Below are 142,682 nucleotides of genomic sequence, written 5' to 3'. Positions count from 1 at the left end.
CAGGATCACACCCTGGGGCTGAAGGCAGCCGCTCAACCGCTGAGCCAACCAGGCGTCCCTAACTCTTGATTTTGGTTCAAGTCATGACCCCAGGGACGTGGGACTGAGTCCTGCATCAGGTTCTGCACAGGGCATGGAGCCTGCTTGGGCTCTATCACCCTCTGCCCCTCCTCCAACCCTTAAAAAAAAAAAAAAAAAGGCATTATCTGACCCAAAATGTCAATAATGCTGAGGTTGAGGAAACCTGACCTAACCTGACCTTTTTTATTAAAAATTTTTTTCTTGAGATATTATACATATGAATATTGCAAATTTACACATAATGTATGTTCAATATATATGTGGCTCAAGAAAAAATATATATACACATCTATCAAAATATACTTGTGTATTTATTTATAAACTGAACATACCCATGTAACCAGAATCCAGATCAAGAAAAAGAACATCAGTGACCCTTTATGACCCTTTCTCACTTATTTTTAATTAGTTATTTGCTGTGTTTCCCCCTCACTAGAATTTCAGTTAAATGGCATTCAGGACCTTATCTGGCTTATTTGCTATCTTGTACCACAAAACATGAAAAACTAGGTGGCACACATGAGATGCTCTACTCAAACTGAATAAATAAACTCTGAAAGCAGAGGAAGAAGACCCGTAACTATCTTCTTAGCCCTTTACCTCAATTCCAGCCACTAAGGCACCTACCGAGACACTTCCAAGGAACAAAGTTTGAGGACTACTCATATAAAATCTAATACCTAGCTATTCTAATATTCAAGCTCTTTATCTTTTCACACTATACCTGAAACAAAGCTGATAATCAAATGCTAGTTTCCCTCCTAGATCCATGCATCTCACATTCTCCCGCCCCCATCAAATACATCTACCTAAGAAGACAATAAAGAAACTCTGCAAATAGAAAAAGTGACCAAGGAGAGACAGTCCTTAATAATGACCCTACTAGAAAGCGTAAAAGAACTGACAGAATACATACTACGGGGACAGTAATCTTCATCAGGAGAGTCTGCACGGTCTTTGCGGTGATTGAATCGGTAGTCGATGCTATCATGAACCCAGCCTTTTTCAATGAATAATCCTGGAACTTCATCTGAGAAGAGCCAGTATCTAGAAATCACAACCATATATTAATAAACTAATGACAAATCATGAGCACAGGATGACTTCAGTGTTAGAGGAATTGATACAGAGTATCACTGAACATTCAGACAGATACAAATGATAAAGTAAGGCACAGAATACCAACATTTTTTAAATTTGAGATTTGCTTTATAGCTTTAATTTTTTAAAATTTTTTTTTAAAGATTTTATTTATTTAAGAGAGATACACAGAAAGAGAGGAAGCAGAGACCCAGGCAGAGGGAGAAGAAGGTTCCTTGCAGGGAGCCTGATGTGGGACTCCATCCCAGGACTCTGGGATCACGCCCTGAGCCGAAGGCAGATGCTCAACCGCCGAGCCACCCAGGCGTCCCAATTTTTATAACTTCTAATATTTCTCTACTCTAGGTCCCACACAATGTACACATGTAAAACATATTACCATTTCTAATGACCTCTATTTGGATTGCGTTTCACCTATCATAATAATTTAAGCTCATATTTATGGTATCTTCCAGAACTGGGCCATATGATGGCTCAGTGGTGACTCAGTTGGTTAAGCATCTGCCTTCAGATCCTGAAGATCTGAGATCAAGTCCCTCATCAGGTTCCCCGCTCAGTGGAGAACCTGTTTCTCCCTCTAGCCCTGCTCAGGCTCCTGCTCTCTCTCAAATAAATAAATAAAATGTAAAAAAAAAAAAAAGAAGAACAGGATCATATCTTATTTAACTTTTAACTCTAACATGTGGGCAGAGAAAACATTCAATAAATATGTGATAAGCAATTGTTTCCAAAATCCATAAACAGGGAAGTTTTTCTATTCTAAATACTTTAGAGTTTCATAACTAGGAACAATATAATAACCCTAAAACATGACAAAAAAATAAATCTAATAACTTACCTGTTATGGTTTCTATCTGTACCAATAGGAGTCCTACGCATGACTAGCTTTGCCTTGGCAATTCCTTCCTGGAAAGCCTTCTCAGCAGCTGCTTTATGCTTTCGTATTCGTTCTTCTTCAGCTTCGCGTTCTAGTTTCACTAGTAAAGATCAAAAGAATCAACTAGATATGTTTCCTAATAATTCCTATTCTTATAAATTAAATAAGATACGGAACAGAAAATATAAAGGGAGATTTCTATCAAACCTTAGCTTCCTTCTCCTAATTCTGATCTGTTGTAAGAAAGTTTTAAAAAAGATTTTATTTATTTGACAGAGTGTGAGCTAGAGGGAGAGGAAGAAAGAGAATCTGAAGCAAATTCGATCACTACCCAAGATCACGACCTGAGCCAAAACCAAGAGCTGGCTGCTCAACCGACTGAGACCACCCAGGCACTCCTATAAGGTAGAAATTTCTGTCTGGTTTTCCTATGTCCTTTGAATTCTGGTCATACTGCAGCCATCAACTCAGTGAAAATTCTTTTCTCTCCAAAATTTAACTTTAGTAATTAGATTAATTTTATTAATAGTTTAAAATGAAATATTAAAACAGTCTTTAAGGGGTACCAGGGTGACTCAGGCAGTTAAGTGTCTGCCCTAGCTCAGGTCATGATCCCAGGGTCCTGGGATGGGCAGCTCCTACCCTCACTCTCACTCTGCTCTCTCAAATAAATCAATAAAATCCAAAACAACAAAAAACCTTAAGTGGAATTATTTGATCCTCAAAATGATCAGAATGAATAAAACCGGAATAGCTATTTCAAAATGAAACCTACTTCAGTCCTGAGAAATTTTATCATAATTCAGCTTATTAATTAATTAGCCTCAGTGACAAAAAAAAAAAAAAAAAAAAAGACCTAAGAAAGCAAAGGCAGGCAAGTACTTGTGCATAATAGCAATCAATGCATACTGAACACCATTTAGGGGGTTATTCAGTAAGTTACTAATGTTAATGATGAAAAAAAACGTTTTGGGGCACCTGGGTGGCTTAGTTGGTTAAGTGTCTGACTCTTGGTTTCAGCTGAGGTCATGATCTCAGGGTCATGAGATGAAGCCCCATGTCGATTCTCCACACTTGAGATTATCTCTCTCCCTCTGCCCCTGCCCAAGCTTGTAGGCTCTAAAATAAATAAACTTTTTTAAAAAAAAGTTTTAATCAACTTATTTCTGATCATTCATTATATGGGTTTATTTCATTCAGACAGAAATTTCTCTCAATAACAAAAACAGCCATGTAATCTTGCCTTTTTAGTTTTTCTATAACTGTAACAAATTTTGAAACTCAAAGTATAGAGCACTACCATTTACAATGCTAAAATTTTTTTTTTAACGATTTTATTTATATATTCATGAGAGAGAAGCAGAGGGAGAAACAGGCTCCCCCTGGAGCAGGGAACCTGATGCAGGGCTCGATCTCAGCCACCTTCTTTGTAGAAATTAACAAGCTGATTCTAAAATTACCATAGAATCATGAGGGACCCCAGAACATACAAACCTATTTTGAAAAAGAGTAAATTAGAAAAATTCACACTTCCCCACTTCAAACTTACTACAAAGCAACAGTAATCAAGACATTGGTATGGTATAAGGACAGACATATAGATCAATACAGGAGAACTGAGTCCAAAAACAAACCAGTGCGGCTATAGCCAATCGTTTTTGATAAGGGTGCCAAGATCATTCCACGGAGAAAGAACAGTTATTTGAATAAATGATGCTGCAACATCACTGAACAGCCACATACAAAAGAGTAAGGTTGGATCCATACTCTCATACCATATACAAAAATTAACTCAAAATGAATCAAAGACCTAAATATAAGAGCTAAAGACCTTGGATATGGCAATAGATTCTTAGGTATGACACCAAAACCTCAAGCAAAACCAAAGAAAAAAATACACAAACTGGACTTCATCAAAATTTTTAGACTTTGTGCTTCAAAGGATACTATCAAGAAAGTAAAGAGACAACACACAAAATGAGCGAAAATATCTGCAGATCGTTTATCTGACAAGGGACTTATGTCTAGAATACATAAAGATCTCTTACAACTCAATAATAAAAAGGCAAACCAATTTGAAATGGGCAAAAGATCAGACTATTCCTCCAAAGGAGATATGACCAACAGACATATGAAGATGCCTGACATCATTAATTATGAGGATGTGTATCAAAACCACAATGACCTACCAATTCAGAACCACTAGAATCAAGGAGTCGTTTAACAAGTTTTGTTGGGGATACAGACAAGTGGAGAAATCAGAATTCTCACACACTACCAGTACACATATGTAAAATTGTGCAGCCACTTTGGAAAAAGTGTGGTAGTTCCCCCAAACAGTTAAAGGACAGCTATCATGTGACCCAGCAATTCCATTCCAGTATATACCCAAGAAAAATGAGAATGTCCACACAAAATCTTACATACCAATGCTTACAGCAGCATTAGGCATAGTACCCAAAAGGTGGAAACCAACTAAGTGTCCACCAACTAATGAATGGATAAACAAAATGTGACAGACTAAAACAATGGAGTATTATTCGGGCATAAAGGAAATGAAGTACTGACACATGCTACAACATGGATGAACCCTGAAAACACTATGCTTCATCAAAGAAGCCAGACACAAAAGACCACACATTTACTCTATGATTCCATTCATATGATATGTCTGAACAAGTAAATCTGGATGGACAGGGTGGTGATAGCTAAAGAGTCGAGGGTTTCCTTTTGAGATGAATATGTTCTAAAATTGTAACAAAAGTTACACACATCTGTGAATATATTAAAAAAAACAAGGTGTTATATGTTATAAATAGACAAGTTGTACATATATGAACTATTAAAGCTGTCTAAAAATGTTCAGATTTGGGGCACCTGGGTGGTACAATCAGTCGGTCAAGCATCCAGCCCTTGGTTTTGGCTCAAGTTATGATCTCAGGGTTTTGAGATGAAGCCCCCACACAGCTCTGCACTCAGCATGGAGTCTGAGTTTCTCTCTCCCTCTCCCACTACCCCTCCCCTTTATACTCTCCCTTAAATAAATAAATCTTTTTTAAAAAATGTTCAGATTTGATGGTGCTATCAAAGCCCCCAAATTTTATATTCTTACATCTATGATAAAGGAAAGATTAATATGAGTTGGCAACTGCTGAGGGCTTCAAATACCTTGTCATTCAATTGTTAAAACATTCTTAAAAAATAAATAAATAAAAATTAAAAAAAAATAAAACATTCTTAACAACAAGCACAGGAGAATAGTGAGGCATGGATAAGTAACTTGCCCAAAGTAATACAGTTAAGTCAGAGGTAGGGTTTGAAACCAGACCAGCAATTCTCAAGTCCTATGTGCTTTCCACTGTATCTATTTGTGAATTTGGTCCTTCACTAGATGCAGCGAAGATGCCCCTGTCACATTAATCCAAGTTAAACCATCATTTGCAGAAGGGCAGGCTGCACACTCCCACTGGAGTAATAGGTACATACCCAGTGGGGTCTAGCCTACCGCACACAGAAATAACATAGAAGAGTTATGACAAATAGAGCCTCTACCATTAGCTCGGCAATTTCCTTCCTTCTACTATCTTCTAAAGGGTTTCTTTTCTGCTCTCAACACAAGATTTTACCTTTCATCTCTCTCTCCTGGATTTCACGTTCCTTCTTGGCCTGGATGGCAAGCAGCCGCCTGCTCTTCACGGCACTGATCATATCTTCGGCTCCCAGGTCTACCTGGGGCTCAAACTTCACCACCTCTTTTTTCCTATCAGGTTTGCCTAGCCCATTCTCCTCTTTTCCATTTTCCTTGTTTCTGGCTTCCATTTCTTTCCTTTTCTGTTTCTCTGCTCTCTTCTTATCATTCTCTTCCTTCAGTACAGCAAGCCGTTCTTTCCATAGCTCTGCAGACATCTGCTGTCTGGTTTCCATGTGGTCCTGCACGGAGTACGTCATGAGGATGCGGTGGCAAAGTGCTGTCAAGATCTGGAGCTTCTCTTCTGATGTTAGTTCAAAAAACTCCGAAGTCTCTAGCTTCTCTAGGAACTCATCTTGTACTTCATTGTCCTCAAATGGTGCTGAATCTTTATTGTCATCTGTGTCAGAGCCCTCACTTTCTTCCTGAACATCAGATCTGCGCAAGCAGAGCCGCACCAGCTCTGAAACAGAATGGAGAGTCAGCGGGATTTCTGACAGCTTCATTCCCAATTCACCATAGTCTTCTGCTATTTCGTCCTGTAATAAGGTCTGTAAGAGGATGACCAACACTCTATTCAGGTATAAAAAGCCGCCTTTTTCTGCACTCAAGGCTTCCATGAGGGACACAGCAGTAATGGGATACTGAGCATCTGGTAAGAGTAGCCCCGAGTAACAGCTCAAGAACTCCACCACCATGGCCACATCCCCAAAGAGCGTGTTGGGCAGCCCCTCAGGGGTATCCACCAATCTAAATGCTGGAAGGCTTTTGCCAGTTAATTCTTGGTCCTCGTACCTCTTCTGTTTTTCTAGTTTCTCAAGCATTTCTTTCTCTCTCCGCTCCTTGGCTTTCTCCTTCAACTTTTCTTTCAGCTCCTCTCGTTTCTTTTTCAAATATTCTTTGCGTTGCTCTTCAGACATAGAGGCCCACCGTTTTTTGTGCTCTAGAAGCTCAAAGCGTTTTTGAACAATACTTCGCAGCTCTTCTGGGAGGCGAGCTCTATCTTCACTAGAGAGAAGACGAGCCGTTTTGGAGATAACACAGGACAGGGCACTCTTCTTATCCTCCCTGTCTTTGTTTTCTTTGTAGTAGGCAATAAGGTGTAGGGCAGCAGGAGGCAAATGTTTATGTGGTTTACTAGAGGACCTGGCTGTACCCCCAGAGTTCCGTGGGGCTCGTGTCATCTTCTGAGTGCCTTTGGCCATATCCAACAAAGTCATCTGCTTCATTTTGGTTTTAGGAGTCTTCAAACCCTTTTTGGGAGATTTGGAATTACCTGTAGATTTCTGTCCATTAAGGATGCCTTTACTTCTGCCCTTTGCTTTCAAAGGTTTATCACTGTGCTTTCCCGATTTCTTGGCAGGTGGGCCCTTCTTAGGAATGTGAAAGTTAGCATGCAGCTTATTGGGTGACATCATCTTCATCACTTCTTCTAAATGTTCTTCTGGAGATCTGGAATTCTTGGAGTTCTTCACTTTGAGTGGCGAGCCATTCAACGATTTCTTCAAGTGTACATGACACCATAACTTGGGATTTAGTGGTGAATTCAGAGAAGAGTTGTCTGTCTTAGATTTTTTTGAGGGCTTCCTATCTGGGGATCCAGTATTCTTCCTCTTAGTAGAAGGGTTAAGAGTCATGTACTAGAATTTAAGAATAACAGCAAAATTAATTTTAAAAACTAATTTAAAGAAGCAATATTTAAGCATCATATAGGCCCTTTGCCCAGCGAGCCAGGTAAAGCTACATATTCATTTCTGTCCACAGACACTACATCCCTGAAGAAACAAAGATGAGTGTTAGCTAATGTTTTGGCCACATCAATACAAAATTCTCTTGATACCCAGACTTAATAATCCATACTCTGTAATTAGACATTTATGCTATGTAACTAATTTTGTTAATATACAGTGCTAGCAATTCTTAAAAACTTAAATGAAATCTGTGAACCCTTTCTCCAGAAGCAACATACAAAAATTATTCATACAACTTTAGAGTGTATTCGTGGATCCCAGACTAAATGCCTGATCTAGATAATGGCAACATCTAAGGAGTTAATAATTACTCTGGATTTCTTAGCATTTAAACCTGTTTCAACTGGTAGCACCCTATGCTTTTAAGTAGAAAGTACACTATTTAAGGTTTTATTTTTTTTTTTGGTCTAAATGCAGAAGCATATTTTATTAAAAGTAACACAACAACAACAAAAAAATCACTGCTCACAAACAGGGAGCCCATGTGCCACGAGCTCTGGTTCCTCAAACTTCCCTTTGTTTTCTTCCCGCCCATCAAGAACTCATTCCCATGAATGTTATTAATTTTAAATTCCCTATATTCTCAATCTCACATGCTTTGTTTTTTTTTTAAGATTTACTTATTCATGAGACACACACAGAGAGAGGGGCAGAGACACAGGCAGAGGAAGAAGCAGGCTCCCTGCGGAGAGCCTGATGCAGGACTTGATCCCAGCACCCCGGGGGAATCATGACCTGAGCCGAAGGCAGCTGCTCAACCACAGAGCCACCGAGATGCCCCTACATCTCTTCTTTCAGCATCCCCTCATATCCTTCAAATTCATTCCCTCTAGTAGCCCAACTCTGCAATCCTCCAATCCCATCAGGGCCTTAAGTCCATTAATTCTATCACACTTTCCCCCACACTCTCTTGTCCCTTTTACTCACATTAAATTCCAGTCTGTTGATAGAATCAATCTCGCAGAAATCTACAGTCCCAATGCCTTTCCTGCTCTATCATACCAAGCTACTTTTGGCCTGCACATGTTTAGCTTACCCATGACTGGAATAAAAGACGCAAAGACAATGTGTGGTCTTACTTTAAAAACAGAACCAGTTACCTCAAAGGTGTCCTGAATGCCATCCAGTAATGACATATTGTCCCTTAGTCCATTCACTTCACTCTCCTCTGGACACGTTATCTCCTGCCCCCTCAATCCTCCACCTTGATCCCCTCAGAGAGAATTAGTTAATAGGCTAGAACCTAGTCAACTTGTCATAATACCACTGTTTCTGTTTAAGTGTGTATTTAAAAAAAAAAAACCACAAAACAACCCAAGTGCTGATTTTGAAATTTTTAAGAATGTAATTACAAAGAAAATACCTAAACTACAGGCTAAATGAAATACTAACCAAGCAATGAAAAAGCAGAGCCATTTTTACAAAAATTCAAGTGAGTAGGAGGGAGACTAGATAACCTCTGGAATATGTGGTTTTTGTTACCAAAAGCAACTAAGCACAGAGGGCACTTGGAGACGAACCTAACTTGAGGTTTCTGGGTGAGAAGGCTGAATTACACAGAAGATGGGAGGCAGCGGGTAAGACAGGCCAGTATGAGAGGACCTGCAAGCAAGGAAGCAGCTACAGACCATCGAAGATAAAACAGTGAGCCCTTTGAAAAAGGCAAGGGAAGTGCTACAGTGAAAGAAATCCCAGAGAGGATACGGAGGAACACCTACACTCTTGACGGGCATAACCAAACAGATATGGTAAAATTTAATAAGCAGTACAGCAATGCCAAATAAAATTTAAACAGTACAGATATAATCATCCAACAGACAGACTTATAGAACCAAGGCAGCACGAGGAGGAGAAATATGGTCTGCAACAAACAAGTAGGCCATACCTAACATCTTTCTCCTGGCCAAGCCTCTAAATTCAAAGGCCAATCTGCCTCTTAAGGACTACAGGCAATTACAGACTACTGTCCTCCAGCTAGCTATTTTTGTTCCCCAATTATCGTCCTCAATATCTGCTAACAAAAAGTTTCATAGTTGACGGAATATAAACAGTATCTAACCGTAACTCAGGGGGATACTTTCCCTAGAAGCAGAATTTCCTAGTTCTGTTTCCCCAGAATTACATTTCAAAATGCTAAAATGAGTAAGCAAAGATGACTTACATGAGCTCTCCTGATGGACAGTAATGGTAGCAATACTCCAAAGAGAACAGTGTTTCAGAGACCACCCTACAAATCACAGAAAAAGGCCCAAAACTACCCTGGCAGGAATCAAAGACATACAGTAAGTGCCTTCCAAAAGTTAACCATCTTCTTCAACTAGCCTTGGAAAATCTTCAGAGTATAGACCACACAGGTTGATAGTTCTAATGCTGAGGGTAACCAGCTACTGATACTTCTAATGCTGAGGATAACCGGCTATCTTTAAAGTCATTTCAAAATGAAATTTATCACTAAAAAGTAGTAGTATGAGACTATGTTAATAGAGTCTTTTAATAGAGGCTATTATAATTAGGCCACTTCTTAATTTACTGATTCTTTTTCTATTTAAAAAGTCACTCAAATTATCATAAGGTTCTTTAATTTTCTTCTACTTAGCAGCACTATATTTTCCAGCAATGATGTGAGAAGAAAAGGCTGGGATGGCTTAGCCATTTGAGGGTCCAACCACCCCATTTTTGTTTACAAGGCGTGTGGTTTTCTTGCCAAACCATACCATGTAATTTTTTTTTCTTAAAAATGAAAAAAATTAACTCACCCAACCCCCTCCCAACAGGCCAGCTCCCTGCTTGAGCAGTCCTTCAGTAACTGGATCATCTCAGCATAGGGCATGCTGGGCAGTCACAGCCAAATGGGAGCCAGCATGGCTGCTCAGGGGGATCTGAAAAAGTATAAAACCACTTATGTGCTAAGGGTTTCCCCTATCCCCCATTCAGCATAATGGGGGATTATCTACTTAAGTAGTGTACAGGGAGGGAAAAAAGAATGGACATTGAAATAGCAGTATTGTATGTAGCTTTAGGCAAAGGCCCTTCCCTAAATGCTAAACAGGAACGAAGTATTTACGAATGACTCAGCAACTTGAAAAATGGTGTATACAATTCCATACCTGGTTCCCTGTCACCTCAAACAAACCACCAACACAAATAAGAAAATCTAATAAGATAAAAATGAAGAAACTTTATTTATAGTGGCTCATTCAGATGCTAAATTTAACTTAACAGTAAGCAGCAAAAACCATGAATTGGAAAACTTTAGCAATCTATATTCTGATTCTTCACTCTTCTCCTTCACCTAAGGAGCCATGGTAGGAGTTTTAAGGCAACATTCACAGTGAGCTTGCCTCAATCTCCAGATATCTTTATCAGCAAATATACAAAATACGTTACCATAAAATGGTTTTAAGTGTTTTTAAAGTTAACAATTTATTTTTTAAGTGCTTCTGCTCTAGTCTCTAGCTCATAAATAAAATTCAAGAGGCAAATTTAAAGAAATAATTTAAAACCATGAACACTTATTTAAAACATTAATTAGAAGAGATAAACATCTTTCAAGATATGTAATAATTAACATCATTAGTAATGAGACAAAATTACATCACATGCCTTCTGATATGCTTCACTAAGAACACAACAATTCTGTGGTACTTCTACCCAAAATCCACAGCCTGAAAATAATCATGTGGAAACAGCCACAAATTGAGAAGCATCACACAAAAACGATCAGCTTGTATTCTTAAACAACATCAAGGTTCTTGAAAAACAAAGGGGAAAGATGGCTCCAGATCACAAGAGACCTCAGTTTCCTAACAAGTCACAAGACAAGGAAACATAACTGCACTGGATCCTATTAAAACCAAACCAAGGGGGACACCTGGGTGGCTCAATGGTTTGAGCGTCTGCCTTTGGCTCAGGGCGTGATCCCGGGATCTGGGATTGAGTCCCACATCGAGCTCCCTGCATGGAGCCTGCTTCTCCCTTTACCTGTGCCTCTCTCTGTGTCTCTCATGAATAAATAAATCTTAAAAAAACAAACAAACAAACAAACAAACAAACTAAAGGATGCCTGGGTGCTCAGTGGCTGGGCACCTGCCTTCGGCTCAGGGCGTGATCCCAGGATCCAGGATGGAGTCCCGCATTGGGCTCCCTGCAGGGAGCCTGCTTCTCCCTATGCCTATGTCTCTGCCTCTCTCTGTCTCTCATGAATAAATAAATATTTTTAAAAATATATACATATCTTTTTGGCTAAGAGGACAGTATTGGAACAATTTTCAAAATTTGTGTAAGGACCGCAGATAATAGTATTGCTTCAAAGCTAATCTTCTGACTTCACCAACTGTACAATAGCTATGTTAGAAAATACCGCTGTCTTTAGCACCTGAATGGCTCAGTCAGTTAAGCATCTGACTCTTGGGTTAGACTCAGGTCATGATCTCAATGTCATGAGACAGGCTCCACGCTCAGCCTGGAGTCTGCTTGGGATTCTCTCTCTCCTTCTATTCCTCCTCTTGCTCATGCTCACTCTCTCTCCAATAAGTTAATAAACAAAATCTTTTAGAAAAAGAAAAGAAAAGAAAGAAAAAAAGAAAGGGAGAAAGAAGAAAGAAAGAAAGAAGAAAGAAAGAAAGAAAGAAAGAAAGAAAGAAAGAAAGAAAGAAAGAAAGAAAAGAAAAGAAAAAGAAGAAAGAAAGAAAGAAAGAAAGAAAGAAAGAAAGAAAGAAAGAAAGAAAGAAAGAAAGAAAGAAAGAAAGAAAGAAAGAAAGAGAAAGAAAGAAAGACATATTCTTGTCTTTAGGAAGCACATATTCAAGGGTATTCTCAATGACTCAAAAGAAAATTTGTGTAAGAAAGAAAATAATAAAACAAATGTGGTAAATGTTAACATCTGAGGAATTCACTTGAAGGTGTACAGAAAAAATTCTTCATAGTAATTTTCTGTATGAAATTATTTCAGAATAAATAAATAAAATTTATTAAAAACCCTATTTAAGTCAGTCCAAATTATGCCAGGATTCCAAAAGTCTAAAATAGTTATTTAGTTGTTACATCTCTATCCAAAAGCTACCCTACTAGGATATATTACCCTGAAATAAGAGTTCAAACATTGTGGACTGAGTAACAAAACACTAGAGCTGCAATGTATTATACCAAAGGCAATGGGGCCAAAATGGCAGATTCCATCTTAGATGACCATTATCAAATTCCTTGTAAATCATTCTCAAAAAAAAAAAAAGAAAAAAAATCATTCTCCCAAGTCATTATCTCTAAACTCAATTGGCAGTTGCATTTTTCTCAATAAATGGTACCTCTTATAGAGATGAATTCACTAGCCACATACCTATTACATCTATGCTAAAGATCACAGAATATAAAATGAGTAAGATAGTTCTTATATATTCAAGTAATTTATGTTCTAGAGGTTTTTTTTTTTAATTTTTATTTATTTATGATAGTCACACACAGAGAGAGAGAGAGAGGCAGAGACACAGGCAGATGGAGAAGCAGGCTCCATGCACCGGGAGCCCGATGTGGGATTCGATCCTGGGTCTCCAGGATCGCGCCCTGGGCCAAAGGCAGGCGCCAAACCGCTGCGCCACCCAGGGATCCCTGTTCTAGAGTTTATAGGACAACAAACACACTCTCATCCTATCAGGTCCTACTCAGATAACACTCCAACTTCCAAATCTCTAAATAACTTTCCACTCTCCCACCTAAGCTCCCCATCAGTCCTTTCCTTAAACTACTGCTCAGAACTTGCTTCCTCTCCAGGTCTCCTCTCTCTCCACAGTAGCTGCATTTGGCAGCCTAGTAGAACGTGAAATTCTATGAAAATCAAAGAGAAAAAATTTTTAAACGTTTTGCCTTTGGGATAGGCAGATAATATGTGACCAACTTGAATCCTCAACACACTACTTAAAATTTCCTTTAGCTAAGGAAAGAATCCAGAACATTGTTTTATGGTCTTCTTATCTGTGTCTTTACTATATTATATTAGGTCCTGAGCTACTCTAAGTTCTTTAAGAAAACTACAAACAGGAAAAACACAACTCCTATACAAAACTCAGGAGACAAAACAATGTCAAACAGTATTGGAGAATAAGAAATATTGTGTAGACTGGTATTTTACAGAAGTTTAAGCAAAAACACAGTCTTCTTATACCACTTTAATCCAAACAAGCTTATACTTCCTAGTCTCTATCTTGATTATAGCCAAATCCCATTAAGTTAGTATCTTAAGCCCTCATTAGAAAATTTCAGAGTAGAGGATTTCTTCAGAAACTGCTTCTTGGGATCCAAGTTCCTGGAATTCTAGTCTCTGGCTCCTACAAAAAATGTGTATCAGCTTTTTTGTTTTAATAAGCCGTTTACCCATAAATAACAAAGACCTTTTACCCATAAATAATACTTATTTAGCCTCTTTTTTTTAACTTTGTCTTTCTTTCATGTTATTCATATACTCGAATCACTAAACAAAAATACATAAAAGGTGGAAGATTTAAAAAGAGAGGAAAATATTTAAGGACTCAAATGATCCAAGAGTCTAAAACTCATTCAGAGATGATTCTGTATAGGATTTTCATACAGTAATGAGAACAATCTTATATCCACTGAAAGCTGTTATCACAGCTCCGAAACTCTTTAACAATGAAATGACAAAGATTTAAAATTTCCCCTCAATAAATAAAAAAGTTTAGGTTTACCATAGTTCCAAAGAAACTTTACTCCTAAATCTAGAAAAAGCAAATTAATTTCTAAATGTTTATTTTTATGCAAATAATAGAAATGTAAAGAACATAGGAACAGAACTTGATCATGCTGGTCTAGAATAGGAAAACAAGTGATAAAACTAGTTAGAGAAGTAAAATTATTTCTCAGTATTACTTTTGTCAGCAAAATGAACCTAAAATAATAGAACTAATTTAATTGTATGACTCCAGATGTGCTTAGTTTTTCAAAACAAAAAGGGTCGGAAAAACAATCATGAGGGCACCTGGATGGCTCAGTGGTTGAGCGAACATCTGCCTTTGGCTCAGGCTGTGATCCTGGGGTCCTGTGATTGAGCCCCACATCTCCACAGGGAGCCTGTTTCTCCCTCTGCCTAGGTCTCTGCCTTTCTTTCTGTGTCTCTCATGAATAAATAAATAAAATCTTAAAAACAAAACAATCATGGAACTCTGACTTAGTTTTAATGGATCAGCAGCTCTGTTGTCACTGTCCCATTCTGGTCCTAAGACCAAGATGAGCTATCGGTATGCAAAATCCGTCAACTTGCTACAAAGACACAAATAAAATCAACATTAAAAAAATCTTATTGGACAAACCGTGAGATGAAAAAGACAGTAAGAAATCTGAGGCAATTGTCTTGGCTTTTATTTTACTTTCTGTTGGTTCTAATTAGACTAGCCTCAGCTCCTGCATCTGGAAAATAAGATTATATATACACACACCCCCAACACAACACTACTTTATAAGAAATGTTTTGAAGATCAAATGAGCTGATTAACCAAAAAAACCCCAACACATTCTCAAGAGGGAAATACTAGATTTTCTACTAATCTGTCATACAAGTAATACTCATTTCAAGTCTTTTGTAAGGATACTGGGGTGTTTGATCATCTTATCTGTATACAAATTCAGTTTTCAGGGTGCCTGGGTGGCTCAGTCAGTTAGGTACCTCCCTTCAGCTTGGGTCATGATCTAAGAGTCCTGGGATCAACAACAGGCTCCCTGCTCAGCGGGGAGTCTGCTTCTCCTTCTCCCTCTTGCCCTCCCCCAGCTCGTGCTCGCTCACTCTCTTCAGTAAAAATAAAATCTTTTTTAAAAGAAACAAATTCAGTTTTCATTCTTAGAAATCAATCTAAGAAATACTTTTTTCTATTTATACCATACCTCATTCCAAGAAGAATCTGAGGCAAAAAACCATATGTATATACATACGCACACATATAATACGCATATAGATATGCATATATGCATACATGCATATATATGCATACATATACATATATTTTTTTTTTAAGATTTTATTTATTTATGAGAAGCACAGAGAGGAGAGAGAGAGAGAGAGAGAGGCAGAGACACAGGCAGAGGGAGAAGCAGGCTCCCTGCAGGGAGCCCAACGCGGGACTCGATCCTGGGTCTCCAGGATCACACCCTGGGCCGAAGGCAGCGCTAAACCGCTGAGCCACCAGGGCTGCCCTACATATATATTTTTTAATTATGCAACCATAGTAAAAAATAAATCAAACTAGGAGAGATATTCAATACCAATCCCACATCATCATCTACATAAAACAAAGAGATGTGAAAATTTCTGAATCCATTTTCTGATTTGAGAGTTCAAAATCTAATTGGAGCCACCAACAGAGAAAACAAACTCATCTAACAGTGTTATTTCTGTTTAAAAATTAATAGTGACCTTACCTTGTATGGATCAAGCAAAAAGTCACTGAACTTGCTAGGCAGGGAATATTTCTTCACCAATTCATCTTCTACCACCCATGGTGCATTTTCACCAGTACCAGCCCGTAATGCGTTATGCCGTATAAAGTATCGAAGTATCTCTTTATTTGGTGGGCGTTCTGTACGAATCAAGCTGTCTGCTGGCACATTACTGATGATCTAGGTTAACAAATATAAATAACTTACCACTGGGGTATAAAGCAATTAACCAGTGAAAACAAAGATTTATGTTCTCTCCAGAAAAATCGTAATTCCCTCTATGAAATATGGCTATAAACTAGATGAAACAAAAAGAATAATTTTCAGAGACAGAATATTAAATTAAACACATCCCTAGGCAATTTATCAGTATGTATGAGTCCTAAAAATGTGCATACCCATTGAACCAGCAATTCCTCTAATACGAATTTGGAAGTAAATGGATAATTAACAACTGCTTATAAAAGGAAAAAAAGGGGGGGGGGGACTACATAAGGTGTATCAGTAAGGGAATCATTGTTTTAAATTAAAATACATCCATATAATGGATACAACCATTATACATATATAATATACACAAACATATAATTATATGTAATATATTATCTACAATATATTTAGCAAGGGGAAAAGTGTTTCTCAATCAGGACAAATTTATTAGAATCATCTAAAAGTGCTATTAAAATGTAGATGATTAGGCTCCAAACTTACTGAATCAGAAGTGCCTCTGGCAGTAGAGTGTGGGAATCTACATTTTTAATAAACTCCCCCTGGTGACTATCAGACACCCTACAACCTGAAAATACTGTTTCAGAAAAAAATTTAATGACATCACAGATCTTCATCATATAGTAAATGAAAAAAAGCAAGTTTAAAAACAGTATATATAAAATACTCCTTTATTTTAAATATTTTATCTATTCATTCATGAAAGACACAGGGAGAGAGGCAGAGACACAGGCAGAGCGGGAAGCAGACTCCCTGCAGGGAGCCCGATGTGGGACTTAATCTTGGAACCAGGATCACGCTCTGAGCCAAAGGCAGGCAGTCAACCACTGAGCCACCGAGGTGTCCCTAGTATACCTCTATTTTTAAAAGTCACTTAAAAGCTAATCTCCAGGGGGCACCTGGCTGGCTCAGTTGGTTAAGCATCCAACTCTGGGTTTCAGCAAGGCAGGCCCTGTGCTCAGTAGGGAGTCAGCTTGAGGTTCTCTCTCTGCCCCTCCCCACAACATGCCCACATTCTCCCCTCTCTAAAATAAATAAATAATTAAAAAATTAAACCTTAAAAAAAAAAAAGCTAACCAGCATTAACCACATCTATATTTACCAATTATCATCTCTGAGTATGGAATAAGAGGTATCTTTTTTCTTACCTGTATCCGATCTTCCTGTATTTACTACATGTGAACAAAACAATTTATACTCATCGATAAAAATAGAAGTGAGGGGCACCTGAGTGGCTCAGTTAGTTAAGCATTGGATTCTTGGTTTCCACTCACCTCATGATCTCCGGGTCATCAGATCTAGTCCCAAATCAGACTCTGAGCTCAGCAGAGTCTGCTTGTCCCTCTATTGCCCCCTCTGCCCATCTCCCTGCTCCCACGCACATTTTCTCACTCTAAAATAAATAAAATCTTAAAGAAAAAAAAAGGAATACAAGTAATAATCAGGGAAGTGGCTGAGACTTTCTAGTAATAATATTTTACCTAGTTATCTTGCTGAAGGTTAAGTAAAAAAATTAGTGAAAAACTATATTTAACATCGAATTTTCAAATATAAACAAACCCTAACAATCCAGCCATGTCTTCAGATCAACTATAAAAACAAAGGGATCCCTGGGTGGCGCAGCGGTTTGGCGCCCGCCTTCGGCCCAGGGCGCGATCCTGGAGACCCGGGATCGAATCCCACGTCGGGCTCCCGGTGCATGGAGCCTGCTTCTCCCTCTGCCTATGTCTCTGCCTCTCTCTCTCTCTCACTGTGTGCCTATCATAAATAAATAAAATAAAATTTTAAAAAAATAAAATTAAATTAAATTAAAAAAAAAAACAAGTGAGTCAAAATGCTGGGGGCGCCCGGCTGACTCAGTTGGAGGAGCAACTCTTGGGGTTGCTTGATCTTGGGGTTGGAAGTTCAAGCCCCATATTAGGTATAGAGATTAAAAATAAAATCTTTAAAAAAAAGGGGTCAAGTAAGACTTGTCAACATTCTGAGGTGGGGAAAAAACCCAAAACTACGAAGAAGCAAAAGATCTCGGTTATAATCCTTCCCACTCTCATTTACACTAAATCATGAACTTTGAAAGAACTCTTCGATTTCTTAGGACTTAGCTGTTTCTGCTATAAAACAGTTCAACAGGAAGACAAATGTGTAACCGACTTCCAACCCAACTGCCCACTCTGCTTCTTTCTAATTATAAGATTTTACACATACAGGTACAGAGTACCTGAAAATAATATGCCATATTTCATGGACTCTTAAGATGCTATTAATGAAAAACACATTGTTTTATATACACCACTAAGAAAAAAATTCTTGCCCATTTATTTTAGGATATATCATGAATCTGGGGGCACCTGGGTGGCACAGTGGATTGAGCGTCTGACTGTTGGTTTCAGCTCAGGTTGTGATTTCAAGGTCATGAGATTGAACTCCATGTTGGGCTCTGTACTCAGCATAGAGTTGGCTTGGGCCTCTCTCTCCCTCTCCCTCTGTCTCCCCTACCCCCCCAACCCCACTCTCTCTCTCTTTCTAAAATAAATAAATAAATCTTTAAAGAAAAAATATATATCATGACTCTGGATGTATTAAAACAATATAAACCTTAAAATCAGTATAACAAAGCACTATTTTAAAGGTATTTACTATTTTAGATTAGTAGCTTCACAGATTCCTTGTAAAAGCACTGATTAGTACTGACTCAGTTTCTGAGTTTAAGTGTATTACAAATTGCTTTATTTTTAACAGGGAAGAGCTATTTCCTGGGGAAACTGTATAATTGCTGGGAATCGATTCTTATTTTTCAAACTGAGTTTGAAGCTCAAATGTAAATTATTCCTATACCCTAATAATTCATATTAAAAGAAAAAACATGCTATCTCCTAGGGGGAAAAAATACAATTTAACTTAAGGTCATAATTACATAGGTCATAATTACAAAAACTAGAAAACTGCTCAGAATTTTTTGTAGAAACACATTCATTCACATTTTTCTTTAGCACATTTTCTCCAAGAAAACAAGCCCTATATTTTCTGAAATAACATTTACTACATGTAAAAGGTTTAATATAAAGTACCAACTAACCTTATCTTCATTTTGTAATTTCACATCATATTTGTGAGGCAGAAATTTTGGTGGAGCCCATTTCCTTTCTCCTTTTTTTAATGAAGTAGGGAGTTTTCGTGGAGATCTACGTGCTCTGTCATCTAGTCAAATCAATAGAAAATTAGTGAAAAAACAAGTCTTTATCCATTCATTCATTATGAATCTTACTAAACACCTATCCTGCACTAGGTACTGAGTGATGGGGCACAAAGATGAATTATAAAGTCCTTCCCTCAAGCAGATAAAGTCTATGCGCCCACAAAAATCACAATACAATGTGATAAACTACTGTAACAGAGATTAGCACAGAAAAATACTATGAGAAGAAAGAGAAGCAATGTCTAACTTGGACTGGAAGATAGGCAAAGGAAAGGGCCTAGGAGGAGTAAGATTTGTTTAAAGACTATAAGCAAGGAGATGAGTGACTATGATCTAGACTACAGTAAAAACTTCAGACTAAAGAAGTAAGTAGGGGCCAAATTATAAATAACACTGCATACCATTTTTTTTTTTTTTAAAGTAGGCTCCATGTCCAATGTGGGGCTTGAAGTCACAACCCTAAGAGCAAAAGTCACATGCTCTACTGACAGAGCCAGCCAGGTGCCCCAACACTGAATATCATTTAAAGAGACTGGAATGTGTCTCATGGGTACTAAGAGAAACAAAGGATTTTTCCATCTAACTAACTAGACATATACACTGTGAAACATCACTAGTATGAAAAAATTAAGAGAAAAAGTAATACAGCAGTTAGAAAAGGAATGAAAGGGGCAGGTGAAACTAAAGATTGGGAATCACAAAATACAGCACTAAACATCTGAATTAATGTATATGGAATAGATGCTGAAAGAGTCAAGAAGCATTTAGAAGATAGACTTGGTAACCAACTAGATGTAGAAATGCGAATCAGTTTCCAAGTTTTCTGCCTTAGGGACTGAGAAAATGAGGGGGTCATTAACTGAGTAAGAGAATGTTGAAAGAACAGCAGTATTTTTGCTGACTGTCTTGGGAAGATAACATAAGATGATCAATTCAGTCTTACAGGTGTTAAATTTGAACTGCTTGGGACATACACGTAAAGACAGGGTCTAGAATTAAGGAGTTAAGCTGATATGAGTCTGGAAACCATCAGCCTTTATACAGATTAAGAATTTAAACTGGGCAGGAATGAAATGTAACAATACACTTGTATAGAAAAACAAAAAGGGGGCAGAACAAAATCCTATGAAAAATAATTTAATGAATAGCAGATGAAAAAAAGAGGTAAAAAAAAACCCCAGAAAGGTAGGGGTGCCCAGCTGGCTCAGTCGGAAGAGCATGCAACTCTTGATCTCGGGGTCATGAGTTCAAGTCCCACATTAGGTAGAGGAACTATTAAACAACCCCTCCCCCCCAGAAAAGTAGTTGGGAAAGATAGGGTGACTATAGTATCAAATAAGCTCAAAGATATGAGAGTGACCAACAATGTTAAATGGAACAGAAAAGTAAAACACAAAGAAGAAATCCATGAATTCTGCAATTAGGGGGATCACCGATAAGCTTATTAGGAATAGTTTCAGGAGTAAAGAGGCAGATGTTACACTGTAACATCATAAAGAATAAACTAATAGAACATTCTCAAGATTCCTACCTTGAATAAGACAAAAATAGAAAATAGGATCAAGGGAAGATCTGTTTTTGTTTTTGGAAAACAGGGCTTTGTTTATAAGCTGCAAAGAACCATTAGAAAGTTTAAAACACTGTATAATCAAGGATGGCACGTGATGAGCACTGGATATTATATGTTGGCAAGTTGAATTTAAATAAAATAAAATAAAAATAAATAAAACACTGTACAGTAGAGAGACACCTGGTTGGTTCAGTCAGTTAAGCATCTGACTCTTGCTATGAGCTCAGCCTTGATCTCAGTTGTGAGTTCATACCCTGCACTGGGCTCCATACTGGGCATGGAGCCTACTTAACAACAACAACAACAAAACAACAACAACAACAACAAAATACCATATAGTAGAATAATAAAAATTTACCTAGCTCTTGAGAAACTAAGAGGGAATGGAATTCAAAGCATATGTATCTTGGCTAAGAGAAAAGAGAGCTCCCTTCTAAGATGGAGGAATAGAATCTTATCAAGGAAATTAGGAACACAAAGCTAAAAAGTTCTTGCCCTAATACATTTTTTTCCCCACAAAATAAAAGACAAGGTCACATGATGAGAAAATATTTTTCATACTAGAATTTGCCTATCATATTTTTTTTGCCTATCATATTTCTATAGAAAATCTATCAATTTTCCCCTGAAAACATGCAGAATACATCATAACATTAATTCTTTAGCCCACCTACGATTCTTATCGACATACTTGCAGTAACATTACATCCTAGTAATTAAAACCTGAACTAAGGCACACACTCTAAAAAATAAACCAGAGCCTAACACCAGCAGTTCCTGGTACATAATGTTTAAGGTATAAAACTAACAGCTGTAACACATCACTGGTATTCCAATAACCTCATTCTAGAAGAATACAAGTGTTAGAAGACAGATCACCCAACACCTAGCCAAAATATTTATCAACCTCGAACCTTAAGAACTGTGAATAACACATATACTGTAAAACTTCAGTGTCATAAAAAAAGAGAAACTGACAAACACAGACATTAGCATTCATAATACAGAGTAGAAAATAAAACTGAAGTATCAACAACTGGAGGGAACAGCTACACAACAATCTCTGAAACTTCCTTGGGATTAGATAAGGACATCCCTCTAAAATCATTTGCACATATCCCAAACACCTAGAGACACAAAATAAAATGGAAGGCAGACAGTGGAACATTCTAATGTAACATTCTACCTCAAACTTTGTGACAACTGAATAATGAGGTAAAACTGTTTAATCCTCAAACACTCATGGGGTGGGGGTCCGATATACACAAACCCTTTGAGTGCTCATATTTTTGGAGTTTTGGATAAAGAAAGTATCCAAATTCATTATTTACACAAATAAAAAATAAAGAAAGAAGGCCTCAGAGGCTGAATAGTCTCTCCAATGAGTAACGTCTCAGTTTCTCAACTTTAGAAATATCACTGTTAGGTCTCGAGGTCCCTGAAAATTACTTTTAGTGTTTAACAATTCTGACAGCTCCCATCTTAGAGGAACCTGAATTACAGAATATAGATAAAAGGAAATACCTTAAAAGCACCACAATGACTTACAATACGAAAAGAAAAAGAGATTAGAATTAGTCCCTCCTACTCCAATCACCCCCCCTCCTTCCACACATATTTCCATATTTCCAACTTAGAGAAAAGGAAAGCCAATTTTCTTTCCCATCTTGAGTAGAAAGGTATATGCACACAGATTTCTAAGCAGCCAGAGGTAATGACTTCTCAACGATCTCGGGGAGATTTAAACCTTTTTTTGGAGGTAGGGGATTTAAATCTCGATTCACTTAGTGAATATTTTGTTTTCTGAATCATAAATGAACAAAAACAGGTCTAGCTATCTACAAAATTCATTACAAATACAACTGCTAGAGAACTCAAAAAGATTTGTGTATAAAATAAACAGAGTAGCATAACTCACTAAGGAAAGCTAGCATCATACATACTAATACTCTCTCTCCTTCCTTCATCCTCTTTTACAATTGCCTCCTTCTTCTGATGATCCTGAGCAATTTGGCTAGAATTCTCTTTGTCACTTGAGGGAGAATCACAGGCACCATCTGATTTCTTCTCAGTGGCCTCTTCATCTACTTTCTCCAAAGGATGGATTTTGACAATCCTCACCTTGAGCATTTTTTCCTTCCCAACCTATATAGGAGACAGGAGAGAATCAAAGATAATAAAGAAGAACCAGAAACCTAAAGATGTTTAGAATATACTATCCAATATTCACCCCACTCCACTTGATAAAAATTCACTGAACTCTGATACAGTCAAGTACAGTGATTTTTTCCAACTTAATTTCTCAGACTTCTAAATTGAAATAGGATACCTTAAAAAATAAAATGATTACCATCTAGTTCATAATTCATGCACCAATGTACTAAAGCCAAAAGGTAATCACTACAGTAACCTGACATATAGTTCAAGAATTTCTATTTTTAAGAAAATCAACTATAAAGGAGCACCTGGCTGGCTCAGTAGGAAGAGCATACGACTCCTGATCTCAGGGTGGTAAGTTCGAGCCTCACTTTGGGTGTAGATTACTTAAAAATAAAATCCTTAAAAAATAAGTATCAACTATACATAAGGATATCCAATTATTCTAGAATCATCTGGTTTTTTTTAATTTTTTTTTTTATTTTTATTTATTTCTGATAGTCACAGAGAGAGAGAGAGAGAGAGGCAGAGACATAGGCAGAGGGAGAAGCAGGCTCCATGCACCGGGAGCCCAACGTGGGATTCGATCCCGGGTCTCCAGGATCGCGCCCTGGGCCAAAGGCCCGCGCCAAACTGCTGCGCCACCCAGGGATCCTAGAATCATCTGTTGAAAAGACAATCTTTTCTTCATTTAATTATCTATTTCTATGAGAAATCAGTAGTGGGGGGTGCCCAGATGGTTTAGTTGGTTAACAGTCAGACTCTAGATCTCAGCTCAGGTCTTGATCTGAGGGTTGTATCAGCCCCATATTCGGTTCCACAATGGGCATGGAGTCTACTTAAAAAACAAACAAACAAAAAAAATCAGTGTGTGTATGGATGTAAGTGAGTCTATTTCTGGATGCTGTTCTTTTCCATTGATCTATTATTACTTAGCTGTCTTTATACAAATTGCACACCATCTTAATCAAAACTCAAAATCAGGGATCCCTGGGTGGCGCAGCGGTTTAGCGCCTGCCTTTGGCCCAGGGCACAATCCTGGAGACCCGGGATCGAATCCCACATCGGGCTCCCGGTGCATGGAGCCTGCTTCTCCCTCTGCCTGTGTCTCTGCCTCTCTCTCTCTCTCCCTATGACTATCATAAATAAATAAATAAATAAATAATAAATAAATAAATAAATAAATAAATAAATAAATCTTTAAAAAAAAAACAAAAACAAAAACTCAAAATCAGTATTATACCTCTAACAACTTTGTTGTTCTTTGTCAAAGTTATTTTGGCTAGGCTCTTTGCATTTCCACATGAATTTTATATATTTTTTAAAGATTTATTTATGGGGTGCCTAAGTCAGGGCTCCCTGCTTTTATCCTGGGATCAAAGCCTGGGTCAGGCTCCCTGCTCAGCAAGGAGCCTGCTTCTCCCTCTCCTTCTGCCCCTCCTCCCCAATTGTGTGCTATGTCTAATAAATAAATAACATCTTAAAAAAATTAAGATAGGGATCCCTGGGTGGCGCAGCGGTTTGGCGCCTGCCTTTGGCTCAGGGCGTGATCCTGGAGACCCGGGATCGAATCCCACATCAGGCTCCTGGTGCATGGAGCCTGCTTCTCCCTCTGCCTGTGTCTCTGCCTCTCTTTCTCTCTCTGTGACTATCATAAATAATAAATAAAAATTAAAAAAAAAAAATTAAGATATATTTATTGCAGAGAAAGAGGAAAAAAACGCAAGCCAGGGAGAGGGATAAGGAAGTTAGGGGAAGCCGACTCCTCACTGAGCAGGGAGCCCAGCACAGGGCTCAATCTCCAGACTGAGAAGTCACAACCTGAGCTGAAACCAAGAGTCGGATGGGGCCACTTAGGGACTCTAGCACATAAACTTTATGATTAGCTTGACAATTCCTACAAAAAAGTTGCTGAGATTTTTATTATTACTTTGTATTTTGAGTATAATTGAAAGCTGCCAGGATTTTATTGCAACTGTGGTGAATCTACACATCAATTTGGGAAGAATTGACATTTTAACAATACTGAGTTTTCTGACCCATGAACAAAAGGTCTATCATTTAAGGCCTCCTTTAATCCTTTAATTTCTCTCAGGAACATCTTATAATTTTTAGGGTATGGGTCTTGTGTATCTCTTGTCAAATTACTCCCAGAATATTTCACATTTTTTGGTATTACCATAAATGGTAATGATCTTTCTAGATTTCAATTTCCAATTGTCTGTTGCTAACATTGGTTTTTGTTATTACTTCTTGTATCCTGCTACCCTGCTAATAAACTCACTTATTAGTTCTAGTAGCTTTTATGGGAGATTGCAGGAGATTTTCTACATAGATAGTCATATTGTCTGCAAATAAAGATCACTTTAGGGGATCCCTGGGTGGCTTAGCGGTTTAGCGCCTGCCTTTGGCCCAGGGCGCGATCCTGGAGTCCCGGGATCGAGTCCCACGTCGGGCTCCCGGCATGGAGCCTGCTTCTCCCTCTGCCTGTGTCTCTGCCTCTCTCTCTCTCTGTATGTCTCTCATGAATAAATAAATAAATCTTAAAAAAAAAAAAAAAAAAAGAATTTTCATTTTATGAATAAGGGAACTAAATCAAAATTAACATGTTGGAACCATGGCTTTCACTCATATGTGGAATTTAAGAAACAAAACAGATGAACATGGGGAAGAGAAGGAAAAAAATGAAATAAGCTGAAATCAGAGAGGGAGACAAACCCTAAGAGACTCTTAAACTATAGGAAACAAATTGAAGGTTGCTGGAGGGGAGGTGGTGGTGGGGGAATGTGGTAACTGGGTGATGGGCATTGAGGAGGGCATGTGATATAAAGAGCACTGGGTGTTATATGCAAAAGAAAAATCACTAGATTACCTCTGAAACTAATACACTATATGTTACTTAAATTGAACTTAAATAAAAAAGAAAAAAAAATTAAATAAATATTTGAGCCTGTTTACCACCTCAACATTTCTGTGCAGATTCTGCAGGACATTATGGTAAAGCAACTAGCCCAGTACCCAGTACATACAGATATTTAACAAATATTAGTTCCCTCCCTCCCGAATCTTACTTTTAACCATTCAAAGGGTTTACTTTAGTCCTAAATTTTCATTTTAGTCAGTTATCCTTGTGCTATCTGAGCTAGAAAATTAAAATACAAATTTAGTTAAAAAAAAAAGAAGAGGGACACTTGGGTGGCTCAACAGTTGGGCGCCTGCTTTCGGCCCAGCGCATGATCCTGGAGTCCCAGGACTGAGTTCCACAACGGGCTCCTTGCATGAAGCCTGCTTCTCTCTCTGCCTGTGTCTCTGCCTCTCTCTCTCTGTCTCTCATGAATAAGTAAAATCTTTTAGGGCAGCCCAGGTGGCCCAGCAGTTTAGCGCTGCCTTCAGCTAGGGCGTGATCCTCGAGACCCGGGATCGAGTCCCACATGGGGCTCCCTGCATGGAGCCTGCTTCTCCCCTCTGCCTATGTCTCTGCCTCTCTCTCTCTCTCTGTCTCTCATGAATAAATAAAACCTTTAAAAATAAAATAAAATCTTAAAAAAGAAGAAGAAGAAGAAAGAGAAAAAAGTCAACTTGCTCACTATTATAGTGATGTGACATTCTTTGCCTGTTGGCACCTCAGATTTGGATTAAACATTATCTGAAAGTCTTTGAAATAAAGTATGAAAAAATTACACAACCACAAAAAGCAAAGATAGAAAAGTTATCAGAAAGGGATAAAACAGGGCAAACAAGGATGCAATGGTACACAGTATAATAATTACCAAAGTATTAACAAAATATTAAACATTCTCAACAATGAATATGGTTCTAAATTTGGTCCCTACAATATCTGATACTGAGTAAAGCAAACTTCAAATTTAATACAGGTTTACATGCAGAACTGCATTCTGTAATCTATACTGGAAGTTCTAATCTCAACATATGGTGAGTCAAATTGTACAAAAAAAGGGGGAGGTGCTTACCTCAAAATCACATTCTTCTCCCACAGCATATTTGGTCATGATCTCTAACCAAGCAGTATCTACTAATTTCTCTAAAGAGGCTGTATTATGGTGAACCATTTCCAGAACAAGTTTCTCGTACCAGGCAGGGAACTCCTCCTTTAAACTAAACAAACATGTGATTAGTTACCAAGAAAATGCAGAAAAAAACCTATCTGGAAAATTTTTTTTTTTCTATCTGGAAAATTAATCCAAATTAGTGCATACATTTCTTAAGCAAATATAAGCAGGCACTTGAGAAAACAAAGCTTAAAAACCATGTGGCAAGGGGATCCCTGGGTGGCTCAGCGGTTTAGCGCCTGCCTTTGGCCCAGGGCGCAATCCTGGAGTCCGGGGATCAAGTCCCACGTCGGGCTCCTGGCATGGAGCCTGCTTCTCCCTCCTCCTGGGTCTCTGCCTCTCTCTCTCTCTCTCTCTCTCTCTCTCTGTCTACCATAAATAAATAAATAAATCTTTAAAATAAATAAATAAATAAAATAAACATGTGGCAAGCAAGCCAAAGAAGGAACTGTTAAAAAGCTCTGTCTGTCAGATGGGCCTATCCAGGTTAGTTTTCTCATCTAGGAAAATAGAACTAATAGGCACATCAACAGTAAGGCTGAACATTTTCCCATTTGTTTGTATAGCAGACTTCCCTTTTTAGGTGTGAATTATTTATTCATATCCTTTACACATTTTTTTGTTAGAAGATCATAACTTGTGACACCTGGGTGGCTCAGCAGTTTGGCGCCTACATTCAGCCCAGGGCGTGATCCTGGAGTCCCAGGATCAAGTCCTGCATCAGGATCCCTGCATGGAGCCTGCTTCTCCCTCTGCCTATGTCTCTGCCTCTCTGTGTCTCTCATGAATAAATAAAATAAAATCTTAAAAAAAAAAAATCATAACTTGGGGCACCTGGGTGGCTCAGTGGGTGAGCGTCTGCCTTTGGCTCGGTTCGTGATCCCGTGGTCCTGGGATCAAGTCTCACGTCAGGCTCCCCACAGGGAACCTGCTTCTCCCTCTGCCTATGTCTCTGCCTCTCTCTGTATGTCTCATGAATAAATAAATAAAATCTTAAAAAAACAAAAAAAGAAAGAAAAGAAAACCATAACCTGATTCTATTCGTATTAGGCCTCAATCAATAAAATTCTTCCTTATGCATTCATTCATTTAGGTTTCACAATACCTTGTGAGCTATCTAGAATTTTCATTTTATAGGCAGCCCCGGTGGCTCAGTGATTTAGTGTTGCCTTCAGCCCAGGGTGGGATCCTGGAGACCCGGGATCGAGTCCCATGTCAGGCTCCCTGCATGGAGCCTGCTTCTCCCTCTGCCTGTGTCTCTGCCTCTCTCTCTCTCTCTGTATGTCTCTCAAGAATAAATAAATAAAATCTTTAAAAAAAAAAAAAAGAATTTAATTTTATGAATAAGGGAACTAAATCAAAATTAACATGTTGGAACCATGGCTTGAACTCCAAAGCCCCTGCAAAAGTAAAACAATGAGGTACTACTTTTCACTTATTAAACTACCAAAAAGAATTTTAATTAACATACCCAACATTGAACAAATGAAGAGTGCAACGTGGCACTCATGCATGCTGACAGCCTGTATTTCCACTCTTCTGGAAAGCAGTCTGACAACAATTATCACAAGTGTCATATGTGCACAAAGACAGTCACTGCTAGATTCTTCATGATAGCAGAAAATGGGAAGCAACCTAAATGGACACCTGTTAAGATCTCCATTCTGACCAGATTGTTTAATATTTGTGTTGCAGGGCAAAGGGGAAGATCAGGCACAAGAACATTCATGCAAATCCAAATACTAGGCTCACTATCATATTTCCAGTGACTCTGTGCTGTTTATAACTAAAAATGTTCCTCCAACAGACTACTACCCTTAAAAATCTCTTATCATACTGCCTTACAATTTACCTATGGAGTTATCTGCTATTCCTCAGTCCAATCAATAAACTTCTAGTCTCCCTGCCTTTGTTAAGGCTGTCACTTTTGTCTTCTCCCACCATCCTCCCTCCCAGCTTATCACTGTCCCAAGATGTCCTCAGACTGTCTTAACTCCACGAGGTCTTTCCCGACCCCTATAAATGCATGCTCTCCCTTAAGTTTCCCAGTCACTAGGCTTAAAACTTCATTACACACAGCTAACTCCTGGGGAGTGAGGGTGGACAGTGATGTTCAGATTCTTTTCTTTTTTTTTTAAGATCTTATTTACTTATTCATGATAGGACACAGACAGAGACAGAGACACAGTAGAGGGAGAAGCAGGCTCCATGCCGGGAGCCCAATGTGGAACTCGATCCCAGGACTCCAGGATCACACCCTGGGCCAAAGGCAGGCGCTAAACCGCTGAGCCACCCAGGGATCCCGATGTTCAGATTCTTATACTAACTCTGTATTGCTTACTTTCTTATAACATGTATACACTACTTTTATAAACAGAAAAAAATGGGGGATCCCTGGGTGGCTCAGGGGTTTGGCGCCAGCCTTTGCCCCAAGGCGTGATCCTGGAGTCCTGGTATCAAGTCCCGCATCGGGCTCCCAGCATGGAGTCTGCTTCTCTGCCTCTCTCTATCATGAATAAATAAATAATAACTCTTTTATTAAAAAATGATTTCTATTTAAATAAAAATTATAAAACCATACTTAATAAAAATTAAAACCATACTTAAATGAAAATTAAAGGGACACCTGGGTGGCTCAGTGGTTGAGCATCTGCCCTTGGTTCAGGGCATGATCCTGGAGTTCCTGGATCGAGCTCCACATTAGGCTCCCTCTGCCTGTGTCTCTGCCTCTCTATCTCTCGTGAATAAATAAAATCTTAAATATATATATATATATATATATATATATATAAAAAACCATACCTTTTCAGTAATCCCTCCCATCAAACCCTATACTCTCTCTGCTATCAAATCACTTCCCCAACTGTGTTCTTCAGAACTTCCCTCTGATGTAATGGCTTCTAAGGTCAAGTAAGTTTGGAATCCACAAGGTTAAACCAAGCTACAGTTTCTTTACTGGAGGGCTTCTGAAAATATTTAATATGCTAATGTGCATTATGAATTGTCAAAAAGAAAGTTGAAGGGGCTCTTCCAAAGTTAGGGCCAAAAAAACTCTTTTCAAAGGAAGGATTAGAGAATCCATCTCATTATTTCTATTCCCAATAACACCATAACTCTATACCTGAATACTATCCTAGCAAAAGTACATCAACTTCCCACCTGCTCTTCCTTCCCTAACTCATCCTACACACTGCTTCCAGATTAATCTCAAAGCCTAACTCCAATTGTTTCTTTCTTGATAAAAAATTATTGCTATCCTCCTACATTCACTGAATTAAATACAAATGCCTCATCTTGTCTTCTATAATTTGGTACAAACTATCCTTTCAAGTGTCACCTTCCTCATGAAGCGCCATGAAGTTTTCCCTAATGACTCCAAGTTTATCTCTAGTTTCTAAATTACCACTGTCTCTTTGTATGTAGGAAAGCAATTTATTTACATTTTTAAACTAAATTCTCTTACTTATTCTTAACATTTTTTCACTTGGTTCTCTTTGGGTTTTTCTAATATAATCATATTACAAGTAACAATAACTGAGTTCCTCCTTAGCACTCTTCATACTCTTTGTTGTAGGTTAATGGTTACCATCTTTTATTTACAAAGAATTTTCACACACATACCCAAAAAGACACCCAGAGAAGGTAGCATTATCTCTATTTGCAAAGAGCAAACAGTAAGTGCTTATATAGTGTAGAGGATAGCACCTAGGCACTGTAACCAAATCCAGAATAAGTCAAATATGAGACCTGCCCTCAAGAAATCCATAAGCTACTATGAAGGTTGGCAACTGCTCATGGGTCAAATTCAACCTACCACTAGTTTTTGTAAATTATCTTTTACTTATAGCCATTCTCAATTTTTTATGTTTTTATCTATGGCTGTTTTCACTGTACAATGTCAGAGATGAATAGTTGAGACACAAATCACATGGCCCACAAACCCTAAAATATTTACCAACTCACACTCTACAGAAAAGGCTGGCTAGGCCCTGGTCTAATAACACTAAACAAAACACATACATAAATTACACTAATCCGGGATCCCTGGGTGGCGCAGCAGTTTAGCGCCTGCCTTTGGCCCAGGGCGCAATCCTGGAGACTCAGGATCGAATCCCACATCGGGCTCCCGGTGCATGTAGCCTGCTTCTCCCTCTGCCTGTGTCTCTGCCTCTCTCTTTCTCTCTGTGTGACTATCGTAAATAAGTAAAAAAAATTAAAAAAATAAAATAAAAATAAAAAATAAATTACACTAATCCAAAATGGGACAATGTAAGTGACCAAGCAAAGAAGAAACAGACATCTGGTTAACAGACTCAACTAATTATTAGTCAATGATGGAGCCATTACTAGAACCAGGTCTCAAGTGAACCTAGTGCCATTACACCAACAAAAGAGCAGAACAGTATTAGATTACTAAACTGTATGCTCTCTGCTTATCTGCTATCAAGAGAAGTCAATGAAAAGCCCACAGAAAAAGCTTCTATTCCCAATTCCTTAAAGATTTGTTTAATTATCACCCCTGGTTTCCTTTTTTCTCTTTTTAAGATTTTATTTATTTATTCATGAGAGACACAGAGAGAAGGCAGAGACATAGGGAAAGGGAGAAGCAGACTCCTTGCAGGGAGCCTGATATGGGACTCGATCCCGGAACTCTGGGATCATGCCTGAGCTAAAGGTAGATGGTCAACAATTGAGCCACCCAGGAGTCCCTCACCCCTGGTTTCCATATATCTTTTGCATGCCCTACTGCCCAAATTCTGAGTGTTTTCTTTGAGAGAATACTCAGATGAGTAGGCACTTTGAACATAAACATGATTTTTTTTTTTAAGATTTTATTTATTCATGAGAGACACAGCAGAGAGAGAGAGACAGAGACACAGGCAGAGGGAGATGAAGTCTGTGAGGGGAGCCTGATAAGGGACTCGATCCCAGGACCCCAGGATCACAACCTGAGCCAAAAGCAGATGCTCAACTACGAAGCCATGCAGGTGCCCCTGTAGACATGATTTTTAAAAATACCTCATTCAATCACCCCATTTAGATAAACTGTCTTCAAACTGCTTTATGTTTGATACCTACTGTAAAGACTGTCTTAAATTTCAAATGACCACAAAATAAAGAAAACTTTCTAATTTGCTGTCTCCATATTACTTCTAGATTATCAACTTCCTTTGCTCAGAACCACATTTCCAGAGAGGCATCTGGGTGGCTGTCAGTTAAATGGTTTCACTCAGGTCATGATCTCAGGATTGCGAGATCAAGCTCGGTGAGCCCCGTGAGCCCTGCATCAGGCTGTGTGAGGAGCATGGAGCCTGCTTACGATTCTTTCCTTTTCCCTCTGCCCCTCCATACTCCTCACATGTGTACTCACTCTCTCTAAAAAACAAAACAAAAAACAAAAACTGTATTTCCAGAATTATTTCGGTTAAAGTATATAGAGCAAGAACAAAGCCTAGTAAATACCTAAATAAGGGTACACACAACTATATGTTCCATATACTTTGTTACCAGCAAAATACCACTAGGCAAGGGCACTCAGTCACCAATACATTATACTAATGTGATGTATTCCAACATATGCCCACAAATTTAAATGTAAATAATTTTACTGTAAATATTCCCCCTTTCCTAATAATACAAAAACGGTGCTACAAGAGCATTGCTTCTATTACTTACAGTTCAGCAACTTCCTGTTCCTCCTCCCAGGCCTCCTTGTGTGTTAGTTGACTGCTTCCAGTACTCTTACATGTCCAAATGCGCTCACTGTACCTTTCCAGGCGGGCCTCATACTCTCTTGTTAGCGGTGGCTCAGGAAAACAATATTCAAGCAAAAGAGACAACTTATCCATATCCAAAAAATACTTTATTACATAAAAAAATCTATAGCATCCTTTCTATAATATACAGCATAAAAAGCTAAAATTGAAATCAGAGTTTTCAAGTGACAAATAAAAAACAAATGATTTAAAAAATGACTAAAATGGTTTGTCATGGGGCACTTGAGTGCCTCAGTCAAAGCATCTCCCTTCAGCTCAGGTCATGATCATGGGTCCTGGGATCAAGCTCCTCATTGGCTCCCTGCTTAGGGCGTCGGCTGGGAGTCTGCTACTCCCCACTACCCCTCCCCTGCTCGTGTTCTCTCTCACTCAAATAAATAAATAAATAAAATCTTTTTTAAAAAAATAAAAAAAAATTTTTTTTAATTAGTATCTTGTTATAATTGTGATTTCTTCAATTCACCTGTTTCATTTCAAGAAGACTCTCATAAGGAAAAAAAAAAAGACTCATAGCGCTGAAAATTTTTAAGAAAAAATAAAGGTAAATTAAACACGTCATGAGGAATAAGAATTTAAGGTATATGGAATTGTTACACAACTCAGATGGTCAGCAAGCTTAAGAATTTGCTCCATGGAAAGATGAGAGGACTACCCCAATCTCATAGGCAGTTTGGAATAACCCTGTGCATATGCTAATAATCCTTTACTAGAAGCCGTCTATTTCTCAGAAACACCCGTTGATCCTTAAGAGTTTAAAAAATAAATTCCATAAAGCCGTAAAAATAATTGATATCATATTTACCCAGTCTTTATGTCATCCCAATAATACTACACTCACAAGTCATTTACCATACACTGTTTGATCTTTGTAAGGCAAATGGAGGAAGAGACTGTCATATGTTAGTGCCTTATAAATGGTAACTTTCCACACCAGCCCAACTAGAATTCACTACCAGAGAGCCATATTCAAATTCAAACAAGTAACTAATTTACTTTACACACAGCAACAGATGCTACCCAAGAAAATAAACTGACACAACTAGAGAATTAGCTGCCAATCTCTGTACTTTCCAAGTGACACTTTTTTACAGTAGTTGAAATAAAAGTATTTAAACAACTTCCTCTATAATATCACCTCACAACTAAACAAATAATTCATTCTTAATATATGGACATTCTTTGTTTTCCAGGGTTAATAATCCGTGAAATTATGGATGACAGAGATAAATCCATAGATAGTCCAAAAATAGTAGTTTCATCCAATAGTGTAAGCACCTTCCCTTATCATGTCTTTTTCTGGATCTGCTGAAAACAAAACATAAGTCTATTTTCCTCACTGGGGAACGGTGCTAATATTTAAATGTATAAACAAGAGTATCAGCAACAACCAAGAGTCAAGCTTCCATATAAAGCTATGTAAATTAAATCTCACTAAAAATTTATAAAAACTTATAGGAAGAAAAGGAAATAGCATGGCTTCCAAAGTGACATTATCACTTTGCGATGCCTGGGTGGCTAAGTGATTGAGTGTCTGTCTGTCTTTGGTTCAGGGCAGGATCCCGGGGTCCCTGGATCAGAGTACCGCATCGGGCTTCCTCCAAGGAGCCTGCTTCTCCCTCTGCCTGTGTCTCTGCCTCTCTCTCCGTCATGAATAAATAAAATCTTAAAAAAAAAAAAAAGTGACATTATCATAACTAACCAACAAAATTGTTACCTGTTTTGCACTAAGAAGGGGAGGTAAAATAATGATAGGATCAGTAAGTAGATTTAAACATTCAAAAAGCTTGGTAACATTCTAATGCACTATTTAGTTATACTGAAGAAATTCACTATGTAATCAGAAAGGATGTAAGATAAACAAGTATGTCCTAAAGAAAGAGTATTAAGTTTCTGGTATTAGCTGTTATTTTTAAAAGTAGGAATAATGGGGGATCCCTAGGTGGCTCAGCAGTTTAGCGCCTGCCTTCAGCCCAGGGTGTGATCCTGGAGTCCTGGGATCCACATTGGGCTCCCAGCATGGAGCCTGCTTCTCCCTCTGCCTGTGTCTCTGCCTCTCTCTGTCTCATGAATAAACAAAATCTTAAAAAAAAAAAAAAAAAAAAAAAAAAAAAGTAGGAATAATGTGCCCAATCATCCTCCTTTGACCAACATGGCCAGTAACACACAAGACTGTATCACCAGAATGCCTCAATGATACCTCTAAACCAACTTTTTCTAAACTAAACTTTTATTACACTTTCCCTCTCTCCTAAGCTTGCTTCTTCACAGTTATTCCCAATGCCAGTGAAAGAAAGGCCCTAAATGTCCAAGTCAGAAACCAGGGAATCATCTCAGGTCTTCAGTTCCTAATTGCAACCTCATATCTATTTCTCAGTTCATTTCCTCCTCTTCCACAACTGCACGCCATTATTCAAATTCAGCCTCTGATCCTCACTTCAACCAGCCAAAACATTTTTAAACATTTTAATTGGCCTCACTGGTAATCCTTCTCTGGTCCTTTGTGCTTCTCACCCAAACATTCTTCTCCACAATCTTATTTGTTTTTAAACCCAGTTCTTCCTCTTAACTTTAAAATCTCATTTGCCCTCAGGCCCCTGAAATGCAAATATGTTCACACAGGGAAGCAATCCTCTGGCTCCCAGACTACTGAAAATCACGCCACCAATCAAGACTTTGTTGAGCAAGTTCCGTAATTTTTATGAAGAAAAAAGAAACTTTTTTCCTTCAAACAACACATATTTAAGTATCAATTTTTTTTTTTTTACTGATTATGCTTTTGCAAACAAGTCCCTTCTATCTACTCTGATACTTATCCTTCCCACCCTTCTCCGAAAAATCACTATTAGTAGAGCATTCTCATTTTGGATGGATCACATCCATTCCCATTACTTCGATTACTATCTATATGATAGTAATTTCACCAGCTCAGTCTCCTCTCTGAAGTCTGGGCCCATGTAACACACTAGCAATACAGACACCTCTATTTGGATATCCACAGCAACTCAATAGAAGAACATCCAAACTAAACACTCACTTCCTACACTCCCAGTCAAAACAAAAAGGAAAAAAAAAAAAAAAGAAAACACTAGATCCTCTATTATCTGAGAATGACCCACTAACCAAGTAACAACCAAAACATTATCCTTGATTCCTCCCCAATCACCAAATCCGGTCACATCTACCTAATTTATTTCTGAAATCTATTGTACTTCTCAAGGGCTAGTAAATTAGTTCAGACTCTCATACCTGTCACTAGTTTATTTAACAAAGGCCTCACTAGTTTTTTGTTTTTTTTTTAAGAATTTATTTAATCATGAGAGACACAGAGAGAGAGGCAGAGACATAGGAAGAGGGAGAGAAGCAGGCTCTGTGCAGAGAACCCAATGCAGGACTAGATCCCAGGACTCTGGGATCATGCCCTGAGCCAAAGGCAGACACTCATCAGGCGTCCCTGGGCTCACTAGTTTAGTTGCCACTAGTTTCTAGGCTGCAAATCCATTCTCAACGCTGCAGCCACAGCGAGCTTCCTACCTAAGCACCTGCTTCTATCCTACTGGAATCTGTAAACTGCTTCCCATACACATAAGGCAAAAAGCCCAAACACCTCAGCCTATCTCCCAAGGACCTATGTGGTTTAGCCCCGCTAAACAGCTCGATCTCCATTCCCACTTCTTCACTCCAGCTACAGAAATCTTTCAAGTTTTAAAATTCAATAACTTTCAAATTCACAAACTCTTCAAAAAGCACAAACCTCGGGCAGCCCGGGTGGCTCAGCGGTTTAGCGCCGCCTTCAGCCCAGGGTGTGATCCTGGAGACCGGGGATCGAGTCCCATGTCAGGCTTCCTGCATGGCGCCTGCTTCTCCCTCTGCCTATCTGTGTCTCTCATGAATAAATAAATAAAATCTTAAAAAAAAAAAAAAAAGGCACAAACCTCTACTCTTCATTTAACTACAGTCTAATTATAGTTCAGATCTCAACTTAAAAGTAACTTTACCCAGGAAACATTTCCTGAACCCTGAAATACGGTAGATTGTCTTTCCAAATGGTCATCTCCCTTCCATAAAAGGATTCTACTTCTCCACCCTCTGCCCTGTGGCTTGCAATGTCTCAAAGAGTAATGCCCATCCCCTCCTCACTGGTGTTAGGCTTAGCCACATGACTTGCTTTGATGAACAGATAGGATAGATGCCACCACAAAGAAACTTAAAAAGCCATCATGGTATCCTCCAGGTCTTTTGGCCACTAGAAAAGCACGTTAGGAACAGGGACTGTTCCTTCAGCCTGGGTCTTGGAATAAGAAAAATGTGTCTTTCCTTTTACCTGTCTTCCTTTTTTTCAAATGTGGCCATTAGAAAACCTTTAATCCCACGTGGCTCACATTATATTTCTATTGGACAGCAGTGCACTATCTTCGTTAGGTTTACATCTAGGAATGAATGAATGCCCTCTGACAATACATGAAAGTTTCTGACTAGTCATATAAGATTAATCTCAAAAGTTCAAAACTAAAATTCCTACAACCCCAACAGCAGCGTTTTTAAGTTTATGTAACTCTGTTCTGGTTATTACTTTGACTTACGTTAAGAGAAAAAGAAAAAAAAAAAAAAAGTTCAAATCAAGAGAAAAAAAAAGTCCATTATAAGGATATTCAGTCAGCTGCCTCTAAATCCTATTTCAGATTTTAGGTTACCAAAATAAGTCACTTACTCTCAAATAACCACTCAGAGCAAATGCCAATTGAGGTTTTTATGTTCCAGCCACTGCTGCACATATAATTGCAGACAAAATGTCAAAGCAATTCTCCAAAGGTTGTGTAAGTTATAAATGACAAGATATTCTCAAATCCTGTATCTCATTAAACATCTACTTTTTCATGAATTCAAGAGCTACCTCCTTATCACAATATGCTGATTCTTTGTTCTCTTTAGCCTTGTATGGATTGCTTCTTTCAATAAAGTACTTGACAGCCTGAAAGGAAGTGGCCCACAAAAGTATGGAGGTTAAATAAGCATAACTATAACCCTAAGAGCTCTACGTGAAATGACAAAGCACCAATTTAAAGATTTGCTTTTTATCCTCTTTTCTGTCTTTGGAACAGTCTGTCATCAAGTTAGAGGCAATTCTCATCTAGTTTAACTCCTTAAAGAAATTAAATTACAAAAATCAACATAAGAACTCACTATTCCAACGTCCAATAAAATCCAGGCTTGCGGGATCCCTGGGTGGCGCAGCGGTTTAGCGCCTGCCTCTGGCCCAGGGCGTGATCCTGGAGACCCGGGATCGAATCCCACGTCAGGCTCCCGGTGCATGGAGCCTGCTTCTCCCTCTGCCTATGTCTCTGCCTCTCTCTCTCTCTCTCTCTCTCTCTCTCTGTGACTATCATAAATAAATAAAAAAAAAATTAAAAAAAAAAAAATCCAGGCTTGCAACTACAATTTAAGTCCAACTCTTAAAACATGATCTAGTCACTCTTGCCTACTGCCAGATTAACTATGTTCTAACAGCCCCTCATTACACCATCTAAAAGCTCTCATATGTTGAGACTACAAAGATTATGAAGTAGTTGTTTCTAAGCTTTACAGAGGAAGATAGGTAAAGCAATACAACAAAACATTAGCCTACAGCAGGCTGCTTATAGCTTCAGTTCCTCCTCAAAACTCATCTTGACATAGTCACTTAGTTCTCCTATTGCCAGATAATCACATCAAGAATTGATTTCGGTAAAGTTAATTTTTCCAAAGAAGATCTAGTGTATTGCCTTAGTACTAACCTAGGAACTAATGTGCCACAGATTCAAAGCTATAATACAATAAACATAATCAATATATAAAACCCAGGCATTAAATTTATGCATCATTCACAACTACCACTGTAATTTTAATGAGGAGGTACAATAATGCCTACAAGAACATACCAGCTTTAAGTCAATAAAATATCTCACTGATGTGCTATTGCATATACATGCAATCAAAAGGTAGGTGTTAGGAGAAAATTAAAGTACCAAATTCTATTAAAAACATAATTGTAAATATAAATTAATAAGTGGAAATAACAGGGCAGCCCGGGTGGCTCAGCGGTTTAGCGCCGCCGTCAGTCCAGGGCCTGATCCTGGAGTCCCGGGATCGAGTCCCGCCTGGGGCTCCTGCATGGAGCCTGCTTCTCCCTCTGCGTGTCTAACAAATAAACCTTTAAAAAACATACAAAAACTTAAAAAAAAAAAAAGGAAATAACATACTTCAAATGCTAGTTTGACCACATACTAGTTCTCTATGAACTCACTATGAGCCTAATAAAGAAATATGCATAAAGAAATATGCCTACCTACCAACCACACAGTACAATTGTTTAAAACCATCCCCGGGACGCCTGGGGTGGCTCAGCGGTTGGGTGTCTGCCTGCAGCTCAGGGGGTAATCTCAGGGTCCTGGGATCGAATCCCGCATCAGGCTCCCTGCATGGAGACTGCCTCTCCCTCTGCCTCTCTCTGTGTAATAAATAAATAAAATCTTATAAAAAAAAATCCTTAAAGTACTTCCACTTGTAGAAATTAACCAAGGAAGCAACTTCTCCCTCCCATATGCAACACAATTTAAGAACTCCTTTGTTAAAAAGGGTTCTAAATACCAGGATAGGCAATTCTTTAAATGAAGAATTTTTTTAAATACCTAACACTTAAAAAATTTCAAATTTCAATTTTCAACTGCCATCATTAACAAACTCATACATACCATTGCATTTCAATGATTTCTCTAAATGATACAAAAAGGCCTGGGCTGCCAGGTCTAAATTAGCTATCTATAGCCATTTTTTACATGGCTCAATACTTACCAGACTTCGAGCTTGTCTCTATTGGGTATTTCTTACACTACACTAGAACCAGACGTGAAAAATAAACATCTGATAATATTAGTACCAATCAAATACTCAAAAAATGATGTTTAAATAACATTTGAAAAGGACATATATGGCATATTCCCACAGTAATTTTTTTTACCCCACTGATGTTTTTAAGTATTTCAAAAAATAAAAAAGTAGGACACTTAGAAAAATGCTGTATTCAGTGGAGCTAGAGTACTTCTCCAAAGCTTTCCAAAAGTCCTAACAGGAAAAAAAAAAAAAAAAAAAAAAGGATTACCACCTGAACCCCTCCCTGAAATGCACCTTACCTGAGACCACAAATTGACACAGAAGCTGCCTTCTTGTCTGGATTTAATTAAAGGGAAAAAGTAGAAAAGCACTGCATTCTACCCCTAAGTCTCATCATTTCAGTGTCTGACCTTTAACAAGACCTCAACCCTCTGGGCTCACCTGGCAAAGAGGCAGGAGAACCTGACCATCCCCAAGATCCATTTCAGCTACAAGAAGATGCTATAGCTATATTTCTCCAAGAGCCTTCTTATACCACAGGCTCACTTTCCAGGTCTCTTTGTATGTAAACACCCAACCTCACAAACTGCACTGGAACAAGAATGAGGCTATCTTGTAAAGCATAATAATAGAGGATCAAAGAGAAATGAAATCAAATGACATCGCTCGCATGGGCAATGGGCACTTCCTCCCCTAAGGAAGCAAGCAAGCAAACAGAAACTAAGAAATTCAGTCCTTTCAAAGGAAAAAGGGCTGATGAAACTCAATAATAAAGTGGCCTTCAGTCTCGCAGCATTCCATACATTAAAGAAAGCATGATTCTTTTTGCACTCTTGAAAAGGGCATTCATAAAAGAAAAAAGTAAATAAAAGTCGTACAGCTAAAAGACTCTAAGCTTGGGCAAGGAACCTTAAACGAGGATTAGAAAAAGAGGATGCGTCTTATTTAAAACATCAGTCTCCTATTCCTAAAATACAACATAAAAACTTTACGCATGCTTTCGTATTTTTCAAACGTTCCTTTTAAATTTTTTTTAAAAACAAATACCGATCTCCTGCTAAATCGCCAGCATTTCAAACCCGTGCGTGCCGGGGAAGGCAAGCCTCAGCTCCCCCAAGATAACTTTTTCTTCCCCTGCCCCTAAGTCTCGTCCGTCTTGGGGATGTGCCTGACGATCCTGTCACTTCATCACCAGCCTCAAGTCCGCTCGGGAGAAGAAAAACACAAGAGCCCCCGCGGAGATGGGGGTAAAACGCACCAAAAAATCTTGCACACGACGCATCACAAGGCCGCGTGGATTCAATTTCAAAAACTTAAGTTGCAGGTTTAATTTTACAAAGACAGAGAAAGCGAGCAAACGAAAGCCCTCTCCCGGGCATACTTCGGGCCTAAAGCCGCCCGGGGGCAGGGGGCTCGCTCCTCGAAAGCGAGGCCCGGGGAAAGGATGCAGGGCGCGGGGCTCCGGGCCGGCCCGCGCCCCCACCCCGCGGGACGGGCTCGAGCTCCGGCCCGGGGTGCAGGCCCGCCGGCGCCCGGCGCGCTGACAGCTGCCACCGGCGCGGGCTACGAGGCCCGCCGGGCCGCGGCGTGCCCCCGGCCCACCCCGCCCCACCCCGCCGGCGGCCTCCCGGCCAGGCTGGAAAGGATACTCTCGGGTGCGGAAAGCCTCCTGAGTGTGCGCGATCGTGAAGAGCGGCTCCTCGCCCGGCAGCGGCTTCACCAGCGGGAAGGGCTTGCGGCCCAGGAGCGGCGCCATCGCGGCGGCGGCGGAGGCGGCGGCGGCGGCCCGGAAGGTGGCGGCTCGTCGGAGAGCCCGCGGCGCAACACTAGGCCCCGCGGCCCGGAGCGAGCGCCTGGCTCCCGGGGGTGGGGTGGGGGAGGGGAGGGGTGAGAGGGCGGCGCGAACTCGGCTCCCTCACTGCTGGCGCGGCCGCGCGAGGGCCAGGCAACGGGACGCAAGGACACGGAACTCCCACGCACACCGCTGCGCCGCCCGGCAGCCTCCGGCCCAACCTCAGCTACGGGTCCCCGCGTTCGGCAGTCACGACTCCTCAGCGGCACCGGAGGAAATTATTGAAAAATGGCGGGAGATTCCCCTCCTCCCCCCCGCCCGGCCAGCGCACACACTAACTTGCTCCCCTGTGGCGCCGGTGGCGAATGCTCCAATAGGCGGAGAGCTGATCAGCGCTCACAGCCTATTGGCCCAGGGCAGCTGCCGCTCTGCGCTTGGGTCCCGCCCTCTTTCCCGGCCGCGTAGTTGGGTTGCCTCGCACTAGAGGGCAGTATGAAGAGGTGAAAGGTCACATTATGTAAGCGCTGGTGACAGGCCTGCGGGCCTGCAGCGGCGGAGTTGAAAATGGGAGACGGGGGGGACCGAAAGGCCTGGAATTCAAAGAGGTCAGGCCAGAGAAGTCCCTTAACATATATAGACACTGCGCCATCTGTCACCGACGGCGACACCGACATCCGGGCACCACTGTCCGTATGGTGTGCCGGAGGGGGAGGGGGAGCGCGCGGCCAGGGGCTTTGTCTTTCCACTTGTGCTCCGCCCCCTTCTTAAAGGCGCCGCGCTCGGCCACGCCCGGGGATGCGCGGTGGGGGCGGAAGGGGGTTGGCGGGAAGAAACCCCTGGACCTAACCCGCTGGAAGGTTCTATGGAAGGTCAACTGGAGCCTCAGCCTTGCTCACCCCAAAGTTAACTTCTAGAAGAGAGTGTGGTTGAGATCTGGTTATTAGTATGATGTTTGTTTTTAGGGGCTTGGTGGAAAAGATAATAGAGAAGCTTCTTTGGAAAAATACCTTAAAGGCCATATCTATTAAAGATACATAAAAAAAAAAAAAAGATACATCCATTAATTCAGAGTAGCCTTTACTAGCACCTCCAGTGTTCAGGGCCTTGTACTGGGAGATGCAGAGAAAGAAAAGAGGCACAAGTTAGGACAGTGCTGTGATGAGTAGGGTACAGAGGGCACAGTAGGAAGACAGCACTAACAGCCTGGAGAAGAGCCTTTCGAGCTGCTTCTCCAAACCAACGACTCTCACACAGTCCACAGCCGTGTTTGGCTATCCAGTACAACCCAAAACACTCAATTCTCTCCCCATTTAATCATACCCCTCGTTCAAAGACCTTCACTGGCCTCAGATGTACCTTCCCAGCCTGTTCTTGAACAGGGCTAGACTGCTAAGTGTCCCTGAAAGTAGTGGTGCATGCCAATGCCAGGCCCTTTTCTTCTCATTTTGAGGTAAGAAGTATCCCTATCATCCCCTGCCACCCCCCCAGTAAAATGTAAGTTCCAGGTCAGATGTCATGTGAAAGAGCCACCTCTGATCACCTAGCAGACAGGGGAGGGCATCTTCCTTCAGTAGCCATTTCTTCTAGGAGGGTTAGGGGCAACCTCAGGGCATTTGAGTTGATTGTGAAAAGATAAGTAGCAGGGCACCTGGGTGCTCAGTGGTTGGGCATCTGCCTTCGGCTCAGGGTGTGATCCTGGGGTCCTGGGATGGAGTCTTGTATCAGGCTCCCTGCAGGGAGCCTGCTTCTCCCTCTGCCTATGTCTCTGCCTCTCTCAGTCTGTCTCTCATGAATAAATAAATAAAATCTTAAAAAAAAAAAAAAAGCACTTCACTAGGCAGAGAAATGAGAGATGAACGTTCTAAGCAGGAGCAGCGGGACCAACTTGGTAAATTCAGGACAACATACCTAAAACTGGGGGTTTGAGGTAGGAAATATCAAGAAATGAGAGTGGCAAAGAAAGTGATCATCCTGGTCACAGTGTGTGATGCTTGGAGTGACCACTTAGAAGGAATTATAGTTGTTTGTGGCAGGGATACCAAGGGACCCAAATGTAACAAGATCATGGGAGACAGATTGAGAGATTTGAGAGGCACACGCTAGGTGACTTAATGGGATGGACATTTGCAGGACTAGATACTAACAGCAGACTACACACAGAGTAAGGACTCCAAAAAACATTAAGAAACACATTTTGGAAAAATTTGGTATTTCAAAAAACCTTCCAATTGCACTTGAGAATAGGGACCATAATGACTTGAACACTTGGGGCCACCTTGGTCTAGAATCCAGCCCTGGTATTGGTATTGCTGAGATCTAAAATGGGAGAATCAGGGGTACCCTGCTGGCTGAGTTGGTGGAGCACCCAACTCTTCACCTTGGTGTCATGAATTCAAACCCTACATTAGGTGTAGACCTTACTTAAATAATAATAATGAATAAATACTTTAAAGAAAAAAAAAGTGGAACAGACTAACTTAATGTAATTACCAGTTTCCTGCTCTAATATTTTTGTTGACTGCTATTGCAGACAAAACTCTTCTGAATTTACTCTTCCTGTTCAGTCTTCAAGCTCTTGACACAGCCAACCCCAGGTGGACTACTTCCTTCTAATTCCCAGAATTCATTAGCTTTATTCCCACCCACTGCCGGAAATGTACTTTTTTCCCCCTCTGGGCATCTAAATGCTGCACTTCCTTCCTAATGCCTTTTCCCAATTGTTCCAGCTCATATCCGCTTTCACTAAACTCTCAAGGTTTTTTTAAATCATAATTGTAGTGAAATTCGTTGTTCAATGTATTTTCTTTCCCATCATGTGAATAAACAAGCTAATAAAAAAGGGCAGAGATTAAAATGTGTAGTTTCCAGGTATCTGCACAAAGCTGCTACTGCTCCAAGTCAATTATGGCTGCTTCGCTGCACAGGAAAAAGACTGTCTAGAGAAGCATAGCACATTTCCCTATGCAGACCTCCACTGGGCAGTTTTAGGACAAGAGCTCAGTTAGCGAGATCTGTTTCTGTGGTCTGTGTCATGTGGAGCTGTGCCCTGCCACATACCTACCCCCTCCTTCATTGATGCAGACACAAACCCTTGCTTAGCCAGTTCCAGCTGGTCTTTTCCTCCTTGTCCTGTTGGATCCTCAAACTCAAAATATCCAAAACCCATCTTACCATCCTCCTTTGCTCCATCATGTGCTTTATCTGCATGGTTTTCATTTCTATTAGTTACCCACTCACAACCTCACAGGCTGAGGCTTGACCTCTGTTGAGCTCCACAGCCACAGGGTCAACCAGATATCATTTGTACCTACCTAAAATCTTGAATTATCCCTTTCCTGCCATCCCTGCATCATCCTACTTCAGGCCTTTATTATTTCTGGCCCAAACTACTACTATAATGACTTCCTTCTTGTAAAATATTTATTATTTTTTAAGTAAGCTCCATGCACAACATGGGGCTTGAACTCACGACCCTGAGATCAAGAGTCACATACTCCACCAACTGAGCCAGCCAGGTCCTCCTCTTCTTTTAATTTTTTAAAGATTGTTTTTATTTACTCATGAGACACACACACACAGAGAAGCAGAGACACAGGCAGAGGGAGAAGCAAGCTCCATGCAGGGAGCCCCGATGTAGAACTCGATTCTGGGTTCTCAGGATCATGCCCTGGGCCCAAGGTGGCACTAAACTGCTGAGACACCTGGGCTGCCCCCCCCCCTTCTTTTAAAATATTTTAAACTACATTAAAATTATGTCTTTTGAATGGCAAAATGAACATAGTTCCCAAAAAGGAAACATATAAATGTACTTTTAAAAACAACAATAAATAGTTCTACAAAAAGCAGTCCTGGGGCACTCTCCCGCATCCACTTCCCGCTCCCACAAACATCCATTTTCAATTCTTTAAGTTGTGTTAAAATTGGTTAAAAGGTAACTTCATTTAAAATGGAATTAGGAGGCCAGAAGGGGGAGCTCTCACAACTTATGACTGGTAAATTGCACACCCAACAGGAAGAAGCCCATACTTTACTACCCCAGCAATAGGAAGAAAGCTTTCCTTCTCCCCCAGCAACAGCCCAGCCAATGAGAAACAGTCAGCACAAAGCCAATGAGAAGCCACTACACTTGGAACTCCCAGTTTCCACCAATGGACATGTTGTTTATAACAGCCTTCCCACCTTCCTTTCCTCTGTAAAGGAGGTTTCCTCTGCTGTGTTCAGTAGGGCGCCTATGGTTTTTGCTGTGACCTGTGTGTTCAGAGTTGGGATTCTCTAATCTTTAATAAATCTATTTTTGCTGGTAATATAAAGTTTTATTTTTAAAGTCAACTATTACTGCTAATATTTACCTCCATGTTTCTAAGCATGTATGTTACTATTATTTAGTTTCTCAGCTTTATTATTAGCTGTTGCTTTTCTTCAATGGAAGATGAGGACTTAACCCTCTGACATCCCCCACAAGTACCGCACACAAGATCATATTCGCAAAATAATTATTGCAATCGGTTAAATCACTATTCACTTTATAACTTATGATTATACATTATTCACAGATGAACCACATAGTGGACTGATCACATCTTCTTTCTTCTTTTGTTTTTGTTGGTTTGCTTCAATCTTTCAACTCATTTTCTATGTATCTATACCACTCTATTCATAAACTGACAGAGCTATAAGTCTCCTCTCAATACCTGCACACCTATCATGTGTTCCAATTTATCCCCCACCTCCTCTTTCCTCTCCATGGCATTTTGCACACTGCAATCATTCCTCTGCCTCCCCTTTCAATGGTTGACTCCATAAAGCCAAAAGAGTAAAACCAAACTCTTTGGCCTGGCCTTCAAGGCTCTCCATGATCTGTCCTGTCTACTACTTCCTTTAAACCTCCTGCTCCAGTAAACTAAGCTTATCGAGGTTTCTAACCAACTAAGCCACCCAGGCACCCAGGTTTATCTAGGTTTCTAAATACACTTCCCACCAAAATGATCCAGGGCTCCTTGGGAAAAGGACTGAGGCTGGCAAAGGTCAAAGTGGGTCAGGAACGTACTGTGTTTGAAAGTAAGGAAGTGCTCAAATCGTGACAGGGACATGTCAGAAGGACACAGGAGCCAGCAGGAAGAGATTCTAACTGGCTAAATCTAGGACAATTTGAATTTTTTTTTTTTTTAAATGACAGCCACAGGGCAGCCCCGGTGGCTCAGCGGTTTAGCGCCGCCTTCAGCCTAGGGCATGATCCCGGAGACCTGGGATCGAGTCCCACATTGGGTTCCCTGCATGGAGCCTGTTTCTCCCTCTGCCTGTGTCTCTCTGCCTCTCTGTGTCTCTCATGAATAAATAAATAAAAATTTTAAAAAATGACAGCCACAGATTGTAACACATTGAATGCAAAGGGAAACCATGAGCCTGTAGTAGTATTCAGAAAGGAAGGAAGGGAGGGAGGGAGAGAAGCAGAGAGAAGGGAAATCTGTTATTTACAGAAGGCTGCCAGTGAATGAATGTAGAAGGAGAGATTTAGAAAACTCACCATTTTGCAAACTCCAGTGAAGTAATTGATTCAGAAAGAGATCATTAATGGATGCTAAAATCACTGGTCTAAGTGAACAGTCTATCAGCCCCTAACAGAATACTTATGTAAAAGCACCCTAATGCTGAGAAGGTTGGACATCTTAGGCAAGTGATCAATCTCAGCATTACCAATAATGAGACAAGAGGACAATGTTTCAATACAAGGCAATGAAAAATACTTATCACCTCTGTAGCATTCTAACCAAAAAAACTTTCACCTGAAATCCTTAGAAAAAAGATTTCAAAAACCCAGTTTGCAGATCATTCCACAAATAACTGCCTAGACCCTTCAAAAATATCAGTGACACGGGACACACCTATCTACCCACCTCCAAAAGAAGGTTCTAAAAGGAGTCCAGGGGGGCGCTTGGGTGGCTCTTTGGTTAAGTGTCTGCTTTTGGCTCAGGTCATGATCTCGGGGTCCTGGGATTGAGTCCTGCATCAGGCTTCCCACAGGGAGACTGCTTCTCCCTATGCCTACATCTCTTGTCTCTGTGTGTCTCTCATGAATAAATAAATAGAATCTTTGAAAGAAAAAAAGGAAAGAAAGAAAAGAGAAAGAAAGAAGAAGAAACAAAGAAACAAAGAAAAAGAAAAGAAAGAAAAAGAAAAAGAAAAAAAAGAAGAAAAAGAAAAAGACAAGACTAGGGGCAGCTGGGTGGCTCAGTTAAGCATCCGACTCAGTTTTGGCTCAGGTCATGCTCTCAGGATCCTAGAATGGAGCCCCACGTCCAGATCCCTGCTCAGCAGAGTCTGCTTGTCTTCCTTCTGTCCTTCCCCCTGCTTGTGCTCTAAAATAAATAAAATCTTAATAAACAAATAGAGACTACAGAGACATGACAACTAGATGCAATGAATGATCCTAGATTAGATCTAGGGATGGGGGCTAAAGAGAACTACCGTTATTATTGGGACAGTTGGGGCAATTTAAATATGTTCATATTAAATATTATTGTATCATTGTTAAAGTTCTTGAGTATCATGGTGTTACTCTGGTCACATTGAGGAATGTCCTTGTGCTTAGGACATACAGGCTCAAGTATTCAGAGTTCAAAGTGTCAGAATGACAGCAACCTATTTTCAGGTACTCACCCACCCCCCCCCCCCCCAAGAAAAAGAAAGAAAAAAATGTATATTGAGATGCAAATGTGTCAAATGTTAGTAATTGGTGTAGCTAGATGAAGGGTAGACAGTTTATTGAGCTATCTCTTTCAGCTTTCTATAGTTTTGAAAAGTCTCGAAAAGTTGGAGAAAATAGAAACCCAGTTCCCTGGTTACTCCCTACACATAACCCCATGCTTTGCTGTCTCCATTTGCTTGCCTGTGCTAACCTATCCTGAGTAGTCTTTCCTTACAATCAGGGAAAATTTTCAAGGCCAAGCCTTGACTGCCACCTCTGCTGTGAGCATCCTGTGATCTCAAAGCTTTTTCTCTGGACCCTCGCAGTTCTCTACCTTCTCTACCCACGGTGACAGGTGCTCCTGTCTACCTTCTCTACCATACTGTAAGCTCCTGAAAGGCAGAGACTTTTCTACCTGTTGTACCATATACACAAAGAACCCAGAATATACTTTCAACCAATATTTATAAAAAAAAAAAAAAAAAAGCCATTTTCCAAGATGAAGAGTAACTTAAGCATGGAAATCTGCCTAAGTGCTCAACTTTTCCATACTCCAAAACGCTCCTGTGCAAAATCCATTAAGCACTGTTGATTTTTTGTGCTTATTCATATTCAGCGCATTTAGTTAGCAGGCTCCTATTTTTCTTAATAATTCAAATGTGCATATGCATTGGGCCTACTGATACCCAGAGGCAGTGTTTTGAATTATTTGTGAACAACTTGCGGTCACTGCTTGACGATTCTTCTCTTTTTCTTCTCTAACCCTTATCCCATCAAGATTCTGGAATGTTGTTGAAGATGGCTAGCCTGGTTTCTTATAATATTATTGAGAAGTGGTACTAAAGTACAAATCAACAAGAGAAGAGAATGGTTTCTATTACATCTTTTTCATCCTCCCACACGTTCCTTTGTGGGCCCCACTCCAGCACCCTCTTTACGAAGCTTTAGGAGGTTCTGTGTAGGGGTCTACTCCCTCACCAGTCTGTCTCCTGAGGGACAGAATTCCTGGCCTCCGTGTGATGACTCCACAATATCATGGATGTACTTAGTGCCAAGGAGCTGTATACTTTTAAGTGGTTAAAATGGTAAATTTTATGTTATGTATATTTTACCATAATATAAAAAAGTAAGAAAGAAAAAAAAGAAAAAACCATTCATGAATGCCTCCTAAGGACCTGGAGCCATGGCAAACATACATTGGCTGAATTCCTTGTACACAGGGACAGAAATATAAATCAGACTACATGACAACTTCAAAGGGGGTCTCCAAATTATTTCTATCAGAAAATCTCTTTGTGGAAGTAAGATCATTGGTAGGCACTCAGCCAACACCCTACTAGCCCCTGCCTCCATGACCTTCAAGAATGAAGCACTCAAACAACAAGATGTATTTCAAATAGTTTAATTTTAAAAATATTCTATTCAGTGCTAAAATATGTCTTCACTCACTGTTGCCCATTTCCATTTTCTTAAACTTTTTTGAACAAAAAATAAAATCACAAAGTTGAATTAAACATGCAGATTTCAAAGAAGAGGGAACTTTCTAGAAAGTCTGAGCTGAAGGAGTATTGTGGGGGATGGGTACTGTTGTCAGAACCTTAAATCCTTGCTGGGGCAGAGTCTGTGGCTGGAGGCAGGGGACTGTAGCGGGAGCAGGGGATATTGGAATAAAATGTACAGGTGAGAACAGGGAAAGCTCTACGTGTGCGTGTGTGTATTTGGTGAAGAGGATGGTTACAGCAGGGGACAAAGGACTGTCAGCAGCTGGAGAGCCCATGAGAGGCAGGATATCCTCAAGAATGGGCAGAAGTGCCAGGACAGCAGGAAACCTATACAAACTTTTCTGCCCTCTTGTAGAGAAGAGCCTTTCCCTTCCCTCCAAAGTCTCCACCAGGCCTTCTCCAACAGCAGCTTACAGGCTCCTAGCCCAATGGGAAAGTTCATAAACCTACAGTCTCCATTTAAGTTCAAGTAACTTAGGCCCTCTGTCCTCTAGAGGGTACCTTCCACATCTCCTTCCTCCTGTACAAGCGCCAGCAGCTCAGTCCAGAGGTTCTGGAGCAGAGACTGCTACCTGGAGGTGACAGATGAACCTTGGGACAGCTGATACTGGGGTGCAAAAAAGACATAAGTACTCCTTTTCTCAGGAGCAAGCAGACACAGGTGCCAGGGACAGGAAGATGATGCTACAATCCCAAGTCCTATGTCCAACCTTCCAGCCCAGAAGGCTCCTATGTGCAGGCTCTGGACCCCAGTGCTTGCCCTTATCCCAGCAACAAAGCACGCCCAGAACCAGAATGCAATAAATAGAGGCAGGGGGCCAGGAGGCAAAGGGCACCAGGATGCTGCTAGCTTTCTGATGCTGTCTGCGACACTGTGGGTTGGTCCACACAGAAGCGTTTCAGGGGTGGGGCACCTGAGTCTTCCTCTTCCTCAGCAACCTAGGAATAGTCAGAGTATGAAATTATAATAGGGCCACCCCCCTCTACCAGAACCTCCCCATTCCCCCTAATTACAGCCCAGAAACCCACCCCCAACCTTCCTGCAGACAGCATTTTCCCTTGTTGCCTCCCCCCATATTCAATGCTATAAGATCCAATTCACATCAACAGACTCCTTACTTTTTTTTTCTTTTTAGAAACTGGGAAACTGTGTTCTTACCTGTGTCTCTAGTGGAACCGGTTCTTCCTTCGTGAGGGTGGGAGGTTCATCAGCAACTTCTGAGGCAGGGAGGGAGGGCTCTGAAAAAGCAGCAAGGTCAGGGGTGCCTGGGTGGCTCAGTTGGTTAAGCAACCAACTCGATTTCGGCTTAGGGTTGTGATATCGAGACCCATGTTGGGCTCCATGTGGAGCCTGTTTAAGATTCTCTGTCTTCCCCACACCCCCAACCGCAAAAGCCGTAAGATGAGTACAACTGCACAACCTCTCCTCCCCAGGCAGGAGACTCCTGCGGAATCTGCCTCAAGCTGGGGGAGCTTCCCTAAGAGCTAGGTGAAGGTACGTTGGTGAAGAACACCACCAGCTGGAGAATTAGTATATGTTATCAGAAGAAATGTGAAGGAGGGATCCCTGGGTGGCGCAGCGGTTTGGCGCCTGCCTTTGGCCCGGGGCACGATCCTGGAGACCAGGGATCGAATCCCACGTCGGGCTCCCGGTGCATGGAGCCTGCTTCTCCCTCTGCCTGTGTCTCTGCCTCTCTCTCTCTCTCTCTGTGACTATCATAAATAAATAAAAGTTAAAAAAAAAAAAAAAGAAAGAAATGTGAAGGATACAATGCAAAGAGCATAATTTCTGAAGTCAGAAGGAGGGATACTGGACACATCCACTTCTACCGGTTATTAGCTATGCAATCCTGGACAAGCAGTTTAACCTTTCTAAGACTCCACTTCCTCATCTATACAATGGAGATAATACCTACTATTTCATAGAATTTTGTTGTTGTTGTTTTTAAAGAATTTATTCATGAGAGACACAGAAAGAGAAGCAGAGGCAGAGGCAGAGGCAGAGGGAGATACAGGCTCCCCGCAAAGAGCCCACTGCAGGACCTGACCCTAGGACCACACCCTGAGCTGAAGGCAGACACTCAACTGCTGAGCCACCCCAGGCATCCCTATTTCGTAGTTTTTGTTTTTTTTTTTAAGATTTTATTTTTACTTATTTATTCATGAGAGACACAGAAAGAGAAAAAGGCAGAGACACAGGCAGAGGGAGAAGCAGGCTCCATGCAGGGAGCCCGATGTGGGACTCGATCCCGGTTCTCCAGGATCATGCCCCAGGCTGAAGGCAGCGCTATACCGCTGAACCACCCGGGCTGCCCTTTCATAGGGTTTTTGAAAGAATTATACCAGGCATCAAATATGAAAAGTGCCTTACACAGAGTTTGGCGATCCATTATGTTGTTTGCTTTCTTTTTTCATTCCATGAGGGTAGAAAACACAACGCTTCCCCAGAAAAGCCCAAACCATTAACAAATGGTTCAAGACTCTCAGGCCCAGGGCGCCTTCTCTAACCTTCTCCTCTAAAGAAGTAAACATCAAGGACACAGGCTCCTCCAGATGCTCATCCAGGGTCAACTGCAACTCACCCTCGAGGATCTCCTGGCCCAGAGTAGGGGGCTGGGAGTCATCTGTGCGGAAGTCAGAGGTGTGTGCTGGGCTCAGGGACTCACTCTGCTGGGGGCTGGGGCTTGAGTTGGTGCTGCTGTCCACCTTGAGTTGATAGACATCAGACACGGAACTCTGGTTGCTGTTTTCATCTGAAAACCAAACATGACAAAGGCAACAGCTGAGAGTAGTAATTTTTCTTGAGAGCAACTTGGTACAGAGCTGAGGGCCTGGTGTCTCCTTAGGCAGCCACAGTCACAACCAAATGTAATGATCACTGCTCAAGACATCCCCTGAGCCAAAGGCAAACAAACAAAGGCAGGGCAAATTATTAACAGTTTAAGTTGATTAATTTAAACATTTTCTGTCTCACATCATATTCTAAGCACCAGATCCAGCCAAAACCTTTAAGTTTATGCAACATTTAGATCTCAGGAAGGTCAAGAGAGGCTTAGTAATCCTGTCTTTATTACTTACCAATTATAGTTTGGACCTGGTATTTTCTCACTGTCCAGTGGGAAGGAGTGATGTAGCTGTGCCTCCCAACCTTTCTCACAACACAGGATGAAGAGAAAATGCTAAAATCTGCCTGGCATTCTTGGCTATCTCAAGGAGGACCTTGAGGTGGTCACACTCAGGCTCTACCTCAAGGACCAAGAAATTCACACCTGAGAAGGTCTGTCTGAAGGCTACAAGTCACCACCTAAGTTAAAAATTCAGGAGTCAAAAACTTGTTTGTCTCCCTCACCTGCAGCAGCTGGTCAACAAATCTGGTCCATCCAACTGCTCTGACATCACTTATGTTCATTCCTTCCTCTCCTGCCACTTTAGGTCAGGCCTCATTATCTCTAGCCTGGCTTCCTGCAACAGCCACCTGACTGTCCTTCCTTCAGTCTCCTGTACTCACACCTGTGCTTCTCACTACTGCTGGAGTGATCATTCTAAATCCTTCAGTGGTTCTCTGCTGCCCAAAGGATATAATCCAAACTCCAGGGTTTCCCTGGGCAGGCACAGATGGCCCTATTGCAACCCACAAAATCTTTTGTGGTATCTAAACTCACTGCCTGCTGTTCTAACACACACAAGCGTTGGCTCTGGCCAAGGGAACTAACCTAAGATCCGCTTCATGCACAGATGTCTGGTAGGACTTGCTCTTTCCAGTCTTCCTGGAGAGCCCCGATACATGCCACTGTTCAGCTCAAGCATCACTTCCTCCATGGAGCCCTGTGTTCCAGGCTCCCTTGGGTGGAAATGACTACCCTCTTTATTATGCTCCTGTTGTAACCTATGCACACCTACATTCATTATTTTATACGCCAATTTCCTTCCACAATACTCTGTGCAAGCAGGCTTTGTGGCTTACTTGTCCTGGGATATCCAGGGCAACACACATTATCTGGCACATAGTAGGAGTTCATTAAATGTTCACTGAATGAAAGGGATGGGATGGTGCCCAGACTGAGGAAATGGAGCCTCCTATGTCTCCCAGAGCTCCCAGAGCTGATTATTGGACACCCCACACATAGCTAGAAGACTGTTCCCTTGTATTCTCCTTTCTCCATCATACTCATTGACCTTAGCAGGCAGTGGAGAGGTGGGGAGGGGGAATACCTGCACACTCCCAGTCTCATTCCAAAGGGAAAATTGTACACCCTTTCTAGTCTTTACTTCTACAAAGATCAGGATCTTCTACCCTAAAACAGAAGCAGCATTTTACTACAAAAAGAATAAAGTTCCATTACTTTTAAGCTTAGGCAAACACTTCTCTGAGCATAGGCTTCCTTCAACAGGGCTGATAACTGCCTGCTTTACATCATAGGCTGAGGTAAGGATAAAAACAAGAAGTTCACATGCAAGTCCTTCTGAACAGCAGCCACCACACAGGTGTGAAGGTAGTCCTGGGCCTGCAGTGCCAGGTGGGGCATTTACTGAAGACCGGTTCAGGAGGTGGAACTTTGCTCAAAGTGGAGAGGAGAGGCCCTGGCTTTGGGTGGCCTACTCTAAGACACTATCATTATCAAACATACAATCTAAAGAAAAGAGCTTCTGATCCAGAAAGCCAGGACCTAACACAGGGTCTGTCACTTACTGGTTATGTACTTTGAGATATAGAACTTCACCTCTCTGAGCCTTGGTTTCCCTAAATAGAAAACGAAGTTCCAATCATCTACCTTGCAGGGTTGTTATGTGGTTTAAACAAAAAGATGATGTGAAGTGCCAGCAAGATACCAGCAGAACAGCAGGCACTGAAGTGACACATGGAACTATTCTTCTCATTCTTAATGGGTTCAGCTAAGTGCTGCTTTTCCTGCAAGGAAGACATATGGATGCAACTCACCCTGGAATTCAAGAAGGAGAGAGGAATTGGCTGAGGCATCAGAGGGAAAGCCATTAGGTTCCCGGGCTGCTGAACTGTTCGATTTTGACTTTTCTTTCTAGAAAAGGAAAAAAAGAGGAATATGACAGAGCCAAGTAGGAGACCCACAGAAAGGGAGAAGGGTGCTATGTGAGACACCACAGAGGTCTGGATTAGGACTGAATAGGAATAATGACAACAGTGTGAAAATCCAGGAGCCAAAGAATAACAGAATCCTGGACGAGGTGTCCTCAAGCCTTGGTGTCTCTATCTTGTAAAATGGATCCTGCCAGCACTAATGTCATGACTCAGAAGTAAGGGGCAGATACACAGGCTTCCACTAGAGCTCCTGTGGTTCTCTTCTGCTTTCTACCCTGAGCAGAATGCTCTATCTCACCCTTCCCTATGTGGATGGATGAGAAATACAGAGTACTCATTTGAGAAGGATTCCTGTTTTCGTAGCACAGCAGGAAAAAGGGAAAGAATGGGCCTATGATTGGACCCAAGAAGAAGTCACTTTATATATAATATAAGCAGTGATAGGACCAATCAATCCATCCATTCAGAATGATCACCCGATGTCTACCTTTGCCTATAACGTTTCCTTCAAACAGGATGTAGGTTACACACGTGGGGAAATCACATGCGAAGGTAAGCGCTAGCTTGCAACAAACAAGCCCAAAGGAAAGGAAATAAATCCATCCAAACATTTGCAAATGAGAGAATCCCAACAGCCAAAAGTTTAAATCTGGGTAATCTCAAATTTGCTAATTTATACATGTTTATTTATTATACACACATTTAATTTTTGTTATAACTTTCAATCCTCTCTTTGCAATGCATCAACTACACAAATTCATGCACCACTTTCCCTTCATTTTTCCCATATGCAGACATGATTTTAAAGCAATTACACTTCACATTTAACCACAGAAGCTGCATAAACACAATTTTTAAAAATGTATTTATTTAGAGAGAGCAAGCATGTGCTTGAGCGTGGGGAGGGGCAGAGTGAATGGCAGAGGGAAAAAGTGAGAGAGAATCCCAAGCAAACTCCATATTGAGCACAGAGCCCAATACACCATGATCATGACCTGAGCCAAAATCAAGAGTCAGATGCCCAATCAACCAAGGCGTCCCCACTGAAAACTTTTAAATGTACACTACATGAAGTTTGTGCCAATTTTTTAAAAAGATTTTATTTATTTACTCATGAGAGAGGCAGAGAGAGACAGGCAGAGACATAGCAGAGGGAAAAGCAGGCTCCATGCAGGAAGCCTGATGCGGACCTTGATCCCAGAACTCCAGGATCACGTCCTGAGCTAAAGACAGACACTCAAGCGCTGAACCACCTAGGCGTCCCTAGTTTGTGCCAATCTACTCTCTCATCAGTGATATCTCACTTCCTTGATCCTTCCCACTTCACCATTTTGATCATCATTTCCAATTTTTCCTAATGTAGCAGGTCTATATTAGTACCTTAGAAGATGGCACACGACCATGGACCACTGGAGGGCAGATAAACTGAGAGGCCTCAGCAAACACTGTGAGAAGCCCTTGGGAAACACAAAGGGAAGAGGGTCCTGGGCAGAGATGGGGAGGGGACTTCTACCGGTGCTTCTCACCCCATTTTCATGCCCAAGAGATTTAACTGCCTGACTTTTGGCCCTTTTGGGTAATAGAACCACTAGAGCCAGGGCTGGATGAAAAATCAAGGATGACTCCAGAGCTCCCCTAACTTTCATCCACCAGTCCCCTGGGGCTGGCAATGACATGGAAGGATGGCAGCTCCCAGATAAAGGTAGCACTGAAGACTGGTACTAGAGAGTTCCCTGGGAGGCAGGGGAAGAGGGGGCAAGGGAAAGGCTGAATCCTGAAGCTCACTCAATAATCTGAATTCACTCAGAGGGAAACCAGAGCCTGGAGCTTATATCCTCCTTCAGTTAGGTACTGCTCGCCAAGGCAGCTCAGAGTCCCCAGGGAATAAAAAAGGAGTGCACAGAAAAAACTAACCAGACACTGCACCATTAAAGACAATAAACAGAACAAGCTATGCCAGAAGGAGACTAACAGAACACAAGAATTTAAATAAAACGTTAAGTCTCGGGGCCTGGGTAGCTCAGTCAGTTGGGAATCCAACTCTTGATTTTGGCTCAGGCCATGACCTCAGGGTCATGAGATTGAGTCCTCCCCACCAACTTTGGGCTTGGCCTGAGTGTGGAGCCTGCTTAGGATTCTTTCTCTCCCTCTGCCCCTCTCCCCACCCCCAACTTGTGCCTGATGCTCTCTCCCTAAAAAAAAAGAAAAGAAATATTAAAAATTCTTCTCAGAAAGATAAGGATACTGGAAAGTTGTTTTGAAGAACCACCAATTGAGGAAATTTTGTATGAACAATTATTGAAAATAAAAATTACGTGAATGAGTCTAGTAGCAGAAATAGATACAGCTAAAAATGAGCAAAAATTGGACTGAGAAATCAGAACACAGAGAAAAGAATGAAGAGATGAAACAAAAGGAAAGGGAAAAAATAAAGAAGCTAGATATGAACACCACAGGATATTCTTACAGAAGTCCTAGGAGAACAAAGACAGGAAAGAAAGTCTAGAAGTTTCCCGGAATACAAGAGGACCACCTATGAAGAATCAAGAAGAATTAGTCTGACATTAGATTGCTCAATAGTAAAACCAGAAGCAAAACAATTGAGTAATAGTTTCAAAATGCTGAAAGAAAATAATTTTGAACCTAGCATTTCAGATGTAGGTAAAATGATCAGATAAACATGAAAATGAAACAAAGGTATTTTCAAGAGTAAAAAGATATTTTCAGAAAGTTTTCTCCACAAAAACTCTCTTTAACAAAACTCTTGAAGGATACATTCCAAGAAAAGACATGAATCTAGGAGAAACCAATAATAAATAGGTACAGTTAGTATATAATCAGTAACACTTACTTTGTCTAACTAAGCAATGACTAAAACAAGAAATATTTGTAAAAACTGAAATACATGAACTGAATATCAGATCTGAAATTCCAGTCAAAACTAAGGACAGGGTAGGGATGGAAGTGGGGGGAGGGGTGAAAGAGAAGTGGTTAAAAATGTGTCATGAGTATTGAGTATTACCAAGTTCCAAGGGTAAATGCAGATTTTTAAAGATTTTATTTATTTATTCATGAGAGACATACAGAGAGAGGCAGAGATATAGGCAGAAAGAGAAGCACGCTGCAATGTGGGACTCAATCCTAGGACCCCAGGATCACAGCCTGAGCCAAAGGCAAATGCTCAACCACTGAGCTACCCAGGTGCCCTAAATGCAAATTTTGATAAGCTTCACACATTGACAGGGAAATATAGTAAGTATAAGTCTTATTAAGTTAGAGGCAGACAATAGAAAAATGAAAATACAGAACTTTCAAATCAACAAAGAAAAATTTGTTTAGCTATCATGAGAAGAAGACAGAAAAGAAGAGCATATTATGGCAGAAATCCTTGTCCATATTAATAGAATTTTTAGGTGGTCACACTTCCCCAGCCTTCCTGGACCCTACATGTCATACAAACTATTACAAACACACATAGCAAGTATATATGTCCCGAGGCAATTTCTAGGAGATTCCTACTAAAATTCATGAAAATTCCATCTGCCCATCCTTCCAATCCTCTGCTGTCTAGAGCCTAAATATGTAGAATGAATGGCTGGACCTTGACCTTGGAATACAAGGTCAAAACTAGAGCAGAGGAATGGGGAGTTATTTAATGGGTATAGAGTTTAGTTTTGCAAGATGAAGAAGCCTGGAGAAACTGTACACTTAAACATAAAAAATAAAAAAAATATACTGTACACTTAAAAAAATGGTTAAGATGGTAAATTTTATGGTACATATCCTTTATCATAATTTAAAATAAACTAAAATTAAGTCATTACTCTCTTAAAAAATTAAAAAAAAAAAAAAAAAAAAAGGAGCAGAAAGGTTGGAAGAAGCCTGGGCCCTGGGGACTTCTGGAGATCCATAACGAGTCCTGGATTGCATGCTTCTATTCCTCTAAGAAAAAGAGTAAAATAAACTTCTTAAGCCATTGCTATTTTGAGTTTTCTGTCACCCACAGCAAAACCTAATGCTGATACACCCAATAAAAAAACACGAAACAGGGATCCCTGGGTGGCGCAGCGGTTTAGCGCCTGCCTTTGGCCCAGGGTGCGATCCTGGAGACCCGGGATCGAATCCCACGTCGGGCTCCGGTGCATGGAGCCTGCTTCTCCCTCTGCCTGTGTCTCTGACTCTCTCTCTCTCTATCTCACTGTGTGACTATCATAAATAAAAAAAAATAAAAAAAAAAAAACACGAAACAGAATTTCAAGACATACCAATCAAACATAAATCAAAAGGAGACAGGGTAGAAATTATAATGTCAAAGTTGAATTTGAGGTGAAAAAGGGCTGGATATAAAGGACAAAGAAGGACATTACATGCTGGTAAAATGAATGACAGGTGAAGATAATATAATAATAATGGCACAATCATAAATACACCAAAAACAGAGCTTCAAACATAAAGTAACAAGTGACTCATCAGCCATGAAGAAGCAAACAAGTCAACAATTTAACACACCCTTCTCAGAAACAGTTAAGACAAACATAAAAAAAAAGCAAAGATACAGAAGATTTGAGTAACATAATAAATGCTTCAATTATTTAATTTCATATCTAGAGAGTATATTTTATTTTATTTTATTTTATTTTATTTTATTTTAAAGATTTTATTTATTTATTCATGAGAGACACAGACAGAGAGAGAGTAAGGCAGAGACACAGGCAGAGGGAGAAGCAGGCTCCATGCAGAAGCCTGATGTGGGACTCAATCCCGGGACTCCAGGATCACGCCCTGGACCGAAGGCAGGCACTAAACCGCTGAGCCACCCAGGGATCCCCTAGAGAGTATATTTTAATCACAAGTGAATGATCTGAAAATCATGTACCAGAACAGATCACCAAAAAAGTTCCAATAATCCCAAAGAACTAATATCCTACCAATTTAATAAAATCAGTACACCCATTTTTTAAAAGATTTTATTTATTTATTCATGAGAGGCAGAGACATAGGCAGAGGGAGAAGCAGGCTCCCTGCAGGGAGCCCGATGCAGTACTCTATCCTGGAACTCAAGGATCACACCCTGAGATGAAGGTAGACACTCAACCACTGAACCATCCAGGCATCCCAATCAGTACACCAATTAAAAAGAAATAGTTCAAAAATAATCTAACACATCTAGAAATTAAAAATAATTATATTAAATAAACTTTGGATTAAAGAGGAAATCAAACCAAACTCTTAAAAAGAGTTTTAAGTTTATGAAAAACTTAAAACTTAATTACTCCCTCAAAAAAAAAAAAACAAAAAACAAAAACCTTAATTACCCCACTGATGACATTCATACATGTCAAAATTTGGGAGATGACTAAAGTGAAATATACTTCATTTTTAATGAATCTCTATGTCCGGGAACCCTGGGTGGCGCAGCGGTTTAGTGCCTGCCTTTGGCCCAGGGCGCGATCCTGGAGACCCAGGATCGAATCCCATGTCGGGCTCCCGGGGAATGGAGCCTGCTTCTCCCTCTGCCTATGTCTCTGCCTCTCTCTCTCTCTCTGTGTGACTATCATAAAAAAAAAAAAAAAAAAAAAACCTAAAAAAAAAAGAATCTCTATGTCCAACGTGGGCCTCAAACTCATGACCGTGAGATCAAGAGTTGCACGTTCTACCAAGTGAGCCAGGCAGGTGCCCCAAAAGCAAAGTACATTTAAAAAAAAAAAGGGGGTATCTGGCTGGTTCAGTCAGAGGAGCATGTGAGTCTTGATCTCAGGGTTGTGAGTTCAAGTCCTACGTTGGGCAGAGATTACTTAAATAAATAAAACTTTAAAAAAAATAAAAATAATTTTTTAAAACTAGAAAAAAAGGAAGTTCAATACAATAGGCTAGAAAAAGAACAGAGTAAACTCAGTAAAACAAAAAGGAAATAATGGCAAAAACTAATTAAATAGAGAACAAAGCAAACAAAAGATCAACAAAAATTACAAGATTTTTAAAATAAAGGCTTTAGGAGAGACAATAAATCAGATCATATTGGGATCCCTGGGTGGCGCAGTGGTTTAGCGCCTGCCTTTGGCCCAGGGCGCGATCCTGGAGACCCGGGATCGAATCCCACGTCAGGCTCCCGGTGCATGGAGCCTGCTTCTCCCTCTGCCTGTGTCTCTGCCTCTCTCTCTCTCTCTCTGTGACTATCATAAATAAATAAAAATTAAAAAAAAATTTATAAAAAAATCAGATCATATTATGGGAAAAACAACACATGTAAAAAAGGTAAAATAATTATCAATATAACGAAGACTTTAAGGTACATAATAATATTATGAATAACTAACTGCATACCAACACATGTGAAAACTCTGATCAGTGTTCAGAGGTACTGTTGGCATCTGAGCAGCCCAATTAATTCCTCATTGTACAAAGACTGAGTCATGCACTACTAAAACTTCAGCATTACTGGCCAACCGAAAAGTACCCTGCCTCATTTCTAAACACAACTGGAGAAATGAAGAATGTGGATGACCTAGCACTGAACCCTATTAAAGAACCAATGGCCTATTTGGAATGCATAGTTTCTAGGAAGTATATAAAATGCAGAATAAGTACAAAAAAAAGGAGAAAACCTAAATACATCAATCACCATTAAAGTTACCATGATGATAATCAACATCCCTCTACTAAAGGCCCAGAGAGTACTAAAGGTGACCTCTACCAAACTTCCTCATTTTATACTAGTTGTTCTAGAAATCAAAAAAGGGGAAATTGCCTAACTTGTTTTAGGAGGTGAATGTAATTTTAATATCATAACAAGGTAAAGATAGCATAATAAAAGAAAATTATAGACCAATTTAACTTATGAACCAGATGCAAATATCTTAAATGTAATATCTATGAATGGACTACTACATCCTATGGGGGGAAAGAAAGCAGATCCAAGTAGAATATCTTTTAGGGATACAAGAATGTAAAAGTTTCAACATCAGAAATTTAGTAATATAATTCAGCATACTAATACATCACAGATGAGAGAAGGAAAATTGCATGAATACTTCAGTAAATGCAGGAAAAGCAGCTGGATAAAGTCCAACATCTATCCATAATTTTTTTGTTTTTGTTTGTTTTTTTAAGATTTTATTTATTCATTCATGGGAGACACAGAGACATAGAGGGAGAAGCAGGCTCTCCACAGGAAGCCTGATGTGGGACTCAATCCCCGGACCTGAGATCCCCTAAGCCAAAGGCAGATGCTCAAGCACTGAGCCACCCAGGCATCCCTCTATTCATAATTTTTAATGAATCTTAGAAAAATAAAAAGAGAAGTGAATTGTTATTTTGATAAGGCTATCTTCCCAAGAACCTACAGCAAGAGAGAAAATTCATCCTACTTAATAAATACAAAATACTGATGGTAAATAAAAGTTACTTTAGCCCAGGAGGAAAGTACAATAACAACAAAATGGAGAGCTCAAAATCAGATCTAGATATGAATACAGCACACAACAGAGATAACATCACAAATCAGTAAAGGATATGTTGTTTTTTGTTTTTTTTTTAATGATAGTCACACAGAGAGAGAGAAAGAGGCAGAGACACAGGCAGAGGGAGAAGCAGGCTCCATGCACCGGGAGCCCGACGTGGGATTCGATCCCGGGCCTCCAGGATCGTGCCCTGGGCCAAAGGCAGGCGCCAAACCGCTGCGCCACCCAGGGATCCCCCTTTTTTTTTTTTATGATAAGGGATAAGTTATTTAGTAAATAGTATTAGGGCAAATAGCTCTCTGTACGAAGGAAAAATAAAATTAGATCCGTATCTCCATCACTAAAGAAAAACAACACAAAACATAACAATACATGTTGTTTGGAGATGTTGTTTATGATCATGCAATGCAGAATAATTTTGAAACAAGAGTCAAAAAGCAAAAGCTGAGGTACCAGGGTGGCTCAGCTGGTTAAGCATCTGCCTTTGGCTCAGGTCATGATCCTGAGGTCCTGGGATGGAGCACCTCCTCCCAGCTCCCTGCTCAGCAGGGAACCTGCTCCCCCCCACCACCACTCCCTTTGCTTGTTTTCTCTCTCAAATCTTTATAAAAACAAACAAACAAAACAACCAAACAAAAAACCCACGAAAAACAAAAGCCGTAAGAAAAAACTAATTTGACACAAAAAATTTAAAGGAATTAAAGGCTGTTACTCACAGTTATTAGACAGGCAACGTGTTAGACAAAGGTATCTGCAATGTACAAAACTAACCAGAGTTTTTTGTACCTAGAATATTAACAAATAATCCATGCAAATCAGAAAGGGAAAGACAGGAAACCCAACATAAGCAAAAGAAATCAGAGAAGGTATTTATTTTATTTTTTATTTATTTTATTTTTTTTTTTTTTTGGTATTTAAATGGATAAAAAGGAAATCTGAATGGAAACCTGAAGAGATGAAGTCATTCACCTCATGAGTCATCAGAGAAATGTAAAATAAACAAAGAGATCTAGCAGACTGGCAGGACTGGTAGTATCAACTGCTGGTGAAATAGAAATGTGAACCCCCTGGCACTCCTGGGGAAGTGTACTAACTACACTGGTGCAGCCCTAAGAGAGAGACTGGGCAGCAGTTAGAAAAAACAATTGGCACGTACACCTTAACAGCAATCTCACTCCTGGGCATTTATCCCAGAAGTCATCTAGAAGAATGGTTTAAGGGATGTCCATTGCAACCACCTGTGCTCCCAAAAAACTGGATGCAAACACACAGAAACACCCATATTCAGACACGTGAAATATGGCAAACGTGGCTCTACAAAGCGGGAGGAAAAGAACAGTCTTTTCAATAAATGGTGTTGGGACAAATGTACATCCAGGTGGAAAAAAATGAAAATTGGCCCATACTTCAAAATATACAAAAATCAATGCCAAGTGTGTTATAAATAAGAACTGAATAGAAGACTCTATGGAAGATTATCTTTGTGGGCTCAAAGAAGGAAAAGATTTTAAGACATTTAATAGTACTTACTAACTTTAAAGGAAAAGATTAATTATTTTGTCCACATTAAAATTAACAACTTCTGTGACAAGGCAGCCTAAAGTAAAGACAGTACAAAGGGAAGCCGTGGAATAGAAAAAGGTATGGATAGTATATAATCAAGAAAGGATTTGTTTGTCTAGAACACCGAGAATTCCTACAAGTCATAAGGAAAAAACAACCAAATGGACTTAAAGAGGCACTTCCTGAAACAGGAAATTAGAAAAGTTCAAGCCTAAACACTGAAAAGGTGCTCAATCTCATTAGTAATTACATAGTCACCAAATTGAAATCCCAAAATATCTTTACATGTAAGAAATAATAGCAACTGTTGATGAGGGTTTGGAGCTCTGAGAACTCTCCTGGTGGGAATACAAAATGGGTACAATCACTCTGAGAAAGTTTAGCATTAGCTACTACTATAGTTCAATATACCCATACTCTCAACACTCAGCAATTCCACTCCTAGGAGCAAATCCTAGGAAAACCCCCACATATGCTGACCCATAAACTGAATAAGAACGTTCACCAGGAACATTGTTCCTATTACCCTAAACTGGGAACAACTCAAATATCCATCTACAGGAGGACCAGAGAGGTAAATCATGGTACAGGCCTATAATATTCCATATAGCAACGAAAAGGGACAAATGGTTCCAAAGACAACATGGATGAATTTCACAAACACAACGCTGAGCAAAAAAAGCAAGACACACAAAAATAGATCCTTTATAATGCCATTTACATAAAGTTAAAAGTGTTTACAAATGCGTACAGCAGTGATAAGAAAAGCAAAAGTAGGAGGGAGGCTTCCTCTGGCGAGGGAAGGGAAGCCAGAAAGAGTTAAACAGAGGCCTCTGGGGAAATGAGCAATGCTGTTTTTTGACCTGGGTGGTTTTTACAAGGGTACTAGCTTTATGTTTTTTCATTATACCATATTATGTTTTATATATTTTTCTGTATGTGTCTTCTATTTGAACTTTTTGAAAACAATTAGGGAAAAAAAGTTGGGAGACCATCTCAGTGTTTATCACTCAGGGAAGGTGTAGATGTATGTGGTCACTGCATATAAGAGAATACGACATAAAATTCAAAGGTAGTAACTCTATTTACAATTATAGAAACATGGATAGTTCTCAAAAACAAGGTTGAACAAAAGAAAAGAAATGGGTTTTTAGTACAATGCTCTATAAATTTTAAAGAGCAAACATGATACAATGCTATGTATTTTTCTTTAAAGATTTACTTATTCGAGATAGAGTCAGAGATATCACACTCACCACAGCATGAACAGGAGGGGAAGAGGGAGACAGAGAGAGAATCTGAAGCAGACTCTACAATGAGTGCAGAGCCTGACATGGGGCTCAATCTAACAACCCAAAACCAAGAGCTGGACACTCAACCAACTACACCATCCAGGTACCCCAAAGCCATGTATTTTTCAAGAATACACAAATATCCATATAAACCCACAGAAAAGGAATCAGAAAAGTATAGATACATATAAAACACAGGGCACTTGGGTGGCTCAGCGATTGAGTGTCTGCCTTTGGCTCAGGTCATGATTCCCCAGGGTCCTGGGATCGAGTCCCACATCGGGCTCCCCACAGGTAGCCTGCTTCTCCCTCTGCCTATGTCTCTGTCTCTCTCTCTGTGTGTCTCTCATGAATAAATAAAATCTTAAAAAAAAAAAAAAAACAAACAGCCATCCATATAAGTCCATGGAAGAGGAATTACAAAAGTATATATACATATAAAACACATACAATAGACTATATAGTGAACAGCTAATCAGATAAGAGCAAGTTAGCAAATTTTTTCTCACAGGGCCAGATAAATACTTTAGGCTTTGCAAGCATTTAGGTCTTATGGCAACTACTCAATTCTGCCATTATAACTCAAAAGCAGCCACAGACAATAAGGAAACCAATGTGCATAGTTATATTCCAAACTGACAATCACAAGGAGCAGGCCTGCATTGTGGTTCATCAAGCCTTGAAAAAAAGGAACAGGTTAAGGAAAGGGAATAAAGGAGGGAAATAATAGTAAGACAGACTTTGCATGGATCAACCACAAAGGGTGCCATGAACTACTTTCAACTCAATTTTGGGGAATAAATTCCTTTATAATTAAGAGACAATGAAGGAAAGAACAAAAGGAAGTAAACAGTACCTTTTTGTTGTTTTGATTTTCTTCCACACTTACCTCCTTGCTGTCTGTCACAGGAACCCATTTAAATATCCTAAGAGATGTGTCACCCACAGTCACCCACTTTTTCTCCCTGAAAGAAAGACACTTCTTAAAACCAATAAATAATGAAAGATATTTTGTTCATAATGTGATTTTCTACCTCTCAGATCATTCCTTCAGTCTTTCAAAATAATTTTTAATTTAAGCTTATTTATTTTAGTGATCTCTATACCCAACGTGTGGCTTGAGCTTACAACCTCAAAATCAAGAGTCACGTGGTCTTCCAACTGAGCCAGCCAGGTTCCTCAAGTTTCTTCAATCTTGAATGTCTTCTAAACTTCCTTTCCAGGGACGCCTCGGTGGCTCAGCAGTTAAGCATCTGCCTTCAGCTCAGGCCCTGATCCTGGGTCTGGGGATTGAGTCCTGCATGGGGCTTCCTGAGAGGAGCCCACTTCTCCCTCTGCCTATGTCTCTGCTTCTCTCTCTGTGTCTCTCATGAATGAATAAATAAAATCTTTAACAAATAAATAAACTTCCTTTCCATCAAATTACACATTAAAAAAAAATTTATTTGACAGAGAGAGAGAGCATAAGCAGGAGGAGCAGCAGGCAAAAGGAAGGGAGACAGAAAGAGAAACAGGCTTTCTGCCTGACAGGGGGCTCAATCCCAGGACACTGGGATCATGACCCGAGCTGAAGGCAACACTTAACTGACTGAATCACTCAGGTGACCCTGTACCTTACCTTTCGATGCAAAATCATCACTTCCAGAAAGACTTCTCTATCAAATTCCTTTGGCTCTGAATCTTCTGCTTGCCTTTTCTCAGTGTACCAAAGCCCTTTTTATCTTACTGACTACACTCATATCAAGTACCAGCATATTTTCACACTCAGGTATCTACCAAGCATTACTTTATTTTACAAAAATTAATTTAATTCTACTGATATTTATAAAGCCCTATTAAACAAGGCCCTGCAGGGATCCCTGGGTGGCGCGGCAGTTTGGCGCCTGCCTTTGGCCCAGGGCGCGATCCTGGAGACCCGGGATCGAATCCCACATCGGGCTCCCGGTGCATGGAGCCTGCTTCTCCCTCTGCCTATGTCTCTGCCTCTCTCTCTCTCTCTCTCTCTGTGACTATCATAAATAAATAAAAATTAAAAAAAAAAAACAAAAACAAAGAAAAACAAGGCCCTGCAGAAGATAAAGAACATGTAAGATATGGACCCTCACAGGAGCACATAGGAATAAAAAACTCAGTAAGGACATTGTTGTGACACATCAAAGTGATAAGGAAGCAGAGAAAAAGGCTGAAAGATGGTAAGGCAGGGCTATGACATGGAAGGAGAATTCCTAGGTCTCCTGTGGAACTCCAGGTTGAAACACAATTCCATTCAGAAATAATCGCAGGTGCAGAACACGATGCTTCCAAGTCTTACACTAGTTTCTGGAAGAGATTGAAGACTGAGCCACGCAAAGACTGCTTTAAGGTTTTGTCTTACAGGTAAAGTTACTTTTGAGGTAAGCCTTAAAAAAATTAAGCCTTGGGCAGCCCTGGTGTCTCAGCAGTTTAGCACCGCCGTCAGCCCAGTGATCCTGGACTCCCGGAATCAAGTCCCACGTTGGGCTCCCTGCATGGAGCCTGCTTCTCCCTCTGCCTGTGTCTCTGTGCCTCTCTCTCATGAATAAACAAATAAAATCTTAAAAAAAACATTAAGCCTTAAAAAAATTAAGCCTAGGGGCACCTGGGTGGCTCAGGGCTTGAGCATCTGCCTTTGGCTCAGGTGGTGATCCCAGGGTCCTGGGATTGAGTCCCATATCAGGCTCCCCACAGGGAGCCTGCTTCTCCCTCTGCCTATGTCTCTGCCTCTCTGTGTCTCTCATGAATAAATAAATAAAATCTTTTTTAAAAAGTTAAGCCTAAAAAAAAATTTTCCCCCAGTTTTGGGGGAATGCAAGTGACATTCTTGAATAAGGATTAGATTATGGACAAGCAGAGCTGGGGAGCCTGAAGAATGACTTGTGAAAGTTTCAAATCCAAATGTGAGGTTCCAGAAAAGCAAAAAAAGCAAGTGTTGTGACTGCTGATATTGATGATGCCGTTCAACAAACAGAAAGAAGAATCAACTACAGACTTAGCAAACTGAAATTAATTCCTGGACTGAGCACTCCACTTCCTCATGATCCTGTGCTAGACCTTGGGCACACAGGCAGCAAGATGTACAGTCCCTACCCTCACAGAGCCTCATTCCAATTGGAAACAGAAATCAAACAACTCATTTCATAGTTGCTTAATCATTAGACTTAACCACATCAAACTGCCACTTCAGTTAAGTTAAAAAGTCAAATATAGGAAATGTCTTATTGGGATCCCTGGGTGGCGCAGTGGTTTGGCGCCTGCCTTTGGCTCAGGGCGTGATCCTGGAGACCCGGGATCGAATCCCACGTCGGGCTCCTGGTGCATGGAGCCTGCTTCTCCCTCTGCCTGTCTCTGCCTCTCTCTCTCTGTGACTATCATAAATAAATAAAAATAAAAATAAAAAAAAAAAGGAAATGTCTTATTATTCAATCTAATACAATTGTGGAAAGTTCTATGAAGGGGACCTGATTTAGATTAGAAATCTTAAAAGGTGTCCCTTGAGAAAGCAATTTTTGTGAGTAGTTAACTGGTCAAGGAATGAGTAGTTAACTAGTCAAGGAGGAGAAGGTAGATGATACCAGGCTTCCTGTGGCTCCCGCTGAAAGATGGCAAGCCACACGGGGAAAGAGGGCAGTCTGAGCCAGTCCAGTGAGGTAGGAAGACCATCTTTGGTCTTTAACCTAAGAGCAAGAAGAGGTCACTGAAGCATTGTTTCTATAGCAGGGGAATGCTATGATAATATTTACACTGAAAAGTGAAATCACTCTGAGTGCAATGTGATGAATGGACTGGGTAATGAGAGTTGAAGAAAGCCAAGAGTTCCAGATGAGAGAGGATGGTCCTCTGGCCAGACTGCTGGGGCTGGGGGTCAGGGTTCAGCAGAGATGGCCAGAAGAAAAGGAAAGGTGTGCTGATTCTTAGGTTTCACCAAAAAACAAACAAACCCCAACCCTAGGAGGATTAGATTTGGAGGGAAAAAAATCATTAATTATTTAATATATATGAATCTCAACTACATATAAAGCTCTTATATATAAAGAAATAAGGAGGGGCAGCCCAGGTGGCCCAGTGGTTTAGTGCCGCCTTCAGCCCAGGGTGTGATCCTGGAGTCCCGGGATCGAGTCCCAGGTCAAGCTCCCTGCGTGGAGCCTGTTTCTCTCTCTGCCTGTGTCTCAGCCTCTCTCTCTCTCTCTCTGTCATGAATAAATAAAATCGGAAGGAAAGGAAGGAAGGAAGGAACTTGTGAGGGAGGGGGATCCCTGGGTGGCCCAGCGGTTTAGCGCCTGCCTTTGGCCCAGGGCGCCATCCTGGAGTCCCGGGATCGAGTCCCACGTCGGACTCCTGGCACGGAGCCTGCCTCTCTCTATGTCTATAATTAAATAAATAAATAAATAAATAAATCTTAAAAAAAAAAAAAAAAGGTACTTGTGAGGGAAACGAAGAGACACGCAAAAACAAAAACAACACCTGAAGTAATGATGCCCCTGGAGTGGATAGAGGTCTCTGGAAGGAAGGCTAACCCCTACCTGGGCTTTAAAACTATTACTAGCAGTCGGCCAGATTAAAAGACTCAAGAAGTTGGAGCAAACAGTTGGCTGTTAAACTTTTAATGTGATGATGCATCGAAGTTCCTGATACAAAACAGGCGGCCAACCGGCCCTGCAATGAACATCACACAAGCCGTTTCCAAATGAGGGTAGGTCTCGACGACTGCTTTATCAACAGCCTACCCAGCTGGCGGCGTGCGGGCCAGTGCACTGGGGGGAAAGGCGGGTTTTGATTCCCTTGACCACGGCTGCTCCCGTGACAGGTTTAGCGAGCAGCTCTCACCAAACTTAAAACGAGTTAACACGTAGAGCGCTCGGCCTGGCTGGCGGGAAACCCCCCGAGACTGTCAGCTACCACGCCGGGCAGCTCAGAGGCAGCAAGGCTCCCGAGACCCGCCGGGTGGGGCGCGGCGCGCGAACGAGGCCACGCAGCCACCACGGCGGCCGGAAGCCCGCAGCCCCTCCGGGAGACGCGCGGCCCTCGGGCAGGTGGGCGGGCCCGCGAGCCGGGCGACCCCCTGATTGGCGGCAGCCGGCGCGCCCTCTGACCTCACGCCGACGCGAGCTGCACCCTCCTCCCGCCTTCTCCCGCTCCCCCCTCCCCCCAGCGCCTGCCGGTCGGCGCCCACCCCGCCAGCCAGTCTCGCGCTCCTCTGGGCCTGGGCTGGCGACCCCGCCGGCACCCTCGGGTCCGGCCCCTCACCATTTCCGCACTTTCTCGATGGCCGCCATCACCTTCTTGATGTCGTCCTTGGCCCGGCTGCGGGTCTCTGCCCGGACCGACCGGCCCGACATGGCGGCAGCGGGAGCGGCGGGGGCCGGGGCACTGCTCCCAAGACCCAGGGAATCGCGCGCCTCACGCACCGCCGCCTGCCCGCCGCAGCAGCGTCACCGCAGCCGTCGCCCCCTCCGTGCGCGCGTGCGCGAGGAAGCGCGCGCACCCGCCCGCCTCTTGGGGCTCGAGGCCTCAGCGCGCCTGCGCGCCCCGCCCCGGGCGGCCCTCCCTGGGCGCCCCAGGAGTCTCCCGTCTGCCCCCGTGCAGGCCGCGGTTCGCGAAGAGCGGCGGCACGTGCTGCGGGCAAGGCGAGGTGCGAGGCGCTGCCCGTGGGCTCCCTTTCGGGGTTTGGAGGTCGGCACCTTTGCCCTCTTGCCGGGGTTGCTGCCTTTAGCTACGTGTTATGCATTTGACCCGAACGGGTGCGCGGTTCTGTTGCCTCTCCTCTCCAGCTCCCTTGCTTTCCGGATAGTACTGTTGTGCTCTAACCACAGAATCTCACACCTTAATTCAGTATATTCTCCTAACTTGGCACACACCGGCTCCCTTCCTGGAATTCTCATCACTTTACCTGTGAACTGACCACGTAGTCTACTAACATCCAGATCCAACTCAGAGAAGCCTTCCCCTGCTATCCTCAGGTTCCGCTTAGCACTCTACATCACTGTCTGATTTAATCCTGCAGTCGTTGACTGAGTGGTGCTTGCGTTCTGCAAGGCTACGTGGCCAATGCTGAGGACAAAACCTGGGTTTTTGCCTTCAAAGAGCTTCCAGTTCAGAACATCCAGACCAGAAAACAGGCCTTTTAAATGCCATTTTATGAATGATAGGCTAAAGTAGTCCTAATCCAAATAAGGGGTGTCCAGAGGCTTCCGGGAAAATATAACCTTGAAGTCGACCTCTGAAAACGGGATACAAGTGCAACTGCTCCAAGACATGTGTCCACACATTGTAGAACATGCTCAATAAATATTTGGGTGAATGTTGAATTTTGAGAGCAGCTTCTTTGCTCTCCATTCCCTCCCCCATATTTATTGATGCCTGCGGTATTTAGGGAGGCTTCATAGAGTAACAGCCTCAGGAGACATAAAGGAAGCAGGTGACAGTTTGCATTGATTGATTGGCAGTGGTTACTTCTCTCACCTCTAGAGAAACCTCCTTCTGTATGCCTCAGAAAAATGCCTAGCTAACTCGAACTCGACACAGCCTCTGACTATGTTCAGGCATTCATGACTAACATCACGATTTGATAAGCATATGCTGTCTTGCTAATGAGAAGCCTGGGAATAGCATCTGACTGACTGAGGACTGGAAGAGCTGAACCAGCATGTGGAGAGAAGGGATGATTCTAGAACTAATGGGATCAGAGGTGGCCTATCTGTTTCTCAAGCCCAACTGATCCAAAATAACTCAATGCAAGTACAGCCTGAGCACCTGTTATATGCCCTAGAGTATGTAGGCCACTGTGATGCCAAGATGAGTAAGATACACTCCCTGCCCTTGAGGTGAGGATAAAGAACGCAGTAGAAAAAACACAAGGCAGAACATGCATGCCAGGTGTCGTGAAAGAGGCCAGCTTTCTAGGATTCTCCCAATTCTGTTCACAGATCCCGCTGGTGCAAGTACACAGCTTAACAACCCCTGGCAGTTATGTCTAACTTCTCTCTCCCCTTCGTCTAAGTGCTGGCCAGCCTCCCCTCTGAGTTTCTTGCCTATAGCTTCTTCCTACTCCAAGGCCCACTGCTCCTTCCAGCAGTGCACTAGCATCCTGCACCCAGCTGTCCTCTAGCCAGTCATCCACCTTCCTCAGGCCATCCCCTGTTCTGAACACTCCATGATCTCCCTGTTTTCTGCCCACATCTGTCCACCTAGCCCTATTCCCTACCTCATCTCTCCTGGAGCTCTCTCTACATAAGAGAATGATTAAAGTGGGCACCTACCAACTACTCCCCACAGGCCACACAAATGCCCTCTGTTGACAGCCTTTTCTTTAAAAAAAAAAAAAAAAAGTTGCAGCTTGGGGTGTCTGGGTGGCCCAATTGGTTAGGTGTCTGACTCTTGATTTCAGCCCAGGTCATGGTCTTGGGGTCTTGGGATTGAGCCCCATGTCAGACTCTGTGCTGAGTGGGGAATCTGCTTAATGATTCTCTCTCCCTCTGCTCCTCCCCCTGCTCACATATGTACACACTCTCAAATAAATAAATAAATCTTTAAAAAAAATTTTTTTAAATGCATCTTGACATTTTCTAGATGAAAACCCTGTGCTAGATGCTGAGGGGGATAACAAAGATGACCCAACCAAGACCTCTGCTTTGGGCAATTTGCATTCAAGGCAGTGACTTCCCCTCTCAAAGTAAAAGAGAACGTAGCCTAGAGTGCCCCACCAGGTCCCATATCTCCTTGCATTAATTCCTTTTTTTTTTAAGATTTTATTTATTTATTCATGATAGACACACACACACACACACACACACACACAGAGGCAGAGACACAGGCAGAGGGCGAAGCAGGCTCCATTCAGGGATCCCACTGCGGGACTTGATCCCGGGTCCCCAGGATCAGGCCCTGGGCCAAAGGCAGTGTCAAACCACTGAGCCACCCCAGGCTGCCCTCCTTCATTTAATTCTGACCTCACCTCCTATAACTATACTCATTGCTGTCTCTGTTCCAACTATACTGCCCTTCTTTGCTCATCTGAAAACATCTAGTAAAGTTCTTGCCTCAGGGCCTTTGCAGTGCAGGCCCCTTTACCTGAAACACCCATCCCATATGTATTTCATGGCTCACTCTCACATCCTTCAGGTCTTTTTTTCTTTTTTTTTAAGATTTTATTTTATTTATTCATGAGAAACAGAGAGAGAGAGAGAGAGGCAGAGACACAGGCAGAGGGAGAAGCAGGCTCCATGCAGGGAACCCGATGCGGGACTCGATCCCAGGACCCCAGGATCACGACCTAAGCCAAAGTCGGATGCCCAACCACTGAGCCACCCAAGCGTCCCCTCCTTCAGGTCTTTACTCAAACGTTACCTTCTCAATGAAGCCTTTCCTAGCCCCTTTCTTTCTTTCTTTTTTTTAACTTTTATTTATTTATGATAGGCACACAGTGAGAGAGAGAGGCAGAGACACAGGCAGAGGGAGAAGCAGGCTCCATGCACCGGGAGCCTGACGTGGGATTCGATCCCGGATATCCAGGACCACGCCCTGGGCCAAAGGCAGGCGCCAAACCGCTGCGCCACCCAGGGATCCCACCTAGCCCCTTTCAAAGAATGTAGTATCTATCCTCCCACATACTCTGGATCCCCCTTCCACAATTTATTATTCTCCAGAGCATTCATCACCCCCTGAAATGCTATTTTTCTTGTCTCTCTTGCTTATTAGCTACCCTCTTTTCAGTGGTTCTGAGAAGGTACAACATGGTCTGTTTTGTTTTGTTCAATGATTATCTCTAGCAGCATCTAAAACAGAACCTGGGAACACTTAGCTCACTCAGTCAGTAGAGCATGCAACTCTTGATCTCAGGGTTGTGAGTTTGAGCCCCAAGTTGGGTATAGAAATTATTTAAAAATAAAACATTTAAAAATATAATAAAACAGAGCCTGATATTCAGTAGATGGTCATTACGTATTTGTTGAATGAAGCCCAACCTCAATGTATCCCTTCCATGAAGCCTTCCCCAGATCACTCTGAGCAGGAGAAAGGATGCCTTCCTTCCCTGAACTCCCACAGGACCCTGAACACAGTCTGCATTATACTCAGTGGCAGGGATTTCCAGGGAAGGCAAGAGAAACCACCCTGAGGACCACATGACACTGGCTGTATGTCCTCATATGTCCTGAAGATCCTATGTTTAACCACAGTTTGAAGTTCTTATATTTGTTCATTTGCTCCTTATGATCTGGTATCCCCTGAAGTGTCAGTCCTGTGAGGGTGGGGGCCCTGTTGTCCAGTTCACCATTACATCCCCAATGTTCAGCATGACACCTCGCATAGGGGAGGTACTTACTAAAGAGAGATAGGGAGAATGAATGAATGAGGAATGCCATTCTTCCCCCCCAGGCTCTCTTCAGAGCCCACATCAGCTGTGCTCTCCCTCCCTGCTCTATCCACATGACCCATAGAGCACCCTGCTTTCTCTCTCAGAACATTGTAGCCTGACATAGCAGTCTCCCTCAACAGCATACATGCCCAAGACCCAGCACACCTGTGATTATCACAGCTCTTATTTATTTATTTGTTTGTTTGTTTATTTAAAGATTTTATTTATTTATTCATGAGAGACAGAGAGAGAGGCAGAGACACAGGCAGAAGGAGAAGCAGGCTCCATGCAGGAAGCCCGATGTGGGACTCGATCCCGGGACTCTGGGATCACGCCCTGAGCCAAAGGCAGACCAACTGCTGAACCACCCAGGTGTCCCTCTTATTTGTTTTTTTTTTAAGATTTATTTATTTACTTTAGGGGGGGAGGGGAAGAGGGAGAGAGAGAGAGGTTCCCAAGCAGACTTCCTGCTGAGCATGGAGGCCAACATGGGGCTCAATCCCATGACCCCTAGACCAAGACCCTAGCGAAACCAAGAGTCGGACGCTCAACCACCCAGGCACCTCAACCACAGCTCTTCTAAAATCCTTTCTGTGGCTCCCCATTGCCTCCATTCAAAACCCACGCTGTAGCATTACTCAGGTACCCCAGTATAATCCTGGTCACAGGGAAAAGAATGCTAGGAGACAGAAGCCAGGGTCGGAAGCCCAGCTCGGCCACATATTTGTGTCGTGGCTTTGTGTAGGTCACTTGATCACTGAATCCCCGGTTCCTCTTGGTTTTCATTTCCTTTGTCAGTGAAATGAGTTCACTAACAATGGCTCTGTACTTCATAGGTTGTACTGAGGATCTGGTGAGGTGAGGAGTGGGTGAACTTTGTGCCTAGTAGGGGAAATACTTATTTTGGTTTCCGGCATCACCGCTCCTACCTGTTCATAATTCTAGCTAAACAAGGCCTGATCCCTGTTCCCCTCTCATCTTCCCCCTTTTGAAATATTCATCTTTCAAGAATCAGCCTGCTCCACAGTTGTACCCAAAACATGATTAATCCCACCCTTAATTAGACCCTCAGAGCACCGAGTTCACCCCTGTTAGCCCTCTCCTTTTATTTTACCTCCTGAAAAGCTGAGATCCTCACAGGGCTGATTCAGCAGAGGACAGGGCCCAAGGAACCTGGTGATGCCCGTTGGTTCCATCCTGGAACCCTGAGTGTTCATTTCACACACTGGTAATTCCGAAAACCTATTTGAAGACAAGCCTCGAGGAGGAAGAGCCTGAACTATGCTGGAGTTTCTCTCCCCTCCTTCTTGGGTTTTGTCAAAAGACCGGTTGAAGGAGAAGACAGAGGACCAGGACTTTGGAGCTGTGCTCCTTTAGAAAGCCACAGAGGCCCAAGAACCAGTCCTAAGGAGTAAGGGAAACCTATAGGGGGTGTGAAGACCTCCCCATGCCTTTGTTTTGTTTTGTTTTGTTTTAATATTTTATTTATTCATTCATGAGAGACACAGGAGAAAGGCAGAGACACAGGCAGAGGGAGAGGCAGGCTCCATGCAGGGAGCCCAATGTGGGACTTGATCCTGGAACTCCAGGATCTCACCCTGGGCCGAAGGCAGGCGCTAAACTGCTGGGCCACCCACGGATCCCCTCCCCATGCCTTTGTAAGCAGGGACAGTGAACCTTCTGGAATTCTTTGAGAGCTCATATGGACTAAAAGTGGAAGGTTCGATGAGGGCTTCAAAACAGTCACAGGAGGTAGGTTCTTCACACGTTGCTAATGAGCAGTGCCAGGAAGTGAGGAACAAGGAATAGCCAGCAGCGAAGAGCTCTGCATTGTGGGAGCTCTCTCCTTTCTCCCTCCTGGTCATCTTGGTAGCTGCTCCTGGCGGTGGCCCTCCTCCACCTAAGGCAGGAAGGTGGCAACCAAAAAGATGAAAAAGTTGCTGCCATCTATCAATTCTAGGCTCCAACTTGTTATGGAAAGTGGAATGTACACGCTGGGGCATGAGACTCCGAAAATGATCAGACATGGCAAAGCAGAGCTAGTCATCCTCACCAACAACTGCCCAGCCTTGAGGAAATCTGAAATAGAATACTAAGCCCTATTGGCCAAAACTGGTGTCCATCTCTACAATGGCAATGATATGGAATCGGGCACAGCTTATGGGAAATTCTACAAAGGAATCACTGACCACAGTGATTCCAGTCTCATTAAAATCATACCAGAAGGGACACCTGGGTCGCTCAGTGGTTGAGCATCTGCCTTTGGGTCAGGGTGTGATCCCGGAGTCCTGGGATTGAGTCCCACATCAGGCTCCCTGCATGGAGCCTGCTTCTCCCCCTGCCTGTGTCTCTGCCTCCCTCTCTGTGTCTCTGATGAATAAATAAAATCTTAAAAAAAAAAAAAAAGAATCATGCTGGTGAAAAGTAAATCACACAAAATTTCTTCTTAATAAAACTAGCCAAAAAAAATAAAAAATAAAAAATAAAAAATAAAAATAAAACTGGCCAGAGCTTGTTTAAATTTATATATATATATATATATATATATATATATATATATATATATATAGGCACTGAGAGAGTCTATAGAGAGCCCAGTGGTGTTCCCAACTACAAGGAACTCCCTGCCACCACCACCACCACCAAGAAGCTTGTTAAAATGCAAATCCCTGGGCCCTGTTCCCAAGGTTTTGTTTGTTTTGTTTTTTTTAAGGATTTTATTTATTCATTTATGAGAGGCAGAGACATAGGTGGAGGGAGAAGCAGGCTCCCTGCCTGATGTGGGACTCGATCCCAGGACCCCGAGATCACACCCTGAGCTGAAGGCAGATGCTCAACTGCTGAACCACCCAGGCATCCCTGTCCCCAAGATTTTATCTCCATAGTTCTGTGGTTCAGCTTGGGCATACATATTTTATTTTTGTTATATTGATCTTAATATACAATACCTCCATGTGCTGGAAAATTAAAAGAGTACAATGATGTTAATACTTCTGAAGTTGGGTGATGGATATGCAGGGGCTTACGATATTGTTCTATTTTTATTATACTCTGAAACTTTCTATAATAAAACATTTTTTAAAGGTACACAGTGAAGTTCAAAGGTTAAAACAATAAAACAGGTCTTTCTCTTTTTCCCTCCCAGGTCCCACAGTCATCCTGTGCCTCACTGCCTCACCTTCTAGAGTCAGTCTACACCCATGGTCTCAACCTGGCCACACCTTGGAAGCCTCAAAAGGTGTTGAAGGCCTGGGTTCTTCTCTCCTCTCACCCACCCCCACCCTGCCTCCAGAGATACTGATTTAAGAATCTGCAGTGTGGACACTAGGGTTGTTTCTTAATCTTTTCGGATCCCTCTAATGTATTGCCAAGGTTAAGAGCTACTAGTCCACACAATTATGAACACACATACATAAGTACTCAGTGTTTTGTTTTTCCACTCAAATTATAGCACATGCTATGCATTTTTCTCTGCTTTGATTTTACCTAATGTACCATTGTATTTGTTTTCTGTTGCTGCTGAGGTGGCAAATTACAAGAAACTCAGGGGCTTAATGTATTGTTTTTTATTTTTCCCATGACAAGTACAGTTTTTAAAAAAATATTTTATTTATTCATGAGAGAAAGAGAGAGAGAGAGAGAGAGACAGGCAGACAGGCAGAGAGAAGCAGGCTTCATGCAGGGAGCCTAAAACAGGACTTGATCCTAGAACTCCAGAATCACACCCTGGGCCCAAGGCAGATGCTTAACCTCTAAGCCACCCAGGCATCCCAACAAGTATACTCTTTAATCCTCATCCTTTAGTTCACTCATCCCCCACCCACCTTCCCTCTGTAACCATTAGTGTGTTCTCTGTGGTTAGGAGTCTGTTTCTTGGTTTGTCTCTCTCTCTCTCTGTCTTTTTCCCTTTGCTTATATGCTTTGTTTCTTAAATTCCACATGAGTGAAATCATATGGTATTTGTCTTTCTCTGACTGACTTATTTCACTTAGCATAATACTCTCTAGTTCCATCCATGTCATTGCAAATGGTAAGATTTCTTTCTTTTTCTGGCTGAGTAATATTCCATTATATATACATACTTGGAAGCTTTCCTTCCCCTTCCATTTTTTGGAATAGTTTGAGAAAAATAGGTATTCACTCTTCTTTGAATGTTTGGTAGAATTCACCTGTGAAGCCATCTGGTCCTAGATTTTTGTCTGTTGGAAGGTTTTGTTTTTTTGTTTTTTCCACTGGTGACAATTTATTATAATCTGTTGGCAGCACACAGATAGATATTAATAAAACCAGAACTATGTTTCTATAGAAATGGGTGATGATATGTAGCCATTCTATGGTAACTGTGTGCCATTAATCATCATGTTTTAGATTTTTAAATTTTCTTCTTGTGCCATTCAATTTCTTTCTGCAGATGCTCAATCTCCTTTACATGATGAGTGATCTCATCTTCATGGTGTTTCTTCAAGGCTGCCAGTTGTTCTCTAGTATGTACTCGGAAGTATCATTCCTCTTCAGCTTGCTCTTTCTTTCCAAAGGCCCCACCTGCCTCCTGGATCAAGCTGGCGGTGCTGGCATCCTCTGAGTCTTCTGATCGTTCAGAGGCGAAGCCTCAGGTTACAGTGCCCTAAGCCCCACATGCCCAGCCACATCTGTGTGGACACGTCCATGACAGCCATTGTCAGAGTAGACCTTCACAGTCACCCCTGTTGGGAGTTTTTTGATTACTGATTCAATTTTTTTTTAAAGATTTATTTATTTTGAAAGAGACAGAGAGAGAGAGAGTGCAGGGGGAAGAGCAGAGAGAGAATCTCAAGCAGACTCCCTGCTGAGCATGAAGCCTGATGTGGGGCTCATTCTCATGACCCTAAGATTATGACCTGACCCAAAATCAAGAGTCAGACACTTAACCAACTGAGTCACCCAAGGGCCCTGATTACTGATTCAATTTCATTGCTGGTAGTTAATCAGTTCAAATTTTCTTTCTCCCTGATTAAATTTTGGTAGGTTATATGTTTCTAGAAATTTATCCATTTCTTCTAGGTTGTCCAGGTTGTTGACATATAATTTTTCATGATATTCCCTTAAAATCCTTTGTAGTTCTGTGGTGTCAGTTGTTATTTCTACTCTTTCATTTCTTTTACTTTTTAAAAAAGTTTCATTTATTTATTTGAGACAGAGTGAGTGAGAGAGAGAGAGAGAGAGAGCATGAGCAGGAGTGAGGGAAAAGCCGCTCCCCACTGAGCAGGGGGCTAGATCCCAACCTGAACCTAAGGCAGACACTTAACCAACTGAGCCACTCAGGCACCCCTCTCCTTTCACATCTGATTTTAAGTCTTCTCTCTCTCTCTCTCTCTCTCTCTCTCTTTATGAATCTGGCTAAAGGTTTACAGTTCTTTTAATCTTTTCAAAGAACCAGCACCTGGTTTCGTCGATCTGTTCTAGTGGGGATATTTTTAGTTTCTACTTCATTTATTTCTGCTCTCATTTTTATTATTTCCTTTCTTCTACTGGTTTGGGGCTTTGTTCTTCTTTTTCTAGCTCCTTTAAGTGTAATTTTAAGTTGTTTATTTGATATTTTTCTTGCTTCTTGAGATAGGCCTGGGTTGCTATAAACTTCCCTCTTAGAAACACTTTTGTTGCATCCCAAAGATTTTGGACTGTTGTTTTCATTTTCATTTGTCTCCATGTATTTTTTAAAATTTTCTCTTTGATTTCTTGGTTGACCCCTTCATTGTTTTATAGCATATTATTTACCTCCATGTATTTATGCTCTTTCCAGATTTTTCCTTGTGATTGATTTCTGGATTCCGAGTATTGTGGTCAGAAAAGATTCATGGAATGACTTTGTTATCTTTTAGAGTTTTTTGAGACTTGTTTTGTGGCCTCATATATGATCTATTCTGGAGACTGTTTCACGTGCATTAGAAAAGAATGTATATTCTGCTGTTATAGAGTGGAATGTTCTGAATATATGTTAAATCCACCTGGTTCAATGTGTCATTCGAAGCCACTATTTCCTTATTGATTTTCTGTTTGGATGATCTGTTAATTGAGGTAAGTGAGGTATTACAGTCCCACAAGTGTATTGTCTTGTAGATCAGAAGTCTGACATGGATCTCATTGGGCTAAATCAAAGTACATTCCTCCCTAGAGGCTCTGAAGGAGAATCTGTTTCCTTTCTTTTTCCAGCTTCTAGAAGATGCCCACTTTCCTTGGTTCATGGCTCTTTCCTCCATCTTCATTTGACTTTTTTTTTTTAAATTTTTATTTATTTATGACAGTCACAGAGAGAGAGAGAGGCAGAGACACAGGCAGAGGGAGAAGCAGGCTCCATGCACTGGGAGCCTGACGTGGGATTCAATCCCGGGTCTCCAGGATCGCGCCGTGGGCCAAAGGCAGGCGCCAAGCCGCTGCGCCACCCAGGGATCCCTCTTTCCTCCATCTTCAAAACCACATCAGGTTGAGTCCCCTTCATGCTGCCATCTCTTTGATTCCCTCTTTTGCCTCACTCTTCCACTTTTAAGGATCTTATATCCCTGTGATTACATTAATCCCACCCAGATAATCCAGGATCATCTCCTTATTTTAAAGCAAGTTGATTAGCGACCTTAATTCTAACTGCTACTTTAATTCCCCTTTGGCATATGTTCCTACAAAATTCTTATGTTGAAATCCTCGATCTCTTCACAGGCCCACCATGGTGTTGGGAGGCAGGGCCTTTGGGAGGTGTTTGGGTCAAAAGGGTGGAGCCTTCATGAATGATATTTGTGCCCTTTCTAAAGGGACCCCAGAAAGGTGCTTTGTTTTTTTTTTGTTGTTGTTTTTTTAAGAGAGAGAGCAAGTGCAAGGTGGGGGGGCAGAGGGAGAGAATCTTAAGCATACTCCACACTTAGTGCAGAGCCCAATGCGGGGCTCCATCTCATGACCCTGAGATTATGACCTAAGCTGAAATCAAGAGTTGAAGCTTAACCAACGGAGCCACCAAGGCGTCCCTCAGAGAGCTCTTTTGCCTTCTTTCTACCATGTGAGGATACAAGGAGAAGATGGTCATTTATAAAACAGCAAGCATGCTCTCACCAGACATCAAATCTGCCAGTACCTTAATAGTGCTTAGACTTAGCCATCTTCCAAAACTATGAGAAATAAATTTCTGTTGTGTAACCCACCCAGTTTATGGCACTTTGCTATAGCAGCCCAAACTAAGACAGCATATAACCTAACAAATTTGCAGGTTCCAGAGATTAGGAGGTGGACATCTGCTACCACATCATAAATATTTGTCCATATTAGGGGAAAAATGTTTTTGTTTTGTTCGTTTGTTTTTTTTTTTTTTTTTTTTAGAGAGAAAGTGAGCATGGGGGAGGAGGGCAGAAGAGGAGGAGAGAGAGTCTCAAACAGGCTCCATGCTTGGTGTGGAGCCTAATATGGGGCTTGATTCCACGACCTCAAGATCATGACCTGAGCTAAAACCAAGAGTTGGACAATTAACTGACTGAGCCACCCAGGTGGCCTCTTTTCTTTGTTGGGGAGGATGTATTTCTTTAAAAGATGATCTTATGTATAGCCCAGTTTGGAAGTCAGACTGGACCCTAGCTCAGAAAAAATATCCAAGCTTGAGTAGGGAGCTCTGACTTGGCTCATTAGTTATTTAAATATTCTCCTTACATAAAAAAACAAGCAAACAAAAATATCCTTTGAGATTTGTAACCTAAGTATGTACAGCCGGGCCTGCCTTCTCCCCATAGCCACAGGAAGGAAATATCTCATTTCCACATAGTCCACAGAAGGCTCAGCAACTATGTATGGAGGAAATGAGAGACAAAGAAGGGAGGGAGGAGGGAGGGATAGAGGGATGGAGCTCTCCTTACCATCCTCCTGACACTGGGTCTGCCCAGTTTTCCATCTGCCTCCCTGAATGACCCTGTTCTCTCTTCTTCTCAAGCTTCTGTTGCTACTCCCACTAACCTGTAGAAATAGGACACACCCTCGGGCAGGGTGTAGCATAAGGAATAATGGAGCTACTTCTGAAGCCCCAAACAAACCCCAAATATTATAACAAGTGGTCCCTTTTGTTCTAAACACTTAGAAAATGACAAGGGTTGTGGCAGCTGTGAGCCAGAGCCATGATTGAAGACCAAGAGAAATGCTGGGTGTTGTTTTTATGTAAAAGCAGTGTGGAAACAAAGCACCATTGCCCAGTCCAGTGAATGTACTCAGGCAATGAAAACCCATTACTATCCTAAACTCTTTGTCAACAGCCCCTTCCAACTTCTTTCTTTCCTCCATAAAAGTAAGGCCCTTTTGAGACAGAACATAAAGACTCCTAACTCTGGGAAACGAACTAGGGGTGGTGGAAGGGGAGGAGGGCGGGGGGTGGGGGTGAGTGGGTGACGGGCACTGAGGGGGACACTTGACGGGATGAGCACTGGGTGTTATTCTGTATGTTGGTAAATTGAACACCAATAAAAAATTATTTTATTAAAAAAAAAGTAAGGCCCTTTTCAGGCTGTACTAAGTGTGTTAATCAGGATAGGTTAGCTGCTATAAGAAACCACCCCACTCGTTCCATGCCTTTTCACACAATATGAAATTTTTCTTAAAGATTTTATTTATTTATTCATGAGAGAGAGAGAGAGAAGCAGGCTCCATGCATCCATGCAGGGAGCCCAATGAGGGACTCAATCCCGGGACTCCAAGATCATGCCCTGGGCCAAAGGCAGGCGCTCAACCGCTGAGCCACCCAGGCGTCCCTCACACAATATGAATTTATTTCTTGTTTATGGTCACAATACAATGCTGGGGTCAGGGAAGACCTGCTCCACAGAGTCATTCAGAGGCCCAGGTTCCCTCCATCTACTGACTCAACCATCTGCAGCCTCAGCTGCTGGGGATGGTTTGTGTACATGTCCATGTCCCAGCCTGACAATCATTTTTCCTATAAATGCCAGGGAAGAAGAGTTAATTGTGCATTTAAGATCTGATAAATTAGGGATGCCTGGGTGGCTCAGCTGTTGAACATCTGCCTTTGGTTCAGGGCATGATCCCGGGGTCCTGGAGTTGAGTCCCACATTAGGCTCCCTGCATGGAGCCTGCTTCTCCCTCTGCCTGTGTCTCTGCCTCTCTATGTCTCTCATGAATAAATCAATAAAATTTAAAAAGTAAGATCTGATAAATTAGCTGGGTCTGAAAGACACAATAGTAAATGAGAAGGGGGACCTTTTAGCAGAGAGGGAAAAGTGATGACGCTGTCCAGCAGCACCAGAGACTGGGTGCTGAATCTTCCAACTTCACCATGGCCTCTAGATGTTTTGTCACTGATGAGGAATGGGCCCCTCACCCCTTGCTCCCATCAGCTGATTCCTCAGAATCAATATAGGAGGAGACAATGGTTGGGGGTTCCAGGGATCCCAGAAAGTCTTAGAGAGACCAATGGAGCAAGTAGGTCTGAGGGGTCTTGTGGATTGCAGCTACCCCCGCTCCACCCTCACTGTATGGGCAGGAAATCTTGGTAGCTAGTGTCTTGAACTCAAATTTTCTGGATATGATGGAGGTGAACTAAAATTCTGGAAGGTGCTCAGGGTGGCAATAGCCTCCAAACCCCAGGGTTTGGCCTTCCAGTGCTGGAGGCTTAATGATTTCCACCCTTGGGAGCAATTAGCCCCGGGAGTATCACATTTGGGTGTGAGCTCACGATGTTGTCATCTCAGAAAGTAATGGAACGATTTCTATTGGCAGCATAGTGGCACAGTGAATGGGGTAAGTGGAGGCCATAGTGAGCTCGTTAACTGTTGAGCATTATTAACACTCACCTATAGCAATAGGATACATTCTCAGGCAAGGCAGTAGTGTATGAAGAATATTCCAAATCAAGGCAGAAAAGCACAATGCAGTGCCTCCCACACTTTGGTATCCGAATCACCTGAGAGCTAATAAAGAACCCAGAGGCCCGGGACTGCTGAAGCAGTATAGAGCCTGGGACTTTGTATTTATACCCAGGTCTCAGGTGATTCTGACACCTGCCATGGCCTTAGAACCAAGAACACGAGCTCTGGACACAGACTCTGTGGATCTGAATCCTAGCTCAGGCATGCGCCTGCTCAGCGACTCTGGCAATGCTGTAGATTGTTTGGGATACAGAAATTCTACCAGTACCTGTCTCAGAACTGCTGGCAGGGTGGAGTTGTTAGGAGCACAGCACCGAGAAGGGTGTCTGACTAAAAGTTAAACTCTGGCAATGGTACCCATTCTCAGGCCTGTTTCAGCTGTGGCAAGAAGGTGCCATTAGAGAAGAAAAAAAAAAAAATGAAAGGAAGGGATTAGAGGGTCAACAGGATATTCAATACATGTAACTGAGATGTTTACAAAAACAAAGTCCTACTCGAGGGAAGCCCAGGTGGCTCAGCGGTTTAGCGCTGCCTTCAGTCCAGGACGTGATCCTGGAGACCCTGGATTGAGTCCCACGTGGGGCTCCCTGCATGGAGCCTGCTTCTCCCTCTGCCTGTGTCTCTCGTGAGTAAATAAATAACATCTTAAAAAAAAAAAAAAAAAAAGTCCTACTCGATTAGCTAGCATATGCTACTAGCCAGTGAGCAGTTTGAGACTTTTGAGCAAGAAGCTGAGTGCCCATGTTGCAAAGAGGAAATCCACAAGAGGAAAAGGTCTATGGGTTTATTGAAGGCTGGAAAGCTCAGCAACCAAGCCCCACCTTCCACCCCCCTATCCAGCCCCATGGCTTCCTTCCTAACCGGTGGGCTTGATCCTAGGGCATAATAGAGGAATGAACAAGGTATGAAAGGCTTCCATAAAGGTGCCTGGCTGCGGCTGCTCTGTGGCATATCTTGGAAGAACTTAAAGGTGAGACTGAAGAGGCAAGTAATCAGTAACCTGTTAATTAATATACAGGGCTGCTTCCACATATCCAGAACTTCTAGAAGAGCTCTGAGACATACTTGGCTAAACCCTGTGAACTCCCAATACTCACTGTATTTAATTTCTGATGGGTTAAGGAGAGCTTAGTTTGCAGGCAAAAAAGTGTGGTTAACCGGGTAACAATGTTAGATGTAGGCCAAGAGAACTCCTTCTGGGGAACCTGTCCTGGCCTCCTCTAGCTATGTCCCTCTCCATGAGACAAACGATTTGCAGGACCAGGGACATGGGGATACCCAATGCTTGTGTCCCCATCTTACCCACCAGACCACAGTTTACTCTTACCCACTTTACACCTTGTCCAAAACTACCCAAGCCTGCTTCTTTTAAAGCCTATAGGAACTTCTCCCCTGGGTCCATTTTCACAAAGATGGTGCTGCCCCATGATGCACACTCTTAAGGCCCATGTGCTGGGTAGCCAAGGGAGAGTGGTTTGCAGTGATGACGACACTTGGGAAGTGTGTGCTGGAGTTTCCCTTACGATGTTGCAAAGAACCAGGTGGGAAGAGGCCTAGGCCATGGGATGGCCAGCTGTGACACCACAGTGACTGGACCTGAGAATTCTAAATTCAAACTTGGCTTTCCAGAATGTTATGTCGAGGTTAGGAGGATGGAACATACTTGGGCTCAGCTTGACTTATAATTGAAATATTAAGATAGAGCACAGGAGTCTCCATTCATATTCCTACCTCTGGCTTTACAAATGTTGGGGATGCACCTGATGGCTAAAGGTATGTACTTTAGTATCAGATAGGCCTCGACTGAAATATTGGAGTGTGCCATTTACTATGTGCCTTGGGCAATTTACTTGAACTCTTTAATTGACGTTAAGGCTCTTTTGTTCCAAGTAAGAACATCCCAATTCAAACAGACTTAATCATAAATAGGAATTTATTGGTTCTTCTGACAAGTCCAGTGGTAAACACTTCAGGTGTGTCTGCATCCGACAGCCTCCCTGGCATGCGGTCTCTAGCTTCCTTCTTGGGCAGGACTACCTACCGTAATAACCATCCAACCTACTTACTAAGCAATCTCCACAGAAAATTCAAGACACCACTTTTCTACAGATCTGGCAAAGTCCAGGGGCCTGATGATTGATTACATGGCCACCATGGAGGGTCTCGGTCTCTCTCCTCTAAGTCACATGGATTAAGAGTCATGGAAGCGTAGTTCACCAGATAAAAATTAAAATGCGGTAAAAAAAAAAATGAGTTGATGGGGATTAGATGCATAGTACTCAAGTTAGCCACTACTTAATGCGATCACAAAAATGCAGAGGGGTTCAAACAGGGTGTGCAGAATGGGAAGCAAATAGAAATTTTCACACTCACTTTCCAACTGCCCAAAATTCTGCAATCAGAGTTGGCAGCTTGAAGAACTGGAGACTTGGAAATGCACTGACAGGCTTAGAAGACACATGGGAATTTTGTGCAGAAATCATGCTTTCAGTTGTCATGGCCAATCCTGCAATGCCAACCGATACCCATCAGGGTGCCTCTGCCTCGAGAGCTGGGTGTGAAACCAAGCCATGCTCACCAGGAAGACTCCTCTGGAATTGTGTAGAAAGTACACGAATCCCCGAATTATTAAGTTTCTAGGTCTGTGGCCAATTTGGGGGCAACGTTCAGTCTATCCAACACTGTCGGAGGTGACCCATTATCATTGATAACAGGATGTGCTTCCTACTCGCCTCCTGTCACCTCCAGGCACAGAACAATCTTACATAGGAAGATCCTTCTTACATAGGAAGATCCTTTTTCCTTGATCGAAATTGACCAAGACTATCGACAGGCCTTTAAATGTGCACTTTTGTGGCTTAAAGATTGTCTTGTTTTTGATGACTGATAAAAATAGGCTATATACCACCATTCAAAATATTTCCCCGGCTTTTTATTTTGAAAAATTGCAAACCCACAGAAGTTGATAGTAATACTAAAATATTAATGCTGCCTTCACACACACACAGTTTGAATCACGGTACCTGCTCTGTTAATATGCAGGTACCTTCTCCATGCTTACAACAGAACCAGTCTCATCTTAAGTGAGAGGAGCGCTGTCCTCAGGGAATCTGTGAGGACTTTTTTTTTTTTTTTTTTTTGTAGTGCTTCACTTGTCTTATTAGAAACTCACAGCCCTTTATAAGGCCCTCAGGACAGGATTTATTCCCATTTTACAGATGTGGAAACAAACTCAGAGAGGCCCAGTGATCTATTTGCTCAAGGCCTTAAGGCAGTAAGTGACCGGCCCAACTTGGAACCAAAGACTTCTGATTTCAGTAACTCAACATACTACAGTCACTTGCCTCCTGGATACACAGTAAGAGTAAAGCCAGAGCCAAACAGATATGCAAAGAAGTGTTTTAGCTTCATTCTTCTGACAACCTGAAAGCAAATATTCAGAGACCCGTGTGCATAGTCTTATTAACCAGAAGTCTGTTATCAGGAGCATAAACCCAAAATGAAAACTGAGTGGGATGAGGCTTACTGAAATGTCTTTTAACTGCCCCTGATTTGACTTCAATATTTATTGAGTGCTTACTGTCCCTGGTATTGTGGTTGGGATAGAGAGCAAATAAGATAAAAGATCCTGCCCTTGCGGAGTTCACATTCCTGTGGCTTAATGAACGATCCAGAAGCTGCCAAGGAGAGACTGGTGGGCTGCATCTGGCTCCCAAGTGCTTTGTTTGGTCTATACAATGTTTTTGTCTTTGTATAATAAATCACCAACTGCTAGCTTCTATCTAACAAGCAACTTCTGCTGAATTCCTGAATGATAAGTAGCAGCCACCCCTACCCCTCACCCCAGTACATGACCTCTAGAAATCACTTCAGTGCTCCCCATTTCCCACCATCTTACACCCAGGCAACTGTGGCCCCATTCATGCATTTGCATTTTCCACCTGACATCCATAAGCATTTCAGCTGAAACCCCTGGGGCAAACAAATATCCAAACAAGATCATTTCAGAAAGCATTAGGTAATAAAAATAAAGTAAGCTAACGTGACAGGTGTGATATGATTGGTGGAAAGGGCTACTTCACACTGGATGGTCAGGGAGGGTCTCTCTGAAGTATAACTGAAATGGAGAACTGAATTACGACAAGCATGACAAGTCTGCCAACAGAAAAGAAGAAGGCGTCCAAGCAGGAGGAACACAGCACAGGAACAGCTTCTGCTTGAAGCAGGATATAAATTGGCTTGGTTAAATCTGTAACACCCAGTTTGGGGTGGCTGGGAGAGTGGTAACAAGATCAGAGAGGAAGGAAGAAGCCAGATTACATAGGACCTTTTAGGCCATGACAAGAATTTTGGATTTTATTCCAAGTGCGATGGGAAGCCTTTGGAAGGTTTTTGCTTGGGAACAATGTGATCTGGTTCACATTTTCAAAAATCACTCTGCTAGTTTACAGTGACTTAACAAGGAAATAGAGGAAGCAGAGGCATCAGTGAGGAAGCTACGCTATCACAGTTCAGTAGGTGACAGTGGCTAGAACCAGGATGGTAACAGAAAGATGGAGAATCAGATTCAGGATATAGATTCTAGAGTCTAACCAAAATAATTTTCTGGTGGGGTGGATGGTTGGTAGTGGCAATGGGCCAGAAGGATTAATGAAAAAAGGAGTAATTAGGGATAACTCCGAGGTTGTGCTTGTTCAAACATTTATGAGTTGGGGATGTCTAGGGGAGGCCCCAATTTTACAGGAAGAGACAGCAAGAATGTGATTTCAGATGAATAAATTTTGCCAAGATTCAAATCACCCTGGATCCTCATTTCCATTCTCCGACATCCACAGTCTCAGATCCAAAAACTTTGAACTTCTAAATGCCTAATCTCTTACCAACTCTATCCCTTCAATTTCAAATTCACTGCCTATATCCTGATTCAATCCTCCCTTTGCCTTGACTTTTACAACAGCCTTCTACAGTTATGAATTAACTAGTAAAAAACACTTAATAGCCATGTTTCCTTCTCTCTCAGTGGCCATCTTTGACGGCAGAGATCATGTCTTGTTCATATTTATCTCCAGTGCCTACTGCTGTGCTAGGCACAAAGCAGGCATACAAATATCTGACAAAATGCAAAGAGGTCTCCTCAAACAGGATATAACCTTAAAGAGAGGAGTCCTATCTTGGAATCCTGTGATTCCCTACACAAATTAAAGCAGAACTGGATAAAAAATATATCATCAAGTTCCACAAACTTTGCTTTTCCAAGATGTGTTTCTCTTCTTTTAATTTAGTTTCAAACTACACCCAGTCCTACTTTTACCTGGTAGTTGATAAATGAGATTGGCCGACAGATAACATATGTTGCTACTCTTTTCCACCTCCAAATCTAGAGACTTTATACAGGCATATCTTCACACCATCTTTGTAAGCAGATCAAGAGAGGATTAGTCTCCATTTTATAAATTAGGAAACTGAGGCACAGAATGGAAAACCTTAATTCTTTTTTTGATGGAGTTAGAAGCTTCGCCTGTATTAAAACTAGCTCTTCCCTGACAACATACCACAGTTCTGTAATTGGAAGGTATCCCAGGCTCCTATCTCTGCAAAACTACTGGTCAGTACTCAGGCGTCCCCATGGTTTTGTCTCCACAATTACAGACTCCTTTGGGTACCACGGTGAGTTGCCACAAGGTCAAGGCCATGTCCTCTCTCTCTTCAATGTACTATTTCCCTCAGTGCCTGGTGAAGACAGATTCCTCCCATGGGCCCAGGAGAAAGAGAAGCACCTTGGTCATTAGACTGGAGGGTCAAGTAAGGCCAGGAGTCATAATGAGTAAGGAGAGACAAAGAGAGAGATATCAAAGTAGGCAATAATAGTTTCAATGGGGAAAAGGAGAGAGGAGTCACCGAGAAAATCAGAATACTCCTTTCAAAAGGTTTCCAGCTGGTTGAGTACCTGGGAAGAAAAGTGGCAGCAGTGGTGGCGGCAGCAGCATGCCAGATCCTTCCTGCCATACCCTCCCAGAGTCATTTCTTCAAGGCACCCAGGCTTCTCAGAGCCTCCTGGGCCTGGGTCAGCTGCTGCTGTAGCCTTTGGCGGGTGCTCTCGTTGGAGGCTCGCTTCAGGAGGCCCTGCATTTCCTCCACCACTGCCCGGTGGCCGGGGGTGTTGTGGAAAAGCCGCACTGCCCGGTCCCCACAGGAGGCCAGAAGCCGGCCAGTGATGTCAAAGGACAAGTCAGTGATACACTCCCCATGGACCTGCTCAAAGCACTCTTCCTTCTCACCCCGCCGGGTGTTGTAGAGATGAATACTGCTGCCACTGGCCAAAGCCAAGACCTGGGCGTCAGGGGAGAGGGCCAGGCGGCAGAGCATGGTGCTCGCCTCTTCAAAGCAGCCTGTCCTCAGCAAGTAGGGATCCTGTTGCTTCTTGTATTCCACATCTGTGTCCCACAGTTTCCACGTACCATCCTTGGAGACTGAGGCCATCCTGCAGCATGGAAAATCACGGCTCTAGCCCCAACACATGCTGGAGGGGAAGGCACTGGGACAGCAGGAGGGGCTCCAGCTAGGAAGCCAACTGCACTGCTGGGGCTACTTCCTGCCAAGGGCCAGGCACTCTACCCACTTCAGAGCTGCCACAGAGATGGGCAAAGAGTCCTGGTTGCCAAGAGGGGCTGAGAGCCCCCAGTAACCCATGAGAGAGGAGGCACTCACCTGCGGGAATCATTGGAGAAAGCGAAGAAGTGGACGGCTGCAGAGTGCCCCTTCAGTTCAAAGGCTCGCACGACCTCCTGGAAATCACCTTTTTTCCCAAAGCAGACTTCCCAAACTTTTACATCTGGGGTGAAGCCACAAGAGGCCACAAACCTGCCACACAACCAGGTTCCTTTACAACTTAAAGAGTATCTCATTTCTGCCAACCCACTAAACTTCATTCCTGAGAAAATTAGTAATCTTCTATGTAAACAACATTGTGTCTTTTAAAACCGCTTATCTACACAGGATTTCAGTTCATCCTCATGCCCATGGTATAAGATACATAGTACCCCATCCCAACCTTTTAAAAACTATAGATGACAAAAAGGGAGACTAAGGACTTGAATCTAGGTGTGCTGATTCCACACTGTATGTTCTTTCTGCTATTTGAAGCTGGCTCTCTGCTCTGTCCTTGGCCACAACTTCTGCCCATCCTAGATGCTAAGGCCCTCCTTCCTCACCTGCTGCAGGGGGATATAGCAGCATAGGTATTGTTCATCTGGTTGGTGTTGATCGTAGACAGCACATGACCTTTCAGATTCCAGATGAGGATCGTCGTGTCACTGGAAACGGTCATGATGAACTTCCCTGGGGGTGGGGGGGTAGGAAGTAGGGGGAGTGGTGGTGGTGACATGAACTGAGTCAATGACTCAACCAGGTGTCATTCCCTAAGGAGACACTTCAGAAGGCCTCTGCTTTCTCAAATACCCATGCGCCCTTCCTGGGCCAAAGGTCCCCAGACATAAGGATTTTGTTCAAGCCTATGGGTCTTACTGGCCTCCCCTGGGGAGCTGCTATGGCTCTAGGACTCCAGGAGAGCCCAGAGCCAGAGCCCCTTTGTCACACTGGAGCTGAGCATAACTCTCAAGCAGCATTAACTCATTCAGCAAATAAATGGGGCTCTTCCTTCTAGTCCTTGGTAAGCTCCATCTCCTGAATGCTTCTTACCTGTGTCTGCAATGCCAATGTTGATGACGGGTGCCTTGTGCTTTTTAGGAAAGTCCTCTGGGTTGGCTGTGAAGGTATAGCCCCCATCTTCTCGCTTGGTCATCTTAAAGACACGAAGGGTATCTCCATTGGCCAGCCAGACGATGAAGGCTCTAGAGGCAGGTAGCAGACAAGTCACTCATTTGTTTGGACACGGAGGCCTATGTGTGAGGTTTGTATGCTAGGCTCCGAGGAAAATCATGGTCTTCCTTCATGCCCCAGTCAAGCCCTGCAACTTAACTCCTTTGTTCAAAACCTCTTAATACTTCTCAGAAGATAGGACTCGCATAGCTTTGGCTCCTTTGGTGTCTCTCTAGAGTTTAGAAAACCATTATAATTTCCAGGACGAATCTGGAGCCAGGTTTCAGTACTTCCCAAGTAGGAACATATCTTCCCCTCTCTGCTTCCTTTCTGTGTAAAATGCAGAGACCTCTAGGGAGCCCCAGGCAGTGCTTAAGCTGTCCAGATACTCTTTCTGCCATCCCCAGGGAGACCCCCACCCCCACTATCCCAAGTCAGGTATGGGAAAGACATAAGCCTGGGACTGGGCTTCTGCAGGCAAAGCTGAGGCTCCATCCTGTCCCACCTGCAGTCAGGGCTGAAGCGCACCAAGGTAGCATGGTCCAGCTCCACGTTGGCTCTCAGGCTGCGGTGCTCCCGCTGCAGGAAGTCCTTGGTGCTCCAGATGCGGACAGTGCGGTCATCTGCACAGGTGGCCAGGTACTTGCCATTGCTGCTAAAGTCCATGCAAGATATGTTCCCACTGTGGCTCTAAGGGAAGGGTTGCAGGAAGTATGAACAGGGACCCCTTGGGCAGATGGGGTCTGCTGCCTGGATTAACGACAAGCTGCTGATGGGGTATGATGAGGGATTGGATGGGGCATCCCCACTAACTTTAGTCAGAGGCAGAAGGGTCTGTCATGTGCAGAGCCTTAAAAAGGAAAAGTCTATGGGGGGGGGGGGGGGGGCTGTGAGTCTCTGTATATGTATGCTGAGCATGGGTATCCATGTACCTTTAATGCCGCAGCCAGGAGGCGGTGAGTGAAATTGTGCTGCTGAGGCTTCTCCTTGCGAATTCGTTGATGCTGTTTCTGCTTCTTGGACTTCAAGGACTTGTCAGGTGGAAATCCATTTGCTTTTTGGCCTATGAGGAGGGACTGTGTCATCTACCCATTCACTCACTAAGCATTTCTGACCACCTGTGAGTGACCAGGCATTGAGTGGAGCAGCAAGAGACGACCAGATAAGGCCCCAAGCTTGAGAAGAGACAGTGAGGTAGGCAAAAACAGAGGCTTAGGAATCAGACTGGGTTTGGATTGTGTCTCTACCATTGAGTGACCTTGAGGAGATTACTTGCTGTTTGTCCATACAGTACCTCAATGCAACTTAGAAAAGGCACTCTCCGGGCCTGTGCAGCTCGCTGGTACATAGCACAGCCGGCTAAGTGCAGATCCTTGGCCAGACATCCCTAGGTAGGGAATTATGTGCACAACCAATTTGGTGGGCCTGGCCTTGGGCAAGTTCCTTAACTGCTCTGGCCCTTAGTTTCCTCAAAGAGAAGCTGTGAGTGCCCAACACAAGCATTAAAGGTTCAGAGGACTCCCAGAGAGAACTCAGGGATGATAAGTAGTCAACCCCTGTTGAGCACCAACCCTGTGCCGGGAATGGTGCCAGTCACTTGTGCATAAAATAGCCATTTTAATTGAGAGTCAGGCCAGGTGCAAAGCTGGCATGTGTTACATTACTCCAGATGCCCCTCAATTCCTACAGGGAATAAACTCCTGAGGCCCATAAACAGAGACCACCACAACCTGCCCTCTCCTGTCAGCATCCTGCCCTCCTCTCCCCTCACACTAAAACCCCACCAAATGCCCTTTGAGAACTGCTTGCTTCCATGCACACTGCCTTTGCCAGCGATGCTCTTCCTTCCTCCTTGGCCAAACTCTTGACACACCTGTCCTTCGAGACCCCACACCATGTGTTTCCTACTCAGTGAAGCTTCCCTTCACCAGTCCCTCCCCACCCAAAAAAGCAGGGCTGACCACCCCCACCCTTGGGTTTCCTGGTTGCTAGTACTGACCTCCTCTCTGAAACCTATTCCACTCTATGTTTCACCTACATTTTCGGATGATCTCCCTTATGCAACCGCGAGCTCCCTAAAGGAAAAATTCCTCACACCTACTGAGATAGTAGTAGCTACTTAACAAACGTTGCTCCTGTCGAGGAACTAGTCCGAGTGCTTACAAATACGCGTCTCCCCTCACCGCTCCCCGCTTTCCTAAAATAACGAGCAAGCAGCGCACCCGAGAGCTTACAAGAGCTCTGGAAGCAACCGCGGGAGACCCGGAGGCCCAGAGGGCAGCGAGCGCCTCGGCCCCCTCCACCCCCGCCGCCCGGCCTCCGAGGAAGCGGCAGCGCGGGACGCAGCCTGCAACTAGCGCTTCCTGAGGTAACTCGCTACCTCGGTAACTCGTCTCGGAAAGCGAAGCTCATTTCACAAAGGGAGAAACTGAGGCCCAGAGGGTCCGCGGCACCCCCGCCGGCCCAAACCGCACGTCGGACCACGGGGAGGCCAGGAGCAAGGTCCCCGCGGGGTGCCTCCACTCGCCCCCGCCCCACTAACCCGCGGACCGGCTGCCCGTCTCCTCCTCCGCGCGCAGCCACCCCCGCGCTACTGCCGCCGTCGCCATCAGGGCCAGCAGCCCGAGCAACAGCGACAGGCCCATCAGCTCGGGCATCTGCGGTAGCTCCATGTTGCCGGGCCCACTGCCACCTCAGCCTCCGACGACGCGGACGCCGGCACGCCTCCGCGGGACCGCGCACGCACGCGGGGCGGGGCCTGGCCGTTGGTGCGCCCCGAGGGGCGGGGTCTGGCCGTTGGACAGCCCATGGGGCGGGGCCTGACCGGCGGAGCGTCCCGGGGCGGGGCCTTGTGGTGGGCGTGTCTCTGCGGGGCGGGGCCTGTCGCTGGCGCGTCCCGGGGGGCGGGGCCTGATTCTTCTGGGGTTTGGCTGCGTCGTCTCCAAAGCTCGAGGCCGAGATATGCAGGCTTTGCTGAGTCCTCCTCTTTTTTTTTTTTTTTTAAAGATCTATTTATTTATTTATTTATTTGTTTATTTGTTTGTTTGTTTATTTATTTATTTATGATAGACATGGAGAGAGAGACACACACAGGAGGAGGGAGATCTCCAGGATCGCGCCCTGGGCCAAAGGCAGGCGCGAAACCGCTGAGCCACCCAGGGATCCCCCAGTTTAAGATTTTATTTATTTGTTCATGAGAAACACACAGAAAGAGAGAGAGAGAGAGAGAGAGGGAGAAGCAGGCTCCATGCAGGGAGCCTGACGTGGGACTTGATCCCAGGACTCCAGGATCACACCCTGGGCTGAAGGCGGCGCTAAACCGCTTGAGCCACCTGGGCTGCCCTGAGTCCTCCTCTTGAGTAATTCACTGATAATCGTTTATTAAAGGCGCTGTTCCAGCCATCACCACAGTGGGTCCTTTCGAGGAGGCAAGGCAGAGAATAATGGAACAGTGGGCGCCAAGACCAAAGACAAAAGGAAAATCAGGAGGCAGTTGCCAGGATCTAAGAGGGAGGTGATAAGGACCTAGACTTAGGTGTGGCCTGGGGAGTGGAAAGAAACTTTACAAGATTTTTAGCGAGATATTTTTATTTTGAAATTATAGATTAATGAGAAGTTGGGAGAACCAACAGGAAGTTTCCCTGTATCTTCACCTGGTTTCCCCCACTTAGTAACATATAGCTATAGTGCAATATCAAAACTGGGAAATTGGTATTGATATGATCTACAGAGCTCATCTAGATTTAATCAAAAAGGAAATATTCTGAAAGACTTATTGATAAAGTTTGAGTTAGACCTGCTTGCCTGGAAAGGAAATGTTCCCAGAACAGGGAGCACTGCCCCATCAGCCTCCCAGGCCTGCAATCCAGAATGAGTTGAATTACCAGGGTCAGAGATTCCAGATTCAAAGATTTCCATGCCCACCAGGAGCCTCTACTGACAGTGCAGGCTCTCCAGCCTTTAGAAGGACCTTCTAAGAAGAAGGACTGCTGGAGAGACCAGGTGGGGGACAGATACACCCATAAAAGCTTGACTAAGGACATAGATCCAGTCAGAGAGCAAATGGAGTGTGGCCTCATTTCCTTCCCTTTTGTCCTGGGGGGTGGGGTGGGGTTGGCATTGACTCAGCTGTAGGCTGGTGCCAAACCTTCCACATTGAGGGCTTCTGATTTAATTGGTCTAGACAGGACCTGGTTGTGAAGACTTTTTAAGCTCAAATGCACATTTAAGTTTGAGAAGCAGCTGTCAAGGATATGGTAGGCTAATACAAGACTATGTAGAAGGGGATGTTCTGTTGGACCAGGGTGATGGCTGTAGAGATGGATGCATATAAGGTCAATGGGCCAGGCCTTGGTCACAGATACTACAGGGCCCTGGGATGTTGGGAGGAGCCAAAGATACTGTTTTCAGCTTGCACAAGTGTCTGGATGGTGGCATCATTCCTGGGGATGGGGAACATGAAGAGGACCAAGTATTAGGAGGGACAGTGGGCTATAGTCTCAGAAATGAGGAGTTCTGTTTTGGTTCCTTTGAGGTTAAGGAAGCTATGAAACATCCAGAAGGAGGGGTCAGGGTGGCAGTTGGATATATGCTTTTGCAGCTCCAAGGGCAGAGCAAAGCAGATACAGAAGAGTGGATCCTTGGCAGAGAAGCCAAAGGGAATGGTATTCCCTGAGGCTTGCCACATAATGAGAAGGAAGTGGTCCAGGAAGGGGCAGGTGGAGAAAAAGACTCCCACAGCAGATACTGGGAAGGCACAGTCAGGGAGGAGGGAGAGCCTGGAGAGAATTCTGGATTCACTGGGAAAGGGTAGTTCTAGAATGGGGTCCAAGGGCCCGGGGGGAAGGCAGGATGAACACTGCAAAGTGGTCATTGGATTTTGCAATGAGGGAGTCAAGTTACCTTAGTAAGAGCAAGTCAGTGTAGGGGTGAGGCTGGGGTGGAAGTGGGGACCTCAAAGACAGGGGATGAGTGGGAGGGGAGAAAAGAGGGGGAGAGCAAGTGTAGGTAGCTCTGTCAAGGGAAGGTGGCATCGGGCGGGGGGACACAGGGTCCAAGGGATGTCTTAGGGGGCCCTTTCTGGAAGGGTGTGAGTAAAAACAGCAGAGCACACTGTTAGGATTTTACTTCTCCGAGAGCCACTTCAAAACTTTGTCTGCAGCAACAAATAGCACTTAACACCTAGGTGCCCCTGTTACCTGCACAGTAGAGAGAGATGGCTAAAAGCAGAGACTAGAATCACACAGTCTGAGTGGGCATCTCACTAACCAACACAGCCCTGGGCTAGTTAACCTCTCTGTGCCTCAATTTTTCATCTGTGAAATTGGGATTATCAGTAATTATGATAACGTTTTTTAAAGATTTTATATATTTATTTGACGAGAGAACTAGAGAGTACAAGTGAGGGGAACAGCAGAGGGAGCGGGAGAAGCAGGCTTCCCATGGAGCAGGGAACCAATGTGGGGCTTGGATCCCAGGACCCTGAGATCATGACCTGAGCCAACGGCAGATGCTTAACAACTGAGCCACCCAGGCGCCCCGGTGATAACTCTTACATGGTGTCATATGCTAGTTACTGTTTAAGTGCTTTATATATATTTACTCTGAAATTCTCATAACTGGCCTATAGAGGAAGATGTTAATATATAATAAGTGAGTTAATATAAATAAAGTGCTTAAAATAGTGCTCAGCAGACAGTAAACATTAGATAAGTGTGCAGTTAGTTTTGTCATCCCTGTTATGATAACACACAAATGAGGGCAAGTGGCCACAGAAGACTGCCTGCTATTTATGTCCCACAAGCATCCACAGAAGTCCTGAGATGTGAGAGGCTTGAACTAGCTCCATGGGGAGAGGGATCCAGCCGTGAATGGAATCCGCAGCACCAAGACCATCGCCTGGTCCACAGCGGGCCCTCAGAAAAGATTTGTTAAATGGCTCAATAGAAAAATCAATGAAAAAAGAAAAAAAAGAAAAAAGAAAAATCAATGAAGTATCAGGGCCATTCACCCCAACTCCTCATCTGAGGTATCAGTTCCTTCTAAGACATCCTAACCAAGTGGCCATCCACCCTCTGCTTGCACATCTCGCATAATGGAGAGGTCACTATCCCCCACCCCCCATGTTCTCTTCAGATGTTTCCAGTGGAAGGCCCTGTCATTTCTACTTCTTGACTCAGCTCTGCCCTTTCCCAACATAAAAAGTGGTAAGCCGGGGTGCCTGGGTGGTTCAGCGGATTAAGCATCTGCCTTTGGCTCAGGTCGTTCCCAGGGTCCTGGGACTAAGCCCCTGCTCAGTGAGGGCCTGCTTCTCCCTCTCCCTGCATTCCCCTTCTGCTTGTGCTCTCTCTGTCAAGTAAATTTAAAAAAAAATTTTTAAAGAAGGTGGTAAGCTTTCCTGAACCTTTTCCTGCCCATGCAAAGAGGAGTTCCAGGATGAGTGTCTGTCACCTCTCACCAGGATGCCAGCAATAGCCTAAAACTGTACTCCCTGCCTCTGCTCTTAAGGGCCCCACTGTGGTGTATTCTCAACTCCACACCCAGAGGCATCCTGTTAAGAACTTACATCTGATCTTGTCCTATCCCTACCTACTCAAAACTTTCCAGTGCCTTCCAGCTCAGAGGAAAAGCTAAGGTCCTTTCAAGGCCACCTCCCACAGCCAACTGGCTCTCCATTCCCGAATGAGACACACTGATGGTCCCAAACAGTTTTTGTTTTTATTGGCAAGAATTCTTTACAAAATCCACACACACGCATTCACACGCATACAAGATGCCTGCCCTGGTTTGGCCACCACCTGCCCCGCTTTCTCCTGGGGTCAGACCTTCCTGGCGTCACCCAAGGATGCCATCCTGCAGCACCTCACCCCACACTGGGCTACCAGCAAAGGAGCAGAGAGTGGGAACTTCCTTTTCTGCCCCTTTGCCGAGAAGTAGAGGCCTGAGCCCCATCAAGGGGGTGGGGAGAGGAGCAGGTGGGGGAAACAATTGTCCCCCCTCCTCCTACAAGCTCCCTGAATTGCCAGCTTAGGCCCCAAGTGTCACAGCTGCTAAGGCCTAGGGATCATCATCTGGTTGAAGCTTCTCCACCCTTATTTTGCAGACTAGAAAATGAAGGTCCAAAGAAAGAGTATGAGTCCCCCCTGCCCCCTCAGGTCTCAGTGTTCATCACTTGTGGGGCAGCAACTGGAACATAGCTCTTCCTGGCTTCCAGGAGGTGGAAGAGATTTGAGCCCTGCTAAACCCTCAGGAAAGGGCACAGCCAGACCTGGGGCAGGAAGGGAGTGCCCAGAAGTCGTCCCTGGAACCCATGCCCAGGGACAGCAGCTCCTGGGCAGCTGAGTGAGCGGCAGCATCTGGCCAACACTATAAAGGTTTGCCAAGGGTGCCTTCTGTGACTGCCCGTGTGGCTTGCTCGGGAATACAGGCTGGATCTGTCAGGATACTGGTAGATGTGCTCAGCTGGCGGAGAGAGTTCAAGACAGCTGGGGAAAGACAATGAGAGAATGAAAGAGAGAGGGGGAGAGACACCTCCTGGGGTCAGGGCCCTTCCCCTGGATGCTGAAGACAAAAGGGATGAGAGAGATATACTAGCTAGCAAGATCATCAGCCCCTCCCAAGACCTCCGTCTGTAGGTGACTTGGTAGGCAGAGGACTATTCAGCGTATGTGGTGGGATGGCTAAAACTCTGGGCCTGTGGTCTGAGCAGGGTGGACACCCCTGGACATTATGGTGGGCAGGCAGTTGGCTCACATACTTGGCCGGAGAGCGGGCAGGGAGCAGTACTGGTCCAGCCAAGCCAGTGAGGTCTGGCGGAGGCTCTGCAAGCTTGCTGTGGACACCATCCCGTTGAAAGACTCGAACAGAGGCCGAATGAGGATGCTGAACTGGGCCCAGGTCAAGGAACAGGCCTGCTGATCAGCCAGGACCCTCGCCCTGCTCATGTGTAGCCCTGACATCTGGCTCAAACCCAGGGAAGGGCCTGGCCACTGTGGCATCATGAACTTTGAAGCCTGCTGCAGCCACCGCCCCCCATCCTGCCATGGCCTGTCGGGGGCCCTCTCTGCCCTTCTGGGCTGCACCCAGGGCCTCCTTCCTGAGTTTCCCTCTGCTCCCATCATAACACCGGGCACTCCTGCTGGCCAGGATGCCAAAGACCTGGAAGGACTTGAGTCTCTTCCCCTGGGGGCAGCTCTGGGCCCCTGCCTGGCCTGTGGAGCTAGCCTGCAGTCAGGCACAGCTGGGTCTGGCTCCAGCACTCACGCCACCCCTGGCCGAATGAGGATACTACCCAGAACTTCCAGTTGTGCAGCGTCCGGGTGCGGACATAGTCGTCAAACATGTCTCTCATCTGGTCGAAACGCTGGTGTGTAATGGGCACCCCAGTAGCAGGCAGCTGCTGCTGGCACAAGGCTGGGGGAAAGGGGGGCCAGTCAGGGCTGGGGAGTCGGGCAGGCCTACCCCCTTGCCCCAGTGCCCTTGGTCCCCCACCTACTTGATGGCAGCATTGAGCTCCTCGATCTGGTCCCGTAGCTGCTGGGCCTCCTCCTGCATGGCCGCCCGCTCTTGCTGCAGCATGGCGATGTACTCAGCCGTCTTCTGCAGCGTGGTTGCTTTGCTCACCTGTAGGCATCACCAGGGTAGGCTCAGGTGCTAGAAGTGGCCCCACTCTGTGGCCCACTGAGGCACTGGGTGGAAGGTGGAAACTGGGTGTCCAGAGGTTCCTGGGATTGGGTCTTGGACGGTGGGAGGGGGGCCTACGAAGGAGCCTTATGGTTCTGGGGGTGCCAGCTGGGGCTGGGGGCTCACCTTGAGGCTGGGCTGGGCGCTGAGTGTGCTCACCAGCCCGTGCAAGGTGTCAAACCCCAGCTTGATGTTGAAGCGCCGCTTCTGCTCTGCAGAGATGTGTGTGATGCGCCGGTTCTCAGTCTTGGGGGGCAGACAGTGGGGTGAGCCTAGGAAGGAGCATGGAAGGGCCTAGGGGTAGCAAACAGATCTTGGGATGAGGGAATGGTGCCACCTTATTGTTGTCTGGACGGCCCCGGCTGAGGATGGGTTGAGGGGGAGAGACGTGGACGCTCAGAGTCCCCAGGCCCTGCATGGAGCTGAGCTCCCCAGACAGCCGCCGCTTACCACCTGTGACAGGGACAGACAGACCCACAGACAGACCAACACAGGGGAGAGGGTCCCATTGCCCTGTTCCTCTCATCCTGGCCTCAGATGTCATCCCTCCTTCTTCCTTCCCCTTTCTCCATCCCCTGGAGTTCCCCAAGCCTTGCAAGCTCTCTTTACCGCTGTGTGCTGGGGGTGAGAGCCGCTCCGCTTTGGGGACAATCAGGGGCCTGGGAGGGGCCAATGTGGCTGGGCCTGGAGGTGGCCGGGGCGGTGTGGGGGCCGGGGTCGGGGGGAGGAAGGTGCAGGGGAATTCAGGGGCCATCTCCTGCTGGGGTGGAGAAGGGCAGAGAGTTAAAAGGAGGTAAAGCCTGGGGCCCACCCTCACCTCCCAGTGCCCACCATCTTACCGGGGACCCTGAGGGCCGAAGGAGGGTGCTGGACACAAGTGGTGGTTCCAAGGTTTGCTCAGGCTTGGCTGTACACAGGCAGAACTATGAGCGCCACTGGGGCCAGCCTCAAGACCGTCCCCCCATCCACTGGGGGGACCCAACTCCCAAGGCCCCGTCTCGCCCTTCCAGAAAGTCCTGCTCCCCTTCTGGTTTCAGGGCCCATGTCCCTAATTCCTTGCCACCTCCCCATCCTGCCAGCTGAGCCTGAGCCTGCCCCTTAAACTTCACCCTCTGCTCCCCCAGGCTCCCCACTTCTACATTTGGTCCCACTTTCCCTCTGTGGGATCCTGCTCTTCCCATCTCACCTGCTGTGAGCAGCTGTGTGAGGCAGGGGTTGCTGCCTCCCGCAGTGGCAGTGGAGTTGGCCGTGGCAGGGGCCAAGGTTGGGGGACTGGGCTTCCGCCCTCTAGGGGATGGGGTGGGGGGCCTGCCTCTGGGCCGCATGCTTTGGGGTACTGTGAAGTGGGGCCCAAATTGGGGCTCCAGATATCCCGAGGGTAGAAGGTCTATGGGGAAGGGGGGAGGGGCAGGGCCTGGGCCAGGCTGTGGGGTCGGTGGGAAGGCAGTGGGAGCAGGCAGTGGGGACACTCCTGGGGCAGGTGGGATGGTAGAGAAGGGGAATCTGGGAGAGAAGAGAGGTTCTTCCTGCAGCAAGGCAGGGGGAGGAGCCATGGGAGGGAAGGTGGGGGGGGCACAGGGCTCTAGGCCAGGCCCCTTGGCAAGGGCAGGGTATTGGAAGAGCGGTGGGGGTACTGGAGGGGGTGGCAGCTTGGGCTTGGGGTCTTCAGGAAGGAGGAAATCAGAGTTCAGGAAGGCACTGGAATCTAGCGGGCCAGGGCAGCTGCTCCGGGCCTGGTTGGGGAACAAACAGAGAGCAGGGGGGGAACAGCTGGCTTTTGTAGCCACCCTGGCAGCCTCTTGCCCTGGCTGAGCTCTGGACTGGGCACTGGGAGAGACAGGAGAAATGGTCCCTCCTGTCCCCACCCCCCACACACCAAAGGAAATTGTAATCTAATGAGAGGTGGGAGTGGAACACACGTATGCACCTATTAGGTGTGAGAAAGAGCATCAGTCTTCCTGCCTATATTTGCATTTGCCAGATAATTTCTCCATCCAGCCACCAATCCATCCACTAACCCATCATCCTCCGTTCACCTATATGTCCTCTCACTGCTCTGTCCTCCAGCCCACCAGGTATTAGCCCATTCACCAATCCATCCAACCGTCTCTCCTTAATTCATCCACCAACCCATTCATAATCCATCCACCCATCCACCATCTGTTCCCTGACCAGCCACTTATTCAGCCACCAGCCTATTCATCAACCCATCAAACTATGCATCTTCAAATCCATCTACCAGCCCTTCCATCCAACCGACCACTCACCTACCTAAATGTACACCAACCCATGTAAGCAACCACCTCCATCTACAACCCATCTATCAATTCATCAACACCCCATCCATCTACACACTCATTGGGCAACCATTTACCCAGTGCTGCCAATGTGCTTGGACTGTGCTAGGTATGGAACATGGAGTGGCGAGCAAGGCTTAGCTCTTCCAGCAAGGAGCTCACTGTCTAGTTGAGGAGATCTCTCAACGATGAACTACAAGAATGCCTGAACAGGCTGATGATAGAGGGAAAAGGCTTCTGACCAAGCAGCAGGGAGGTGACATCTGAATTGAGCCTGTGAGTTCCCAATCCACAATGGCAGGTTCACCATTTCCTAAACACTCACACTGAGCTTTCTGTCTCCATGGGCTCATTTGTGCTTGTCTCCTCATCTGGCTTGCCTTCTATTGGTCTCTTTTTCTGTCCAAACCCAATCCATTCACTAAGCCCAGAACCTCCCCTCCTCCAGGAAGCCTTTCACAAGCAACCCACTCTTCAGTGGTACCCTGGCTCCATGCCCCTACCCCCAGCCTCCCTTCTACAACCACCTGGTCCAGTAATGCTTCACGATCTTTCCATCCCAGCTGAATGGTGCCCTCTCACAGGGCAGAGATGGGCTCTCTCTCCCCCTTCAGTCCCTCTCAGTCAACCAAGCACAGGACTGGGCACTCAGGAAGTACCCTATCTCCCAGAAACAGGTAGGTGACCTAGGCAGGACTGAGTGTAGCAGAGCTGGAGCTCACCTGCAGGCGGTTATGCCCTGAGAGGTGGGTCACGCCTGATGAGGCAGGGGGCACCTCTGAGCCCAGGATCCCACTGCTGAAGAAAGGGTCAGCCATGGGGCCAAAGCTGGGGGGCTCCGGGAAATGTGAAGGCGTGGGCGTCTGTGGGGGGCGGTAGCTGGTGAAGAAATCTGTAATTCAGACATACAGGGCGGTGGTAGTTAGGGTTAAGGCCAGGCGGGCCTGGAGGCTGTGGGAGGAGAGTGGGCCTTGTGCCCTGTCCCCAGGCTGGGCCAGCCTGACTGGCAGTGAGGTGGGGGTAGGCGGGGGAGGGGGGGCTTCCACAGGAGATTGTGAAATTGGGAGAGTTTCTGTCTGTCTCAGGGGAAGCAGCAACAGAGGTTCGGGTGGGATGGGCCTGCATGCAGGACAGCAGAGGCAGGGTGGGGGAGTGAGTGGGACCCCGGGGAATAGTCCTCCCACTGAACCCCACACTTGGCTCATGAGGCCCCTTTTCCCATCCCAACCCTGGACATTCCTCTCTTTTGCTTCTGTTACCAGCTCTGCTGGGGCCATAGAAAGGGGCAGGGTAATAGAGTGTGCCAGGGAGGGAGAGGGGTGGGGTGCAAGGGGTGGAGGTCTGGCATAGGGAAGAGCCCCAGGGTGACAGCAATTCAGGGGTGAGTTAGAGGTGAGAGGGGTCAGGAGGTCAGTGGGTCTGGAGTAAGTTGGTTTGTTGGAAGGTCCAGTGGGGCCTCAAAAGTAGAGCCTAGGAGTGGGGTGGAGGGCTAAGGGGGTCATAGCAGAGGTAAGCGGGTGGGCTCAGGGTGAAGGCAGGAGTGAGGGAGGGCTGGAAAGCCTGGAAGAGCTGGCGGGGAGGGGGCAGCCAGATTGTCTGAGGTGTGGGTTGTGTAAGCCCCAGGCTATTCTGGTTTTGGGAAGCAGCTGCCTGTGGCCTAACCACATCCCGGGCCTGGGCGCCACCCGCCCACCCGCTCCCTTCCGGGCACCTTTCTCTGACCCTGACAGCCTTTGGCCTGAACCAGCTCCCAAGGCCTCCTGGTCTGGTCAGACCCAGCCCCACTGGCCTTGAATGGGCCCTGGCTCCCTGGCCAGGGGAGCTGGTCAGACTTCTCTCCCAAAGGCCACTCTGAAGGAGACCCAGGCCTGGGACAGATAAGCCCACACCAGACCTGGAGGCTGATGGGGGTTAAACTTGTATGTGCATCTTATGTGACTCTGGTGACCATGTGTCGCTGGAAGGCTGGCTCTGGGGGTGTCAATGTGTGATCTCATGCAAAACACTTCCCTGCATGTGTGTGCCTGCCCCAATGTCTGTAGTTCTGTCTGGGTCTGTATGTGCCTGCCTTGATGTGAAGTGCTCCGCATGTGCATAGCTGCTCTGTGCCCAGGTATGCGCGTCTGGGTTGGTGCGCATGTGTGCCTGCACACAGGGACTCATGTGTGTCCTTGACCACCCAATCAGAAAGGATCTTTTTGTCCTACTGCCTCCCTTTAACTGAGGGACTGGGTGGCAGAGGGCCCCCTCAGCCGGCAGAGACCATGGGTCTCATCGCTAGGCCCCTTGAGGTCTAACTCTAGAACCAGCCACATACTGGCCTGCACCCTGTTGCTCCCTAGCTCCCAGCGCTCTGTGGGGCTCACAGGGTAATGAGCCCAGTCACTACCACCCCCTGTCATAGTCTCCCCTTCATTATTCCTTCCCTCTTCCTAACCCTAGCTGATCACCCACAGAGCCCTGGTCCCCCCCAGCTTCTATACATTGATGTACATCCCTCCCTGAGGCCCTCTCCTGCTCCAAGCCTCCACCCCTTCCTTGAACACTCCTCCTCAAGCCCCCTCCCTCCATGGAGTTCTGGCCTTCTCACCGGGTTTCCTCTCAAGTGAGAAGCTCTTGGGGACAATCAGAGCAGTAGCCCTGTTGGCCTTGGCACTCCCTGCCCTCCCTGTGCGTGGAGCGCCAGAGGGGGCCACGCTAGCCACCTCCTCTGCATGACCCACATCCCCTACCCTTGGTTGCATGCTCACCTCCACCCCAGCAGCCACCCTGGATGGAGAAAAGTGGCTTCTTAGCCCCAGATTTGGCCCAGAGTCCACGGTGGAGGCAGTTTCCTACCTGTGGCAGGGGTGTGTGTGCCCAGACAGGACCGCTGCCCTCCCAGGCTGGTCTGCTCTCTGGGCACTGCCATCAACACTTCTGCCCCCACCACCCCTACCCTGCCCAGGGCTGAGGCAGGGGTGGGGGTGGTTCCTCATTCCCTAGTTCCCGCCCCACCTCTTGATTGACAGGCCTAGGACCCTGTGGGGAAGAAGTGGAGGGGCCATTGAAACTAAGCCTTTATGCCAGAAACCCCCTTTCTACCCCCTTGGGCTTTGGCTGAGACAAGACAAGCCTCTATGGCTACCTGACCCTGAGCATGGCTCCAGAGTCCCCTGAAAAAATGATTATCAGGGACAGATTCCAAGATCTACAGCTAAGTAAAGAAAGCGATGTCAGGCAGTCTATTGGAAAACAAAAGGAAACCTTTGTGCACAGGTGCTTATACAGACATGGGTATCTCCAAGAGGATACAAGAAACCAGTGACCTAGTGGCCCTGGGGTCAGGAAAGGGAGGTACTTGTTTCTACATGTTACTTTAAAAAAAATGCTTTACAAGATTTAATTCCTGGGATTTTCTTAAAAACAACATAGGAAGTAGGTGAGGTCTGGGTGAGGTCTACATGAAACCAGACTGGTCAGAGTTGATATATGTTGAAGTTGGTGATGGTTACATGAGGGTTCAGTGAACCACTCTCTCTCTACTTGTGTGTATGTTTGGAATGTTCTTTTTTTTTTAATATTTTAAATATTTATTTATTTGAGAGAGCGAGCACGAGTGGGAGGAGGGACAGAGGGCGAGGGAGAAGCAGACTCCTCACTAAGCAGGGAGCCCGACATGGGGCTTGATTCCAGGGTCCTGGGATCATGACCTGAGTCGAAGGCAGATGCTTAATGGGCTGAGCCACCCAGATGCATATTCTTTAATAGTTTTTAAGGAGAATTGTGTAAACAATAAACAGGCCCAAACAGATCAAAGTCCCTCTCTCTCCTGAGATTCCCAACATCCACTAAGTCCCTCTCTCTCCTGAGATTCCCAACATCCACTACTTTCCTGGGAGCTCACAGAGCCTTTAGCTTCCAATGTGCCTGGGCCCTGGCCCTTGCCTAGGCACCCAGTCTGTCCCTGCTCTCACCTGTGGCCGTATCAGTTGTATCCCACGTCCAGACAAAGAAAGACCAGGAAGGGCCCTCAGAAATCATTTAACCATCCATCCTCCCAGATGGGCCTAGGACGGGGCCTCAGGTCTGGTGGTCATCTAGGAACTATCCTCATGCTGACCCTCCCCCCACCACCTGTCCACCCTACCCAGCAGGGGACGCTGCCTCACCTGAGATCTCCATGAAGTCGTCCAGGCTGGGCTGCAGAGGTGTCAGGTCTGGTTGGATCATGTCAGCATTGCCCACATAGGCTGGAGAGGGCAGTGGTGAGGTCAGGAGTGGCAAGGCAGGATGGAGTGGGGGCCGTCCACCCTTGGCCATCCTCCCTCGGCTTCCCGGATTCTCAAGGCCTCCCTCTCCAGATGCAGGCCCTCACCATCCTCAGGGGGCAGCTGCAAGGGTGCGGAGCTGGGCTGCGTCATGGTGAAGAGCGTGTCGGAGATGTCGGACAAAAAGCAGTCGAGGTCCAGAAGCTGCCGGCCACCGGGCTCCTTCTCCGGGCCCCCAAGCAGCACGGGCACGACGCTGGAGAAGAGCTGCTCGCACCATCGCTCCGGTGGCTGCCAATCCCCTTCGGCCTAGGGAGACAGAGCCTTCAGCAGCCACGGGAGGGACGCAGGGGTCTCGTGCTGCCCCTCACCCTCCCATGTGCCCTGCACCTAGAGGATGACATGCTTAGCAGGTCTGGAGCCTCTGCAGGCCTGGCCCTCCTCACCTCTCTCTGGAGGACTCAGTTGGCTGCCTGGAAGGCCTATGGTCACCCCACTGGCTCCTAATGACTGACCCCCAGCAGATAGAGCTGGAGGGCCTGCTGAATGGATAAGGATCTGCTTCCTGCCCCTATACTTTTTCCTGCCTGGAACCCCAGTTTTTAGGGACTTGGGTCCTCCATGCCTCCCACCACTTGCTGGGCTAACCAGAAGACTTGGGGTCTTCCCACCACTGCGCTCAAAGACTTCCCCTCCTCCGGAGTGAAGGGCTCAATGAGCTAGAGGACAGCAGTCACACCCACTGCCCTCAAGTCCCTCCAGGACCCTCGCTGGCCCCTGCCTCACCCACCTGGAGGGAAGCACCCACCTGCTTTGGAGCCAGAAGATCCCCTTCCCTGCTGGATTTACGGAGCTGCAGGAACACACAGAGGTGGACACTGGATCGCCTGTCCCTCTTCTATCACTGCCCGCCAAGGCCTCCCCTGCTCACAAGCTCCCCGGGACGAACGGGATCCCCAATTCCCTTCAGGAGCTCCCCTGCGCCTGGAGGTACGGAGGTGGCGAAGAGACTCTGGGCCACACGGTGGCGCTGTCAGCCTGGGTCTTAATGGGAGGCGGGGTCGGGGTTGGGTCGGGGTGGGGGTGGGAGGGAGACCCACCGGCTCTTCCCAGAGCAGCAGTGGTCAGCAGCCACCCCCCACCCCCGTGCCCCTCCCCTACTGACCCGTTTCTTGTAGTAGATGCGCCACTTGTGGTACTCGCGCATCACCACCTCGATGCGCCGCTTCCAGTAATTGCCCTCCAGGACGACGGCCTGGGGAGGGTCGGGGAGGGGCTCAGTGAGACGGCCGGCACCGAGCCCACCCCTCACCCAGTCCCCACCTGGGCCAGCCCCTCCTGCCCCGCGCTCCGAGGGACTGAAGAAGGGCGCGTGGCAGGGAGGCCTGCAGGCTCGGGGTCCCTGGGCTCTGCTACCTCTGGTTTCCGGTGCTCATCAGCCTCAGGCCCCTGCAGGGGGGTCACGAAGCCACAGACGGGGCTCTTCCTCCGCTCCACATCTGAGAGAAGGGGGCCAGGTCAGGAGGGTACCCAGCTTCTTCACCTCCACCCCAAGGGGGCTAGGACCCCAGGGCCACACTATGAAATCCTGCTTAGCTTCTGATGTTTAGATTAAGTGCCACCTCCTCCAGGAAGCCTTCCTGCCTGCTCTAGCCCTCCCAGAACTCCCTTTTTGATGGGACCCTGTGAAAGGAACCTCCCTACTCCTCCTCCGCCTCCCTTGGGAGCCCAGTAGGGGTGCAGGTAACACTGGCTGAATGGGATTGTGGGACCACAGGAACTGAGCTGCTCCAAAGCCAGGCATGCAGGCCAGGGCCTGGAGCCCTTGGTCCCCTGCCTCAGGCTCCTTGACACTACCCAATCTGATGCCAGCACCTCTTGTCCGCTCAGGCCACCTAGCTGAGCCATTTCAACACCTCCTCCACTCCCTTCCTTCTCTCCAATCCAATCTCCCTCTCCCCCAGGCTCCTTCTTTGGGGCCCATAAACACATACCACATGTGCCTCCTAAACTTTCCCTTCCCTTGCTACACCAACAAGGTAATCTTTCCTTTCACCCCTTTACTTTGCGGCTAGTTCTGGAAGAGTTGTCATCAGCACCTCCACTTGGTGCCTCCTGGTTTCCTCTTCACTTCCTGTAACTCAGCACCTGCCCCCACTGCCCAGCCAAGACCCTTACTCTTCCGCCTTCCCCGGGCCCTTCCTCCTGGACCTCGGGTTTGGAGCACTGAACCTTCCCTTGGTTCTCCTGCCTCTTTGACCATTTTCACTGGCTCTTCTGCAAGTCCTGCCCCCAAACCTCTCTCGTCTTGCCCCATTCCAGCTGCAGACTTATTTTCCAGCTGCCCATAGAATCTCTATCAGGATGTACCAAAACTTGGGGGGAGGGGGAATTTAAAAAAAAAAAAAAAAAGGATGTCCCAAAACTTGCCACTCTCAGATGTTTGGAAACATCCCTCCCAAGCCTGCGCCTCCTCTAGAGGCCAACACTGCCTCCCAATCACAGAAACTGTTCCATCAACCCCCAGCATTCCTATGTGTGGACTAATTGCCTCACTCCTGAGCTGTGTAGCATTTCCATTACTGTCCCCTCCCTCCATATTCTGTTACCCCGAGGGTCTGGTGTCATCTCTCACCTGGACCTTCCTGCCTCTAGCCTCACCCTCTCCAGCCCACCTTCCTGCTGTGGCCGGTAGACCCTCCCTGACTCCCTGTACCTCCCAGGTAAAGTTCACACCCCTTACCTTGGCTTCCAAGCCCTCCATGACTGGCCTCTCTGCTTCTGCCCCCTTCTTACCTCCTTCACATGCTCCACCTTGAAGCCAAACAGCTTCAGCCACAGCCCACCCTCTGGCTTTATTCTACACAGATGCCCTTCCCTTCCATCCTCTGCCTCACTCACATCTGCCCACCCATCAGGAGAGCCCAGGGCAGTTCCCTCTTCCAGGAAGCCCCCCCTCCTCTGAAACCCCACAGTCTTATCTGCCTCATTCTGCACTTGGCCTTGGCCATTTCTCTGCATGCTGGCCTCCCTGCTGAGAGTAAAAGCAGAAGCTGTTGCTCCGTAGCCTCAAATCCCTGAACCTGGCACAGAGCTTGGCACACAGTAGGGCTTCCGACCCCTGGGATCCCCATGCAGTGATTTTTCCCACCTCAGCCCTCAGCAGACCCTCTGGGACAATTAAGACGGCGGAGGGTGGTAGGGGTTGGGGGTGGGGCTACTACTCAGACATGAAATATATTGGGATCTTCAGCATGATTCATGAAATTCTGTCCTAAAGGACAGTCTCCAAAGTGATCCCCATGGGACTTTGGGGAGGGGGTTTGTCCTGGTGGTTGAGCAGTGGCTTGGAAAACAAAGGGATGGGCTTCTGGGTGTATGTGGACTGCCAGGGGGTGACAGCAAGGAGAGTCTCAAACAGTACTGCCCTGGCTTCCCAGATAGAGGGAATGAGCACCAGGAAACAATCAGTTTGTCCAGGGTCCCCAGAGGGTCAGGTCTGAGCAGACCTGGCCTGGCTGGGCCCTCCCTCCCCCATCCCAAGGACCCTATACTCTAGACAGAAGGGCAGCGACCACATGACTCCTGGGACTGGGGCAGGCTTCACTGAACACTGATTAAGTTCACCCATTCAGGAAGCCCCTTGCACTATGCTGGGACAGATGCTGGGACAGGGAATCCGCAGATGAATCAGAGCACTCACAGCTTAGTTGGAGAGATAAGGAAAATACACACAGAACATGAGCAAGGCGGGGAGCCCAAACAGAAGAGGTGTACAGTGCTCTGGGAGCTCAGAGGACGCCAGGATAATTTGGGGGTGCAGGAAAGGAGGGGGGGTCTTGGAGCCCAGGAACCGGCAGACAGGTGGCAGGTATGAGGGGGATGAGCCAGGCAGCTATCTAGCAGTCCCCACTCCTCTCCCTTTCCCAATAATATAATCACCTTCAGGGAGCCCTTGTGTGTGTCAGGCCCTGTGCTGAGATACGATCTTACTGAAAACTCACAGCAAACCTCAGAGCAGGACCTACTGTTACTCCCACTTTGCAGATAAGTGATCTTCAGCTAGGGAGGCTAGGGACTTTCCCAAGGTCACACAGTGGGAGCATCCTAGAACTTGACTCCAACCCCTCTCTGTCTGACACAGAACCTGGGGTGCTTCCAGCAACTCAGACAGTAGCCAGAGACCAGGGTCTGCCTGTCTGGCTGACGACCCTGGGTGGCATCAGAAATTTTTTCTGCAGAGAGGAGTTGGCATCCCATCCAGCTTTGTTGGGGAGGGGTAGAGAGTGCGGGGGTAGCGGGGGCAGAGTGACTCCTTCTGGCATATCAGCTTCCTGGTTTGGGTAGGGCCCTTCTTACAAGTTCTCAGGTGAGGACTGGAAGCCAGCCAGCTGGGAGCAGTGGAAGGAGCATTGGGCTCAGAGGAGGAAAGCCCTGGACTTCCAACCAGTCACAGCTCTGCTCTTTTTCTGCTCCATGACCCTGAACAAGTTACTGGCCTTCTGGGCCTTACTTGCTCATCCATAAAATGGGGGTAATAATACCTATCTACTTGGGTTGCCAGGAAGCCTCAAATAAGATGGTTTATGAAGTACCAGGTGCCATAGATAAATAGAAACCAGAAAACCCTCCCTCTCTCTGCTTGGATGGAATCCAGTGGAGCCAGGACAGAGAATACTGCATTTGGCCCCTCCTGGCTGTATGTTCCCAGCTCAGGGCAGCCTTTGATCTTGTAGCAAGACTTGACTCAGTCAGACAAGGTCCCAATCCAGGGCCGACTGGTCTGAGGCTGCTCAGTCTCTGCTCCCCTGCTATGGTGGTGGTGGTGATGGTGGGGGCTCATGTCCCCAAATGAATGATTGTGACCTCCTCAATGGTATATCAGATTCAACCATCATTTATTTAGCACCAGCTATTGTGCTTTGTGCCAGGCCCATTCATACCTGTTATCCCCAGGCCAACCAGGAAAAGTAGGACTGTTGGCCTTATTTTATAAAAGAGTAAATAGATTCAGAGAGGTTAGTCACATAGCCTGCGGTCACACAGCCAGCAAGGGCAGAGACTAGGTAGGAAAGAAGCTCTGGGCAACTCCCAAGTCTGCAGGCCCCTCCGCTCTACCACATGGCCTCTCTGGGCCCCCTGTCCCCACCCCCAGTCTCCATGGGGGCACCTCCTAGGGGTTGCATCAGGGTTTCAGTGAAAGGTTGGTAGAGACCCAGGTAAGATCCTTATTTCCTATTTTCGATGTGATGCTATTGGCCCAGACAGCATCTAGCACCTCTTCCTACCCTGGCATTTGAGGTAGTCTGGACTGATGGAATGTAGAAAGGGCCTTGGATTGCCCTGCAAACCTCTGCCCACCTTCCAAAGGGTGACCCTTGCTGTGCCTAGCGTCCCAGTGGAGAGCACCTTTTGGGACACATTCCCTGAGACCCTCTGGAGGTCAGATGCCGGTCCTGGCCCTAAGGGTCGTGGGTGTTTCCTGGGCGCCCGCCCCTCCCACTGCAGCCCCTCTGCTGGGGGGGCCCCTGATGCCCACTCACACTGGATGTACCAGGCCCTCCAGATGGCGTTGTTGAGGCGGATCTTGTCCCGGCAAAGCAGCTTGAGGCCTTTGAAATTCTTCCACTTGGGAGACACCAGCTTGCCACTGTCAGAGGGAGAAGGCTGGGTCAGGCAGGGAGGGTGGGGGGGGGGGGTTTACGGGGGAAGCTAAGAGGGGCCTCCTGCAGGGCTGGCTCCCCGGCTCTTCCGAACACTGAGTACTCATGCATGCGGGCCATCAAAGGGCTCCCCGCTCCCAGAATCCTGCAAATCCTGCCCCACACTCTAACCTGCCTGAAATTCCTACCCTGAGTCTCAGACCTTTAAAAAATATCCCCCAAGGTCCCTGCTAGGAGCCCTTGTATTCTCTGGTGGAAGCTGCTCATTAACCTACCACCAAAACTAAAGCCAGGGCTGAAACCTATTTACCAGGACAATAATGCCAGTGGCCTCACAGACATCTGTCTGTATGCCTGTTCAGGAGGGTTCCCAGACCCATTTCTTACAGAAGGAAACTGAGTGTCAGGAAGCCAAAGGGACATGCCCAAGGTCACTTGGTGGAGATTCATTCAGGCCCTATGGCTTTTCTCCACCTGACTCACTGTCCCCCCAGGGGATGGATAAGGTATGGGGAGGGAGTCTCTAAACCAGAAGTGGCCTCCAAGCAGCCAGCTGCTTTTTCACTGCCCTTCTGGCGTCTGCCCCCTCCAGAGTCCAGGGATGGCAATTTGGCCTGAGCTGGAAGGGATGCCCCTTTCTCAGGGGTGTGTGCACGACAATAGCCATCAGGCTCCAAAGGAAGGCAGTCTGAGATGGTGGTGTGGTAGGCAGTGGGGAGGCAGCACCCTAATCCCGGCCCTAACCCTGACCCTAATCCTAGCAGTCAATCAAATCCATGAGATGGAAGGGCAGACCTGGTGGCTCAGTGGTTTAGCGCTGCCTTTGGCCCAGGGCCTGATCCTGGAGACCAGGGATCGAGTCCCATGTCGGGCTCCCTGCATGGAGCCTGCTTCTCCCTCTGCCTATGTCTCTGCCTCTCTCTCAGTGTGTGTCTCATGAATAGACAAAATCTTTAAAAAAAAAAAAAAAAAAAAAAAAAAAGAAGGGCTCTACACACAGGTGAGGGACTTGATTCTCACAGTCAGGATGTGCTAGACACAGGCGGAGTGTACCACCCCTAAGGAGCTGACCTGGGAGGTCAAGATGCTCAGCATCTATACCCCCACTGGTCCCTCCCTTCTCCCTCCCTCCTCATGGTCCACAAGCCAAGGCTGGACACCAGCCCCCTCTGGCCCACCTTTTCCAACCCTTGCTCACATGGGAGGCTGAGGCCCCAAGGCTTAGTTTTTCAGAACACCAGGTCTGCTTTCTTCTGAGGCTTCTCCCTCATCTTGGGGGTATGGGGTGGGGGGATGGCAATCTGACTCCTACAACCCTTTCAGTGCATGGGTCACTGGGTCCCCTCTCCTCTCTGGTCTCCAAGCTCCTGTGTTTGTTTTTGGGCAGGGAGTGGGGAGGACTGCTATCCCAGGGTACCACAGGCCTCATTACCCAAATAGGGTACATAAGCCCATGCCTGCTGGCTGGCCCCCCTCCCTCCTAAGTTAGATAAACACCATCTGTCTAGTAGGGAGTCATGGATGGGGTGCACTGATACCTCCTGGGCCAGCTTCTTCTGTGGCACCTGGGGGAGACTCCTGAGTTTGCTGCCCCTGCCTGTATCCCAGCAACCTCTCAGCCCACCCTGATCACCCAGTGCCCCATGCCCAGCCTGCCTGCCCTCTTTCAATTTCCCAGCCAAGGCTATAATGTTTGCAGCCAAGGCAGTGGTGCTCGGGAAGATGAGATGGTGACAACATCCAAGTCCTGAAGGGAAGGATTTGGTCTGCACCAGGCTTATTGGCTAGGAGGGGAGGAGAGGTTCCCAGCCTGGGAAAAAAGCTTGGCACTAGGGTTCAAGGGCTTATGACCACCAGGAAGTCTGGAAATCTCAGAGATGGGTTGGAGAAAGCCTAGGACGCTTAGTTCAGCCCCACCCCCCACCCCCTACTGCGTCTTCAGTCTATCTTACCGGAATTCCCTGAGAGTCTCTCTGACAGGGTCCTGCTTGGTCTCTCCCCAAGGTCATGCTTTCTGTAACTAGCCAGCTCTGACCACAAACAAGTGTTTTCTTGGAACTTCCAGAACCTGTATCCCTGGGGCTTCTACCCACAGAATTGTGGACTATGCACCTCTTCCTAGAAGAGGAGTCCTCTGTCTGCCCACAGTGCCTGCTGAGGATGAAAGCTGGCCAGGCAGCCTGTGGACCCCTTGCCTTGCTGTCCTTTCCCATCCAGTCACTCTCTGGGTCACCCTGGCTTCCCCAACACACTCCCTACCAGGGGACACCTATAATTAGGGGTATTCAAGGGCTAAAACACTCTCTCAGGCTGAACCTCAGATTTTTTCCTCTACCAAACAGAGGGAAGCCCAAGTCTCCTCTAGTACTGAGCCACCTCCATCCCTGGAGCTTGGGCTGCAACAGAGACGGAATATTCTGGGTGTTAGGGAGAAAGCACAGCCCTCTCCTCCCCAGCTCCCCTGGGTCACATCAGGTTCTAGTCAGCCTCTTGGTGGGGGCAGTTCTTGGAGTGTGCTCTGGCCCCAAACTTGCCTCTTCCCCTGAATCTCCCCTTTTGGCCACCCATGGTCTGGGGTTGGATGGGATTTGGTATAAAACAGGAAGCTGAAGTTGGGAGCAGCTGAGAAATGGGGAGCGCTGAGAGAGCCCCGGGAGGAGGGGTGCCCACATTCGGTGTACCAGGACCTTAAATGCCCTGTCCCAGTCGGTCCCGTGATGTCCCAGGAGGCGGGGGAAGGGAAGAAAGGGACGGGAATTTGAACTTTCCTCATCGGTCCGGCGCCCTGGACGATCAGGTTGCAACATGACCTGGGCCCGGGGCCAGAGCGTGTGGGCCAAGGTTACATCGCTTCCAGCCAATGGGGTCGCGGCCGGGCTGCCGGTGGGGGGTGGGCAACACCCCCCGCAATCCCCACCCCAGCCCGGGCTCCCAGTCGGAGCTTCAAGGGCCGTTCTGTGTCCAGCGGTTCTCAGTAGGGGAGGAGGCGCCGCAGAGGAAAAGGAATATTTGCACAGAGAAAAGATCAAGGCCGGCCGATCCCCCTTTCACCTCCACGGTTTTCGGTTGATAATTTATCCTGGCCCCTCCGCTCCTGGGAACTTTGCTCCAGGGCACTGGGCCAGAACCCGGGTTCGCGTCCTCCCCTGGGACGCAGGCGTGGAGCCGGGGCGGGGCGCAGTCTGCGCGGTCTGCGGCGGAGCAGGGGTCCTGGGCAGCGTCAGGCGCTCAGCCTCGCGGCGCCCCGGGTCGGCGAGCCCTGGCCTCCCGGGCCCCGACCCCACGCGGCGTGCAGCACCCCCTGCCGGGCGACCGCTGGGAAACCGTGCCAGCTGCGCCCCCCTGGGTCCGCCCGGGGCACCCTTCTCCCGCCACCCTCGACCTAGCAGGTCCAGAACAGATGTCCCGGCAACTGGGGAGTGCGGGGTGGACGAGCGACTGGGAGTCGGGGCCATCGTGGGCGTGAGGGGTGTCGGCAGGGAGCAGGCATGGAGTGGGCCTGGGCCGGCGGCTGCGCAGGGAGTGGAGGGCTGCGGTGGCTGGGTGGGGAGTGACCGCCAGAGTGGAGGGTGGGGATGGCTTGGGGTCCTGAGGGTGCGAGGGATGCCCTGGCGTTCCTCTGGGGGCAGACGAGTCGGGACGGGAGAGGGGCCCGAGGTGGGCCTCCGGCGGTCGGGGTGGAGGGCAGGCGGTCGGTGCCCTGGCGGGGAGTGCGGGCGGTGAGCCACGGAAACCTGCAGGTGCGCGCTCCGGGCGGAGGGCTGGGCCGCGGTGGGAGGACGCTCGGGGCCGGGGCAGAGGGGTGTCCAGGGCGTGGTCGGAGTCTCCGAGAGTTTGGGGCCAGGTCGGGTGTCCGGGGCCCCAGCGCGTGGTCCCGCCACGGAGGGCCGAGGCTGTCGGGCCCGGAGCCGCCCTCACCTGTAGGCCAGGCTCATGCACTCGAAGAGGCGGGTGAGTGTGGGGTCGATGCTGCGCGGCCCGAAGTCTGCGGGCCCCATGGGCCCCTCCTGGTCGCGCCGCCGGGGCAGCGAGTCGCTGTGCGGCGACGACACCATGAAGTGACCGCTGTGGATGACCTGCGAGCGGAGCAGCCCGCCCGCGCTGCGCCGGGCACTCGGGTCCTCCGAGTCTGTGTCTGAGTCCGAGTCTTGGCTGGGGACCCCCCGTGGGCCGTGCAAGCCCGCGGCCAGACCCGCCAACGCCCCGGCCATGGCTTTCGTCGCCGCCGCCTCGCCCCAGCTCGCGGGAGCCGCCAGCGCCGCAGGCGAGGTCCGACTGGCCTCATTAGCATGGCCCCGCCCCTCCGGCGCAACAGGTCGTTCGAGGGGCGGGGCCTCCTGAGCGGGCGGGGCGGGGCGGGGCTCAAATTAGCATAATCAACACACTAGTGTGAGCGCCCGCGTCCCCACTCTACCTGTGGGTCTAGAGTTTGGAAGAGGAAGAAGAGATCCTTATCTCCCCTCCCGCCCTTCCTTTTGGGGTGCCCTTACTTCGTCCGAAAGGGGTCTCAAGAAGAGTTCATTATCAGTCGTTCACAGCTGAGCCTGAAAGCGCCTCAGTGCCTGGCGTTCCTTGCTTCTAGGGTCCCACCCCCCACCGCTTAACGCCCCTTACCTTAACTACACCCCTCCCTCCCCGCCCTCTCTATCTCTCGGCTCACATTCACTCCCTCTCAGTCCTGCACACAGCTGGAAGCACCCACCTCTCAGAAGTCTTGTGTGGCCTGGCCCACGGGAAGGTCTCAGCACCCCCAGTTGCCATTATGATCATCACTACACCTGCACAGAGGCCCCAGAGGATTAATGAGTGTGAATCCAGTGGCGGTGGGTGACAGGTGGCAAAGTGGAGCCTTGGTCACCCTCCCCTGGCATCCTCCAGGCAGGCCACCTGTTCAACAGCTCTGAGCACCCCTTCTCCCGGGCACTGAGGTCCAGCTCCTGTCCCTGCTCTCACCCTAAGAACATGAACTGGGGTGTTTGATCTGAGGCACTCACACTGTCACCTCACTGGCATCTTTAACAGTCCTCAGAGCTGGGATTCTTGCCCCATGTCAGGGGGTGTCACCAGAGTCCACAGAAGTGGAAACACATTCCGAGTAGCTACAGAGGGCCAGCTATAAACCAATCTAGAATTCCAGACTTCCCAACCAGGGCTATCTCTGATGGGGGATTGGAGGGGTAGAGGCCAAAGCTAACCTCCCTAGGTTTGGTGGGAGGTGTGACCTATGTCCGGTCACAGGAGGGAAAGAGGGGGAGGTGGTCAGCTGGGGCTGGAAGCTCAGAAAAGGTTCTATGAGTGTTTCCTCCATGCCCAGGCTCCCGAAATCAAATGGCAGTGCTTCAAGGGCCCTTGTGACCATCTGAGGCGCTGAAATGACATCCCAGGCTGCTCACAGGCCTACCTTCCCACCCACCCATGTCCCTTGGCCAGATACCTCTCCCTGGCACAGTCACCTCTTGGTCCCTGGAGCCACAGGTGCTATCTTCCCTTGTCCCCTGATGTTCTCTACAAGGGGTGCATTCTCTCTGCTCATCTCAGCCACATTCTGGGGCCTCAGGTGCCCACCTCAGCTGGCCTCTTCTGGAGAGAGAGCCATTCCTAAGTGGCTTTATTGGGATCCTTGGCACAGAGACCAACAGAGCTATTCCTTATCCCTGTGTGCCTGTCTGGCTTTGCCCCTGGCCTGTGGGCCCTGATGCAGCACTATTCCTCCGGTGTCTGAACCCCCATGCTGAGCATGCAGGGACTTGGGGGGAATGCAGGGAGAAGGGCATGACAATAAGCAGAACTGGTGGCCACTGTGCAGGACAGGGGTGGGAAATAGGGCTCCTCTCCCTTGGAGACTCTTAGCTTCAGGTACCCTGGCTTAAGCAGAGATCTGAATTGATCCTCACTCTGCCACTAATTCCATGAATGACCCTGGGCAAATCTCTGTCTTCCTGGGGCTCTTTCTCTCTACCTATAAAATGAGGCAGTTGAATTCAGTGATTTCTTAGGATTCTGTAACTGTCAACACCCTTGGTTCTGAGTCTGTGCTACAGTGTCCCAACTCACCCCACTATGCTCCCACTGGTCTCCTGTCCCCAGGATAAAATCTCAGAATTGTCTCCTATGGTTCAAGAGACTTTCCCGAGAGTTGAGTCTCAGTAGGGTGGATTATATGTCTCCCCATTTCTCTTCCTTTCCCCAGCCATCACTTGGCTCTCAACAAGCACCTGCAACCTGTTCTTGCCCTCCTCAGGGCCTGATAATACCTTTGGGGGATGGAGTCCCAAAAAGACAATCATCCTGTGTGTAAATCAAAACAAAACAACATGACATTGTACAATAAATGCAAGGACGTTCACAAATTCTGATTCTCCCATGACAATGCCTTCAATTAGAATGAATATATATACACTAAATTTAAAAATATATGTATCTCTCCATTACTAAATTTTTTTTAAAAGAAAAAGTTTGGGGCAGCCCGGGTGGCTCAGTGGTTTAGTGCCACCTTCAGCCGGGGTGTGATCCTGGAGACCCAGGATGGAGTCCCATGTCAGGCTCCCTGCATGGAGCCTGCTTCTCCCTCTGCCTGTGTCTCTGCTTCTCTCTCTCTCTCTCTCTCTCTCTCTCTCTTTCTCTCTGTGTGTGTCTCTCATGAATAAATAAATAAAATCTTTAAAAAAAAAGTTTAGGGCAGCCCGGTGGCTCAGCGGTTTAGCGCCACCTTTGATCCAGGGCGTGATCCTGGAGACCTGGGATGGAGTCCCATGTCAGGCTCCCTGCATAGAGCCTGCTTCTCCCTCTGCCTGTGTCTCTGCCTCTCTATCTCTCTATGTGTGTCTCTATGAATGGATAAATAAAATCTTAAAAAAAAAAAAAAGAGCTGTCTTAAAAAAAAAAAGTTTAAATACTCCAAGCTTGGGGTGCCTGGCTAGCTCAGTTGGCTAAGCGTCTACCTTTGGCTCAGGTCATGATCAGGATCCTGGGATTGAGCCCTGCCTCATCAGGCTCCCTGCTCAGTGGGGAATCTGCTTCTCTCTCTCTCCTTGCTCCTCATCCCCCATGTATGTGTGCGCCGTGTGTGCGTTCTCTCAAAATAAAATCTTTTATTTTTAAAGATTATTTATTTATTTGTTTGTTTGTTTGTTTGTTTATGATAGACACAGAAAGACAAAGAGAGGCAGAGACACAGGCAGAGGGAGAAGCAGGTTCCATGCTGGGAGCCCGATGCGGGACTTGATCCTGGGTCTCCAGGATCATGCCCTGGGCCAAAGGCAGGCGCCAAACAGCTGAGCCACCCAGGGATCCCTCTCAAAATAAAATATTTTTAAAAACTTTTTAAAAAATAATAAATCAAAGCTCCAAGCTTGCTAGGGACCTGAATGTATGCTTCATCTGCCTTGTCCAGCCTCCCCCAATCATTATACCTAACCATATTTGAAGTAAGTTATATTACCTCCATTTTTCAGTTGAAGAAACAGGCTCAGGGAGGGGAGCCATTTGCTCAAGTTCCCACAGTGAGAAAGGGCAGAGCCAGGTCTGACTGTGAAATCCAGGCTTCTTCACTCATAAGGCTGCCACTCTCTCCTCTCCTCTCCTGCCACCTGGGCTGCCCGGGCTCTCCCCTCTTTTTTTTTTTTTTTTTTTTTAAGATTTAATTTATTTATTCATGAGAGACAGAGAGAAGGGGAGAGAGAGCATGGACAGGGGAGGCAGCAGAGGGAGAGGGAGAAGCAGGCTCCCCTCTGAGCAGGGAATCTGATGCGGGGACTTGATCCCAGGACCTCAAGATCACGACCTGAGCCAAAGGCAGATGCTTAACCAACTGAGCCACACAGGCGCCCCACTCTCTCCTTTTAAATGCTTCTACCTGTAGTCAACTGGAAAAGTCAAACCAACTGGTGGCATGGGGGCCCTGGAATGCCTAGATGTGGGCATAGCCAGTTCAAGGTCCCCTTGCCCAGATGACAGTGCAGGCTCGTGTGAGGTGGCCTGGCTCACCCTGGTGCTCCCTTTCCCATCTGGCCTCTGTCACCCACTGCCCAGCATTTACAGCCTCTCTCTACAGCCAAGTCTTGTTCGCAGCCCACAGACCCAGGACCAGGTCTGGATTGGCTTGTGAAGTCCTGACTGGCAATCCTGCTTGACACCACACCTGCCCAGTGTCCCAGCCTTAGTTGGTGGGATCCCTCCCCCAGACTGCCCCTCCTCATCGGGGAAGTTTGCCCAAACTAGCAATGCCACTTCCACCTCCAACATCCTCCTGGAGTTCCCACAACCCTACTCCAACACAAATTTTAATTGCATTTGGCAATTAAGTCCCAGGGAGGGGTGCACATTCCTCCCTGTCCCACTAGATGGCGAATAGTCCGAATCGCAGAATTATAGTTCTCTCTATAGACCAGTTTCCTCCAAGTGCAAACATGCAAATGGGTTTTTGTTGAATGAATGAGTTTAGGCTATATCTGTCTACTAACTGTGCTCTATCCATCCATCCATCCATCCATCCATCCATCCATCCACACAAACAGATGGCATTTACTAAGTGTATATTATGTGCCTGTTCCAGTGCTGGGTATTTCACTTTTACAAAAGTTAAAAAACACAGAAAAGCAAAGATTTGGCACTTGTAATATCCAAAGAAAAAGTAGATTAGCAGCTGCCCAGAGTTGGGAAGAGTTGGGTGTGGAGAAATGGAATGACTGCTAATGGGTATGGTATTTCTTTTTGGGGTGATGAAAATGTTCTAGAATGAGATAGTGGTGATACTTTCGTAACTCTGTGGCTATACTAAAAGCCACTGAAAAAGAATGAGTTGATATAAGTGTATTATATCTCTGAAAAATCAGGCACTTTTAGACATTCTATTTCCTGGTAGGCATTTCCTCAACTGTGCATTGTGTGGATGTGTTAGTATGGTCATGACCATTTTACAGAAGGGGAAACTGAGGTTTGGAGTGATTCAGAGTGCTGTTGTGAGAATTGACTATAAATGGCTAATGTTGGTGGAGCCTAACCTAACCTGTCTATGGAATCTTCATAACAGTTCCTTGAGCTGTTTCAACTCATTTCAACTCATCTTGTAGACAACGAAACAGGCTTGCCAAAGGTCACAAGTAAGAAGAGAGCTGAGAGTCAAACACGGTCAATTTGATGCCAGCCTGCCCACAGGAACCTATATTCTCACATTAGGACTAGTGATCTTTCAGGAGGACATGGTGCCAGCAGAACCTCATCCATACTCCTGCCAGGTTAACTTGGCACAATCACTTTGGAAAACTGTTTGTCAGTACCTGTTAGAGCTGAAATCTGCATCCCTTATAACCCAGCATGTGTATATGTGCACCAAAAAACATGCACATGACTATTCATACAGCAATATTCCTATCAGTTTGGTACTGGAAACAACCAAATGTTTATCACAGGTGAATGGATACATGCCTGGTGGTATAGCCGCACTACAGATTTTTTTTTTTTTTTTATGATAGTCACACAGAGAGAGAGAGAGAGAGGCAGAGACATAGGCAGAGGGAGAAGCAGGCTCCATGCACAGGGAGCCTGACGTGGGATTCGATCCCGGGTCTCCAGGATTGAGCCCTGGGCCAAAGGCAGGCGCCAAACCGCTGCGCCACCCAGGGATCCCCGCACTACAGAATATTAACACAGCAATGGGAATAAACACGCTACAACCGAATGCAACCATATGGATGCATCTCACTGATCATACATTGAACAAAAGAAGCCTGACATGGAAGTGTATGTGCTGTAAGGCTTCATTTATATAAAGCTCCAAAACAAGCTGATCTGTGATTTAGGAGTCAAGTTAGTGTTAACTTTGAGGTGACAGGAGGGATCAAGAAGAGGCTTCCTGGGATGCTGCTAACATTTTGTTTCTGTATCTGGGTTCAGGTTCCATGGGTACATTGGCTGTGAATATTCAACAAGCTGGATACTTATGATGTATATACTCTTTTAAAAAAAAAAGATTTGGGCAGCCCCGGTGGCGCAGCGGTTTAGCGCCGCCTGCAGCCCGGGGTGTGATCCTGGAGACCTGGGATCGAGTCCCACATCGGGCCTGCATGGAGCCTGCTTCTCCCTCTGTCTGTGTCTCTGCCTCTCTCTCGCTCTCTCTGAATGAATAAATAAATAAATCTTTAAAAAAAAATAAAAATAAAAAAAGATTTTATGTATTTATTTGAGAAAGAGAAGTGAGGGTGAAAGAGAGAGAACACAGCAGGGGGCAGGAGAGAAGGAGAGGAAGAAGCAGACTCCCCACTGAGCAGGGAGCCCAACACAGGGCTAGTTCCCAGGAACTGTGAGATTATGACCTGAACTGAAGACAGACACTTCACCAACTGAGCTGCCCAGGTGCCCCTGTAAATGTATTGTTCATACATTTTTTTAAATTATGAAAATATCAAGTAAAAATAAATCCTATGTCAACAACCCCTGGGCCCATTAAGAAGCACTGATTTTTGTGCTCTGTGAGAGAGGAGGAGGAGATACAGAGGAGGAGGTACCACAGAGTAGAGATAAAGTGAGCATCAGCTACTTCCACTCGTCTATTCACTGGTGAATCTATCTGTGTACGTAGCCATTTACCTGCCCATCCATCCGTCCGTCCATCCACCCATCCTCCAGTAGTCAATCTGCCCACCTATCTGTCCATTCGTCACCTGTATGTCCATTCATCATCTGCCAACCCATCCATCTATCTCTTCCATCCACCTATTTATCCACCCATCTCGTACCAGTCTTTCCATCTGTCCATCCTTCCTTCCATCTACACATCTACCTAACCTTCCATCTCTTCATCTGTTTCCCACCCAAGTACCCCCTGAGCTGCCCATCCACCACACATACTACTTGCCTGCTGGTATCATGCCCTAGGTTAAGCCAGGGGTATTGAAGCAAGGGGATGCTGAGACACTTATCACATGATTCCTGCCCCTAGGCAACTCAGCATGGGAGACTGAGGCATGCCCATCAGAGATTCAGAATGGGGGCAGAAATAGTGCCCAGGACTGTGAAAGTTCAGTGGAGGGAGGGCTGACTTGCAGCACATGGGGCAGTGGTCAGAGAAGGCTTTCTAGAAGGTATGCTTGAGATGGGCCTTGAAAGACAAAGTGGGTGTCACACATGCAGAGAGGGGAGAAGGTGTTCTAGGAGGGAACAGCAGGGGTAATGGCAGGTCTGTGGAATCACAGAGTGGCAAATCATTCAAGTGGCTGGGGTGAAAGCAGGGTGCTAGCTGCCTACAAAGCTGCTGTGCTCCCCTCCCCTGACCCTACCCCCAAAGCCCAGGTCCAATGGTCACTGAGGCTTCTGCACCAGTGCCACTCGAAGTATGACCCATGGACCACTGCCAGGCCATGGATTCCCTTACCAGTTCATGACAAGATGAATATATAAGTTGAGAACAAATGTTTAGGAACCATATTAATTTTTTTAAAGATTTATTTATTCATGAGAGACACAGAGAGAGAGGCAGAGACACAGGCTGAGGGAGAAGCAGGCTTCATGCAGGGAACCCGATGTGGGACTTGATCTCGGGACTTTGGGATCATGCCCTGTGCCAAAGGCAGACGCTGAGCCACCCAGGTGTCCCTAGAACCATATCAATTTAATAGAGCAATCTGATACCTGTTGAATATAATAATAAAACACTAGGCCAAAGATGCCTGGGTGGTTCAGTGGTTGAGTGTCTGCCTTCAGCTCAGGGTGTGGTCCCGGACACCTAGGATCAAGTCCCACATTGGCTCCCCTCGGGAGCTTGCCTCTCCCTTTGTCTGTGTCTCTGCCTCTCAGTGTCTGTCATGAATAAATAAATAAAATCTTTAAAAACAAAAAACACTAGGCTTATAGTTTATTTCTTCAGTTGAATTTTTCTTTCCTTTTTTGTTTTTAAAGATTTTATTTATTTGAGAAAGAGAGAGAGCAAGTGCATGAGTATGGAGGAGGGGCAGAGGGAGAGGGAGAAGCAGACTCCCTCTTGAGCAGGGAGCCTAACACTGTGGATCTCAGGTTCCCAGGATCATGACCTGAGCTGAAGGCAGCCGACTGAGCCTCCCAGGTGCCCCTCTTCAACTGAGTTTTTCTAGTAATTCATTTTTTATTGTATTTTGCATACTTACACATCCATGGCAGATTAAAAACAAAAATGGGCCCTTTGCCCATTTCATTTGGGCTGCAAGTAGTTTGAGAAACACTGGTAGACAATACATATTCTTTGCCAAAGTGGCTTCTTGGTCATTATCTCATTTCTCTGAGAGCGGGGCTGGGTGAGAACTTTCATCTCCATTTTACAGCACGACTGGCTGAGGTGCTCACAGATGGCCAGGAGGCAGGGCAGAGATTTGAGCCCATGGCTGACATCACGGCAGGCAGCCCCTGGTGAGCTTCTGCCCCAGGTGGGAGGGCCCAGGGGAGGAAGAGAGAAACAACTGGAGAAAGACCAGCAGACAGGCTGGGAACCTGGATGCAGAGCCTATCCCAGAGTATCTGTGACTGAGGGAGGACAGGAAGAGGAGATTGGACAGGTCAGTCTGGCCTTCCCCAGACGATTCTAGAAGAACCAGGCCAGGTCCCTGGTATCTGGGGGAATGTGCAGTGAGGTTAGTTTCAGGCCCAGCCCGCTTCAGTCTCTTCTCTGTCTTCTTCCCTCTTTTCCTTCTGAGACAACCACCACCACCACCACCATGCACACACACCAGCCCTGCATCATGCAGCTTCCCATCCACATGTGCTTCCAAAGCCTGCCCAAAGTTGAGCCAACAAAACCACCAGTCTCTGTCTCGTCCTCGGCAGGAACCACAGCATGTTTATATGCTTCACTCCTCTTGTCCCTCAAGGAGACTCGATGAACAGGGATTATGATTACTTGGTTTATATGAGGGAACAGGCTGAGAGAAGTTAAGTTATTTGCTTAAGGTTACAGAGCAAGTAATTTAAGGCTCTAATTCCTGACCCTGTAGCTTTTTTTTAAAGATTTTATTTATTTATTTATTTGAGAGAGAGAGAGAGAGCATGAGCAGGGTAAGGGGCAGAGGAAGAAGCAGATTCCCTGCTAAGTGGGGAATCTGATATGGGGCTCGATCCAAGGACTCAGGGATTGTGACTTGAGCCAAAGGCAGAGGCTTAACCCACTGAGCCACTTTGACCCTGTACTTTTTGACTAGTTGACTATTGGAGAGGAAAGGGGAGCCATTTCCAGAGTACAGCCCATGGTGGGGGTGGGGGGCTAATGTGCAGGGATAGCTGGGAAGGAAGAAATCAGTGGTGTGACCAGAGGGGTTATCTGTCTGGAAACTTCACCTTCTCCAACACTTTGGCTGCCTCCAGGCAGCCTTAAAACCCCATCCCAGGCTAGAAAAAAGCAGAAATGATGTGAGTGGGGCAACATGTCTTTTCCCTAGTCTGTTGGTGAACAAGTAACATGCAAATGTTATTTTTGGATGACTATTTGGCAAAATCTGTTATACCAAAAAACATTTCTACTCCTTGACTCCTTAGGTTCAATTGCAGGAATCTATCCTATAAAATGTTTCTTTTTCTTTTAAAAAAATATTTTATGTATTTATTCATGAGAAACACACAGAGAAAGAGGCAGAGACATAGGCAGAGGGAGAAGCAGGCTCCATGCAGGGAGCCCAATGCGGGACCCCGGGGATCACGCCCTGAGCCAAAGGCAGATGCTCAACCACTGAGCTACCCAGGCATCCTCTATAAAATGTTTCTAATCTGTAAAAATATTTCCTGGAGCACCTGCCTGGCTAAGTCGGTACAGCATGTGACTTTTGACCTTGGGGTTGTGAATTTGGGACCCACATTGGGGATAGAGATTACTTAAAAGTAAAATCTTTAGGGGGCTCCCACGTGGCACAGTTGGTTGGGTGTCCAATCTTGGTTTTGGCTCTAGGCATGATCTCAGTTTCATGAGATGGAGCCCCCACATCAGGCTCCACACTCACTGCAGAGAGCTGTGAGTCTCTCTCTCCCTCTCCTCCAGCTCCTCCTGCTCATGCTCTCTCTTTCTCTAAGATAAGCAAATCTTTAAAAAAATAAAATAAATAAAATATTTTAAAATAAAAATGTTTCCCTAATATGCAAAGATATATGGGGATGTTCCTTACGGCATTGTTTATAATTCTAAGGAACAGGAAAATGGTTGAATAAATATTGCAAATCCCTATGGCAGAAAACTAGGTAGCTGTTAGCAACCTTGTCTGTAAAATGGAGATGAAAAAGTATCTTCCTCTCACAATTTTTATGAGGATTAAGTGAATCAATACCTCTAAAGTTCTCAGATGGTAAATGCTAGCTATCATCATTATCATGAAAGTGTAGAAATAGTAAAAGATAGATAAAAAGCAATGATGACTTAAGAAGGAAGTTACAAAATAATGTGTGAAGTGTGATCTCATTTGAGTAGAAACTAATAATAGTGAACATTCACATATGGAAAGAGAAGGAAAGTCTGGACATATAGGCACCAAACTATGGCACTGGTGGTCTTTATGGGAGGTGGGAAACAGACATTCGCTTGTAAATTTCCATTAATGTCGAAGTTGTATAAGACTGTGCATGACTTTTGAAACAAGAAAAAGAAAATTCTCCAAGAAAGTAAAGAAGAGGAGTGAGCATAGTAGATGATGGCATGGGAACCCCTTCCTTTCTTCTTGAGGACCCAAAAGTCCACAGATCAAAGCTGTCCAAACAAATGAAAAAGTGTCCCTGATAGGCTAACCAGACATGGGGGAAAGGGAAGGGGAAGGTGCAGCCTCCTGCCCCAGCTCCTCTTGAATACTATTTCTCAATCTAGGGAGCCCAAGGACGCCATGGGGGACATTTTCTCTTTAGGGCACAAGGCTCAGGAGACTGGCTTATCAGGTCCCTATGGGTCATCTCAGGCAAACCATTCACCCTCTCTGGGCTTCACCTGCCCTCCCTGTAACACAGGCAGAAGCAGACTAACCTCTAGGTATGTTGTGAGCAGCCAGGGAGGAGAACGTGGTAACTGAGCAGTGCACAATGGGGGTCAGCTAGGAGATGAGTTTTTGCCAAGAAGAACCATCATGCCAAGAGTCTGTCAGTCTACAAAAATGTCACTGGCCACCATTTACCAATGGACAATTTTTACTCCCAAAACTTCTGACACCAAATGTCTTTGCCAACATCACTTTTCTCCAACACAGGCTGAGTGTCCTATGATTTAGTTACATTCTGACACTATCTACTAGGAGTTAGTATCCAGTCCTACAAGGTAAAGGCTCAGTCCCACAAGTCTGTCTCAATTGCAGACACCAACCCAAGTCTGGGTTATCACTTGTATCACCGACCACTATAAATCAGGCGATCCCAGCACCCCTCCTTTACCCCTCCTTTAGGCACTCCAGTTTGCTGGAAAGGCTCACAGAACTCAAGAAGACACTTTGCTTGCATTTACCATTTCATCGTAAAGGATACAACCCAGGAAAGCCAAATGGAAGAGAGGCACAAGGCAAGGTATGAAAGGTGGGGGAATGCATGGGGCATCCGTGCCCCCTCCAGGAGTACTACCCTCCCAGCACCTCGATGTGTTCACCAATCCAGAGCTGTCCGGACTCCTTCATTTAGGAGTTTTTAAGGAGGTTTCATTAGGTAGGCATGATTAAGTCACTGGTTATTGGTGATTGAACTCAATCTCCAGCCCCACTCTCCTCCAGAGAGATGGAGGGTGGGGCTGAAAGTTCCAACCTTCTAAATCCACCTTGATCTCCTTGGTGACTAACTTCCACCCGGAAACTATGAGGGGCCGCCAGCCGCCAGTCATCTTAGCACGCAAAGAACATTCATGGCTCTGGAGTGCCCAAGGGCTTTCAGAGCTGGGTGCCAGAAACTAAAGCAAGGACCAAACAGATACTGCTCAGGACTCACATCTGCTACTTGGAAATTTGGCAGGTCAGGATGGGATAAGCAGTGGGAGGCAGCAAGGGCAACAGGCTCATGTTACTCCAAGGGACTCAGTTTGGAGCCGCAGCTTGCATCGGGCCACCTGGTGTGTCACACTGGTGACCAAGCCAGGTCTCCTGCCTCCCAGCTCTGGCTCCTCCACGCTGCACTATTGGAGTCTCACAAGAGACACCCAGAAGTAGAATAGGTACCACTGTGTTAGTCTACCCATTCTACAGGTGACAAAATAGACAGCCAGAAAGCAGGTGTGCCTTGCAGTACAACCATACTTCTTCATACCTGGATGGCATTTCTGGCCACCTCAATGTGCCAGGGTGGGTCTGTGCCTGGTTGTTCAGAGTCAGTCCTGGGAGAATAGAATGGGGAGTGCCTCGAAGGGTGTGGAACCCTCTTGGTCCTCCCTAGATCTCTGCCTGCTTGGGGAGCATCTGGGTCAGACGACACCCCTGCCATCCGGGGCTCCCTGGCACCCAGGCATGGGGACAGGGTTGGGACTCTTGTGCTCAAAAATGTTCCTGCATGTGACCTTGGGTTCCTCTCAGCATGACTCCCATACAAGGAAGGAACTGTATCATGGGTTTTGAGCACTGGTTTCTCACCTTTAAAATGAGTGTGGGGATATGATGTTAAATTTACAGGCTCATTGGCAGAATCAAATGAAATGTGTGAGAGCCGGTGGTAGGCACCTGAGTGTGGATTTCCTTTCTCCTTCCCTCCTTCCTCTGCCACCTCTTCCTTCCTAGCCAACATGTCTGAGTACAGGGTCAGAGAAAGAACCAGGTGCTGTGGCACAGACAGTGTGGGGACCACCTCCACAGTAGACTGGGGGATGGAGAAAAGCTTCTCAAACCAGCTGAGGGTGGTACAGTCAGCTCTGCCCTGCCCTGGATCCCCTGGCCTCCCCATGCTAAGTACTATGAACAGTCACCCCAGCCCCATCAGGGCTTCAGGTCCCTGAAAGGACACAGAAAGGGGGCCCAAGGAGATATCTTTCTCATCTGAAGTCACATGGCTGAGGGGGCTGTGTGGCACAAAAGCTGGTATGACTCCTAGCATTAGGGAGGCCTAGAGATTCTGGACAGGACCTAGCTGATTGACACAGACCCGCACGCATGCTGGCCAGCTGGCCCCATATCTCAGGACCAGTCCGAGGGATGCGTCACCTCTGTATCTATCAGTGCCAGGCCCTGCCCTGTTGGGGGCTCCCTATACAAGGTCAGCTTAGCCTACCTCAAAGAGGAAAGGCAAATGTGGGCGGCCTTGCTCCGAAGCTCTGACGGGGAGGTGGATGCAAGGGGAGGTGGGGGCAGGCCATGTGGACATCCGTGAGCATCCATGAGTACACCCCCTCTTGTGTGCTGCTCCCTGGACGCAGAGCACATGCTTGCCCACACCTGCTGCCCACAGTCCTGGTAAGCACGCTCAGCCCCAAGTGATGGATGAGCAGACTGAGGCCCAGGAGGCAACAGGGGGACAAGTCAAAGGCAGCAGTGGGAACAGAAATTGGAGCTTTGGAGTCAGGGTGCCTTGTTTTGAATTCCAGCCCTGTCATTTCCAGGCTGTGTGGCCTCAAGTCAATGCCTTGACTTCTCTGGGTCTCCATTTCCTCATCTATTAAGTGGAGACTATCCTTTCTCTCTCAGGTTATCAGGAAGAAGGAAACAGTGGCAGAAAATCCCTACACAGTGTCTGGCACACAGACACTAAAATTTAGTATGTATTTAAATTTTAGTCCCTCCTTCCCCCACCAGCCTACCTGGGGCCTGAGGGAGCCTCTCCTTCCTGCCTCCCCTGCCTCACATCTGAGCCCAAACCCGTTCGTTCGTCAGCACTGACCAGGGAATGAGAATTGGGCTGATGAGGGCCTCTCTCAGCCCAGACGCCTGCCTGTGCCCCCCACAGAACCAGCAGTAGGGGCATGGCTTCAGAGGGGGGGGTCCAGGTAGGGCTTCTGCCCAAAGGGAAGAAGCGAGCTTTGGGGCAGGTGTGGCCAGTGGGAGCCTCAAAAGCACGGAGGCTCCCACTCCCATTCCCACTCAGCGGTTTGTCAAAACTCACTATGCCCTCCACCTCAGTTTGCAAGTGTCACCTCCACCAGTGCCACACACACACACACACACAGGCCAGAGGACTTCATTTACAGCATTCCTACACCCCAGGTGGGTCCCTGACCCTGGCGCCCCTCACTTAGGCCCAGGTCGAGTCTTGATCCCAGCCTGAGCCCTGTGCGTGATTCCACAATCCTGTCTTGGGGTAGATCATGTCCTTAGTGGGGATTGGCGTTGCGCCAGAAGGGTCCCCCCCTCTCAAAAGAGGTTGCCACAACACAGAGCTCCTCAGTGGGAAGCTCCTCCAGGATCTGCCCCTGTCCTGAGGCTGAGGAGCTGAGCCTCCCTGGGGTGAGCATGAGCCTACTGCTCAGGTTCCTAAGGCCTAAGATCCCCAGGTCCCAGTTCTCCTTCCTCTGGGCCTGGGGGTCTGGGCAGGGGATGGGCAGGCCAGATGCAGAGAACAAGAGACACACCTGGACAAGATGGAGACCTGGGCCGGATTCCCAGCCCCACCCAAAACCGGATTCAGCTGACCCTGGGATACCATACCCTTTGCGACAAAGGATCATGGAGACCTTGCTTGGAGTGGGCTGCCCTGTCTTCCAGAGCATCCTGGTGTCCCATTTTATCCTGTTCCTATCATCACTGCAAGTGGCCCAGGAACAAGACTCCTGTTGTCAAAGAGGGAGAGCCAGGCCCAGAGAAAGGAAGTAATTTGCCCAAGGTCACACAGCGAGACACAGACAAGAACTCAAAGCTCCTTAACCCAGTCCAGGCTAGACCACAGCTTCTTTGCCCACCAGGGTGACCTCAGGAGGCACCGAGGTGGGGGCAGGGTGGCTGGGAGGCAGAAAGAAGCCCTGGGCTTCCTGGGCCAGATCAGCAGGAGTACCCTTTGCCACTTCTGTAGCCCCTACCTGTTGGCTAGAAGTCTGGTGGCCATGAATCCACATGGCTTCCCTGCCGGATGGTATCTGGCTTCTTCCTGCCCAGCCAGGGGGAGCTCTGAGTCCTTGCTCCTGATCCTAGGACCCACCTGGAGCCAGTTTCTCTGCTGGCACTCACACCTGTCCAGGGCAGAGAGTGCAGCCGGGAGGAAGGCCCTCCCTCCTGCCTCCCTCAGCCCACTCTCAGCTCTCTGGAGAGTTGAGATCATTCAACCCTTGCCCAGTGCATGCGACCCCAGGAAGTAGTAGGAACCTATGCACACCTCACTCTGCTCCTGGAGGAGTGGGCAGGATGAACTCTTAGATTCTTAATTCGGAGCTCTCTCTGAGGTATGAGCTAGCCTCCTTCTCCAGGCAGCAGAGCCAGGACAGGTACACAAGAGTATTAAACCCCTCTGGACAAATAGAGCCGCAGAAGTGTCCCTCCCCATTTGACAAGTACAGAGACAGAGGTCCAGTCTTGGGGAGGATCAGCTCCCCCTGGCCTAGGCACCTGCACCCACCTGATGCCCTCCACGCCCCTCACCTGGATTCCTCACTATCTGCTGGTGTAGCAGGTCCCAGGCAGCGCCCCAGAGTCCCCTCCAGCGGTGTCTGGGGTCCGGGCCACGGGGCACATGCAGGATGCTCCCGGGCCGAGGCCGACAGCGGCCGCGTCTTCTCTGCGCTGGCGGCAGAGGGCTCTATGCACTGCACCCTGGGCCCGGCTTTTAGTGGCGGGTGTGGACTGGGCACTGCCCGGCCCCCGCCTGCTCCAGATGTCCTTTGCCCCTTGATCCGGTGCCTCCTTCTCTCCTTAGCACGTGGGTGGCAGCCGCTCACCCGTCTGGCGGCCTGTGGGACAGCCATGGCCCGGGCCACGGGCCCAGGCGTCTGCCAATCCCCGTCTGGGACCTGCTCGTGCCCCGCTCACCTTTAACCCCCCTCTCCCCGGGGGCTTGGTGCCGGCTCCCAAACTTCGGGCTGGGTTTGAGAAGGGAGGAGCCACAGGTATGGGGCCATGGCCCAGGTGGGCAGAGCAGAGGCTGAGCCGCTGCAGTCAGCTCCCTGAGCCCCAGCCCCTCTGGGAACCTCATCCTGGTTCCCGGGTTCCCTCTCTCCATTGAGCTCCCATCCAACTCACCCAACCCCATTCATTCCCACCCCCCCACCCCCCCACCCCCCGTGTCAGCTCCATCCCTGAGCCCTCTCCCTCTCCTGGATTTCGCAAGGCCCTCACCGAGCACCCTCTCCCTTCCCTGGGCTCTTATCCCTTCCCTGAGCAGCAGCCGGCCACTTTCTCAAGCACACACCCTCCTCCACCCTTGCTGAGCCCTCCCGCTCCAAGACCCTCTGCCCTTCCAGAGTTGCCATTCCCTCCTGACCTCCTTTCTCTCCTAAGTCTCCTCCTAGTGCCTGTTTCTTCAAGAATAAGATGGGAAGCAGGATGGAGGGGATGGCGGTGGTCTTGCACCTTCACCTCAAAGAAAGGCAGAAGAAAGAAATTCCTCCAAGGAATCCAATCTGGGAAGGCTTCCTGGAGGAGGAAGATGTTCATGGTTCCTTTGATGCTAACAAAGAAAGGAGTTGACTTTGATGGCTTCTGGTGAATAGCTCCCCTCCCTTAATGGAAGCTGGGGAGGCATGGGTGTCTCTTCAATTAAGAAGTCTCCTGAAGATCAACAGAACGTATCTCCCCCTTCACATGAGGTTCTCTAGAGCGAGGGCAGGGTCTCATTTCAACTCAATAAATCATTACCACTTCTAGCTAATGTTTGCCAAGTATTGACTACTTGCCAGGGTCCTGCCTACACCTCTTAAGCCCTTTATGTGGGCTAATTCATTGAATCCCATCAGTGACCAGAGGGGGTGCTGGGTATTTTATCCCCATTTTACAGATGAGGAACCGGAGGCATGGGGAGGTTCATACAGGTGGTAGATGGCAGAGCTGGAGTTTGAGAGCAGGTGTCCCGGCTCCGCACCTGCTGTATGATAGACCCTTTGCTGGGAGCTAGGGACTGGAAAAATGAGATTAATGCTGTTCCTGTTCTCGGGGGACCTTTAGTTTAACAGGAGGGGGAATGGATGAGTCTTTAATGACTCCGGTATAGGTCAGGTTGGCCTCAGGGCTGTGACAAGGAGTGCTGGGAAGGAAGGATGGATCCTGCCTTTGGAGGAGGAGGTATGTGCTAGGCCCAGAAGGATAGGTCAGTTCGTCAATAGCTTTGGGACAAGGCATTGCGAGGATGGGTATTTGAGGTGGAGGGACATCTTGGGGAACAGTCAGATGTCTGGCTTGACTGGGAAAGAGTCTCTGGGTCGAGTATGAGAAAGAGGGAGAGAATCATGGAGAAGCACAGATGTCCGACAAAGAAATGAAGACCACCTGAGGGCAGCCCAGGCGGTTCAGTAGTTTAGCACTACCTTCAGCCTGGGAGTGATCCTGGAGTCCCAGGATCAAATCCCACGTTGGGCTCCCTGCATGGAGCCTGCAGAATTTCACGAAGAAGGTTTGGGGGTAGATGGAAGATTCAGGGCTGAGAAAGTCTTTCCTGGATTGAGCCTAACTGCCTGGTAGGATACTGACCCCCCCAACCCAAATAAGGGGGTACCCTAGAGACTGACTTGCAGAGTCGGAGATACTCCAGGGGGTGGCGACCAGCAGGCTGTGGTCTTCTGGATGGCAGGTAATGTCTGTGCCTCCCAGGATGAGGCCGATGGGGAGCCTCACTCTTCAGCCTGCTTGCTGGCTCCTGGGTGCCTCACACCATGCAAGTGGGAACACGATCATAATGCTAGAGAGTGTCCCTCTCAGCAGAAAGACAAGATGGTTGAAGTCAAAGCCTTCACCTTCAAAACACCTACAAATCATGTACTAGGGGTACCTGGGTGACTCAGTAGTTGAGCGTCTGTCTTTGGCTCAGGTGGTGATCCCGGGGTCCTGGGATCAAGTACAACATTGGGCTCCCCACAGGGAGCCTGTTTCTCTCTCTGCCTATGTCTCTACTTCTCTCTCTTTGTGTGTCTCTCATGAATAAATAAATAAAATCTTAAAAAAAAAAACAGAAACAAAAACAAATCACGTATTGTTTCGATGTGCATGTGTCCAAACTAAAAGTATCCTTTTTGCCAAAACAAAGGAACCACACACTTGTTAGAATGACTAAAATGAAAAAGACTGACCATATATAAAGCATTGGTAAGGATGTGGAGTGACTGGAACTCATATCCTCCTGGCAGGTGGGGTGGGGGTGTTAAAATAGTTTGGAAAACAGGAATTTTCTTAAAATGTTAAACACCTGCCATCTGGCCCCATCATTTCACTCCTAGGTGTTTGGCCAAGAAAAATAAGGGAATATATCCATACACAGACTTGTACACAAATGTTCACAAAGTCTTACTTGTAAAAGGCTTAAACTGGAAACAACCCAAATGTCCATCAACAGAAAAATGGATAAACAAATTGTGGTACATCCACACAGTGAAACAGCAAACTGCAATAAAAAGAAACAAACTGTAAGTGCAACAGAATGGATGAATATCAAAATAATTAGTATGAGTGAAAGAAGCCACACAAAAAAATAGTATGTACACTGTATGATTCCATTTATATGAAATTCTGGAAAATACAGACTAATCTGTTGTGTCAGAGAGTAGATCAGGGATTATCTGGGTTTGGGGCTGAGGGGTGGGGAGAGGTTGGAGGGAGAAGTCACAAAAGAGGGGACACCTGGGTGGCTCAGAGGTTGAGCGTCTACCTTCATCTCAGGGCATGATTCCGGGGTACTGGGATCGAGTCCCACATCAGACTCTCCACAGGGAGCCTGCTTCTCCCTCTGCCTGTGTCTCTGCCTCTCTCTCTCTCTGTGTCTCTCATGAATAAATAAATAAAATCTTTTTAAAAAGCTTGGACCTCAGGGACCCAGAAATAGACTAACCCTAAATCTTTAGACACACACACACACACACACACACTCATATGCATCCTGCTTTTATTTCATTTATTTGTGGATTTATTAATGTATAATAAGTACCAGTGAATCTACAACCCAACCCCAGAACTAGGATCTCACCAATATTTTACATCTGGGTGCTCCTACCCTGCCTGACCACACCCAAAGAAATCTCACTCCGGAATTTGGGATTTCTCACTTCCTTACTTTAAAAAAAAATAATTTTATTGAGGTGTAACGTCTGTACAATAAGCTGCACATATTTAAAGTGTACAATTTGGGGGCATCTGGGTGACACAGTCAAGCATCTGACTCTTGTTTTTTTTTTTTTTTTAAGATTTTATTTATTCATGAGAGACAGAGAGAAAGGCAGACACACAGGCAGACACACAGGCAGAGGGAGAAGCAGGCTCCATGCAGGGAGCCCAACACAGGACTCAATCCCAGGACTCCAGGATCACGCCCCAAGGCGAAGGCAGGTGCTAAACCGCTGAACCACCCAGAGACTCCCTGATTCTTGGTTTTGGCTCAGATTATGATCTCAGGTTCATGAGATCGCGCCCTGTGAACACAGGCTCCGTGCTAGGGGAGAGCCTGTTTAGGATTCTCTCTCCCTTTCCTTCTCCCTCTGCCCCTCCCAGTCACGTTCTCTCCCTCAAATAAATAAACTTTAAAAAAAAATTATGAAGTCTACAATTTGATGAGTTTGTGTTTGTGAAACCATCATCAGAATCAATGAAACATATCCAACACCCACAAAAGTTCATTTATGCTCTTTTGTGATTTCTTTTTTTTCTTTTAAGATTTTATTTATTTATTCATGAGAGACACCCAGGTGTCCCTGAAGTCCATATTTTAAAAGTGGGATGTTTGTGTGTGCAGGACAACTGGATATCCACATACAAAAAACATAGAGTTGGATCCCTACCTCACATCATGTACAAAAATTAACTCAAAATGGATCATTAACTAAATAGAAGGTCTAAAATTGTAAAACTCTTAGAAGAAAACATAAGGGTAAATCTTCATGGGGTGCCTGGTGGCTCAGTTGGTTAAGCATCTGCCTTCTGCTCAGGTCAAGATCTCAGGGTCCTGGGATCACACCTTACTTCCAGCTTCCTGCTCAGTAGGGAGGGAGTCTGCTTCTCCCTCTGCCCCCCCCCCCCCCCCCCCCGCTCAGGCTCTCTCTCTCTCTCTCTCTCAAATAAATAAATAACATCTTTTTTTAAAAAAGGGTAGATGCCTGGGTTAAGCATCTGTCTTCAGCTTTGGTCATGATATTTGGGTCCTGGGATCGAGCCTCATGTCGGGCTCCATACCCTGTGGGGAGTCTGCTTCTCTCTGCCCTCCTGCACCTCTCCTTCTGTCCCTCTCCCCGCTCATGCTCTCTCTCTCTCAAATAATAAACAAAATCTTTTAAAAATTTTAAAAGGGCAGCCCGGGTGGCTCAGCGGTTTAGCGCCGCCTTCAGCCCAGGGCGTGATTCTGGCCTGGGATCGAGTCCCATGTCGGGCTCCCTGCATGGAGTCATACTCTTAAAATAGGAAATGATTTTTAAAATATGATGCCAAAACACAGGCAACAAAGGAAAAAATAATACACTGGATGTCATCAAAATAAAAACTTTTGTGCTTCAAAGGACACTGTCGTGGGATCCCTGGGTGGCGCAGCGGTTTGGCGCCTGCCTTTGGCCCAGGGTGCAATCCTGGAGACCAGGGATCGAATCCCATGTCGGGCTCCCGATGCATGGAGCCTGCTTCTCTCTCTGCCTCTCTCTCTCTCTTTCTTTCTCTCTCACTCTCTCTCTCACTGTGTGCCTATCATAAATAAATTTTAAAAAAATTAAAAAAAAGGACACTGTCGAAAATGTGAAAAGACAACCTACAGATATACAAACTATATATCTGATAAAAGACTAGTTTCTAGAATATGTAAAAAACTCTTGCAATTCAACAGTAAAAAGGCAAATACCCAATTACAAAATGAGCAAAGGAAAAAAAAATGAGCAAAGGGTTTGAATAGACCCCCAAAAAAGATATAAAAATGACCAATAGCAGGGTGACTGGCTGGCTTAGTCAGTGGAATGTGTGACTATTGATCTTGGGGTCGTATGTTTGACCCCCATGACGGGTGTAGAGATTACTTAAATAAATAAATAAATAAATAAATAAATAAATAAATAAATAAGCTTTTTAAAAATGACCAATAGCACCTGAAAAGATGTTCAACATCCTTAGTTGTCAGAGAAATGCAAATCAAAATCATGGATCCCACTTCACATCCCCTAGACAATACAGCGTTGGCAAAGAAATTGGAACCCTCATCCATTGCTGGTGCAAGGGTAGGATGGCACAGCTGCTTTGGAAAACAGTCTGGCCTTTCCTCATAAGGTATCATATATCTAATCATTGGGATATAACCAAGAGAAAAAATACATGTCACATAAAAATTTGTGCATGAATGTTTATAGCAACATTATTCATAATGGCCAAAAGGTGAAAACAGCTCCAAAGTTCATCAGTGATGAACAGATAGGGGCCTTAGGTGGCTCAGTGGTTGAGTGTTGGCCTTTCGCTCAGGTCATGATCCTGGAGTTCTGGGGTCGAGTCCCACATCAGACTCCCCATGGGGAGCCTGCTTCTCCCTCTGCCTATGTCTCTGCCTCTCTCTCTCTGTGTGTCTCATGAGTAAATAAATAAAATATTTTTTAAAAATGATGAGCAGATAAATTGTGATATACACATACAAGGGAATATTTTTCAACCTTAAGGAGGATGAAAATCCTGTCACATGCTACAACATGGATGAATCTCAAATATGTTACACTCAGTAAAATAGACTAATCACACACACACAAAAGAAATAAACTAGTCACAAAAGGTCAAATACTGTATGATTCCAATTATATGAGGTCCCCAGAGCAGATTCATGGAGACGGAGAATAGAATGGTGGGTATCAGGGGCTGGGATGAGAGGGAAATGGGGAGTTGGTATTTAATGGAGAGTTTCAGTTTGGGAAAAGCAACAAGTTCTGGGAAGGGATGGTTGTGATGGTCGCTGAGCAATGTGAATATGCTTAGGGTCACAAGATGTACACTTAAAAATGATTAAAATGATAAATGTTATGCTATGTATATTTTACAAAAAAATCAGAACTCATATAGTAATAAATGTTACAGTGTGAATGTATCTTGAAAACATTATGTTAAAAGAAAGAAGCCGGGGCCCCTGGGTGGCTCATTTGGTTGAGTGCCCAACTCTTGATTTCGGCTTCAGAGGTGATCTTGGTGTCCCAATCTCAGGGTCGTGGGATTCAGCTCGGTGTCGGGCTCTGTGCTTGGGGCAGTGACTGCCTGTCCCTTTCTCTCTGCTCCTCCCCATGCTCTCTCTCTCTAAAGTATATTTTAAAAATCTTTAAAAAACCCCAAGCCTTCTTATTAAAGAAAGAAAGAAAGAAAGAAAGAAAGAAAGAAAGAAAGAAAGAAAGAAAGAAAGAAAGAAAGAAAGAAGCGAGCCACAAAACACCACATCTTATAGGATTCTGTTAGTATGAAATGTCCAGAGTTGACTAATCTATAGGAGTAGCTTAGTGGTTGCCTAGAGCTGGGGCTGGTGGTGAGGGCAGGATTGGCACAGGAATAGGGAGTGACTGCTAATGGGTAGAGTTTCTTTCTGGGGTGATTGGAATATTCTACAATTGTGCTGATGTACCCTAAACCACTGAATTGTACAATTTAAATTGTTAAATTGTATGGCATGTGAATTATATCTCAATAGAGCTAGGGGTTTTTTTGTTTGTCTTTTTAAAAAAATTATTTATTCACGAGAGACACACAGAGAGAGGCAGAGACACAGGCAGAGGGAGAAGCAGGCTCCCTGCAGGGAGCCCGATGTGGAACTCTGATCTCAATCCCGGGACCCTAGTTCATGCCCTGAGCCGAGGGCAGACACTTAACTGGCAAGCCACCAGGTGCCCCATGTTTGTTTACTTTTTAAAAGAGGGCAGAAATTGGGCTTTTGGAGAATAATGAATTTAAAAACTGAACCAGGGAGTGGGACCATGAAGATGAAGGGTCCCCTTTGTATGGTCAGCCCCTGGAAGTCCCTAACAGAGAGTAGGTACTCCAAAAATTAAAACCAAGGGAGCAGGGGCACCTGGGTGGCTCAGCGGTTGGGCGTCTGCCTTTGGCTCAGGTGGTGATCCTGGGATCCTGGGATTTAGTCCCACGTCAGGCTCCCTGCATGGAGCCTGCTTCTCCCTCTGGTGTCTCTGCCTCTCTTTCTCTCTCTGTGTCTCTCATTAATAAATAAATAAAAACTTAAAAAAAAAAAAAAACAAGTGGCAGAGTTCAGAAAGGGATCCAGGGTATCTGGCTCTAAGTCCAAAAGTGACCCTAAAAATTATTAACTTTATATGAGAGGTTTTGGATTTACTAAAATTATAAAGAAAAATATCGTGCATACTGTGTATCCCCACAAGCTTTTTTCCCCCCAAGTTTAAATCAGACTATTTGTCAATGCCATTGAACATCCCTTGGTCTCCTCCCCGATTCCATCCTCCTTCTGCCAGATAACCACGCTCTTGAATTTGGTGTTTCTCTTTCCCACACTTTTACTTTGTACATATCTCCAAGCAATAGAAAAGTATAGTTTTGCATGTTTCTAAACTTTGTATAAAGAACATTACACAGGGGCACCTGGTGGCTCAGCAGTTGAGCATCCTCCTTCAGCTCAGGGTGAACATTCCCGTTCTTGTCTCCTGGTCCAAGACACCAAAAATTCCTTTGTATTAGCTTCCTACGGCTGCTATGACAAATTACCAAATTTGTGTCTTAAAAGCACACAAATGTGTTATCTCACAGGTCTGGATGTCTGAAATTCAAAATGGGTTTTTCACTGGGCTGAAGTCAAGGTGTCAGCAGGATCATGCTCCCTTCAGAGTCTTGAGGGGAGGATGCATTTTCTTTCCTTTTCTGGCTTCTAGAGGCTACCTTCATTCTCCATCTTGAGGCTTCTTCCTTCATCTTCAAAACCAGCAACTGTGTCTTCAAATTTCCCTCTGACTTCGGCCCTCTGCTTCCACTGCCACATCTCTTCTGATTCTGACCCTTTGCCTCCCTTTTATAAGGACCTTTGTGATTATATTGGCCTACCTGGATGATACAGGACAATCCCCCCACCCCCAATCTCAAGAGCCTTAATTTAATCAGTCTGCAAAGTCTCATTTGCCCTTGTAAGGTAACATATATTCAGTTTTCCAGGGTTTAGGCTGTGGACAGAGGGGACGAGCTGGGTGGTGTGATATGAGGGTCTTTGAATTGTGAGCGTGTCAGACTGCTCTCTGGGGCGAAAAATCGATCATCTCTCCATCCCGCAGGGTGTAAGTGTTCCCACTGCTTCCCGTCCTCACCAATACTTGATGTTATCTGACTTTTTAAAATTTCACCAACCTGACGGCTATGAAATGTCTGGGGTTTGGTCACAGTGCAGTCAAGAAAGAGATGGTGGTCAATGATGAGGCATATGCAAAAGAATAGCCCTGGCAGTAGGAAAGTGGCCAATGACCTTGGCTTTGAGCAGTGCCCTCAAAGTGGTGAGAGGGGAGTGAAATAAGACTGAGTCAAGGAACAGGGAGGGTGAGGAAATGGGCACAGGGACTGCAGGGTACAGGGATGTCTTGATCTGCTTGGGCTGCTGAAATGAAATACACAGACCAAGCGGCTTCAACAAGAGATGTTTACTTCTTACAATTCTGGGGGCTGGGGAGTCCAATATCAAAGTACCAGCAAGTGGGGCTTCTCGCGAGAGCCCCCTTCCTGGCTTGCAGATAGGTACCTTCTCATTGTGTCCTCACATGATGGAGAAAGAACTCCAGTGTCTCCTCCCCTTCTTATAAGGACACTAATCCCACCATGGGGCCCCAATCTCATGACTTCATCTAAACCCAGTCACCTCCCAAAAGCCCACCTCCAAATACCATCACACTGGGGATTTGGGTTTTGACATATGAATTTGGCAGGGGGCGGGGGACACAAGTATTCAGTCCATCACACATTACTTCAAAATATTAGGGGGGGGATTGGTAAAAGGAAGGTGCTAGCCTAATAGCAGAGATTAAAGTTGAAAGAGCCAGAGAGAGGAAGAGAGACATAACTACTATATTGGGTCAAGGCAGCTGGGGGGAGGCAGGTAAAGGTGAATAGCAAAGGTACCTGGGTTGGTTTTGGAATGAGGGGAGCTGCTCTTCCTGGACTCAGGGGAGAAATTTAAATCTTGGAAGGGAGCCAGGGCAGATGCAGAAAAAACCCAAAGAGGCAAGGCAGAAAGTTGGCAGAAGTTTCTCCATGTGATGGGCAACAGAGTTATCTCCTGAGAGGGGCAGGAGTGGGTGTGAGGGTCTGAGGAGTATGGGGAAAGTTTATGGGATGCATTGCTGTGGAGCATTCAACAGATGATCCACTGAACAACAGGGGAGTGGCAGGAAAGAGGGGAGGAGCTGGGGCAGGTGTCTCCCATCAGATCTGATCTTACTAGCGCCTCCCAGAGTGAAGAAGTCCTGAAGCCCAGGGTAGGAAGGGGCCAAAGGAGGGCCAGGCAGGGGGAGTGTCTAGGGGAACCCTGGAAGCTTAGTGGAAATGGTGAGGCCTGAGGAGTCCAAGCAGAATCCGGGAGATCATAGCCAGGAAATTGGGAAGTGCAG

General features: G+C 45.6%; 4 protein-coding genes and 1 pseudogene across 16 annotated transcripts in view; all 5 read right to left on the bottom strand.

Annotated features, from left to right (window-relative positions):
* Nucleotides 1–41,616, bottom strand: part of BAZ1B (bromodomain adjacent to zinc finger domain 1B) — a 69,104-nt gene extending 27,488 nt beyond the window's left edge. The window contains exons 1-9 of the mRNA XM_038539121.1: nt 41,452–41,616; nt 32,835–32,951; nt 27,060–27,204; nt 22,875–23,076; nt 19,242–19,363; nt 15,920–16,117; nt 5,686–7,387; nt 2,021–2,159; nt 998–1,128 (exon numbers count right to left, since the gene is read on the bottom strand). Of these exons, the coding sequence (XP_038395049.1) occupies nt 998–1,128; nt 2,021–2,159; nt 5,686–7,387; nt 15,920–16,117; nt 19,242–19,363; nt 22,875–23,076; nt 27,060–27,204; nt 32,835–32,951; nt 41,452–41,558 (2,863 nt within the window). The 5' untranslated portion in view covers nt 41,559–41,616. The remainder of the gene's footprint in view (nt 1–997; nt 1,129–2,020; nt 2,160–5,685; nt 7,388–15,919; nt 16,118–19,241; nt 19,364–22,874; nt 23,077–27,059; nt 27,205–32,834; nt 32,952–41,451) is intronic.
* An 8,049-nt stretch (nt 41,617–49,665) lies between these two features.
* BCL7B (BAF chromatin remodeling complex subunit BCL7B) lies at nt 49,666–70,631 on the bottom strand. 2 transcript variants are annotated; one of them, XM_038539119.1, is made up of 6 exons: nt 70,415–70,631; nt 66,042–66,117; nt 54,721–54,817; nt 52,364–52,534; nt 50,941–51,020; nt 49,666–50,720 (listed from the first exon to the last, which is right to left on the bottom strand). In XM_038539119.1, the coding sequence occupies exons 1-6, from the start codon at nt 70,504–70,506 to the stop codon at nt 50,628–50,630; spliced, it is 609 nt and encodes a 202-aa protein (XP_038395047.1). In that variant the 5' UTR covers nt 70,507–70,631; the 3' UTR covers nt 49,666–50,627. The 2 variants fall into 2 exon arrangements, with proteins under 2 accessions (XP_038395047.1, XP_038395048.1); XM_038539120.1 differs by having other exon boundaries at nt 66,042–66,134; nt 70,415–70,544.
* Nucleotides 70,632–77,288: 6,657 nt separating this feature from the next.
* On the bottom strand, nt 77,289–79,348 carry LOC111096197 (annotated as a pseudogene).
* Nucleotides 79,349–86,321: 6,973 nt separating this feature from the next.
* Nucleotides 86,322–94,949, bottom strand: TBL2 (transducin beta like 2). Of its 2 annotated transcripts, XM_038539117.1 has the most exons (7): nt 94,767–94,949; nt 93,157–93,287; nt 92,730–92,914; nt 92,105–92,256; nt 91,618–91,744; nt 91,115–91,267; nt 86,322–90,887 (listed from the first exon to the last, which is right to left on the bottom strand). In XM_038539117.1, the coding sequence occupies exons 1-7, from the start codon at nt 94,894–94,896 to the stop codon at nt 90,425–90,427; spliced, it is 1,341 nt and encodes a 446-aa protein (XP_038395045.1). In that variant the 5' UTR covers nt 94,897–94,949; the 3' UTR covers nt 86,322–90,424. The 2 variants fall into 2 exon arrangements, with proteins under 2 accessions (XP_038395045.1, XP_038395046.1); XM_038539118.1 differs by lacking the exons at nt 93,157–93,287; nt 94,767–94,949 and having other exon boundaries at nt 92,753–92,883.
* Nucleotides 94,950–98,916: 3,967 nt separating this feature from the next.
* Nucleotides 98,917–133,726, bottom strand: MLXIPL (MLX interacting protein like). 11 transcript variants are annotated; one of them, XM_038539107.1, is made up of 17 exons: nt 117,035–117,381; nt 112,997–113,103; nt 108,870–108,952; nt 108,619–108,708; nt 108,262–108,306; nt 107,561–107,762; nt 107,355–107,435; nt 103,926–104,095; nt 102,093–102,639; nt 101,746–101,813; nt 101,516–101,666; nt 101,244–101,359; nt 101,033–101,152; nt 100,719–100,846; nt 100,512–100,635; nt 99,981–100,110; nt 98,917–99,708 (listed from the first exon to the last, which is right to left on the bottom strand). In XM_038539107.1, the coding sequence occupies exons 1-17, from the start codon at nt 117,325–117,327 to the stop codon at nt 99,590–99,592; spliced, it is 2,574 nt and encodes an 857-aa protein (XP_038395035.1). In that variant the 5' UTR covers nt 117,328–117,381; the 3' UTR covers nt 98,917–99,589. The 11 variants fall into 11 exon arrangements, with proteins under 11 accessions (XP_038395035.1, XP_038395036.1, XP_038395034.1 ...); XM_038539108.1 differs by having other exon boundaries at nt 101,516–101,663; XM_038539106.1 differs by lacking the exon at nt 117,035–117,381 and adding an exon at nt 133,415–133,726 and having other exon boundaries at nt 101,244–101,666.
* Nucleotides 133,727–142,682: the final 8,956 nt, after the last annotated feature.

Source organism: Canis lupus, chromosome 6, assembly GCF_011100685.1.
Source record: "Canis lupus familiaris isolate Mischka breed German Shepherd chromosome 6, alternate assembly UU_Cfam_GSD_1.0, whole genome shotgun sequence".
Classification (NCBI taxonomy): Eukaryota; Metazoa; Chordata; class Mammalia; order Carnivora; family Canidae; genus Canis; species Canis lupus.
Note: the sequence above shows the minus strand (reverse complement) of the source record. Positions and strands in the feature narration are given on the sequence as shown.

Bases quoted from the DNA above. Each gene is read 5' to 3' on its own strand.
- MLXIPL (XM_038539104.1), bottom strand. From the start codon at position 117,327: ATGGCCGGGGCGTTGGCGGGTCTGGCCGCGGGCTTGCACGGCCCACGG. The intron at 108,307-108,618 runs GTCAGTAGGGGA...GTGTTCCTGCAG, and splicing joins GCATCTACTACAAGAAACGG to CTCCGTAAATCCAGCAGGGA. The intron at 104,096-107,354 runs GTGAGGCAGCGT...TCTGAATTACAG, and splicing joins CGACTTCATGGAGATCTCAG to ATTTCTTCACCAGCTACCGC.
- TBL2 (XM_038539117.1), bottom strand. From the start codon at position 94,896: ATGGAGCTACCGCAGATGCCCGAGCTGATGGGCCTGTCGCTGTTGCTC. The intron at 91,745-92,104 runs GTAAGAAGCATT...CCCCACCCCCAG, and splicing joins CATTGGCATTGCAGACACAG to GGAAGTTCATCATGACCGTT. The intron at 90,888-91,114 runs GTGAGTGCCTCC...TCCATGCTGCAG, and splicing joins TTCTCCAATGATTCCCGCAG to GATGGCCTCAGTCTCCAAGG.
- BCL7B (XM_038539119.1), bottom strand. From the start codon at position 70,506: ATGTCGGGCCGGTCGGTCCGGGCAGAGACCCGCAGCCGGGCCAAGGAC. The intron at 66,118-70,414 runs GTGAGGGGCCGG...TCTTTCTTTCAG, and splicing joins ATCGAGAAAGTGCGGAAATG to GGAGAAAAAGTGGGTGACTG. The intron at 54,818-66,041 runs GTAAGTGTGGAA...TTCCTTTTCTAG, and splicing joins CTGTGACAGACAGCAAGGAG to AAAGAAAAGTCAAAATCGAA.